The 144,179-nt window shown below is 46.6% G+C and overlaps 1 protein-coding gene across 3 annotated transcripts; it reads right to left on the bottom strand.

The window, feature by feature from the left end:
- Positions 1–47,686: 47,686 nt before the first annotated feature.
- TOB2 (transducer of ERBB2, 2) lies at positions 47,687–105,151 on the bottom strand. 3 transcript variants are annotated; one of them, XM_069231252.1, is made up of 2 exons: positions 105,056–105,151; positions 47,687–53,740 (listed from the first exon to the last, which is right to left on the bottom strand). In XM_069231252.1, exon 2 carries the CDS (start codon positions 53,676–53,678, stop codon positions 52,734–52,736), a length of 945 nt encoding a protein of 314 aa, XP_069087353.1. In that variant the 5' UTR covers positions 53,679–53,740; positions 105,056–105,151; the 3' UTR covers positions 47,687–52,733. The 3 variants fall into 3 exon arrangements, with proteins under 3 accessions (XP_069087353.1, XP_069087351.1, XP_069087352.1); XM_069231250.1 differs by lacking the exon at positions 105,056–105,151 and adding an exon at positions 70,215–70,553; XM_069231251.1 differs by lacking the exon at positions 105,056–105,151 and adding an exon at positions 60,173–60,278.
- Between the last annotated feature and the right edge of the window lie 39,028 nt (positions 105,152–144,179).

The following is a 144,179-nucleotide window of genomic DNA, read 5'->3' as shown; positions in this document are numbered from 1 at the left end:
TCTATGGCACTCCATTCCAATCTACCCTACTCCACCCCAATCTACTTCAGTTCCATCTACCTCAATTCAATCTACCCCTGTCCAATCTACCACTCTATTCTACCCAACTCCCTCACTCCAATCTACCCCAATCTTCACCACCACACCCCACTCCAATCTACCCCAAGTAATCCCAATCCACCCCACCCCAATGTCCCCCACTCTATGCCAATCTACCCCATGTCCACTCCACCCCAATCTACCCCACTCCAATTTACCCCAAACAACTTCACTCTGTGCTTTTAACTTTTAGCCATGCTGAACAGCAGTCACACTGGTGTAGATAATGGCTAAAACAAACTCTTTCAGCCAATAGCTCTCACATAGGCGAGGCCTATTGGCTTTGCTATTGCTTGTTATGAGGGCACTCCAAATAATGAAAACTGGGAATTCCATTTCTGATACCACTGATTTCCTATTGTCTCTGGTGGAACTTTAGCTTACCACCCACCCCTTGCAAACAGTACTTTGAACTGTGTGGGAAGTTCTAAAAAATATCGGCATTTGGTTTCACCTATATTATAAGAATGACATCCAAGCTCCCCAAAATCCACATCCAAGATTACATCTTCCCTGCATTATATAAATGGATGGAAAACAAAGTGTCTTCAAGACCGAATTCCTTCTTGTAAAACCTAAAATTTTACTTTGCAATCAGACCTTTCTGCCTTAAGACCAACATCCATGAGTGAGTGACTAACAACTACAAAATTCTGTTTTTTTAATGAAAACCTAAACTTCATGGGATAGATATCCAAGCTATGACAGTACACAAGATTATATCTTACAATTTTAAAGACATCTTACCCCTCCGGGTAGGAAACTAGTATTTGAGACTGTAGTTATCTTTCGGCTCAAATATGTTTCTTGTGCATTCTGCAGCCTCACAATACACAAACTTGCCTTACTAAGAGCTGTACTTCAAGCTTTTGCCAAGTTTCTTACAAACACTAAAAGAAGAAAACAAAAAAGGGGCTCATTTCACTTCTTTACTCATGCACATCTCAAACTATTCCTCACTGAGGCTCACAGGTCCATGAACACTGCATGCCTTGAATATAAAAATATGAGCCACAAAATCGCAGGAAGGTTTTCCCCCTGCATGACCAAAAGGAGATCCCACCCCACTCCTCTCTAAAAAGAAAACACTTTCAAATGAATTTCCAGCAGTGCCCACAAAATCTTCAACACCCCCACAATCTTCATATCCAGAATGCTACTCTTCAAGTCTTTAAATCATGTAATCCGCTCCTTAGGAAAAATCTGCATATGGAAGCACAAGTTACTTACCTCCGGTGAAGCTCTTTCTGTTACAGACTCTATCTAGCTGCAGATTCCTCACCTTTTAAATATACCCCAGGTGTTAGACTATATCTGGAAACTTTTCAGCAGTACCTCAACACAACATCAAGTGGTGCCATGCGGCTCTACATTGGTGCTATTCTGCTCCAGAAATGATGTGTGTAGGCGATGTAGGCCATCTTGTAAGGTGACATCAGTTGCTTTTATCGTCTGTCTACGGCGCTAGGCACAAAGTACAAGACGAAATTGGTCACGAGCAGTGTGCAGAGACCTACACTTGGGATCTGGTTAGTTTCCAATCACGGAACAGGGAGGATGAGAGGATTGGTGAGGAATCGGTGGCCAAACAAACAGAGTCTCTACCAGAAAGTCTGTTACAGAACGTAAGTAATTGTTCCTTTGGTTGAGACTTCGAGCTCAGATTCCTCACCTTTTAAAAATATACCAAAGTAGTATCTATAGTGAGACCGGTCTGTGAATTAACTCAAACCAGAAAGCCCTACAGGACAAAGTGGCCAAAATGGCCTCTCTGTGAACTTGACTGTCCAAGCAATAGAGATTCATGAACATATGGAAGGACACCCATACAGTTGCCTGGAATATGTCTAGGACAGGGACTTGGTATGCTAATGAAGTAGTGGCAGCTTTGGCCTCAGTAAAGTGAGCACAGATGTTGAAGCGTTTTCAAAAATCACATCACAACTATTGACATAAACAAGGAGTTCTGATCTGCCAACCGTAATAAGGACAAAATGGCCGAATGATAACCTTTAACCAAGCCCAAGGAAATGACTCAGTGAGCAAGAGACAAAACGAAAAAAAGAATGTCAGATAACTTTGACTGGAGGGGGTCAAAACAGTGTGTGTCAACCACCTCCAGAGGAAGGTCAAAGGTGTTCACCTGTCCCACAGGGGCAGCCTGATTGGAGGACATATACCTAAGCCCAGAGTTCTGAATACCACATTCTCCATGCCCAATCCAGAGCCACTAGGATGATTTGGGCCTGTTCAGTCTTGATCTTGAGAACAACACACAGGAGTGGTAAAAAGAAAAAGGAATACAGACGTTCGGAGTACCATTTGAGGCTGAATGTGTATGAGTGAAAGAAGGCTTGGAAATGCTAATGCACATTTGGGTAGGTTCTTCCCCTTCACAGAAGAGACCTCGTGCCATGCCCGGGTTTAACTGCCACTTGTGATCCCCAAAGTGCTGATGTCTGGGCTCATCTGCCCTGGCTTTTAAAGATCCAGCCAGGTGGTTCTCCGCTAGCAAAATTCCTTGGCAGTACAACCATTTTCAGGAGGTACAAGACACCCAGTCACAGAATCCGAGATCCCCACCTCGTTCTGAATGTTGCAGTACCACAATGCAGTGGTGTTGCCGGTGAGCACCTGTACCAGCCTCCTTTTGAAGCACGGAAGGCGTCCATCTCCTAACAGATGACCCTCAGCTCCAGGAGACTGATATGGAGCCAGGACTTCGCTGGAGACAAAAAAAACAGTGAACGCCACATTTCCCAGATGGCCACCCCAACCCAGTAGAGAGAGGGATCTGCAGCTGACCCAGTTGACCCAGTTGTGGTCCAGCAACAACTGAATCCACTGCCAATGAATCAGAAAGGACGTGAAAGTAACATACAAACAAGCATCTGGCGTTAACGGACTGAAGGGCCAGACTGGTGGAAGAAAATACATTTGCCTAATGTTTCCAACCTTTTAGATTCCCTGTCGATGGGAGTGGCAGGAAATGTTTTGGGATTAGATTGGCTCGTGGACGAGTGCACCACTGGGCTTTCGGGTAAGAGGTGCAGTGAGAAAAAAGCAGGCTCGCCTGGATCAGGGTGATGGCGCCTGGTAATTTGTCGATTGACTGGAGGTGGGGCCAAAACAAAGTTTGGTCCAAGCCAAAAAATAAAAAATAAGGTATCCTTCATTGGCTCTGTAAATGGAAGAAGGGACTCAGAAGATATTTGCCCAGGTTGGAGGACTTCTGTCTAGACACTGGTTTCAACGTCCAAGGTGGGGAGCTGGAGGTCAAGCACTTCGGCCGCCCTACGCATTACCATGGGATAGGAAGCAGAGTAGTCTGTGGCTGGTTCAGGGGGTGAGAGAAAACCCATTTTCTAGGAGTTATAGAGATTGAGACCACTAGCCTCCTGTAAGTCTTATTACCAATTATCATCCTGATAGGGTTGAGCAAACTCATCACCTGGGTCACAGTCATTGTCTAAGTCAGTTCCAAAAACAGGAATGTGGAGTGCGTGTTCTTCCTTGTGGAGGTGGTAAATTAAATGGGGGAAGAGGCGCCTCAGATGGAATTGGGTGAGACTTTGGTTGAGGTCATGCTGGCGTTGACTTTGTGTCAGAGAGAATCATATGGAATTCCTCTTCCAGGGTCGATGGCCTCCCCAGTTCAGAGTAGGTCATGGTGCCTGAAGCAGGATCAAAACTGGAGCGGGAAGGAAGATGGCCTAGGAGGTTCCAAATGGTGCAGAAGGCAAAACCACCAGCAGTACTACAGCTTAGAGGCCTCTCTGCTCCTCTGCCCTGAAGGTGCGCCAGAGGAAGTCTGTAAGAATCTGAATAGCCAGAGCATGACTGCGCAGAACTCTTCAATCTGACAAGGTGTGCTGCTGGCCCCAGGAACTTAGATTGTGACAGAATCAGATGCAGAATTGGTTCTAAAGGCAGTTGATTTTTGGAGGGAGATTAAGAGTTGTGGCACGTCCTCCATGCCTACTCAGGTGAATGTGACTGGCGCAAGGGAGTGGAAACCCACTTCAATATCTTGTGTTTCTTTTTCAACTTATTGACAATTGTGATCTAGCAAGACAGGCCTCTAGAAACAGAATCGGGATTGAAATTTGGATGTGGACCTCAACTTGGATTGGTCCTGGATAGGATTTGTTTTATGCTTGACAATGTAAAGCTTTGCATTGCGGTAAGTGATGGCCTTCGGAATCATCAATGTGCAGTCGCTGCAGACCTTTGGGTCGTGGGTAGACCCCAGACACCACATACATACCAGTCATTTTGTTTCCAACAGTTCCTACAGGGCTTAAAACCTGATATTTTGGGCAGTGGCGTTCATTGTACACTGAAGAAAAATGTGAGGTATATGTCTCTGAGAGACACAAAGGAAGCTCTGCATCTGAGTCTTGTGGCACAGCAAGAAAGAAACTCATGTCAGCTCGCCGGGGTGGCATCTATATGGGCTCCATCTATCTTTTCCAGAACGGAACAGTTACAGTGCAGAACCACACAGCACCACCTGACAGCGCACAAAGGTACTGCTGTAAAAATTCCAGCCTGGTGCCTGGGGAACATTTAAAAGGAGAGCAAGTTGCTGCTATAAGCTTCTATAAGAAACAAAACTTATGCATACATTGTTAGCACAGATCCTCGTTTTCCTACTCTTGTATGGACCTTGTCTCGTGATATTCTCTCCTTTCACGTACATCATTATTGAGAACATGAATCCACGTATATGCCTTAAGAAATAGCAATACAATGCAAATCAAAATCCATGTCTTAAGAAATGCTAATGTATTGTTTATAAATCAATTGCAATTTCGTTTTGATGCCGGGTTGAAACTCAGTAAAGCCTTAGTGTTTGTGACACTTACACAATTTTGAATGACTTCCATTTGTTATCCTGAGTTGTACGCTGCACATTTTCTCCTAGTAAGTGTAGACTCATTTTGAAGTTGGCACAATGAAGCGAGGATTGCATAAAGTAGTGGAGTTAGTATTTTACTCAAGATCAAACAGCCTTACAAGGTCTTCTAGCATTCTTCCAACAAGAAAGGCGCAGCACCTGCTGACTAGCACTTATATGTAGATTTCTGTCTGTCATGTATTCTTGTTCCGTTTATCTGCTTTGAGAATAAGTGTATAAGTGTAGTACCAAAATGTATGGATTTTAGTTTAAAATAATTCCTCTTTACTGTATGGTCACCCCCAAGTTTTGGGACTGATGCTACTGGTTTTTCAATTGCACTCACTGCTAACTAGACCTCAGTGCCAGTGCCCTGACCCTAAAAACGTAAGTTGAATTACTTAATACCCAAATGGCATAAACTAATCTTACCTATAAGTTCCTAGTACATGAAGAGGGCATGTACGTTAGAGCGTCACTCCTGGGATTACCGTGCTGGTTGTGCCTCCTGGGTTTAACACAGGTACAACCAACTTCCCATGTCCGCCATAACAAAGCGGAAGAGCAGTTTTAAAATTACTAGCCCTATTTTGCCATTTAAAGCTATAGCGAGGCCAGATTTCCACCTGGCTTTTGTGTAAGCCACCCCTACGGCAGCTCTACCAAGCCCTAAGGCAGAGGCAGAACATGTATTTTACATGGTCAGACAGTAAACACGTGAAACTGTAATTTTTATATGGAAAGACTTAGTTGCCCCATTGGTGAGTAGCGAGTTACACATTGAACCCCTCAGCTTTGCTAACTCAAGGAACTATGAGACCAAAGTTGATGCTCCAAGGTATCAAGCAACTTGTTCAAGTCGAAATTAATGTAACTTGTTACAGTGTGCAACTTTTGTTAAGTTACTACTTTGTTGCCTTTACTCTCCTGTGCCCTTAACAGTTGCACGTGGGGGCTTGTCTCTGAGACACCTTTCTGCCTTCCTGGGGAGACGTTCCAACAACTACCATGAAATGTTACAATAGAAGCCTGCACAGGAGAGAGGTGCCACTTCCCTCTTGCAGTAAGCCACATGGGTGTGTTTGAAAGGCAAATGGAAAACATTTGAAAGAGGAACTGCTCTATTGTTTAGGCAGACAGGCTGACACTAGGGACAGGGAAGGGCAAGCCAGTTAAACTGGTTTTCGAGGGGTATGTAGACATCTTGGTAGCCATACCTCAGGTTTGGGCTAGGGATCTCTGGACCCCGAAAGAGGGGTTCTGAACTGTTTAGAGTGAGCAGAATAGTGGATCATGGCATAGCCACATGCCATACTTCCCAGGAAATGGTCAACAGGAGGAGTGAATGCTAATAGCCTATTAGCTACTGCCCATGTCTGCCATAAGGGCACATTCTTAGCATGAAAAAGGCACCCAGAGCATAGATCTTGACTGGACTGGAAGAAGGACCAAAGAAGGACTGCCCTGCTGCACCAAAGACATGTCAGAGAGACTGCACTGGTGTGGACTGCACCTGCTGAACCTAGTAGCCAGCAAAGGAGAAGGGACTGTGCCTGCTATGTTCTGCTCATGAGCTCATGAAGTCATCTCTGAAGCCCAGCCAAAGCAAGACACTCCAAGGGTCAACTGGCTGACCTCCTGTCTGCAAAACAAGGCCACAACAGATGAAGAAGCCTGCTGGGGCAAGTTGATAACTCATAATCTTCAAACTGCCTCCAACCGCCACAATACAGCACCAAAGATCAGGATCCAACTCTCTAAGGTGCACCCAGGTCAGCTAGATCCGGGAGAGCCATTGAAGTGCAGCTTGGTCGCCCTGAAGATGAACTGTCACGCAGGGAATGATTTTGCTGTGACCACAATAACTAGCAACTGGACGTCTACCAGGACTGAAAGGACCTTGGCGGGACATCAAACCCATAGCCAGGACTGCCTCATTCCCATCATGGACTGAGGAGTAGCTGCAAGATGACACAAATCAACGGAATCATATCCACAGCATCCTTGAGCTTCTTTAGCATCCTGTTTCTCTTGCATCAGGACTACTTCCATAGATATCTACAACAAAGGATAAAAGGGCTTGGAACTGACTGAAGACTGCTTCCCCTGAAAAGGGTAACTATTTGAGGGCCCTATTGGTCCCCCTGACTGGCCGGTGTTTCATTTGGTGACCTAAGGTAACTCTAACCAACTGTAACAGAACTGGCCACATTTTTTGCTCAAAAATATTCTGTGTCAAATTTGTTGAATTTGCCAGTGCATATTTGTGGTTGAGCAAAAAGTGCATATTTACTGTACCTTGTAAAATCTGTATCTCTGGAACCCTCCAGTGGACCTTTTCTGTTCTCATGTTCAGAAATGTATAAAAATATGTTATATTTTTATAAGTTAGTGTTGGATTTTTTTGGTGCTGGTTAAATGCTTTACACTTGTTGTTTTGTGTAAGCCTTGCTGCTCAGAGTCACAGCAACCCAGGGTTCAGCTAGAGGGCTTAACAAACGAAACCTACTAGTTCTAAAGGGGTTACTAAGTGTATTAGTAAGGGTATTACAAGATGAGGTCGCACAACCATACCATATAATACACCTCATTTTTTCACATTTAACAGTACATGCTCCAACTGAATAGGGGCCGAAATGCTGGTCCGCTGATTTGGTGTTTCTGTCTTTGCTTATTTTATGAATACATGCTATTTTGCATTAAGCATGTGTTAGACTTCAATGCACTACCCCAAGTGTGTCTTTTCTTTGACAGGACCTGTTGATTGTGTGCCATGAAACGTTTCCACTGGGTGAGCAGGACAGGTGCAGGACCGGACTCTATATGACATCCCCAGACGGCAGAGCTAAGGGGGAGATTTCTCCACAGGAACTTGGGTGCAGCACAGCCAAGAACTGGACCTGAAGTTTTGTCTTCACAGTATTAAACATGCTTAACTAAATTTCGGTGAAGTAACCGTTTTTACCTATTGTGCTTGCTTGCTTCTCATGCCTCGTTTCATATGGTTTGTTGAAATGCACTGAAGTTGTCGTCTGGGTAGGAGACAGCTCGAAGTTCAATCAATCAATGGGTGCTTGTAGAGTGCAGCTTATCACCCGAGAAGGTATCCAGGATCTTGCTGCTAAATGTTTAGTTGAAGTGCCCGGTCTTGAGCCCTTTCCTGAAGTGGGTCTGCGATGGTGCAGTGCGAAGAGGGGGAAGGTGGAGGTGTAGTAAAGTAACATCTCTCTAGCATAGTTACCCCAATTTTTTGCCTGATGTCAGTATGTTCAGATTGTAGTTCACTGGGATCCTGCTAACCAGGACCCCAGTGGCTGTGCTCTCACCTCTAAATTTGATTGCTTGGTAACTTTCTCACCCCACAATTGGCATACTGGTACATCCATGTAAGTCTCTAGTTAATGGTACTTAGGTACCCAGGGCATTGGTACACCAGGGGTCTCCAATGGGCTGTAGCATATATTTTGCCCCCCTTGGGAGCCCATGCAAACTGTGTCGGCAGGCCTGCCATTGCAGCCTGTGTGAAATGTTGCATGCACTCTGTCACCACCAATATAAGGCTTACCTTATATCCTGGTCATTGCACTTAGACACTGAGTCACCCCTCTATTAAGTCCTTCAGCCCAAGGGAAGGGTGCATATCTGTAAGTGTGAGGGTACCCTTGCATGAGTAGGGTACCCCTTCAAACCTCAGATGCCATTTCCTGGGCTTTGTAAGTATGGGGAAGCCACCTTAAGGTATGTAGTGGACACTGGTCAACACAAGTGGTCCAACTACATAATGGCTTCTCAGAACATAGGCATGTTTAGTATCAAACATGTGGGAGTCATGCTACTACACCGATTCCAGTGCAAGTTGCATGATCCCCTGTCCTATGGGGGTTCCTTAAAGGATCCCCCAGTTCTGCCTGTGCAGCCTTATGGAGTCTGGCTGCCAGCCCATGGTGCTGCTGACCTCAGACACTGTTCTGCCCTCCTGCTGGTGAGCCAGGGTCAAGTAGAGGAAGGCAGAACAAAGGATTTTCTGCAAGGGAGCTGTGTGACCACCTCCCCCTGTGTATTCGATGTCTAAGTGCTGGGGTGGGTTGGCCTCCGAGCGTCACCAGACTGCTTAGAAGGGCACATTTGGTGCCCTCCTTGTATAATCTGGTTTGCACCAGTTCAGGAACTCCTAGTTCCCACTCTGGCGTGAAACTGCACAAAGGACAGCGGTGTGACCACCCCCCCTGTCCAGCTCCTCCCCTAAGGAGGTGCACAGAGCTCTGCCAGGGGTCCAGTTGATTCTGCCATCTTGGAAACAAGATGGGCAGAGGCTCCTGAGAGCATCTGACTGGTAGAGTAGGTAGATGACGTCCCTGACCCACTCTAATAGGTGAGTCACAACAGGGAGTGACCAACCTCCTTTTAGGGTTACTTAAGCGCTCCCCAGAGGGAGGGTCCTCAGAGTCATCAAGCAAGACTCCACAAGGAGCTCTCAGCAAGACAGCTTCTGCTCCTGGCTTCTTGAACCGCTGCTGGTCTGCTTTGGACCCGAAACAAGTTTGCTTCTGGAGGAAGGGCTCCCATTGCAACATTGTTTCTTCGGACCCTGCAAGAATTCTACAACATCCAAGGCTGTGCATCCCCTAGGGTCACAAGGTCTCTGTTTGCACCTGGAAGCACGAAGGAATCTCCCTTGGAGTGAAGGAGTCACTCACTTGCATCCGCAAGCACCTCAAAACAATGTTGATCAGCTGGTGGAGTATGCTGCCCCATGAACATCGAAAAGCTCTGTAACAAAGGTGATGGTTTTGAGGCCTCCTCCAGGTCCTACTTGTTTTCTGACCAACATGGGAGACGGTGGGCCCCTGCTCCTGCCACTGAACTGAAACTCCTATGCACCGCTACTGTTGCTCTGGCCAAGGCTTGTTGACTCTCTCCTCGGGAGATCTTCAATCACCAAGAAGCCCCAGCCTCCAGCACTCGGCAACTCGAAAATTAGCTCCTGTTTTGCAGCTCCTGCAACATGGTACGTCTGTTTTGTTGTGCTGCTGGGGCCTCCTTGTGACTCCCTGTGTCTATAGCCTGTGGGTCACTCATGGGTGCTCTAAAGACTTGTGCTAGCCTCTCTTTGTGCTGCAGGCCAGCCCTGACTTCCCCTCAAGTGTAGAGTCTCCAGAACCTTGTTGGTCATCACAAAATTGCAAATCCATCTTCAGCTCCTGCTCGCATTTGCCAGTACTTGTTGGTGGCCTCGCAGGTCACTGACCTTCCTGCAATCCAGTGATCGACGTGGGACTGCTCAGAGGCAACTCCTAGGATCTGCTGCAGCTCCTGGACCCCACAGCTGGACTTCTTCTTTCACCAAGCTTCAGGACCTTCACCTCTAGGAAGGGGGCATTGCCATTTGCGCCATCTGGGCACCTCTCAGGGTGCTGGACTCTGTCTCCTTCCTTTTCAGGTCTTCTATGCCTGGAATTCGCCCTTGTGTTCCGCTGGCCTGGTCCATGGGTCGTGACAGCAGCTGGACAACCGAGGCCTCCACTGACTTCAGCGGGGGTTTCTGACGTCTTTCACCCCTTATGTGTCACGCCGCTGCGCGCAGCACGAGCTGAACATTCAGCTCGGGCAGCGGCACGCGGTCTAAAGATGCGCCGCGTCCCCAGCCTGCTCTGCACCTTACCAGGCCCCAAAGTGGGCATGGGGCCTCGTTCTTTTTTAACGCACTGTGCTCTCAGGCAGGTCTGACCTCCCCCACTCACCTGTTCTTCTTTTCTTCTTCTTCTTTTTCTTGTTGTCTTTTTTGTGCCATCCTTTATGTTTTTTCCCTTTCCCATATTACCCCTCTCTTCCCAGCATTCCTTGTTCCCTACTCTCTATGGCTCCTAGTCCATTCTGTTCTATCTGTTTTTCCCTATCTAAGATGGTGTCCTTGTACTTCCTGTTGGTTGCTTCCTGTTTGTTGGTATTTAAAGGCTGTGATTCTTTCTCGCCTTGCGCTGCAACACTTTCTGTTTGGATGGTGTCTTTGCTCCTGCTTCCTTGTATCCTGTACTGGTTCTCGTCTGTTCCAGTGTTTTTTCCTGTATTTTTGCTCCTGTTGTTACCTGTTCATTTTGTTTCTGTTGCAGGAACCTATCTTTTTGGAGGTTTTATCCCCTTTCAGGGTTTTTTTTCTTTTGGCACTACTTCTGAGGGACACGGCCTGCTCTTGGCGTACCCATTGCCTGCAGCACCGTGGCTACCAGAAAGAGTCGCCCCTACCTGGGCCAAGGCCGAACATTCAGGAACAAGATCCTCGCCACTCGTTCTGCGGACTCCAGGTTAAAGCAGCACATAAGTTGTGACATTATGCATCTGGGTCCCCTGGTGTAGGTACCCCTGTCTTTTGGGTATCTTTTGGTGGGGACACTCTCCAACCTTCCTCCTGTCTATGGGTTTCTTCTGGGTTCACTGGGAAAGGTCCTGAAACTCAAATTCCTAACACAACTTCTCTGTGTTAGTCTGTGGGACGACAGGGCAGGTAACCACTTGTCATTGGGGACACTTGCTGTACTTACCTCTGGTGTTTGCATTCTTCCCCAGCCCCTAGCTAACTACCACACTTACCTTGTTTGGGGTCACTATTTTGTATTTCACTTAGTATATGGTTTGGCCCCCCATACCGCCCTGTACATTTTATGCTATGTCTGCTTGTTATGTGGTGTATATAGTGTGTGTAGATATCTCCAAAGGGAGAAATGCCAATACTAGTCTAGTAGTTAGTGCTGTAATAAAGAATCCTTTTTTTAGCAACACTTGTGTGGTTCTTTCTTGTGTGGGAGTTAGTGTCAGACTACTGTGGTATTGCAAGTGCCTTACATTCCTCTTGGATAAGCTTCAGCTGCATGCCTCAGCTACCCATAGAGAGCTTTTGCTATCTGGACACCTAAACACTATCACTAAGGGTTGCGTTATAGTATATGGTGCTACACCATAGGTGTACACCATAAACTGAGCCAGCCTCCTACAGGAGGGAGTTCCAGGCTTTGGCAGCAAAATGGGTAAAAAAGCGTCTTCCAGAGTGGCGTATGCAAGGAATTTGTGGGAGGGCGTGGTATACGGATCGGAGGTTCCTGGGAGGTTGGTGGAAGTGCAGGTGGTGGTTCAGGTATGCTGGTCCTTGGTCGTGGAGGGCTTTGTAGAAGTGGGTCCGGAGTTTGAACTGGCATATCTTCTGGAACAGGAGCCAGTGGAGGTCCTTCAGGTGCTGGGTGATGTGGGTACTCTTGGGCGGGGTGAGGATCAGTCTGGTGGCTGCGTTCTGGATCGTCTGGAGTTTTTGCATGAATTCGGTGGTGAAGCCTATGTAGAGTGCGTTGCCGTAGTCCAGTCGTCTGGTGATGAGGGCGGGCCTGAGTCGATGTTTTCCTGGTGTTGAGGAGAGCCACGTAAAGACCTTGCAGAGTATGTGGAGCATGTGGAAGCACGCTGAGGAGATGGCGCTGATCTGACGTTTTATGGAGAGTTTGCTATCGAGGATGATACTGAGGTTGCGGACATGCTCTTTAGGAATGGGTCTGAGTTCTGCCAGCCACCAGGAGTCGTTCCAGGGGGTCATGTCTGCCGAAGATTAGGACTTCATTTTTTCGAGTGAGCTTCAAGCATTTGTCCCTCATCCAGACAGATACATTCTTCATACAGCTGTGGAAGTTGGTCTTCGTCAGGGTGGGGGTCCGCTGAGAGCGAGAGGACGAGTTGTGTGTTGTCGGCATAGGACATGATGTTGATGTGTATTCTGAAGATGTCTGCGAGTGGGGCTATGTAGACGTTGAAGAGGGTTAGGCTGAGCCTTGGGGGCGCCACAGATCGTGTGCTTGGCTTGCGGGGTGAAAGGGATGGATGATGGACTATCTCAGTGTGTCCTGTGAGAAAGGATGCAATCCACGTGAGTGCATCATCTGTAATTCCAATCTGGCATAGTCTGTTGATGAGTGTGTGGTGGGAGACTGTGTCGAAAGCACCAGGAAGTCGAACAGGATCAGGGCAGCTAATTCTCATCTGACTAGTATGGTGCGGATGCCATCTGTTGCTGCGATTAAAGCTGTCTCTGTGCTCTGGTTGGTTCCGAAGCGTTATTGGGAAGGGTCCAGTAGTTCTCTCGAGGTGTTCGGTGAGTTGGAGGTTGATGGCCTTCCCCAGGACTTTGGCGGTGAATGGCAGCTTGGAGATTGGGCAGCAGTCTGGAACTCGCTGGGGTCTGCTGAGGGTTTCTTGAGTAGGGGTCTGACCTGCATGTGTTTCCAGGTTTCAGGAAAGGTGGCTGTGGTGAGTGAGGTGTTGACGATGGTGATGAGCCGGCAGCTGATCTGGTCTCTTCCGAGGTTGAAGAGTCAGCAGGGAAGGGTTCAGTGGGTGCTTCTGAGTGGATGGAGTTCATTAAGGTGGCTATGTTGAGTTGTTCCCATGCGGTGAGCTGGTGGGTGGTGTTGGTGGGTGAAGGGATGTTGTTGAGATCTAAAAGTTGGGGGTCAAATTTTCTATAGATGGTTTCTATCTTCTTCTGGAAGTGGTTGACTAGGGCATCATAGACTTCCTGTGAAGAAGGGATAGAGTTTCAGTGGTTGTCGCGTGTGTGAACTCTGATGATGTTGAAGAGTTCCTTGGCCTGGCCTGGCCTGGCCTGGCCTGGCCTGGCCTGGTTGGTGCTGTTTTCTGTACGGTGGGTCAGGGCCTCCTTTTTTGCAGCTTTGATCTGGTGGTGGTAGTTGTTGAGGGATGATTTGAATGTGGCTTGCTCGGTGTGGCCTGATCCAGGTTGGTAGTGACGTTGGGTTGTGGTGTTGAGGGCATCATTCCATTGCTGCGGAGTGACCTTGGATCAGCTGCGGGGGTGGGAGGGAGTGCAGTGGCAGTTGGGGGCAGTGTTGGAAAGTCTGTCAATGGTGTCGTGTATGATGGAGTGGTCCAACCAGGTGAGTTCTGAGGTGTGGATATAACTGATTATATTGCTGGGTGTGAAGATTGCCTTACAAGGTATTTTTGCTTTTATTCCTTAAGAGCCCAGCACCTGCTCTTTAGTGCCCATCTGTAGGTTTCTCTCACAAGTTCCTGCTTCTATTTACTTGCATTGAGAAACGGTGTATATATGTAGCACCATAATGCATGGATTTTAGCAATACATGCTCCAACCAACCAGGGGGCGAAGCCCTCGTCCATTGGTTTGGCATTTCTCTTTGCTTATTTTACGCTTCTTGACTATTATGCATTTAGCCTGTGTACTCCTTCTTTACTCATATAACTGCGAAGACTCTGCTCATTTCCTTTTCTCCAAGTTGCTCTTTCATTATAATGCTAATGGCACCTTATGTCTTATTGTCTAGTGCCTTTTTTGGCTGACTGATTAATCATTAACTGCTAGGTTGATGGCAAATATTTTCAAAACCTACCAGGACAGTTTAGTGCCTTGTAACCCTGCCACACGCCGGGCTGTATGCAAATGTGATTTTATTTTGCAGTCGTCGGAAACCATGCTTTTTGTTTGAGTTATTATTGTGTAATAGAAATCCTGCTATTGAACCAATTATATCTTGCAAGCTGTCTAGCCCTTTATGCTGCAAGAGAGCTATTCTTCTGTTCGCTGCTACAAAAGTGCATTCTCATTGTGACTGTAAACCTCTGCCATGACTACACAACCCTCAGAAACGTCTTTTGGGGGTAAGGGGGCTTAGCTCAATCTACAAGTTTAGATATATTCATACCTCATCCCATTCAGATTCTTGGTGTAAACCAGAGGTTCCCAACCTGTGGTACGGGGACCTCTGGAGTTCTGCGACAGCTTAGACAGTTAAATAATATTAACAGATTAGGTCCACAGCTTTCAGTAATGATTCACTGGGGGTCCCCAGATTCCAATATTGATTCAATGGGGGTCCCCAGAAGTCATAAGTTGGGAACCACTGGTGTAAACAGTTAAATTGTGGGTCTAAATGGGTTTTCCAGCAGACCTAGGTGAAAATGCCTCACAAGCCGAGTTTGATAGCTCCAAGTCCCAGGATGCTCATTTGGTTGATTCTTGAAAATAGCCACCAGCTCTTCATGGATCCGTTTTTCTTATGTGCCCAAGGGGCACATCAGTCACCACCTCTCTTTTAGACAGATGGGCTTGGGAAAAAGGAAAAATATTGCTGGGAAGGTATGTTGCAGAAGATCATTATTCTACCCACAGAGTGCCTGCAACCTTCCATTAACATAAAGATTGAATCTGTGTCCAGTAACACTCATAAAAGACTGGTGGAGGAATCAACATTAACTTTTCAACTCAAAGGAAAAAAAGTTGTGAAGATCTTTAGTTATTTGCAGCAACTTGGGTAAACACTATTTTGAAGGAGTTTTCAATTGTCTAGATAGAGGCAGATCTGGTAGAATTAATGGCAATGTTTTGGTGAACAGAACTGTCACGCTTTGTTAGGTCGCAGCAAAGTTTAATCCCTGTCCAATACTGTTAATTGGAGATGAGAGAAGTGCACCAAAAAAGATATTCCTGTGACAGCAGCACACTGGCTAAGTAAAAATCTTGGAAGGCTAAAATGACTATGCAGTCACTTTTTTGATGAAGGAGGAATTGTCAGCAAGACCACACTGAACGTTTCCTTTACATGCCATTCAATGGACAGTCATCATACTGGGACTGGTCTCATTTTGCGTGTCTCTTTTCTAACAGGAAATGTATGACGCACAACCTTGCCTCAGATACTTTATGGAAACCTTATCAATTGCACCCTTCTATCATAGACTTTGTATTTCTACTTGTAACATCAGAAGCTGATGAACGGAGACGAACAAGAGAGCAGACAGGCCAACTAAGGGGAAATAAGAGGAACTTTGAAGCTATATCCAGTTTCTAACACATTAATTATTGGTTATTTCCTCCATGTGGAAAAAAAGATTGCAAGCTACCTCACACATGGGCCTGCAACAAGGAATCAGCCTGGTGTATTAAGCTTTGATAGTAGAAGATACTGTGACAGCTGTACCACTTCCTCTCCTTACTACGGATTAAAATGTGGCTGTATCTTCATTTTAGCTATGTCAAGTTCTCCTTGCACACGCCCATAAAAATCTTGGAAGCCAAAGGCAGTCTCTGTTGTAGCTCTATCACATGGTCTATACACATGCTCTCACATGCTTTAGCATTCAAAATGTGATTAGAGTCGCAATCCTGAAGATATTTATTTCAGAATACAGATTTGGGCCTACAACTAGAACCACAAAAGCTTTGCTAAAGAACCCAAAAATAAAACCACATAAAAAATAAGGTAATTTACTCAGTGACTGACCATGGCATCAACAGCTGCCGTAATAAGATTGTTTGCTATTTTCTGACCCTAAAAGCACAGAACTTCTACTACAAGCCTCTTTTCACAGGAATTCAAGAAATAACTGCATCCTAACCCACTAGCTGCAATCAAGCTTGCTCAGAATAACCATGGCACTGTCTGCTCTTCAGCCAAGAGGCTACTTTAAGGCATTGCCCCCAAAATGCTGAGAACTTTTTATTTGTTTTCTCCCAGCTGCCACCAAAGAACCTGTAGTAAAACAACTCAAGTGCACAGGTTTAGTCAACCCAATTCCAAGATAAAACTTACATGGTCTAACGAACACTCAAAGACAGAGAACTCAGTGCCTTTGGTAGCACCTGTGCTGCGAAAATGTACCATTATTGCTCAGATGAGACCTTCGTTGCATAAAGCCATTAGAAGGCCACTTATTGTGGAGAGGAAACGTACCTTCTTGAAAGGTTCCTTTCTCAGTCACCAGCAGGGTCTTCTTGAGGGTCCACTGGATAGGAATGCAGTGAGAAAGAACCCATGAGGTAAGGCAATGAATATCTGCATCAAGATGGTCTCTCAGCTCTACGTGCATCTCCCTTGGGGGAAGCTGCATACGAGTCTTAAGGAGAATGGTTCTGTACTCGGAGAATATGCCAACATTTAAACTTTTCACTGGGTCCCAAGAGGTCAGTCATCTTCCAAGCATCTAGCTATGCAAAACATGTTTAGTGTTTAACAGACCCTCAGAGCAAATATGGCAAAATGTCATGGTGAGATAGCAAATGGCCAATATCAAAGCCAGGCTTTGCCTGGAGTTTTCCAATCACAATGTAAGCAGTAAGAGTCACTTTCTTACTAAAATGGGGCAAAGAAAGGCATCAAGAAATGCGAAAGGTCTTATCATGTACACAACTTCCGCTGAAAGAAAATAAAGAAACTGGCTACAGGTTTCAATTTCCGTGACCTTAAGTAAGCCCACTCACCTTGAAAGAAAAAAAAAAAATCGTAAAGACGATCACTCCTTTATCCTGCAGAGCTCAGACTCTCTTTCCTCTCCAAATGTCAAAATAAAACAAGTGTTAAAAAACATAAGTGCAGCTGCTTCGGAGAATGAGCCTGGCACTGGATTTAATGGAAACGCTTACGAATCCAAAAAGAATCCTTTCCTGGAAAGTGTTGTGATGAATTGATTGGGTCACCATGTGGGATTAAAGGGCCACTTCACTGGGGCCGCAACATACCTAGGTCAGTTAACAGGCAAAAGAAAAAATGCAACTATCACAAGCTATGGTAGAAAGAATCGTTAAATTGCTCAATCTGAGAGACTATACCACAGGTCCAAACGATACTAGATATAGTGGTCTATAACAGATTTATGGTTAGTCTAGTTTGAGCACAGACAGGTTACACAATCTCAGCAAGGACAGTAAGTGTGAGGGCCGTAATTGGTGTCCATCACTGTGGCAGGCTGTATCAACTGAAATCGAAAGCAATGTTTTGCTTTCTTCTGTGTAGACCAGACACCTGGGCACTACTACTCTGTGAAAACCAATGCCTCTTTGTAAGGACATCTTGCCTTTGCCGATACTTAATGTTAGCGCTATATAGCAACTAGTGGCGGGGGAAGCACATAGACACACTCATCATAACGTGGCAAAAGTTTTTTTTGCAACCTCGCTACAGACAGTTCCAGCTGTCTGTTGGGAGAGCGCACTATAATGTATGAATGGGTGGTTTTCGTGTCTTTCAGTTGCCTTTTTGTTCCTATTAGTTGCTTTCTTCCCTTTCTGTATTTGACCTGCCCACAGGAACTTTTTGGTTTCATAGTCAGAAAACTTGTCCTTCTTCCCGCCCCGCAAACAGAGCCACGTTTAAGCACCAGTTTGTGGCTTTCATTGACACAGTGGCCACTAGAAAAACTAGCAGAAATGTGGAAGATGCAACATGTATCTAGACAGACTACTAACAACAAGCTTCAGCAATACCAATCAGTCTCACTTGTATAAAAAAGCTAAGCAAAACTGCCTGGCATTGCTAAAGCTCATTTTTAAATGTATTGTTTTAGATGGCAGATGCCAACAGGAGCAGTAAATTATGAAAATAAATATCTGTTTGTAGCATGCAGTGCTGTAGGTACACATGCTCTGTATACTCCTGCCTTCAAGTATTAGGCTCATAGGTTCACAAGTTGTTCATCTTCAAAGTATTTCGAGTTACAAGGTATAGGGACTCCTCCTTTGGCTGGTAACGCACATGGGCACTGGCTCCACTGTTAGATTGTTCTCTGCAAAGCGGGTGAAAGTAAGATAGAAAAGTATAGTGACCATGCAAAAGGTAATAAAGAAGTGAGAACAGAGTTCACCTTCAACAATTAAAGGCTTCCAAGGAGGTGGATGGGCACATGTAAACCTTCAGCACATGCTGCCAGATGCTTACAAGGTAACATGTTCCGTTCGTAGCATGTGTTGCTGTGAATACACATACTCTGCATGAACTGTAGAGCAGTTCTCCTGGAAACAGTGGTTAGCCAGAGGATGTTGCAGAAGATTGGGAGAGAAATATAATCTTTAAGACAGCTCGGCTAACTTGTATTTGTATTTGTAAAGCGTGTTCCGGCCGTAGTATTGAAGCGCTAAGCTGAAAGAAGTACAAGTGTGAGCAAAAGAAGCTGAGGGTGGAGCAGCAATTTTCATGGACAAAAGGTTATACTTTGAGGGGAAAAAAAGACATGTTTTTAGCCGTTTCCAAAAAGGCATAAACATTCCCTCTTTCCTGATAGGGAGTGGGAGAGAGTCCCAAAGCTTAGCTGCCGCCTCAGAGAAAGCTCTGTCACCCCACTGAGATTTCTGGCTGCAGGGGACTGAGGCCAGATAGAGACGGGTGGACCTAAGGTGGAGACTAGGCACATAGTTGCGCAAAGATATTTAGACCCTTCGGAATTGAGAGCTTTGTATGAGAGGCAAAGAGCTTTGAAGAAAATACGCTTCTCCACAGGTAGCCAATGAAGCTGCCTCAGGCTTCTGCTGGCGGATGCCGATCTCGGAAGATCCAACACCAGGCATGATGCAGTATTCTGTATAAGTTGCAGCTTGTGCAGAGAGCCTTTGTTAATATTCAGCATCAAAGCATTGCAGTAGTCCAATTTAGATATGACTAAAGTAAGAATCACAGATATTCCAAGATCCTTTTGTAAGATAAGTAGCAGGACATAGCATTGTCAAATAGATCTCTAAATGTCTTGCCACCAGTACAGGCGCAGGAAGGTCTCTGCAGCATTGCAGCCACCAACGAGAGCTCCATAACAAGCTGTAAGTGCTGAAGAACAGGATTTCATTTTTTTCTCCATTCATTTCTAGCCAGTTTTGGCTAATGCACTTATTGACCTCATTCATGCAGTTGTGAAACCTGACAGCTACTTCCTCCCAGTTCCTATTGACCGGGATAATATGCTGGGTATCATCAGCATATGAGGAAACCAAAAAGCCAAATGAACATACCAACTTCACCAGCAGTGCCACATAGACTGAACAGGGTAGGGCTAAGAGAAAAGCCCTGGGGGACCCCAAAAGGAAGTTGGAATGGGCAGCTCTGAAATCACCACAGCTTACAATGGTTGAGCTTTCATGCAGAAAAGACTCCAGGATATCCAGGGCATGGTCTCTTACCCCAGCTTGATAATGACGCTGCACCGTCAGCTGCGGAGAGACGGTGTCAAATGCAGCAGAGAGATCTAATAATACCAGAATGGCACCCTCCCCTTGATCCGCCATCCGGCGGATCGAGTCAGAAGTGGCAATAAGAGTGGATTCTGTACTGTGCGCTTTCTGAAACCTGTGCTGGGACGGGTCTAAACAGCCACTTTCCTGGAGGAAACGGGGTAATCCGATATTGAGATGCTTTACCAGAACTTTTGCTGCGGTGGATAATGAAGAGATGGGACAAAAATTCTTAAGATCATTCGGGGCGCCTCCTGGTTTATTTTTAAGTGGAATTACAATTGCCTCTTTCCAGGGGAGGGGGAAGTCCCCAGTGTCCAATACCTCCTGGTAAGCCAATTCTAATGCTTCGGACAAAAGGTCAGGAACGAGCCTCAATATATTAGGGGGGCAAGGATAGTTAGGGGACCTTGACCTAACCCCAGTCAACAGTGCTTTAATCCTGTCTGCTGACAGTGGGTGGAAATTGGCAAGTAGGGGACTGTTGTGAGTCACCATATCCACCCTAGAGACTGCATGGTCGAGATCCACAGGGTGCTGGGCACAATTTGCATGGATCTTCTTTGTTTTTGAAGAAGTCTGCTACCTCATTGCAAAAGGCTTGAGAATTCTCTAGTTCCAGGGAGGTGGCCGGGGAAGTGAGGGAGCGGACCACTCTGAAGAGTTCCTTAGGTGCATTATCATTTGCTTCCTTCATTTTAAGAGTAAAATAGTCCGATTTGGCTTTTTTAATTGCCAGTTTATAGTCCCCTAAGCAGAGTCCTAAGCTTGTCTCTCTCCACTGTGTTTTGATACAGTTTCCATCTGCACTCCTGATGCCTATATTGGCGTTGCAGATCCTTGAGTACCTTGGTGTACCAAGGGGAATATTTTTTTTTTTTACTGGACAAGGGCCTAATCTTCCTTAAGGGGGGGCAGCAAGTCAATTGCTGCCCTTATCCCATTCATACCTTTCCACTGAGGAGCTAAACAGCCCCCTATCCTTCTCCCAGCCATCCTTCAGGGCCTGTGCAAACGTCTGCGCCCCAATGTCTGACCAACTTAGTGGTCAGAGGGGTGTAAGTGGACATTCCCCTTCCAGCCACACAAAAAGTTAGCAGATGATGATCAGACCAGTCAAGGGCCACATTATCCATAAAAGAGCAACTGTCATGGCCTGCAAAGATGCCATCCAGGATGTGTCCCGTCTGGTGGGTAGCTGACATAAGTTTAAGGTCCCAATCAAAATTAGACATCAGGTCAAGGAAAGCACAAGTCACACAGTCCTGTTTATCCTTGAGGTGAAAGTTAAAGTCTCCCAACACGATACACTTAGAGGTCACAATAAGTGGTTGAATAAGGGCCGGCCAGTTAAGTACAACAGAGTTCTTAGGACCAGGGCGGACGATAGATCAGAAAACCTTTGGAGGACACCATATTCCTAAGTGAACATTAAAGAAGGCGCCATTGCAAATTTCTGGGCTGATGTTGATAGGGTAGTCTATTCCTAAATATCACTGCAAGCTCACCTCCCCTCTTTCAAGTTCTATTGAGTCTAGAAGACTCGTAGCCTGTAGGTGAGACTATCTTAAAATCAGGGCTGGAGTCTTCCCCGGCCTGTAGTTCCTTAACTTGTGTTTGTTGGTGTGCTAAGATATCTACACAGAAGTGTTGAGTGAATGTGTGTGGAGTTGACCAGATAGATGCTTTGCAGACTTCACCTATGGGTATGTTACCTAAGAATGCCATAGATTCCTTTCTTGCAAGTGGAACAAGGCTTACAGTCAGATTTCCCAATATAGCAAGCCAATCTGTCCTTGACAAGCTACTGATCTATGCCCACATTCATAGGAGCAGAACTTTTGTGTGGTTTGGCAAAAGTGACAAATAACTCCTGAGTTTTGCAAAAAGGTCTTTGTTCTGTCAATGTAGTACAGAAAGGCACACTTAACATCCAGTGTGTGACGGGCTCTTTCTGCTAGAATCTGTTTGTGGGAAGACCATTGGAAGATCAATGGTTTGACAGAAATAAAAAGGAGATAACACTTTTAGAACGAATATGGGATTTGTTCTAAGGACAATATTGTCCTTGTGAACTTAAAGAACAAGTTACTTACCTTCGGTAACGCTTTTTCTGGTGGATACACTAGCTACCTGTGGATTCTTCACCTTATGAATTCGTCCTTGCGTCAGCATCCGACGGAAAGTCTTCTTCCTAGCTGTCCACGTCGACGAGGACGTCATAATGGCACGGCTCCACGTGACTCCATCTGACGTCAACGTGCCAATAAGAGGTCCTCGTCGGCGTACTGACGTCAGTTTCACCTCATTTTTTACGTGCCTTTGAGGCGAACAGGTGAGAACCGACCCATCAAAAACCGTAAAGAAAGATATATATACACACACAATAACATTGTCCTTTGAACCCATATATTTACAGATACCTTAAAATACATATATATACATATATACAAATAAACATATTTCCAACCACTGCAAGATAACTGTGAAATCAGGCAGGCAACGGGGAGGCGGGAGGGACCGTGAGGAATCCACAGGTAGCTAGTGTATCCACCAGAAAAAGCGTTACCGAAAGTAAGTAACTTGTTCTTCTGATGGATACAACTACCTGTGGATTCCTCACCTTATGAATAGAGTCCCAAAGCAGTACCGCACTCGGTGGTGGGTGCCCGCCTGATTACACCAAGAAATCTTGCAATACCGAACTAGCAAAATGACCGTCCCTCCTCACTTCAGAGTCCAAACAATAATGTTTTACGAAGGTATGGAGGGACGCCCAAGTTGCCGCTTTGCATAGATCTACTAATGGAACTCCTCTCGCTAGCGCAGAGGAAGCAGACTTAGCCCTAGTAGAATGGGCCCTGATACCTTCCGGAGGGACTTTCTTCGCCAGAGAGTAACAAATCTTAATACACAAGATGACCCACCTGGAGAGTGTTCGTTTCTGGACCGCTCTGCCCTTTCACTGTCCAACATACCCTACGAACAGCTGATCATCCAGACGAAAGTCCTTAGTCCTCTCCAGGTAGAAACTCAGCGCCCTCTTAGGGTCTAACCTATGGAGCCGCTCTTCATCTTTAGAAGGGTGGGGAGGAGGGTAGAACGAGGGTAGGGTAATAGACTGCCCTATATGAAAAGGAGTGACAACTTTTGGCAGAAAAGCCGCCCTGGTTTTCAGCACCACTTTATCCGGGAAAAACATGGTAAAAGGAGGTTTAACAGAAAGGGCTTGAAGCTCCCCAACCCTCCTAGCAGATGTGATCGAAATTAAGAAAACAGTCTTTAAGACCAAATATCTCAACGGACATGAATGCATGGGCTCGAAAGGCGAACCCATCAAGAACGTTAATACCAGATTCAAGTCCCACTGAGGCATGTGAAAGGGCGTGGGAGGAAACTTATTCACTAAACCTTTAATAAACCTATTTACAATTGGAGATTCAAACAAAGAGGGCTGGTCCGGAAGGCAAAGAAAAGCCGACAGAGCCGCCAAATAACCTTTAACCGTAGCTACCGTACAGCCTTTCCTTGCTAAACTAAGAGCAAACAAAAGAATATCAGAAAGGTGGGCCTTCAAGGGATCTTTTTGATTCTCCCCACACCAAACCACAAATTTTGCCCACCTGCCGGCATAAATGGATTTAGTGGAGTGTCGCCTGGACAATAGAATAACATCCACTACATCTGGTGGGAGAGAAAACAAACTCAGGTTGCCCCGTTCAATATCCAGGCATGAAGGTGCAGGCTCTGGAGGTGGGGGGTGTAGAACCTGCCACCGCGACTGAGAGAAGATCTACCCTGAGCGGGAGACGGAGCGGAGGGCACTGAGAGAGTTGAAGCAGGTCTGTATACCATACCCTTCTCGGCCAGTCCGGTGCCACCAAGATGACTTGGGCCCGGTCTTGATGAACCTTCCTCAGAACCCGAGGAATCAAGGGTATAGGGGGGGGAACGCGTAAAGCAACTGGCCGCTCCAGGACATCTGAAACGCATCCCCCAATGCCCCTTGCAACGGATACTGAAGGCTGCAGAACAATGGGCAATGCGCGTTCTCTCGAGTGGTGAATAAATCCACCTGAGGAGTACCCCACGTCTCGAAGATGTGGAGGACCAGGTCTGGATGGAGACGCCACTCGTGATCTATCGAGAAGTGACGACTGAGACCGTCCGCACGTACATTCAGAACTCCGGCCAAATGATTCACTATTAAGCAAATCTGATGGTCCTGAGCCCAGGACCAGAGCTGCAGAGAAGGTACGACCCTACTCCTCCCTGCTTGTTTATATACCACATCGCGGTAGTGTTGTCTGTTAAGATCTGAACTGACTGACCGCGAAGGGAAGGGAGGAAGGCCTTGAGCGCCAAACGTTCAACAGATTGATATGCAACATCTGTTCTGCTGAAGACCAATGACCCTTGATCTCCAGGTCCCCCAGATGAGCTCCCCACCCTAGAGTGGAAGCATCCGATATCACTGTGGCCACCGGAGGTGGCAGCGAAAACGGTTTTCCTTGGGAAAGGTTGCCGTCCTCTGTCCACTAATGAAGATCCACTACAGCGTCCTTGGAGATCTTTATTGAATCCCTGAGATCTTGTTTGTGCTGGAACCACTGACTGCGGAGGCACCACTGAAGAGCCCTCGTATGCCAGCGAGCGTGAGTGACCAACAGAATGCAAGAAGCAAACAGACCTAGCAGGCGTAAGACCTTGAGGCTTGGAACAGCTGCTCCAACTTGAAACAACGGAATCAGCGCCTGAATGTCCCGAACCCGCAGGGGGTAGGCCCGAAACATTGTTGTGTCCAGTACTGCCCCTATGAACAGGAGGCGTTGAAAAGGCTCCAGGTGAGATTTGGGCACATTTACAGAAAAACCCAGATCGAACAACAGTTGGGTTGTCATTCGCAGATGAGACAACACAAGCTCTGGAGACTTGGCTTTGATCAACCAATCGTCCAGGTAGGGAAAAACCGCTAATTCCCTCCTTCTGAGATGTGCTGCAACAACTGCCATCACCTTCGTGAAAACCCGAGGTGCTGAAGTAAGTCCAAACGGAAGGACCGCAAACTGGTAGTGTTGCGTTCCGACCACAAACCAGAGATATTTCCTGTGCGACTTGATTATCGGAACATTAAAGTACGCATCCTGCAAGTCGACAGACACCATCCAGTCTCCTTCGTTCAACGCCAATAGTACCTGCGCTAGGGTCAGCATTTTGAATTTTTCCTGCTTGAGGAACAAATTAAAAATCCTCAAGTCTAGGATCGGCCGTAAACGACCGTCCACTTTGGGAATCAGGAAATATCTTGAATAACACCCCTGACCCCTTTCCTGCAACGGCACCAACTCTATAGCACCCTTTGCCAACATGGTGACAACCTCCTGTTGCAACAATAGAAGATGGTCTTCTGAACAAAAGGAGGGACGGGGGAAAGGGAGGAGGGAACTCCTGAAAGGGGAGAGCATAGCCCTTTCCCACAATTCTTAGCACCCACGAGTCTGTTGTAATTGACTTCCATTTCTGCAGAAAAAGACTCAATCTTCCCCCTACAGGAGAAGTATGGATGATAAAGTGGGGAAAACTAGGGCTGCTTCTGCTGTTGTCCACCAGAGGAGGATGACGAAGATAACAGCTGCTGGGCTGGCTCTCTAGCTCTACCCCTACCCCACCCTCTAAAGGCACGATAGGGCGGATTGGCAGGTTGCTGGGCGAAGGACTGCGACCTCCGAAAGGCAGAGCCTCGAGTGAACCCCTGAAACCTGTGAAAAGGTCTATAAGGTGTTGTAGCAGAGGTCTGTAAGCCCAAGGACTTAGCTGTCGCCCGACAGTCCTTAAACCGTTCAAGGGCAGAGTCCGCCTTGTCCCCAAACAACTTTTCCCCATCAAATGGTAGATCCATTAAGGTGGATTGAACATCCAACGAAAAACCAGAGGACCTTAACCAGGCATGCCTCCTAGTAGCCACAGATGTTCCCATGGCCCTGGCTATGGAATCCGAAGTATCCAGGCCAGATTGTATAATATGTTGAGCAGCAGCCTGTGCATCCATAAAAAGGGATCCAAACTATTTCTGCATCTCGTGTGGCAGTTCCTTTGCCATTTCTTTAACAGAGTCCATAAGGGCGTGGACGTATCTGCCCAGCATGCAGGTAGAATTAGTAGCCCTAAGCGCCATACTACCTGATGAAAAGATCTTCTTTGAAGACTGCTTCATCCTCTTGGACTCCCTATCAGTTGGAACTCCAGGGAATGTCCCAGGAGCAGACTTCGCAGAACATGGACTACTAAGCTTTCCGGAGTTGGAAGTCATGATAGAAAAACCGGATCTCCTGGTGCGCCCCTATGCCTCCTCGCCACTGCCCTGTTCACTGCAGGAGTTGTTACTGGTTTCTTCCATAAGTCCAATATAGGCTCAGTTAAAGCCTCATTGAAAGGCAGCAAAGGGTCAGCACTGGAAGAAGAGGGATGTAGTACCTCTGTGAGCAAGTTAGTTTTCACCTCCGCCACAGACAAAGGCAAGTCCAGGTACTCTGCTGCCTTCCTTACCACTGTATGGAAGGAAGCGGCCTCTTCCGTAAACTCCCCCGGAGACGCAATGTCCCACTCCGGGGAAAAATCCAGACCACTTGCTGTGGCAAGACCCTGGAACTCATCTGAAGGCTCAATCTCTCCTTCCTCCAGCTGTCTATATTCCTCCTTCTCCAAAAGTCGTAATGCCTTCCTATGAGATCGAAGATGTGTCTCTAGGGCAGGCGTCGATAAAGAGTCCATCGACGACTTCAAATCTCGAAAGGGCCCAGGAAGAGATGGATGACTCCTAGACTCACCCGACGCCGGTGCCGACACAGAGTCGAACGATGACCTTCTTGGAGTCAGTTGGCAGGAAGGCAATGGAGCCGGTCTGGATGGGGACATCAGCGACGTCGGATGGCGCGGTGATGGAGTCAGTTGACGTGAAGGAGGATCCACCGTCACAAGTGGAGGACTTCTGCCAGGGGATACCCTCGGCGCCGAACCGCCAGTCTCCAAAGGGCATGAATGGAGCCGCCTTGTACAGCGCCGGAGAGCCCAAATTAAACGCCAATGGCCCAGTGGGACCCGCCGGTGCACCAGCAGGGGCCATGGATTGGAACACAGCATACATAGCATTCAAAAATGCAGCCGGATCCGTCCCAGGAGCCGGGAAAGTCTGGTATTGTTGAGCAGAGGTCTGCTGTACATCAGGCTCCCTCGACGCCGGCAAAAACTGAGGGCTACGATGAACGACCTCAAATACAGATGGTGCCGGTGACAACTCCGGACTCTCGGGCTGAGGCGTGACAGTAGGGCTCATCTCCCATGTCTTCTGGCGTCGAGAAGGCAGAGACCTCGACATCGATCGGCTCCGCACGGCGCCAAGAGTCATGACGGCACCAAGAGTCATGATGACGCCGCTTCTTATGCTTTTTGGGTGACGCATGGGAGGAATCCTTTTTATGGCCCTTCTTCTTCGCTTTTGCCAAGAAAAGCTTCGCCTCACGCTCTTTCAGAGCTTTTGGATTCATGCTCTGGCATGAAGAACATCCTTCCACATCATGCTCCGAACTAAGGCACCAAATACAATCCGAATGGGGGTCGGTCACTGACATCCGACCCCCGCATTCTCTACACCGCTTGAAACCGGACTTTTTTGGAGGCGACATTGCAACCACCAAAAAGCACTACAGTTATCAACGAGCCAGGAAGAAAAACCATTGGCGTCGAAGCCACAGAAAAAAGGAAAAAACTGACGTCAGTACGCCGACGAGGACCTCTTATTGGCACGTTGACGTCAGACGGAGTCACGTGGAGCCGTGCCATTATGACGTCCTTGTCGACGTGGACAGCTAGGAAGAAGACTTTCCATCGGATGCTGACGCAAGGACGAATTCATAAGGTGAGGAATCCACAGGTAGTTGTATCCATCAGAAATAAAAAATAAAAGGCTCCACAAGAGTGTGGGCCTACAACGCAAAAACCACAAACTTTTTGTAAATATGTGTTAGTGACAAGGAATGGCACCTTCCAAGAGAGGAACAGTAAGGGGCTTGAACATAAAGGTTCAAAAGGAATCTAGTAAGTAAGACATTGCAGTTCCAAAGTGGGGAGGAACCTACTCTGGGAGTTATAATACATTTTAAACCTTCCACTAAGGCATTGACTACAGTGATTCTTAATAAGGAAGTGTGTTCCCCATTTTCAATGTAGTCCGCTATAGCAGCTATGTAGGCGAGGCCTGAATGTCACAAGTTAAGAGGGTAACCAATGACTTTCCGGACTGGAGGTATAAGCTGGTCTGTGCTTACAAATACAGTAGTGGTCAAATCTTTTCCACTTGGTAACATAGCAGACCCGCCTAGCAGGGTTTTGCGCTTTTTTCAGGATGGACATGCCCTATTGAGGGAGGTTGAGGTAGGAAAATTCAAGGACATCAGGAGCCATATTGATAGATTGAGCTGCCTGGGAATGTGGTGCCAGATATTGTCGTGGTTCTATGTGAGAAGGTCCAATCTGATTAAGACCTTCTCGTGGGGGAACCACTGATATTTCTATCAGGGTGGTGAACCACGACTGCCTGGCCAAAGTGGAAGCCAACAGGATGAGAGTGAGGGATATCTTCTGGACCGCATGCAGATGAAGGGGGAGAGTAAGAAAGAAGAGTGTAGGCAAATATCCCTGACCAGTTTGTCCCGTAGCACATTGCCATTAGGCGGTGAGGGTGGGAACCTGGAGGCAAAGCCTTGGCATTTTGGGCAGTAGCAAACAGTCTGATCTCTGGTACTCTCGCTTCAGCAGACATACAGGAGTAGGACTTACATGTAAACCTACTAGCGGACTTATTGCCGCAACTTGTTAAGCAGGCACAATCACTGCCCACTCCCGGAAGATACCCTGACAGGTGTATCCAATGGTAAGCAGCCCAATGATTTGTGCTAGCGTCAATGGTTGTGCTGAGTGCCGCATTGTTTGTGGAGGCTATACATGGTAGTCTTCTCTATTTTTGAGGACTACTTTGTGCTGAATTTGCAGAAGGAATGCCTTAAGCACTAGTCAGATGGATACTACTTCGAAGTAATTTATGCAGACATCACTTTTTCAGTGACCACATGCACTGTCAGGCACTGAAGATCCACTCCCGACTCAGTGCTGATAGTCACCTGCAGAATAGAGTACATGAAACACCAGCCCTGCAACAGGCTGTCACTGTTCCACAAATGCAGTGATTGGTGTTAGCCTGTATCAACACTAAATCCTCCCAGTGACCCTCCACTTGTGACCACTGCACTGAGGGGCAGTGCTGGAGGAGAGACATGTGCAGGCTGGTGTGGAGAACTATATGTATGCAAGAGCTTCTAGGAGGCCTGCACTCATGCTTGACTAGAGAAGCCTTGCCAGTGACTATTTAGTACAGCTCCTACAAAATTCTGAGTCTGCAGAGGCTGCAGGTGGGGCTTGACAGTATTTATTGGGAATCCTAGATTGTGATGGACAAGAAATCATCATCTGGGTGTGTGCAAGGCAGTGCCGCTTCATTGCACTTTTGATGAGCCAATTGTCTAAGTATTGGAATGAAAGAATGCCACCCCATCTGAGGTGGGCAGCCACAAGAGAGCATTTTGCCACTTTGAATTGCTAATGCTGACCACTTACCACAAATCATAGGCGGTGAAAGGTGCTGGTGTTCTACAGAGGCTGTGTGGACAGAATATTTAGCGGGGTTGCAGGGTTTTTGTAGGCAGTAACCATATTAGACGATGGAAAGTACCCACTTGTCAGGGGTGATCTTTGCCTTCCCCCGACAAGTGCAGTGTGACCGGGATGAGGGTAGGGGAAGGGGTAGTCAGTCAATGCTTGGTGTAGGCAGTTCCACTAGCCGCATCGCTATTGGTTCTGCTTTTGCTTTTTGCACCTTCAACCATACGTCGAGTTGACTGTATATGGTATTGTGGTCAGGTTTCGTACAAAGCAGGAAGTTTGGGGGTGTGGTTTTACTATCATCCTGAAAGGGCCCCCTTGCCTATGCTGCATCTGTGTCCTTTTTTTGGTTCCTCGTGCACCTGATCCATCCATCCATCCATCCATCCATCCATCCAACACACACCTGCAATCCGAACTGATGTTCACTGTCTAATGGCAGGTTTAACCAATGAGACTTGAAGCTAGAGACACAAAGCCATACATAATGCCAGACCACAAAGGCTGGTTTCCTTACTTCTGGCCACAGTATTGGATGCTCCAAGAGAGCAGAGGATTGAGGTATTGGAGATAGTTTTGCCTCTGGCAACACCCTCCTGTCCACCCTGTTTGTATTGCTCTGAGGTGGTGTTGGAGGAATTCTTTAATTTCTTCCCACTGTGCCCCGACCTGTCTGGTGAACTGTGTGTGCACCGAGACTTTTTTGCCCAGTGAGATGACCTTTTTACTCTCCTTATCTAGAGTTGAGAGACACCCATGTACTTTGGGCATTTGCACGCCATGTGAACCACTAGGGAGTCAGGTGGAATGTACCTGCAGAAGTAAAGCATGTTACTACACAAGAGTTCTTACTTTGTCAATGCTTCATGTGATCACCTGTGCCCTGAACGGCTCCTGGAATGTGTCAGGAGCTATTTTCAGCATTCCTTTTAGCATGGGGAAAAACGGGATGGCATACTGTATTTTTTTGGAGCGTTTCATCCAGGAATCCTTATCTTCTTGGATGACATGGATGTCTACTTTGTGACAAGTACCCGATATGTGGTTGACCTCATCGTCAAAGGTAGTATTATGAGGCGAGGAGGATTTCACTGGCTAGAGGCAGGTCTCCGTAACACCAAGGTAATCACCATCAGTCATCTCTCAGTTCCAAGTTATAGGGTGAATCATAAGGCTCACCACAGTGCAATGGCCTTTGTTCCAAATCCCCATCTGAAGAGTGCTGCGACCTAAGTGGTGAAGATAGGGGAGGTGGTGCTTATGATGGTGTTAGCGAGGGTGATAAGGAGGCCAAGGAGGGGATGGGGCTAGTGCCCCTAGCTTTGCATCTTCTAGGCCTTAAAGGGGTGTGCATTCCAGAGCAATCTGCTCCTCAAAGGACTTCTTCAGCAATGTCCTGAGGCTTTGGCGGGGTTTCTTTCCTGCAGGTGCATAAAAATCATCTTTTGCTGGGTGCTGAACTCTTCCTGTATGCTGGAGAGTGGGTTGGTCAGTCTTTGGAGCTTGCTGCCGATGGCACTTTCAGCGTTGAGTGGGTGTTAGTTTCATATGTGACTTCATTGTCAACAGTTTAGGTGCCTGCTTCAGTGCACCTTTCAACATTGACGGGTTTTGGGGAAATCCAGTGTTTTATTCCTGGTCGCTGGTGGGTACTGCATTACTTACCTGTGTGGTTTCCTGGAACACCCAGCTCCCCTCTACCCAATTTACTTACCAAAGTGGGGTGGGGGCCCTGTGTTCACATTAAACTTTCTTAGTGTATGGTTTGGGCTTCCCTCAAGGCCTACTATTGCTTATTGCTATTTCACAGTTTTCCAACCTTTTTAGGCCTCTTACTGTTCATTAGTGTATGTGTGTGTGTATATATATATATATATATATATATATATAATATAATTTATATATATATATAAAATATATAAAGATAAGTTACTTACCTGTAACTGTGGTTCTGTAAAAGTGGAAGTCCCATGGTACATAGAAAGCAGTAGAATTTTTTTTGTCATTGTAGTCAATGGTAAAAAAACACATTCACTTTCATAGCTTACTAGCTTCCTTAGAAAAGATCCAAAGTCCAGCCAATCAGGCGAGACCACCCCTTTAGAACCCTCAGCACAGAGGCTCAAACTCTCAGATTTTCTAGCACTAGTGATATATCAAGAGAGAGACGAAAGAGGTGAGCTTCCATGGGGAGGAGGGTGGGTCGCATATGAATCTATGAAAGATACCAATACTGGAGAAGCACAGTTACAGGTAAGTAACTTATTTTCTTCTCCAGTAGTGGGGTATCTTTCATAGATTCACATGCTTTAATCAGAATAATAAGCAGTACAAGAAGATGTTAACATCCATATCCATCAAGAAACATCATTATTTACATTTGTGTATATATATATATATGCATACATAATAAAATACAGGTATATTTAGATATATTTATCCATATCTTATAGATATGCTTTATGTATATACAAGAGAAATATCAATCTGGAAATATTAGCATTCGAGGATGGTGGGTAAAGAAGATTGGCTCACCTTATGCAAATAAATTATGCAAAACCGCTTGTCCTATCGCTGAGTCCATCCTGTCAGCAGCATCCAGGCAGTAGAGATGAGTAAAGGTGCGGCTGCAGGCCACGTAGCCGCTCTGCAAATCTGGTTTAGAGGCACTCAAGCGAAAAGAGCTGCTGAAGTAGATACCGCTGTAGTGGAGTGCGCCTTGACGTTGGTTGTTAGCAAACTTTCCGCTAGCTGGTGACACAATTGTATGGCGGCGGAGATCCACCGGGCTATGGTTTGCTTGGTAACAGCATTCCCTTTAGTGAGTTGACCATAGCTAATGAACAATTGATCAGCTTTTCGAAAGCTGCTAGTCCTCTGGATGTAGACTTTTAGACACCTCTTGAGATCTAGGGAATGTAGTGCTCGCTCTGCTGGAGTTCGAGGGTTTGGGAAGAAAGTCTTTAAAACCACTGGCTCTTTCAAATGAAAAGTTTGAGGGAACTTTAGGAATGAATTTTGGATTAGTCCTCAGAATGACCATTTCTGATTTAAATTGTAGAAGAGGTGGTGAGACTGTGAATGCTTGAATGTCACTAACCCTCTTCGCGGAAGTAAGTGCCAGAAGGAGTGCTGTCTTCCAAGAAATATATTTCAGGTCAGCTTTGTGAATAGGCTCAAAGGGATGACTCATCAATTGGGACAGCACAATATTCAGATGCCAGGTAGGAGGAGGAGGAGGATGCTGAATCGGAGGAAACATCCGGAACAAGCCTTTTAGGAACTGCTTTATTATCTTGGATGACCACAAGGATGGTAAAACTGCTGTACGGCGGAAACAAGAGATGGCTGCTAGATGAACTTTGATAGACGAATGGGAGAGACCTGATTTTGCTAATTGCAAAAGATACGGAAGAATCTGCTCTGGAGAAGACTTTAGAGGATGAACACTGAAGGTTTTGCACCATAGGAGGAATCTCTTCCACTCGAGTCTGTACGTCTTATTCGTAGACTGGGCTCTGACACAGCCGAGCACCTCTCGACAGTCTGAAGGAATATCTAAACCGCCAAACTCATAGAATTCAGGAGCCAGGCCGATAATCGAAGAGAATTCGGGTTGGGATGACAGACCTGTCCCTGATTCATCATTAGCAAGTCTGGTGTTGGTCTCAATCGAGTGTGAGGTTGCTCTGAGAGAAGTAGCAGCTCCGTGAACCAAAACTAGCGCGGCCACCTTGGAGCGATCAATAGAAGTCAGCAAGGTTCTCTCCATCTTTTGAATAAGTCTCAGGATGAGTGGGAGCAGGGGGAGAAGCGTAGGCATAGATCCCTAACCATTTGATCAAAAACATATTCCCCTTTGACCCTTTCTGTGGTTGCCAGCCTGCAAAGCATTTGCATTTTTTGTTCTCCCTTGTCGCAAACAGATCTATACTGGGTTTGCCCCAACGTACAAAAAGGCGGTTGAGAGTTGCCATTCGTGACAGGTCGTTTGAGTTCTGCTTAGCGCATCTGCCAAAGTGTTGGAAACTCCTGGGAGGTGTTCCGCTCTGATTGTTATATGATGGTGTAGAACCCAATGCCACAGTTCCTGTGCCTGAAGAGACAGTGCCTGCGATCTTGTACTCCCCCCCCCCCCCCCTGCTTGTTGAGGTAATGCATGACTCTGGTGTTGTCAGTTCTTATCAACACCAAGGAACCTCTGATCTTGGCAAGGTAGGACTTGAGCGCAAGGAAAACTGACTTTAATTCCAATATGTTGATGTGGAGTGCTGATTCCTGTATGGACCATCCCTCTCACTGATAGGTCCTGTAAGTGTGCGCCTCAACCCTCTAGAGACGCATTCGTTGTCAGAATGTGCACTGGTTTGTCCTTCAGAAAGGAGAGACCTTCCGAGATGAGAGGGGTGTTTTTCCACCCTTTCAAGGCTTGTCTCGCTGGTAGGCTTATTTGGACAATATCGTTGAAAAGATCAGTTTATTTGTTTCCACTAAACGTCCAATTTTTGTTGAAGTGTTCTCATGTGAAGGCGAGTTTGCTATCAATGGAATGCACAAAGAGAGCATCCCCAGAAAAGATTTGTAAGTCCGGACAGAGGTGGACCTTCTTCTGCTGAGACGGCTCGCTAGGTTTTGAAGTTTTTTCCGTCTGTCCTGAGAAGCAAAAGCTCTTGCTCGCTCTGTGTCCAAAACAGCCCCTAGAAAGGTGATGTTGTTCGACGGATCGAGGTGAGACTTCGGGTAGTTGACGGTTAGTCCCAACGCCTTGAAGAGGGATAAGTATCTTTCTTTGTCTCTGGCCGCCATGGATGCCGTTCGTGCCTTTATCACCCTGTCGTCCAAATATGGGAACACCTGGATTCCCGACTGCCTGAGGTAGGCTGCAACTGGTGCCAGAAACTTGGTGAAAACTCGTGGGGCCAATCTGAGGCCAAAAAGTAACACTCTGAACTGGTAACGGGTGCCTGCAACCTTGAACCATAAGAATTTCCCGTGACTGGGATGAATAGGGATGTGGAAGTATGCGTCCTGGAGATCCAGGGATGCATGAAATCTCCTTGGTTGAGTAATTGTAGTACATTGTGAAGGGTGACCATATGAAACAGTTTTCTTTTCATGAATTTGTTCAGAGAGCAAAGGTCTAAAATAGGTCACCAGTCTTCTGCCTTTTTCCGTATGAGGAAGAAGCGAAAGTAGAAGCCTGCTCCCCTCTGATCCTTCGGTATGATCTCTATTGCTCCTTTGTCTATCAAGATGGCAATCTGTAGTAGGAGTTCTTTTAGATGGGCCGGTGGGGGTCCTCCTGGTGGCACTTGCGAAGGCGATTGATAAAACTCTAGTGTGTGTCCCTTGCTGACAATATCGAGGACCCATCTGTCTGATGAGATCTGGGACCATTGGTGGAAGAAGTTGGAAATTCTGCCCCCTATCAGAGTGCTCCAGCAGCATAGGGCTTGGGTGCAGGCAACTGATGAAGGTCAGTGCTTTCTCACCACATCCTTGCCCTTATAAGAGGATTTTCCCCTTGTGGTTTGCCAGAAGCGTGCAGCTGCTGTTGGCCAATGGCGGTGCGAAATGGACTTTGGTAGGGCCGATACTGCTGATACTGATGTGATCCGACCCAGTAAGAGTAAAGACTTCTTCCTCTTGCTCCTCGAAAGAGCTGCCTTTTAAATTGTAGCGTACCCAAGGATCTAGCTGTTTCAGTGTCTGCCTTTATCGATTGCAGGGCATCATCGACGTGCTTGCTAAAGAATAGTTTTCCGTCATAAGGCATATCTAGGATCCTCAGTAGCACTTCTGGGTGAAAAGATTTAGCTTTCAGCCACCCCTGACGTCTCAGTACAGCAGCCCCCGGCTAACTGGTGACACCTGTAGATGAGACATAGATAGCATAATCTATAATCTCTGCAGAGATCTTCTCACCTTCCTGTAATATTTTACGCACTTCCGCTCTATTATCCCCAGGCAGGAGGTCGATGAACTGGGATATGTCCGACCACATCTGACGCTCGGATCTTCCAAAGATTGCTAGGGAGTTCGCTGCTCTGACCGTGGTGGCCACCATAGTTGAAAACTTCTTTCAAATGGAATCTAACCGCCGCCCGTCTCTATCCAGGGGTGCTGCAAGTAGGAAAGACTGATTCCTGGACTTACGCTGGGATGCTTGAGATATCACTGAGCCCTGTTTAGGGTGACCAACTAAGCAGGCTGGTGAGTTGTCTGGTGCTTTGTATTTCTGATCTAGCCTTGGCAGCACACCTGGGACTGAAGAAGGGGTCTGCATGACCTTAAGGCCCTCCTCCCAAATAAAGTCAACAATCGGTATTGCTCGAACCGATTTCCTAGTGTCCTTCTTAAAATCATAGAGGAAACAATCCGACTGCTTAGACGTTGTGGGTAGTTGGAATCTCTTTGCTGCTCTCTCCATCACACTGTGTAAGCCACCAATGTCTTGTGGCGGGGAATCAACCGGTGGTGGCGTAGAAGGGAATGGCGTCTGAGTTTGATACTCGTGCCATTCTTGGAGAAGCGATTCCGTGTCCTGTATCTCGCCCTCTTCTTGTTCGTCATCCAACAAGGGCAGATCATTATCCTGATGTCAAAGGTGTGTGTGTCGATGATAGAGATCTTACTTTTTTCTCTGTCAATGGTCTCCTTGAAATCTTTATAGCTGAAGGACCGTACATCAGACTCACAGACGTTATAGTTGTTGAAGACAACGGTGATGAAGTTATGATCCTGGCCGACAATGGAGCTGTAAATGTCGCCGATGAAGCGAAACCTGCCATTGTAGACGGTGCTGTCAGCGATGTCGAGATCTTAGATGCCAACAGTGGCAGGGAGCTTGATGATTTCTTAATCTTCTTGGAGTTGGTAGCTGGAGTGGAAGGCTCAGAGCAACCTTACCACCATGTTCCCTTGAAGTTGAGGGATATTCATCAGCTCTTTCCTTGAAAGAATGAAGTCTCTTGGCTGACTTACTGGTTTTGGGAGAAAAGCTCTCCACAGATCTCTTCCTCTTCTTTGAGGCCACTGAGGTATCACTTTCTTCCTCATCAGAGAGAGACTCTCTGGACTTACGTTTCTGGAGCCAAAGGAGGAGTCTGGCTTCTCTATCTCTGAGAGTCTTGCTGGGAAATGTTCCACAGATCTTGCAGTCTTTCACCTTATGCTCTGGGTGAAGACAGTACATGCAGTCCTTGTGAGGATCCTCACAATGCAGCCTTAGCTTACCACAGGTGCTGCAAGGTCTAAATAAACCTTTCTTAGTTGTAGACATGATGAAAAAGTACAGCTGATGAGTTAGAAATGGAATATCTGGAAAATATCTCCTGAAGAGAAGGTAAACTGAGCAGAGCTCAGGGAGACTCCCTTACACACGACGTGCAGTAGAAAATCTGAGAGATTGAGCCTCTGTGCGGAGGGTTCTAAAGGGGTGGTCTTGCCTGATTGGCAGGACTTTGGGTCTTTTCTAATGAAGCTAATAAGCTATGAAAGTGAATGTGTTTTTTTTTTATGAAAGAAAAGAAAAGAAAAGAAATTCTACTGCTTTCTATGTACAGTGGGACTCCCACTTCGACAATGGGGAAAGATTCAAGCATGTGAATCTATGAAAGATACCCCAATACTGAAGAAGTTATATATGGAAAATGTCACTTACCCAGTGTACATCTGTGCGTGGCATGTTTTGCTGCAGATTCACATGCTATGCATACGTCTGCCATCTAGTGTTAGGCTCGGGGTGCTACAAGTTGTTTTTCTTCAAAGAAGTGTTTTCGAGTCACGGGAATCGAGTGACGACCCCTCTACGGCTCCATCCATTACGCATGGGCATTGACTCCATGTTAGATTGTTTTCCCGCAGAGGGTAAGGTAGGAGTGATAGAGTATAAAGAAAAGAGATGTCCATGCAAATGGAATATATATATATATATATATATATATATATATATGGAAAATATCACTTACCCAGTGTACATCTGTTCGTGGCATGTTGCGCTGCAGATTCACATGCTGTGCACTGTTCCTGCCATCTAGTGTTGGGCTCAGAGTGTTACAAGTTGTTTTTCTTCGAAGAAGTCTTTTCGAGTCACGGGACCGAGTGACTTCTCCCTTTCGGCTCCACTGCGCATGGGCGTCGACTCCATCTTAGATTGTTTTCCCCGCAAAGGGTGAGGTAGGAGTAGGTAAAGTAAGGATACTAGAGGTGCCCATGCAATGGAGTCGGTATGTATGTACATAGTGTGTAGTAAAGGAATATTTATTTACATATTTACAATTTACATTCAACTAAAACGGCTACAGGCTCCCGGGGAGGTGGGAGGGCGCATGTGAATCTGCAGCACAACATGCCACGAACAGATGTACACTGGTAAGTGACATTTTCCATTCTATGGCATGTGTAACTGCAGATACACATGCTGTGCATAGACTAAAAGCAGTAATCCTCCCAAAAGCGGTGGTCAGCCTGGAGGAGTTGAAGTTGTTTGAAATAATGTTCTTAATACAGCCTGTCCTACTGTGGCTTGTTGTGTTGCTAACACATCTACAATGCTTAGTAAATATATGGGGCGTAGACCAGGTGGCTGCTTTACAAATCTGTCATTGGTATATTACCAAGAAAAGCCATTGTGGCACCTTTCTTTCTAGTGGAGTGTGCCCTTGGTGTAATGGGTAATTCTCTTTTAGCTTTAAGTTAACAGGTCTGAATGCATTTGACTATCCATCTGGCAATGCTCTGTTTGGATATAGGGTTACCTGCATGAGGTTTTTTGGAAAGCTACGAACAATTGTTTTGTTTTACAAAATTGTTTTGTTCTGTCAATGTAATACATTAGCGCTCTTTTTATGTCTAATGTGTGCAATCCCTTTCTGCTACTGAGTCTGGTTGTGGAAAGAAGACGGAGTTCAACAGTTTGGTTTAAATGAAACAGTGATATGACTTTTGGTAAAAATTGTGGATTTGTATGGAGAACCACTTTATGTTTATGTATTGTTCTTGAATAGTAAACGCCTTTATTTCGCTAACTCTTCGAAGTGAAGTGATGGCTATTAGAAAGGCTACTTTCCAAGTCAAAAATTGGATTTGACAAGAATGCATGGGTTCAAATGGTGGACCCATGAGTCGTGTTAGTACAATATTTAAGATTCCACAAAGGTACTGGTGGTGCCCTTGGGGGTATGATTCTTTTTAGTCCTTCCATAAAGGCTTTAATAACTGGATTCTAAAAAAGCGATTTAGTATGTTTAATCTGCAGATAAGCAATTACTGCAGCGAGATGGATTTTAATGGAAGAAAAAGCTAGATTTGATTTTTGTAAGTGTAGTAAATAATTTGCAATGTTTTGTGTGGAGGCGAGTAACATGATTTGATTAGCCTGGCAGTAGCAAACAAACCTTTTCCATCTATTAGCTTAACAATGTCTTGTTGTGGGTTTTCTTGCTTGTTTAAGGACCTCCAAAAACTCTTTTGAAAGGTTTAGATAACTGAATTCTAAGACTTCAGGAGCCAGATTGCTAGGTTGAGCAATGCTGGATTCGGGTGTCTGATCTGTTGTTTGTGTTGTGTTAATAGATCTGGTCTGTTTGGTAGTTTGATGTGTGGTACTACCGATAAGTCCAACAGTGTGGTGTCCCACGGTTGGCGAGCCTACGTTGGTGCTATGAGTATTAGTTTGAGATTGTTTTGACTCAGTTTGTTGACCAGAAAAGGAATGAGCGGGAGAGGGGGAAAAGCGTAAGCAAATATCCCTGACCAGCTGATCCATAGAGCATTGCCCTTGAACTGAGGGTGTGGGTATCTGGTCCGAAGTTTTGGCATTTTGAGTTTTCTTTTGTTGTAAACAGATCTATGTTTGGTGTCCCCCAGCGGTAGAAGTGATCTTGTAGAATCTGGGGATGTATTTCCCACTCATGAGTTTGCTGGTGATCTCAACAGATTGTCGGCTAACTGATTTTGAATGCCTGGTATATATTGTGCTATCAGGTGAATGTTGTTGTGAATTGCCCAATGCCACATTTTTTGTGCTAAGAGACACAGCTGTGACGAATGTGCCCCCGGTTTGTTTAGATAATACATTGTTGTCATATCGTCTCTTTTGACAAGAATGTGTTTGTGGGCAAGAAGGGGTTGAAAGGCTTTTACTGCTAGAAAGACTGCTAGCAGTTCTCAGTGATTTATGTGAAGTTGTTTTTGTTGACTGTCCCATTGACCTTGTATGCTGTGATTGTTGAGGTGTGCTCCCCACCCAATCATGGAGGCGTCTGTTGTGATAATGGCATGAGGCACTGGGTCTTGAAAAGGCCGCCCTTCGTTTAAATTTACAGGGTTCCACCTTTGAAGCGAAGCGTGTTTGGCGGTCTATCAACACTAGATCTTGAAGCTGACCCTGTGCCTGCGTCCATTGTCTTGCTAGGCACTGTTGTAAGGGCCGCATGTTTAACCTTGCGTTTGGGACAATAGCTATGCATGGGGACATCATGCCTATTAGTTTCATCACAAACCTAACCGTGTATTGTTGATTTGGCTGCATGGTTGAGCTTATATTTTGAAACAATAGAACTCTTTGTGGACTTGGAGTGGCAATTGCTCTTTGTGTGTCGAGTGTTCCTCCCAAGTATTATTGTATTTGGGATGGTTGCAAATGTGATTTTTGGTAATTTATAGAAAACCCTAGTTTGTGTAGAGTATCTATTACATATTGCGTGTGAACGTGACATTGTCGTTGAGTGTTGGCTTTTATTAGCCAAACGTCTAGATACCGGAATACGTGCATGTGATGTCTCCATATATGAGCTGCTACTACAGCTAGGCATTTTGTAAAATACCCTGGGGGCCGTTGTTATTCCGAATGGCAACACTTTGAATTGGTAATGTTTGCCTTTTATTACAAACCTGAGGCCATTCCTGTGTGATGGATGGATGGGTGGGTGGGTATGTGAAAATACGCATCTTTCAGATCCAGTGTTGTCATGTATTCCCCTTGTTTCATTAAGGGGACTATGTACTGTAGTGGTACCATGTGGAAATGATCTGATTTGATGAAGAGATTTAGTGTTCTCAGATCTAAAATAGGCCTTAACGTTTTGTCTTTCTTTGGGATAAAGAAATACAGGGAGTAAACCCCTGTTCCTTTCTGGTGATAAGTTACTCGTTCTATGGCTTCTTTTGCTAGTAGTGCTTGGACCTCTATTTGTAATAGGTCAAAGTGTTGTATTGACATTTTGTGCGTTCTTGGGGGAACATCTGGAGGGAATCTTGTGAACTCTATGCAGTAACCATGTTGGATAATTGATAGAACCCACGTGTCCGTGGTAATGTGTGTCCAATTGTGGTTGTATTTTGTTAATCTTCCCCCCACCGGTGATACGTGTTGGGGAAGTGTGACATTGAATTCACTGCTTGCTACTAGGGGTTTGCTTGGCAGGTTGGAATTTCCCTCTTCCTCTTGGGAACTGTCCTCTGTAGGAACCACGAAACCCCCCTCTCTGGTACTGAGACTGCTAAGTGGGTTTTGTCTGGGAGGTGGATGGTTCGGAGGGTTGCTGTCTAAACCCTCCCCTAAACTGTGGTTTCCTAAATGTTCCCGTTTTGAGAGGAGTAGAGCGCGCCCATGGCTTTGGCCGTTTCAGTGTCCTTTTTCATTTTTTCTATTGTGGTATCCACTTTCGGCCCAAATAGCGGATGTTGATTAAACTGCATATTCAATACCGCTTGCTGTATGTATCTGATTTAAACCCAGAACTTTGCAGCCATGCATGCCTTCTAATTGTCACTGCTGTATTCACAGTCTGCGCTGCTGTATCAGCAGAGTCTAGTGCAGAGCAGATCTGGTTGTTTGAAATGGCTTGTCCTTCTTCAACCACTTGTTGGGCACGTTTTTGATGCTCTTTGGGTAGGTGCTGGATGATGTCTTGCATCTCATCCCAATGTGCTCTGTCGTAGCGGGCAAGTAGGGCTTGTGAGTTGGCAATTCGCCACTGATTGGCTGCTTGTGATGCCACTCTTTTCCCCGCCGCATCAAATTTACGACTTTCCTTGTCAGGGGGTGGCGCATCCCCTGATGACAGCAAATTTGCCCGTTTTCTTGCAGTCCCCACAACCACTGAGTCCGGAGGGAGCTGTTGTGTAATAAACACAGGGTCTGACGGGGGCGGTTTATATTTCTTCTCGACCCCTGGTGTGATGGCTCTCCCTTTTACTGGTTCTTGAAAAACCTGTTGTGCATGTTTAAGCATGCCCAGTAACATTGGCAGGCTTTGGTACGATGCATGCGTGGATGCCAGCGTGTTAAATAGGAAGTCATCTTCCACTGGTTCTGAGTGCATTGTTTCATTGTGAAATGTTGCTGCTCTGGCCAGTACCTGCGTGTAGGACGTAGTGTCCTCTGGCGGTGAAGGTTTTGTTGGATAACACTCTGGACTGTTGTCCGAAACTGGTGGGTCGTATAGATCCCAGGGGTCCGCATCGTCTTGAGTCATCCCAGTATGTGTGGGTGACTGTGCCATTGGTGTACCCACCGGTGACAACTGTGGTGATTGAAGTGTGGACGCTTGTGAGAACTGTGGGGGTGGTGACTTTTCTCCAACCACCTTGGCTTTTGGTTGCATCTCAGTCTCATGAAAAGCCAGTTTTCTTTTGAATTTGAGCGGAGGGATGGTTTGTATTTTCCCTGTGTCTTTCTGGATTTGTAGCCTTTGCCGAGTTTGGTCATGCTGTTCCAAATCCAGTTCCTGCTCGAATCTGTACCTTTCTTTGAGCTGTGGAGAGAGCCCTTGCTCTTCCGTGTAGGAAGTCTTTTTCGGCTCCGAAGCCGATTTTCAGTACCAAAATCCCAATGGAAATTGTCTTTTTCGGTTCCGATAGGCTCTTTCGATGTGTGCTCAACTCGATGCCGACTCTTTTCGGTGCTGGTTTCTCGACCAGTCAGAAGTCTTCGGCAATGTTTTGGCCTTTTTCGGTGACGATGTTACTTGGTCACATTCTTTTCTGTGGGTCAAGCCATGGCCTTCCGGCAGTGGCGTCCCCAAGTCCTTTTGTTTTTTGATCTGACCTTGGGTGTGGGGCGGGGAAGGTGTACTCACTTTTTGCGCCGCAGTCGATGGTCGATCCCCAACAGATTCATCAGAGTCCGAACCCTGAATGGATATCCGCATCTCTTCTTCTTCGACGTCGAGATGTTGTGTCGGCTTCGACGCCATCTGTAATCGTCTTGCGCATCGATCCCTTAAGGCATGGGTACTCGCAAACATTTTCCTAGGGGCCAAAAAGTTTGGTCTGTGACGTGCCTGGGGGCCGCACTGATGCCAGGGCGGTGGCGGTCGGGTGGGGTGACTAGGGGGATTGGTGGCAAGGTAGGTGTAGGAGAAGCAAAGGATATACATCTAGTAGGTGAAATAAACAATGGGAAACCTGGAAATAATCCCGGCTTACCCACTTTTCCAAATTTTGTGATCCTAGGCAATTGTTTATTGTCACTTTCCTTCCTTTTTCTGCATTATCACATTTAAGATGACCTCGAAATACATGATTCGTGGGTGTGTGCTGCACAAAACCTGCTTCTATGTTTGATTTAATAAACTATAATGTTGTTTATGTATGATAGGAACCCAGGCTACCCATAAAGTGCACATACCAAGTGACTTGCCTCTTTAATTTACTATTGGTGGTGTTCTCAGGGTAAGGAAAATAATGAATGTTTCCAAATTTATGTTTGAAAACTATCACTTTAAAATGAATACATCTCAATGCACTGATAAAATAAATTGCTCTAAGGCGAAAAGGTTCTGCATGTTAACTAAATACACTTAATTAAATTTGAAGAGACTGTCTTAGTTTTACACTTATGCTGCAAGATGTCTTTAAAAATTAAGGCGTTTCTAAAGTTAAGTGCAGGAGTCCCTAGTTACTTCGTTTCTTTAACACCAATTAAGTTTGAAATAAATTATTGTGATTGTGTGTGTATTTCATATTTTTGTCGAGTCGAGCAAAAAGCTGCCCAGTGCTCCTGTTGCCCCAGGGGCCGCATGAGGCCCGCGGGCCGTACTTGGAGTAACCCTGCCTTAAGGTCTTCTTGGATCTAAACGCTTGGCAGGCCTCACAAGTATCCTCTCAGTGTTTGGGCGATAAACACAGGTTACAGACCCGATGCTGGTCTGTGTAAGAATACTTGGCGTGACATTTCGGACAGAAACGGAAGGGGGTCCTGTCCATTAGTCTTCGACGACGGGTGTGGTTGGGCTGACCAGGCCTTGGTGAAGAGCGGAAGCCCCGAAGGGCGGTCGAAGCGGTCTTGTTGTCGGTGCTGATGTGATGATACTAAATCTGCCCCGAACATAATACTGACGAATTTCGATAATTGCCTAAGTTTCCCGATTCGAATTACGGAGCAAAGAGGAACATGTCCGAACCCAATGGCGAAAAGAAAACAATCTAAGATGGAGTCGACGCCCATGCGCAATGGAGCCGAAAGGGAGGAGTCACTCGGTCCCGTGACTCGAAAAGACTTCTTCAAACACAAACAACTTGTAACACTCCAAGCCCAACACTAGATGGCAGGAACGGTGCACAGCATGTGTATCTGCAGCTACACATGCCATTGAACTATATATATATATCGCCCACAGCTACCTCTAGACAGCCTGGCTTCTAGACACTGCCTACACTTCACTGAGAGGGGATAACTGGACCTGGTATAAGGTGCAAGTACCATAGGTACCCACCACACACCAGGCCAGCTTCCGACAAGGGAGCACTGTCGTCTCAGAGCTACAGCTCAGAGGGCTTCTATCTGTGCCAACCATGGTCTGAAGGCAGTGATAGACTAACAGGGCTGCTCAGTCTCTGAGCCCTATGCCTGACCCCGGGCCAAACGATGCTCTTCTGGAGCATGCGATGTTTGTGCGGCCACTGGCTGCTAATAGGTAGCCACACTCCTAGAGTCTTTGGGTCTGGATTTTCCTCACCGTCTGATTCAGCCAGTCATGTGGTCTCCGAATTGGGTTGAAGTAGTTGGGCCCAAGTGGTGCCTGCTTCCTCCTGTTCTTCAACACAGTGCTATCTGAATTTATTAAGGGTGTCCTCTTCACATCGTCTGCATCCTCGGAAGGTTTTTCTTTCACCGGAAGGTGAGGCAGGCCTGGCACATAGCCGTGTTGCACTCGGCAGAGATTACAGACCTGATGGTGGTCAGTCCAAGAGAACTTGAAATGACACGGGGGCAGTAATGGAAGGCAACTAGGAGTTTGCAGTGATATGGGGCAAATGCCAGAGCGCAATCCTACATGATAGGAGTATGCAGAACATGTGCATCTACTACCACACATGCTACAAACAAATAAGTTACAGTTGTGTGAAAGGGCTTTTTGAAAAACGAGCAGCCTGGCATCCTCTCTGGAGATGGGACAGGTGCACACAGCACAGGAGAGTGATTGGGAGAGCAACAAGAAGCTTGGTGTAGCAGAAACCTGGAGGAAAAAAAACAAGGAGTATTACGAGGGAAGCAATAGAAGAACTGCCGAGAAGGGAACAATGTGGAAGGTGTGGTAGTTTAGGTTCTGAGGTGGGGAACGGCACACAGGAGCAAGAAAACCCATGCCCTCGTATGGAGGGCTAAATTGTAAAGACAAAAATAGTTTATGCAATGTAAGCAGTGAAGATACATGCCACCCATGAAAAATGATGGTAAAGAAACGGTACTCTAGCAGCAAGAGGAGGAAAGAAAGCTATCAAATAAACAAGCAAGCAAGCAAATGAAAAAAAAAGCCAAACAATGGTAAACAAAGAGATGGATCAAAGCCTACTAAAATTGAAAATCTGTAGAAAAAAAGTGACAATTTAGCAGTGGTGGGTAGTGTTAAGCAATAACCTGGGCTCTTTAAAACTACTGCACGTTAAACCATTCTTTATAGCAGTAACTCAGGACCATTATTGTAGTTTGCAGCGACCATTCAAACTAACAGTAAACTTCAAGTCAGGAATGTCCTCCAAGACTAGCAATAGTGTAACATTTAAGACTAGAGGCTATGAGAAATGTGCCAGTCTCTTCCAACTGCAGATGGCAAGCAAATTCTACAGTTCGCTTTTGCAAACGGACTGAGCTATGCTTCATCATGTGCAAATGTTGGTTAGAAAGTTTTGTTGAAATCTGCACATTATGTAGGCCTGCGGATTCTGCAGCAGGTGTGACAAATCCTCATTAATACACACGACAGAAATTGTATTATTATTGTGACAGTGCCTGTAGGTTAATCATTATTGTTGGCTAGAAGTGATTATCACAAAAGGGGTTGCAGAACAATAGAAAATTCCAGGCAGTAGTGAATACTTGCAACTTTGTTGTCTTCCCTGCTACAGAACGTCTCAAATGTGCACAGTCCCCATGCTTAAAACCCACATTAACATATACATCACCACAATCTAAGAAATAGGGTAAAAAGACAAAGTAATAAAACAGTTACTGGAAGAGAGCAACAACCCAGATTAAAAATACTAACAATGCCTCAAAATGAGGTGGCACCAATTAAGGACAACCACTGCTAAGACAACAGATCTGGCTTGAATATTGAAGTCTGACTAAGATTTTTTTGTTTGTATTTTTTAAAGCCTACCGCAGTGAAAAAAACACAATTGCTTTCTTGTAAGATACATCTAGGACTGTATTTCCCGAACTGTGGGTCGGGAGACAATTTCTGGTGGGTTGTGAAAGTTCAAGCAATAAATAAAGATCCTTTTAAATTCTGTATTTATCTTGTCACATTTAGCGTGCGTCAAAGACCAAGATGAAATATCAGTCTATGTCTTCTGACAAATTGCTGATTATATTTTTAACACTGCAATTGGTGTTCGCAAATGTCACTCACTTTGAAGTCAGGGAAAGAAAAGTAAATTATGTGACAATCTTGCTGAGGTAAAGTAAGTGTGAAAGGAAAGGCTGTTGGATGTCATTTTTTTTTATAACAAAATGTAAATACCTGTAAATAGATTGTACTAATTCAGTAGTTAGGAAAGCACGTTTGTAGAGAATTTTATAATTTTTGAAGTGTGATGGAAGCAAAGATATTAGTAGACTCAGAATAGCTCAAGACACTTTACTTGATGATGCGCAAATGATAAAATACTCATTAGGGGCCTGATTCACAAAGGTAAAAACTTACACTTGAGTATGTTTACATGCTTTTTTTTTTAATTCATAAACTACACGTTAACAGTAAGTATACAACTGTGGAGATTCTGTAGTTCTGGTGGAGAACTTGCAAAAGATAGGCCAGTCTCCACAGTTGTAAAATGTTAACTCGCAGTGAATTTTAAAAAATAGTAAACTCACACAAAAGGCATAAGTTTACCTTTGTGAATCAGGCTCAACTAACCGATTTCTACACATTGTCATTTGTGTGCAATATAGTTTTACAAGTATAAGCACATCTATATGTCTCTGCAAATTCAGTGGCCAGTTCCATGGAAAATCTCCTGTAACTGATTGCGCTGCCACACTATGCTTTAGTTACTTTCAAAAAATAATAATAATAAATACCAACCGTATGCCCTTTTAAGCTATGTGGGACCCAAAAGGATGTCATTCTAAAAAGTGGGTTGTAGGTCTAAATATTTTGGGAAGCCCTTACCTATACACATAGAGGAATGTATAATAAACCCCCTACACAGATGCGTTATCAAGACAAACCTAAAAAAAGGCCAAGACTAAAACCAACCGCATGGCAGATGGCAATCAACTTGAAGGTAGAATTCAGTTTCGCCTTCCCAGCCCGAGGGAGAAATCTGAAATATTTTGTTTGAGCTTAGAGAGCTCCTGCGAGTACTTCAATAGAAGCCACTGTATTGGGCCGATAAACTATTTGAAACTCAAAGAAGGCAGGGATTCAACAAAAAGACAAATGAGATAGCAGCGAAAGTTTTAGAAAGCTGACAAATTGCAAATAAAATATAAATAAGGACAAAGGCACAGCTTACATCATGCTTTTTTAATACAAACTTAAAAAATCTGCGACAATAGAAACTGTACAACTTGAATCAATCTTTAAACTTAACCAAAACACTCCCATTCCCCCATCAAAATATTGCACAATGTTTCAAATAAAAATAAAAATAAAACCTAAACTAGCGTCGTTTTCATTTCCTTTTCATCTCTGGTAAAGAAACCAATTTCCTTTCCCAACATTGCCCGACCATCTCAAAAGACAGAAAAAAAAACTAGGATGCCCTCTTAGGAAAAACATTCATAATTCCAATGTTTTAACTGTCAATTCAAATCTTTTCATATCCTTAGCTGTACAAGATTATACGTTTTACTGATTGAACTGAGAGACCAGAAGGAGGTGGGGATAGGAAATAGGGAACAGGGCATAACGGGGAATTGTCTTACTCTGCTTAAACTAATTTTTTTCAAGCTTATTTTATTGAAAAAATATTTTTTGGCTTTTCACTTTTTTCCTTATGAAAACTCTGGAAAGAAATTACAATGTACGTTAGAAATATATATACATAATATATACCTCTTACATTTTACCAATGTATCAAATAATTCATACAAACTGAAAGGAAGGAAAGAACAAGGAGAGGGCAGGGTGGGCTGAGGAAACAGGATGTACTTGAGAGGGCGATGGGGAAGCAAAATAAAAACTTAAGAACAAGGCAGTAGTTAGTGCCGATTTGTTTTTGTTTAAAAAAAAAAAAAAAAGTAAAAATCAAGCAGGTGTCGTTATAGCTACTTGAAGAATCTCACTTCAATATATATATTACTTTTAACACCCTTGTGAAGTGCATTCTTGTATTTTCATATAAAAAATGACTTTTTCTATTTTTTGGTGGCTATGTTGTTTTTCTTTCCAACATGCTGGATCACCTACACTGCCAGTTCACTTCAGTACTGTTTTCTTCAATTCCCCCACACTTTTTGTGGCAGGTCGTCACAATGCTGAATATTAACCAGAAAGAAAACCTTTGCTTTTCCTGGAGATCTGAAAAGTTTAAAGGGTGGGAGGAGTCTTGAGTTCCATCTCCGTGAACATTAAAATAACTCAATTCATTGCTCTGAACACTTTGATAGAACTTGCTTGATTGGGGTATTATAAATGCGTATCAGTACAGGTTGGCCAGAAAGAAGGTTGGGCCGCAGGGCGCATGAGCACAGAACATTTATTTAGAATATATTTAAAAATGTCAAATACTGAAGCTCTGGTTACTCAAAGATCAGGCCAACTGCTACAAAAAGTGGCATGGATATATTCGTTACTTCTATGCCACAAGTCAAAAGTTGCAGAATTGGTCAAGGGAGGCAGTAAACACAATCATGTAATAAGAAATTCTTCACAGCTGTCTGAGTCACCTTCCCCAGTCTCCTTTCAATTGGACTTACAATTACAGAATAAATGCCAGGCAGTGCCATAACGCAGTAAACACTTGGGACTACATACAGTTAACTGTTTTTGGTTTCACTTCAGCCGAGAACCATAGGTACAATTATGACAAAATTATCCAAAACACGTTTTCAAGATGGCTGGAGGAATGGAGACTCAGAGGCATGCACACACAAGCAGGCCTCCCTTGACGCATGTATCTGTTTTGCGTATTCTGGTTGCATTTCTCTACTGCCAGATGGCATACGCTCTTTCTGTACGTGGATTACCAATTAGTTAAAATTCTTTTTTTTTATCTGCAACAGGGACGACTTATTAACGGGTAATTGTTTGAAAGAAGGTCGGCACAAACCAACCAGGTCATTGATCATAAAGATTTTTTTTTATCCTGTGACAATAAAAGCTGCGCCCCCTTTTAAGCCTTAACAGTTTTGAGAAAGAGCATGGCCAGCTACATCGTGGATGTTGCTAGGTTTTGCTAGAATGAGCTAAAGACAGGCATTCTGTGGATAAAATTCCCCACTGTGGAATTTAATGGACCCCCACCACGAGTGCTCATAACTATATCCAGCTACTAATTGTGGCCCAGACAATAGGGAGGAGTGCGCAGCAGTATCATTTCAGCAAACACCGTATTTGGAACGTATGCAGGGCTTTACGGCTGGCAGAGTTGCGAGAAGCAATCCGGGTACATTCCTCCCATTCTGGTGTTACATTAGCACCAATTACGCTAGTTCATAGCTGGCAGAGTATATGGATGTCATAGCTCTAGTCTGAGGCAGCAGAGCAATTGCTCAAGGTATGCAAGTCATCCAGGCTCTCAATGGACCGAAATGTCAGTGTTAAAGAGATTCCAAATGCTCTGCTACGTAACAGAGCCATTAGAATAATATAGGTTTCCACTTCACACAACAGCCTCAGCATTCCTGATATTTTCAAGCCTCGGGTAGCACAAGCTAACAATCAAAATGCACCAGTCCAGACAGGAGTTACCTGTAAGTGTACAATTTAAGCAACATTTCAAATGACTGCAGAGCCACTGAAAGTGACAGAAGCGAGCACCCCTTAAGAAAACCAGCATTTGTTTGTACATCTTTTTATTCCTTCTACCTGGCCTACAATTCTCCACCCTGCCTTTCATCAGTGTGCAGTGCAATGCGACATTTCGCCTCACATAAATTAAAGTCACAGCCATGAGTTTCAAAGATGCGTAGGCAACTGCAGCCAAAACAAAGTGCCAGATACTAAAGCACTCTACAATATGGCTGAAGCATTGTCATGTAGTGGCCTTCAATTACTTTTTTTGTACAGTTTAAGCAACATTGATCGGAATCTCCCGCACGGTTGCACGCCTTCAGGGAGAGCTTAAGGCATGACTCAAGGCAGCCCAAGTGAGCAAGCCCAACAAAGTTGAGATCGCCGGCAAGGGAAACTTCGCCAACAAAGGCAGCCAGGATACAAACCTCAAAACGTTTGTGTACCTATCTTACTGAAAGCCAGTGCTGAGGAGAAAGATGGATACTTAAGAGGGGGAGGGTGGTGAGGAAGGGTGCAGGTAATAATGGATCCATGGCTCTTTTGGGGCCCTTTTCACAACCAAGTCAAGTAAACAAAAGTGCTTTTGTGGCAGGAATGAACATCGGCTGGCTTTAGGGACCTCGTATGTGGCACAGGTGTTTTAGGAAGAGGTGAGTGGGCAGAAAAATACTGTCATTTGGAAGGTGCCACATTCCATTAACTTCTCAGCCCTGCCAACACGCCACCCACTCTCTTCTTCATGGGAGAGCCCCACAGATAATAGTACCATGGACCCTAGCCCCAGGCACCTAATGAGATTCAAAGTGCTGCATCACCCCCACATCTGCCCCCACCCCGTCCCTTCCCCCAACAGTTAAGACACAGATGAGAAGTCACACACCGAGTACCTGGGGATTAAGGGGAGAAGGGCAGAGTTTACAATACTGGGAGAAAGAATACAAATACCTAACCACGACTTCATTTTCACGCTATTCCACCAGGCTCTCACAAATGTTAACATTCTGAAACCATCCCAAACCTTCCCGGCCCTTTCAACACAGGGCATTTACCGGGCCTGGAACGGGAGATAGAGTAGAATGGAGAAGAGAGACCAAATAAGGCACCTGCGCAGTCCCAGTGTACCCAAGGCACCTAACTCCCTGGGCTCAATGTGCTTGCCAGAACTCTGTTCATTAAAGCGTTCAAGGATAAACTCATTATTTTGCCTTAAATGTCATTTTGGCTTTCACCACCATCAATAAGCAGCTTGGCTTTTCTTCACGAAGACCTATATGAATCAGCTCAAAGCACACTAGTGAGCACATCTTCAGAGAGGTGACAAAACATGTATTCAGGTAAAGACTACATTGGCAATGCCATCTTCAGGTTCGCCCCACACCAATAGTTCACGCTTATATACTGAACCATAGGACAATAGGTTGAACGTGAATTTCCTCATTTTGGAAATTGGACGGCCAAAGGAGTCCTCACTACTACCCCCAAAAAATAAATAAGGGACTATATCAAGCTGTTGAGAACCATAAACTACAGGGTGGCTATGTCCAATAACTATTTTGCTACCCACAGAAAGCAGGAGGACTGAGGTTGGGTGGAGCTCTACGCGAGAACTGATCCCAGAGATAATTAAATGACTCAAAGAAAATCAATTGTGGTGTGGAAAACGACATTCAAGACCACTATGAGGAACCTTCGGTGGCAAAATGATTTTAGTATGTCAATGAGAGCAGCCATCAGAAAATCATCTTGGTGCAGCATCAATGAAATAAATGGTGAATTTTAGGAGCATGGTGGTGGCGAACCCTGGATATTTAAATAGAATAAAGTATACAAGAATTCTGTACTTTGTGCGCTTTAGGGTGCAACTATCAGAAGTAAGCCACCTGTGCAAAAACATGAAAATACCAAGACCTTTCCAAGCAGCTCGAATGGAGACAAAACCAATGACCTGTATTGTTTACCCAAACTAGTACCAACAGGTAAAGAGTTGGGGTGGGGGTGGACACAAGATGCAGCTCAGATAGGGAAATGGTGATGTATGTTCCAGGCCTTCCCCATGTACACCAATACAGTTGTCCCAAACGCTTACATTTCTCAACTCCCATTTTCCATCTTGTCCAACAGAAACCTCTTTGCATGCCTGCTGGGTCCAGTGGAGGGGAGGGTAGATGGAACAAGGCAGTCAACAATGTCCAGACGGGCACACTGGGCTTTCAGATTCCAGAAGCAGTTAATTCTGGTTCACCGCCAAGACGCACGGCCAACCCAAGTCATAACAATGGGCTATGCGCCCCAGAGGTACAAAAAAAATATATATTTGTGTGTATAAAGGCAACACTAGTTTCAGTCTTCCCATGAGGATCGCCGGGGAAGTGGCAGGGAAAAAAAAACACTAACACTCGCCACCTGTTTTTTTTTTTTTACTTTGCTCCGTTTAAATATTCTACTTAAAGATTCGCTTCACAGGTGATCTACAGCAAAGTAGAGTAAAAAAAATAATCTGGTTTGTAATAATTTTATCTTCCAGTAGCTATATTTATAGATTTGTTTTCCTCTTCTTTTAATGTATCTTCACAAAAAAGGTATAAAAAGGATTGGTTTTTTAGTTAGCCAAGACCACAGGCTGGAAGGGCTGACCAGGATACTGCATGGAGTTTAGGTTGAAATTAAGCCCTTCGACAAACTGGGACTTTTCCATGAATAGGGCGCCGCCAGTACCACCAGCGTTTCCTCCTGCTAGGACCTGCGCCATGTCGAAAGTGCTGCCAAAGGAGGCTGTGCCCTGCCCCGCCTCACTCCCCTCGTAGAATAGGCCACCTGCCCCATTGTAGACAAACTCCTTGGCGTTGGGCGACAGCTGGGACTGTGATGGCGTGTTGGGGCTGCCAACGAAGTTCAGAGAGTGCATGGACAGAGAAAGGCCCTTGTGCTTGGGCAGGCTGCCGGTGGGTGAGCGGGCCACCCGCTGCCCACCCTTCTTCATCTTGGTGGAGCCAAACTTGGTGGCGGCAAAAGTGGCAGTGGTAAAAGTGATTGGCTGGGCTGAGCGAGGGATGAAAGTGGGGCTAGGTGACTGGCCAAAGGAGGGAGATGGTGAGTTGGACAGCGAGTTGTCCTGGCTGGTGATAGGGATGAAGGCCTGCGCCTCTGGGTTGAAGCTGCTTTTGATCTCCTTGTCTAGCTCCAGGCTGTTATCAAGCTCGTCCAGGTACAGTACCTTGACGGCCCCTTTCTCACCAATCTGGTAGGACACTTCGAAGGGGTCGATCCACACGCTTAGCTCTTCTGGCACATTAGCTCGCACGTCGTCAATGTCCAATCCGCTTCGGCGTGCCGCCTGCTCCACTACCGGGTCGACGGTCTCCCCAATGTGCACGCAGCGATAGCCAGAGCCTTTCATGGGCTTCTCAGGGTACCAGTGGCCGTCGTACTTTGTCTTCAGCAACCTTTCCAACTCTTCGCCAAACAGGTCAGCGCGTCGGCGCGGCAGCTTGTTGTACAGGTACGAAATTATGAAGTTTAGAGCAACTTTTATCTCCAGATGCATACTCTCCTCCACAGCAACGAATCAGGGCAGTGTATAAAAATATTTGGTTCCAAATAATCCTGCTGTAAGAGAAAAAAAACAGAAGCAGTTGAGTGTTAACGTCTCAAGCTTTCAAACTCAAGCACCCCCACAACCTCAGTGCACTATTTCACAGCCTTGCTCTGTAAAACAAAAAAGCTATACTTAATGATAACTTCATATTTTACCCATAAATGAGCCCGCACAGAGCAGCCATTGCCATTAAAGCATCAGATAATATAGATGAGGTTTCGTCCGGTACATTATGGTCTAACATAACCGGGAGGCCGCAACCTATATGTAATACAGATCTTATAACAAGTTAAGATATCACAAAGCACAATAGGTTCCCCCGGAACCATCAGATCCAAGCCCTTTCTCCCGCCAGCCAGCTTTTAATGCCTTAACGGTCTTCCTAGGGGGTCTGAATACAGTGTAGATAATGCCTGGGTCTGCGCGTTTCACCTCTTGCAATCTCCAACCCAGCAACCTGCTGATTGAGAATACAGAGTAAGTGTTCATGAGACTTTCATTTACCACCCTGCTTTAGTACAGTTATCTATATCGTTGACTTCTCCTGGGCACCACATAACAGAGGACTATGGTGGCAACAACTGGACTCTTTAAACACCAGTGCACAGCCTACGTATTACCCCTTGCCTCGCTATTTATAAACGCCTTGTTCATCTGTCTAAATATATCACTCCCAGCTCCCCCACCATCTCGGGTTCCATTACAGTTCAGGTTGCCGTCAGTCGTCCCGTCTTTTTCTTTATCAGTGTGTATGGCCTTGATGCTTGGGGACACCTACCCATGCACCAGCCTAGAGCCCGTAATGGGGGCCAGTTTCAGCAGTCCACACCCCTCTCCATCGAGCTATGAGACTGAAAAGATTTACAATTGGTCGCCGGTGTTATCACCACTGCAGCTTGGTAGCAATGTAAAAACAGGTGCCCAAAAACTCAAAAAACGACCTCTGTGATTAAATACTGCTACACGGCCTGCAAAGTGTCCCTGTGCTGCTCAAGTGCACCATAATAATGTTCACTTTATGTCCTTGGTCAGCCAGACAATCTAAAAATACTAAAGCCGAGTTGCTCGCAGAAAGGTGGGGTTTGGCGGGAGCACTGGCAAACCCAGTAAGTACGCCATAGATAAAGTGAGGAAACATGCCTCCGTATAAAATGTTTGTTTGCAATGAAAGGAAGCAATTATTTTCCATTACAAGTATAGGCATTTAAAAAAAGAAAAGCGACGGCGCTTTCCGGTAGTCAAATGTACATGAAAAAGGGATATAACCCCCTTTTTAGTTTCAATGTACATCAAATGAAAATGTTATTAGCACAACGAAAAGGTTTCATTTGAGTTACTGTCAACTAAAGATAGTTTAAACACACAGGACTAAAAAAAGAACAAACACAGCGTAGAAAAAAAAAAAAAAGCATCGGCAAAGAAAAAGGTTAGCCCACCAGCCCTGGAACTCGGGAGTGCTGATTTTAATGTGGATGTGTGTGTGTGTGTTCTATGACTGCCAAAAGCAAAACATGAATGAAAGCCGAACAGACCAATAGCTGAAGAAGGCTGACCCCCATACCTATGTATTTTCACGTGTGTTATTTATTGTATTACAAAAGGGTGGCAAACAGGTAAAAGTGTCCATAAGCAAAACCGGATGACGACGCTTTTAAAATGCCTTGTGTGGGCCTTCAGGAGACAGAGGTAGTAATGAACAATTCTGTGTTTCTCCCAAAGCATGGACAGACATTTAACAAATGCCTAACGAGCATGCTGGACTGTGAGGCCTGCAGTCGGAACAGCTCCTTCATGCTTAGGCCGTTTAACACATCTTCCCAGAGTGCTCAATGTAGCCCAAAGTCTTCCTTCAGAATCTGGAGCCTATTACTCACGTGTCCTCCACCCGCCTTAACTTGAAATACTGCAATCTGTGTCCCATGAACTTTGTGGTGACAGTAGTGCAGTCAACAGGTCTGTTGAAGACTTAGCCGTGTGCTGTTGACATTTCAGACAAATGTGTGAAATGGATCACGCGAACTCATGATCACACACACACACAACCGCTAGCCTATATCCATCCGGCCACCTGCCAAGACTGTCCAGAATTAACAATGTACTCCAGGTAAGTACGACGTGCCACGAAGGGTGCAAGAAGAGAGTTTTCCAGCCCGACACACTAATTGGCAGTGGAGGTCTGCAATGGCCTCACAAGTCACCAACAGCTATCCGTTTTGCAGATTGTTGGGCACCAGATGTGGTGGTCTGGTCTATTTTGCTGCATTTTGGCCATTCCTGGTCCTCAAGTGGCACCGAGTCAATGACATTAAGTTGTGCACGTCTGAGGTGGTGACACATTCAAAAGATTCAATACACTGGGGATCGTTCTACCCAACTGCCAACAATGGTTTCTCAATGGAGATAGAGCATGACTTTGGGGAGACAAACACTGTTCCAGTGGAGTGGTGTGTAAGGTGTCATAATGGAAACGTTCCGAAATCGCGTCCGAATAGTCCAATTGGCAAAATAAAAAAAATAAAGACGACCTGAAATGTTAAGATAGCTGACGTTAAAAGAACTACAGATTACGTTCATATTTGTAGGTCCGCCGCAAAAATTACCCAAGTTATCGATTGATAAAATTTACCGAAAGCACAGCTTGTATTCACAAATTACCTAAACGTTGATTCTTGTGTCAAAACTCATCCCTGAAATTACACTTTGTGGCACAATCTCTGTAATTTCAAAAGTGTCTTTACGTGAAATTGCCAAAAGTATGCCAGTAACGCCGGGGTAATTAATACTTCGCCCAGACCTGGTTCACGTTCGTCTGACGGTCACTAGTCATTTCAAATTACCCTCCTGGTCGGGGAGGTCGGGTCTCAAGCTCCATCAACCATGATGTTAAATCATCTCAAATCTAAATACATGGTAGTTGGCTCCCAGATCATATCTGCACAGGACAGTCGAAATCTTGAATCTGGCATTAAATAAGTGGCAGGCAGTGGAGGTCATTGTAGGTCTCTTTTGAAAAAAAATATTTAAAGCACCTTAGCTACCGGACTGTTGAAGGGGATACTAGCTCTACAAGGCACTGTACCGAATTTGGTAAAAGCTACCACATAACAGCAACGTGTTTTGGTAGCAAGGCCACAAGAGATCACTGCACAGTCAAGTATTTGAACTTGCAACTTCATCTCCAAGTTCAACTGCGGGGGGGGGGGGGGGGGGGGGGGGGGGGGGGGGGGGAATGTTCAATCCTATGAAAAAGGAAAACCAGCCCGCTTTACAGAAATTTTACTGCAGTTTGGATTATATGCCTCAAGTAAAGCGCTCAACATTGAGGGAAAAGACTCGGCTGCAAAGGCCCTCATGCCACAGCCCAACGATCCTCAAAGCAGTTTTAACTGGCAGAACGTAAACCGCTTTGAGGGGCTTCTGTGCAGAAATAGCACCCTGCACAAAAGCAGATGTGAGAGAGATGGACGACTACCGCCGCAGACCGGAGAGGTTAACTTGAGGCACAGAGCAGGTGTCTGACCAAAGGCCTCGTAATCACGTTCAACTAACTACACGCCAACTGTATCCTTTCAGTCGATGGTTACTAGAAAACCAGTCAAGTTTGAATACATACGCGTCTTGCCATTTACACATTTAGTTTCCTCTCTTAGATGACTCGCACACCAACATGGGTTGACAGGAGTCGTTTGCGGTAAAATCGAACAAGCATGGCCGGAGCCAGCCCTGGTAAAGCACAGGACGCAGGAAGCATGCTGAGAGACAGCTGCTGGGCGGTTCAGGTCCAAACTTTCAAACAAGCATGTCCACCCTCTAGCAAATTAAAAAAGTGAATTGGAACCTTCGGTGGAGCTAAGTAATAAGACCTCAATGGATTTTTACAGCGAACCGTCGTGTACACAGACACCTTTCCCGGATAATATAACGGAAACGCCCCGCCCCCGCCCCCCCCCCCCCAAAAAAGGGAGAATGCTGCTTAAAGTAGACAGAGGGGAAACGAACAAAATGTCGCCATCTAAATGATGGTGTGTACTTAAATGTGCTTCTCTGGATGGAAGGCAAGCCCTCTGTGCCCTGCAGACCCGTGTCTAATCAGCGTTACAGGCAGATTGCAAAGGGCACAGCCCCTAGTGGTTTAGGGGGCCGTCTGTAGAAACAACTGGCCCAATTGTAATCCTGGGGTACCACCTTGTGCAGAAGGATGTTTGAATCACTGACATCCATGTGCCTTAATTACTCAGGCAGAAAGATGCAGTTTTGAAACTGGCAAATTGTCAGTAGGAAGCACTACAGACACCAGCTTCCAACGGTGCTACTTCTCCGGCTTTAAGCTAGATCGGACACATTCTGCTGTGCTTCCAACTCGGGCGAAGAGAAATCATGCTGATGCTTGCAGGGTCGTAGAAACCGGGGGAGGTGTTTGTATCCTTATAGCCTTTTTCACGAGACGATTGTTCAACGTTTCAATCAAATTACACAGTGTATCAATCAAAAAATGGAGACGAGGCAGACTACCACAAATATGGCCAGTTACTCATGCAGATAGGTTTTCGTGCCTCCTTCACCCCCACTCCCCCAACACGCACGAATACACTGTACAAGTAACGGATTTCCTTTTTTGAACCCCAGGGTCCTTGTATGAAAAGGACACTTAGGGGATATTTGGGAGTCTGGTACAAAATTCGATTATGTTAAACTGACATGAAATTTCATTGTGTAGCATATATTACAGTGTACCTAGATACGTTACGGTGGGTTGTACCTCGCTACCCAGTGCTTGGCTAAATTAAGGATTTATATGTTTAGCTGGGCAGGCACTGAATATAACCAGGGGAGGGACAATCACAATTGGTCAATGGCTACACATGGGCAAATAATCTAATGTTTAAGGGATATGCACCCCTTAATTCGCAAACTTCTGGAAGAGGAAGGGAAAAAATGAAGCCGCAGCAGATCTCCCCAAAGGCCTTATATCCTCTGGGACTGGCTCCCTACCTACACAGACAATGTTTTATGAAGCCAATGCAAGGAGGTTCCGGGGCCGTACCGCACTCGAGGCTCTTATCCCTCTATGGAGGAAGGTTCAGCGAAGTGCAAAGGTTCTTCTAGAGTACTTGCTGTGCATAAAAATAGACAAATCCATCTGCTAGAGGGAGGAGACCACATCGGCCAATAAGCATGGGGGGAGGTTGCCAGGTGACCGACATTTTTTGCTCTCGGCGAGTCAAGGTGATTTTACCCAGGATCCCAGTCCTTTGGGCACCGAGGAGGTGGTGGTAGAGCGGTAGGGACAGACATACTAATCAGAAATTCCTTAAAGGGCAGCGTCACGAAGCGGAAGTGTCACTGGGGATTGTGAAACATCGCCACCCATCATTTTACGAAGGGCACTTCACTCCTACTGCCAACATAATTGACAAGTAAATATCCTTAGTTTTGATACAAAAACTGGCAGCGATTTCTAAACTCTTGCAAAAAGGAACTGGAGGTGCAATCGCACAAGAGCAAACAACGTAGAGAAGACGAGGAGATTAGAAAATAGATGAGATAACCAGCGGTCAGAGCTCTGCACAGACTCACTCGGTGAAGAGTATTACGGCTTGACTGGCTGCACCGATGATGTGACAGACGTTTTAAACCCTACTCTGATAAAGGCTTAAACTGCAAACTTGACGGGACCGCCACTATCTGTGCAAGGCTTGACAAACCAGAATGCAGTGGTCGCCATTAGCATTTTCGCCCCTAGCCAGGTCAGAAATGTACAATTTAACATATCCTCTTTCTGGACCGCATTCCACCTCTGTAAAGAAATAAAGATAAGGCCAATGATGTAACACCCACCACCCCCAATAACTTCTTCCCGCATGGGGAGCCAACAAGTCAAAAGAAAAACAACCTGGAATGTCAAATATGAAATCTAACACAGCCCTCTGACACGTCGATGAAATTACCCAGGTGTCCAAACACAATTATGAAACTTTGGCTCCCACATCCTCCATTCCCCATCACTACCCACAATCTGTGCGAGACCTTGCTTTGTACGTCATGGTGTGTTTACCATGTCACCAAGGGTCTCCTAGGAAAATAATTTGAGATCTACTATACAAGACACATCTTTGCCACACAAAGCCACCCTCTGAAAATACATTTCGTGTGTTTAACGTTTTGAAACGGTGAATGTATCACTTAATGCCAGCTAGAGACCATTTAAGATTAAAACAGAACTCTGGACTGCACAAGATTTCGTCCTCCTTTTTTTGCTGTGGCGAAAGCTAGGTTAACTCAATTCGTTTCAGAGTAGTCTAATAAAATGCTGTTTTCTTAGAGACACCCATTATGCCGACAGGGAGTGACCATCCCTTGCCTACTTTGACGGCGAGCGACGGATCGCACCATTACCTTTATAAACTTCATTTCAAAACGAGTATAAAAATACCATGTATTACCGAGGGTGACGTTCACGAAGCCGCTCCGGCTGTACACATAATGGCTCCTCCGCAAATTCGGCTCAGGGATTATCGCCCGCCCTCCTGAAGCCGCCTCTGCGAGTCGAGAGCATGCAGGGAAATGTAGTTCTGGAAGCCCCCAAGGCCCGCCCTCCAGCTGACCCACTTTCCCTAGGACTTCTTCCACCGGCATGCTTTGGAAGGAGAGGAGGTAAATTTCCAGTGAACGCTGCACACGTCACATCCCCACCCTCATCCTCCAGGGCTATTGCTCAACCCGAAAAGGGGCGTCAGAGTTAAGCCATCTCATCCCTCGGTCACAAAACCCTAGATCGGATTTCATCCCGTCTGTACCCGGAGGCAATCCCCAAAACCCTTTTTTTGTGCAGTACTCGGGGTACTTGCAGCCATTTACAAGCTCCGTACTGTAATCGTATAAACCTCTATCCCATGATAAGAAAATGCACAGCACGCCACCCCCTGGTTCCGAGCAGATCTCTAACTGATGAAGAGGCGGCGCATTCTTCCCCCGCCCCCTCTGGGGTGCGTTCCGGAATATGGGTCGTTCACAAGGTGACAGCTGGCTCCCTAAGGGCATCTTCCAACTCCTGTAGAGGTCCTATAACCTGTAATGTAAACTTAGGGCGTCGCCCGCACACCTTTCCAGTCAGTACAGATTCAACTCCTCCGGCCAGACAGCACAAACCACCGACCACTGTAGCTCCGGTGTGCTACTAATCTCCCCGACAAACGAGGCTCGAAACAGACACAAAGGCACACCCAGAGCTCCGGCACAGAGGGAACGCGTGGAAAACCCTGCTGGAGCCCGACAACCTAGTACACCTTTCTGCGACCTTCACGGTCCGTGGCCTGGTCCTTCAAACCAAAAAAACGAGCCACTTACGCAAGCCCTGAACCCATACAAGAGCAGCGTGAAGCAGATAAGGCGGTGCAGTGGCGTCCATTTGCCAAAAATCCTTACAAAACCACCCCCACTTAACCCGAGCCAACCAAGCCTATCCCTTCTAAAGAACCAACTTGAACCATCCCCCAACTAAACTCTGCCAACTCCTCCTACTTCACAAAACCAACTTCGCACCCGCCCACATCTGCCTCGAAACAAATAACTGATGACCCCTCCCGACAAAATTAACCATCGCCTTAACCCCCACGACAGAACCAAACCAGTCCAACCACCTACCCTCTACTCCATCAAAAAACAATCCTCACACACTGACAAAACCAAAGTATGCCGACCCCCCTTCGCTCCGACTAAACCGACCAATGCGAAGTCCCACTCGCTCTAATAAACCAGCCACCTCCCTTCAACACACGAGGCAATCTTGGCCAAACCCCTTCTAAACAAATATCAGTCAACTCACCCCTCCCTAGACAAAAAAACATAGGCCTCCACCTCCCAAAATGCAAACCTAACCCCATAACAAGGTTCTAATAAAATCAATTTAGGCCAACGCCCCCTTGCCCCATCTCACAAATAACCTCGAAGACCACCCTTCCGCCACGCGAATCTCATTGAAACTTCCTCTCAACCCTACCACCTTTAATCTTAACTGTTCTCGACAGAGCAACATCTGCCAACCCCACTTTGTTATTAAATCACCCATCTTCCACATGGTGAACTCACACACCTTACTCCCCAATACAGCAAATCAAAGTCAACTAACCTCTTTGAAAGACCAAGCTCAACCGCCCCTCTCAGACAACCCCTTTCCCAACAGACTAAAAACCCAGACTGAACCAGCTCCCTTTCCAAAACACTAAATCGAGCGAGGAGGAGAAAAACACTCCCAATCTCTAGACTTTCCACGCAGCTGTGGGTAATGGTTCAACCCTGAGCTGGTGCATTACACCATTTTCCCTTGCCGGTGGAGGGACGCCAAGTCCACTGCTCAAGGACAACACGGGGTCCAAAGGCTTGGAGGCGTTTGCTTGGCAGTATATTTAACAATGGCCTAACAAGCACTTGCACCAGAGGGTACACTTGGGTCACGAGAGAGGGAGGGTCAGCGGTTTATTGCCCACCGGGGTGTGAGGGGGGAGACAAGGACTTTATCCATCTCCGTGGACAGCGGAGCGATGGACCGCGAACAAAAATATTAATACATTTAAACCAGTGACTAAATAAGTAATCCGGAACTTGAGCCTCAACACCAAAAACCTTACTGGCACCAACCGAAATTGTGCTGAGAAGTAACGTCCGTCCTCGCTACACGGGAGCCCCAGCATACGGTATAGAGAAGCAAACCACTAAAGACTATATATAAAATAAACTGGCAGTTTAGCACAGGCATCTGAAAAAATAAAAATAAAAAAAAACAGCACCTTCTATTCAGCGGAAAAAAAGATTGAAACCAACGAGCCGTAACAGAAACATTAAAAGACTAAATGCACTAAAGTCGGTTGCAGCCAAAAACAACATTGTAAAGGGCCAGCAAGCAACGCTGCACAAACTACCCCTGGGGTATAGCACAAACCTGAGCAGGCAACCAAACTGCATAAGGAAACACCAACATATGGTACAGGACTCGGCCAGTTACCAACTAAAATACAAAACGAACCATTGCACACCGTCTGCTACCCAAAATTATTAATTCCACCTTTGAGACAGAACCACAAGATTACATTATCGACCCCTACAGCAACCAAAACTGTTAACAAATCAAAGCATATGGTATGGGACTAGGCCAGCACCCACGACTAAACTAAAAATACAGGAAACCATTCTAAAATAAATAAACAAGACAGATGGCAGAGTTAGTGTCCAAAACTAGCATGCGATAAAGGGGCCAGTCAGCAACATTGCAGAACCGCCCCAGACATTTAGTACCGAACTGAACCAGTTACCAACCAAAGATGTTTAGCCAACCCCTGGACAAGACTGGATCTCAAAGATGCAACACGATACAGGGTCGGCACTAGAATACTACAAACCAGTCCATCATATATTCGACTAGCAAATACCCTAAAATACAGACCCCTTATAATTTACTCCAACCTGTTATGGAACTGACCCCAGATTACTGGTACTGGGCGAGGTTAACAAGTACAAAATCAAGCCCGGCATATGTTACGAGGATAGTGCTAGCACATACAAGTAAACATATGGTATATGATTGCTCCGACACAAAGATATACGTTAAAACAAAACATACAACAGCCGAGAGCACCTCCGAACATATCCATATCAGTTTGGCAGTGGGTAAACGTGTGTAAAAGAAAATCAATCAGTAAAGCAGTGCACAAGAATACAAAATCAACACTACAACACAAGATGTTGTACAAGCCCACACCTCGAACACAAGCGTCACGGAACGGATGGGAAACCTAAAGCTAAACACACAAAGAAAAGGGCAAAAAGTCAAACCAACCCATAGTTGACCATACGAGTGGGTAACAAGACCACTTTTATGTAAATGGTACAGCAAGATGAAGGAAAATCTGTATCAACTTGGGTTGCGTTTCATCTGCACATTAGTTATTATATATATACACACACACACACACACGTCATTTACAGGGAAGAAAACATTGCAGGTTATTGGAACCGCGCCACTACCCATTTGTTTATCTTCAACGGGGCCAGGAACTGTGAAATGACCCCCAGCCTTTCAAAGCAATAGCTATTTCAACACTTTTTCCGCTTAAGTCAGGTGTCGCTCGCTTATCCGAAGAAAGAAAAATACATTGTAGCGTATTTAAGCGAATACCCACCCATCACAGTGCTGTATTTGTCAATTTGCTAGCTGTGGTCTTTTTTTTTTTTTTTAAATACAAAAAAAGTTACCAGACGTTTGCCCAAAGGCCGTCTATATAGCCATGTCAAGCTGCGCATAATTTTATTGATACTCCAATTTAGGTATCTGGACCTAAGGCGGATAGCTTAATGCTAAGACACTTCCTAATACCATTAGTGTGCCCTACAAATGAATCTGCATATCACATGTAGTTATTTGTGCAAAGCTGGGGATGAGGAAGAACAACCGAATGCTGCATAAACCTGGTGAGCCAAAATGAAGCTGGGCACTTGAACACAGGAGCAAGGGCGAGCCGGGGCTATTTACCAAGAGGGAAAACAAAAAGCTACAGATGGGCGCGACTCTTAGTAACTTATTTCAAAGCTGGGTACGGTGTGAGGCCTAGACCACAGGTGAGCAAAAGTACAGAGCGTGAATTCAGCTAGGGACTAAAGAAAAACAACGGAGTCCATACTTGTGGGAAACAGAAGGGAGACCTACTTGGTAATAATAACGTGAAGAAATGTTAAGGCCAGAGCTGTGGGACTCGAGAAAGCTGCTAGTCAAAAGTAAAGGTACTGCTAGGAGCAGGGTGCAATAAAAGAAAGCTGTACAACCAGAGCAGTAAATGAGGAGGCATCAATTAGATAGAGTACGTGTAAACCCGGAGTCCAGTAAGGACAGTAGATTGACTTGACGGCGGGCCTGACTGCCAACTGATATATTCCCCCCCCCCCCCCCCCCCCAAATGTCAGACACGCTCGGCCAATCAAACATTATTATTTTTAACCAAGTGCGCTCAGAACTCTGCTAAATCTGACATTAAGATGTAGCTGCTCTGGTACCAGTGACCACTTATAAGTGGCACAATTGTAAATGGGATAATTATCTCCAATACTGGCAAGGAGAGACGTTGCTATAAGGAGGGGCTGGAATGTCAAACTCAAAAAGCCCTACAGTGGTTGCAATGAAGACATATCGGTTCCGATTCTTGCCACTAGACGTATTTCCTAAAGCAGGAAGTAGAAAGGGAATTACAGGTAAAATACGGATAGGAAGAGATATCCGAAATACCGGGGAACACATCTGCTCCCACAACAAAAAGGTTAGGGTTGGGGTAGACAGGACCAGGTAATTACCTCAAAAAAAAAATGAAGACTATATTTTTTTTAATTCCCTGGCCCCTATCTAGGTCTAAGACTCACTGGAACATCAAGGACACCATCACCACCTCTATCGGCTATCACAACCAATAAAAGGGTCCCATCAGTTCAAGCAGCCATATACGAGGGAATGGTCTACCAGGTCCAGCAGCCCCGAGAAGGTCTATAGACTCAGACAACGGCAGCCGGGAGACGACAGCTACAAAATATGCACTTATATAGGAGCAGCAGTGGGGTACTGGAGTCTATTGGCTTATATACCAGTGGGTGAGTAGAATGGCTCAAGCAGCTGGGGGTCTAAGTCTTATGAATGAGCTTATTCAGTCTACTGATACACGGGTACGTCTCATGGTCTATCAGGTCCAACAGCACAGAAGCGGTCCTTGGCTCTGGCAGCTAAGGGTTCTATCAGCTCCAACAACCAGCGATACTATGGTGTCTCCTTAAATACTGTACTTTGGATCACTTATCGACTGGGATAAGACAGAAGGATGTTGCCTTAAAACAAACTATTAGGGCTTCCTAAAAGTACAACGAACCAAGCTCTAAGGGTGAAAACCCACCTAAAATCATGGAATTCCGTAACAAAAATGATAAGCACTTGCTCTTGGCACACATTTATATCACAATTTTAGATGTTTTATGTTACTGTGTAAATTAAATTATGATAAGTGAACTAAAGTGGACATGGGCGATAAGGGGTCGTCTAGGTCCGATCTCAAATTATGTTAAACTGGAGAACTAGGAGACTGAGAATTTATCACTGCTATTAAGGAAGGAACTACATGTTAGAGGCTGTGCAGAATAAAGGTCAAAGACGTAGCTTATTTGTGCCTGAAAATACCTACGGATCTGAGAGATTCAAGTGAAAATGTAACCTCTTTCACGTATGTGATGTTACCAAACTGGCAATGCAGATTGTTCTATTGAAATGACAATTCAGGTTGAGCTCACTATATATTTTTGGGCTGTGGGTGAACAAGTTCCTGATTAAGGATGGAACATGTAGCTGCAGCATTTGAGTGCGTTGTTTGTTCACATTTTGTATGATTGTTTATACTTTTTGGTCCCACGACATAACTCATTAAAACCTGTTGTAATGAAATATGTGATTAAAAGTATGATTGTTTATACTTTTTGGTCCTACGGCGCCAGTTATTAAAATCTGCTGTAATGGGATTAATGTGTAAATCTGAGAAGCTACATAAGATTTTTCTTTGATATACATTTTTTTAAGTAATGTTACCTCACGGAAAGTGTTAATTGATTTTACCCGATCATGTTTTATATTTATCCTTGGAAATCATTTCAATACAGTTTTATGTGGTATAATATTTAAAAGACCATGGTCAAAATAAACTATTTTTATCTCACCAATAACCAGCACGTCCAAACGGTTATCAGAGCAGGGAGGGATCTGTTTGCTCTGGCAGTCTGGAGAGGGAGGGGGATGAATAAGGACTAGGTCGGCTCTAGCAGTCAGAAAGCAGGCCTTTTAGCTGCAGCAAGCAATACAAGCATATGCAGTACAAGCATTTGCAATACAATGGGTCTCGACGTTTGCTCGAATTAGAGCTACTAGCATTGTAAATTCCACAATGGAGTTTCCTTACCACAAATTGAAAATGAAAAGTAAAACAGTTGACATAAGTAAGCTGATTCAAAGCGCCTTAGACGCCATGAGCATGAACACGAAGGAGTCTCACAAAAGGAAAAAGAGGCTCGCTCGCAGAAAACATGTCAGCAAACGTGGAATTATCCATCAGAGGGTCAATGGCAAGGAGGTAATAAAAGTGTCCCAAGGAGTGACAAACAAAGCATTTACCAATGATAAAGGATTTTTCAAAGGCAAATCCGTGAACCAGTGACAGGCGTGCAGTGGGCGTGGTTAAAACCCGCAGATTTAGATTACAAAACATCAGCGCGCTCAACCTAAAAAGGATTCTGCCCGCATGAGAAGCAAATTAAGGAAGCCTACCAGATGCGGTGGAGGCTCTATTGGCTACACTAGCTAGGTTGTGTCAACCTATGAGCACCGGAACCAATAGCAGATGGGCAAAGTCTTTTGGCATTATACATTGGCTGCCAATTTGGGGGGGGGGTGCGTGTGTCAGGGGGGGTTTAAAAAGTGTCTATCGACTTTGGTGGATCTTTCCACTCTGGCATTTAGAGACATCAGCTGTGGCAGCCCTGGAGAAGGGCGTTAGTCCACCAATGCAGTAGGTTCCAGCAGCCATGAATGGGGTGTATCAGCTCTGACACCAACAGAACAGCCAGGGGAATCATCAACTGCCTGAGGAAAGAAGTCTATCAGCTCCAGAAACCAGGGAGAGGGGTTCAACAGCAGCCGCCATGGGCGACTTTTATCACCTTATATACCGGCAACCGGTGATGTAGGGAGACTATCTGCCTATATACTGAATCCAGGCGGGAGGGAAGCCTATTGGCTTATAAAGGGGGGTTGATTGGATGGTGTGGAACAGGAGGTTGAAGTGTGTGTATTGGATCGAGCAGCCAGGTGGTCTTTCTAGCCTATCAGGTGCAGCAGAACTAGGCTATGGGACTGGGCCCAACGAGTGGTCATTGTCTATTGAGAAACAGAGTGGTACGGCGCAGTGTGTCAGAGGAAGGTCTATCAGGACTGGCACTGGTTGATATTAAAGTGGGTGGGGTTTATCAGCTACAGAAGCATACGCAATCTGGTGGGGGTGGAAGGTGGTGCCTACTGGCTCCAACATCTGCAGCCAGAGGCGCCTGTTGGCTCCAACACTGGGGGCGCCTGTCGGCTCAGACACCAGCAGCTAGGGTTGCCGGCTCAGATCCAACAGCTGGGGAGCGGGGTGTAGGCTCTGAGGCCACCAGCTGGGGAAAGGTGGGGGATGACTGATTGTTAGTAGTGGAAGAGGAGGTAGAAGAGTGTATTGGATCAAGCAGCCAGGCGGTCTTTCTCCTCCACTCCACTTATCAAACAAAGAACTAGGATATGGGATTGAGTCAAATGAGTGGTCAGAGTCTATTGAGAACAGAGTGGTATAGCACACAATGTGTCATAAAGGAATGTCTATCCGCACTGACATTGGTCGCTATGAAAGTGGGTGGGGTCTATCAGCTACAGCAGCATAGGCAATCTGGTGGGGGAGTTCTATCGGCTCCAGCAGCCGAGGAGGTGTGGCTACTATTGGCTCAAGCAGTGGGGTGGGGTGGGGGAATACCTTTTACAACACCTTTAGTTTAGAGGCACGAGGAAGATATATCAGCTCATACCAGCAGCCAGAGAAAGGTGGTTCCTACTGGCTCCAACATCTACAGCCAGAGGCGCCCGTCAGCTGTGAAAATGGTGGGTTCCACCAGCTCAGATGCCAGCAGCGCCTGTCGGCTCGGATGCCCCTGAGGTTGTGCCAGTTCAGACGCCACTGGTCCAGGGGTGGGGAGGTGTTCGATTGGAGTTTGTGGAAGAGGAGGTTGTTTGTGTATAAGATCCAGCATCCAGGTGGTCCTTCTACTCCGTTAGAGCTTATCTGAAGCAGCAGAACTGGGATATGGGATTGAGCCCAATGAGTGGTCAGAGTCTATTGAGAACAGTGGTACGGCATACAGTGCGCCATTAAGGAAGGTCTATCAGCAGTGACACTGGTCGTTGTATCTTTTCCAACACCTGAAGTTTGGAGATGCAAGGAAGATCGATCAGTTCTCATACCAGCAGCCAGAGGAAGGTGGCAACTACCAGCTCCAACATCTGCAGCAGGAAGTGCCATACCCAACATCTGGGGGGGGGGGGGGGGGGAGTGAAGGTGTCTTGTCGGCTCCAACGCCACCAGCCAGAGGGATTGGTTTCATTGAAGTTTGTAGAAGAGAAGGTTGAAGAGGGTGTACCGGATCCAGCAGCCACGTGGTCTTTCTACTCTGGTAGAACCTATCAGATGCAACATAACTAAGATATGGGATTGAGCCCATATTGGGTGTTTAGAGTTTACTGAGAACAGTGAGTCACAGAGGAAGGTCTATCAGCACTGACATTGGTCGCTATGAAAGTGGGCGGGGTCTATCAGCTACAGCAGCACAGGCAATCTGGTGGGAGTGTCCTACCAGTTGCCACTAGGCAAGGAGAATGGAAGATACTAGCCTAGTTACTGGTCAGGGTCTCCTATGTTAGCAGCTTAAGGGCCGAGACCCACGACGGCCAAAATGCACTGTGCTGGCAGTTTTTGAAGGGGTGATATAATCAGTCAACAGCCTATCCAGCCAACTGTGTTTTGGGGCCATAGGGAAGTGTTGATGCCTGGAGGAAAGGAGCATCGTAGGTGTACTATCTGGACATGGCTTGTCAATAGTGGGCTATATGACCTATTCAAGTTTTTTGGTATGTGGATGGGCCAAATCATCCAGACGGCGCAGGGATTCGTTTAGAAACGGGGGTACACTGGACCGTAATAAAGTTTCACAGAAGGGTGAGCAGAACATTACTTTAACAGCTGTTTTCGGAGGCACACTTTATGATTTGGGGGGGGGTCATTAAATGCACCTGTTTTTAGGACCAGGCCCAAGAGGTAAACCAGCAGTCTCTTTACGTAACGTGCACAAATCCAACGTAAATGGTTACTGGATGGAAGACGAAACAGGTCTTCTTTACTCGGAGACCTAAAAATGCATTATTAATAATGCGTTTTTTCTTAGACAGGGCCATGTCTCCCCACCACAGAAAGGCAATAAACTCCCACTGGTACTGCCCGTTCACTTTTTGTGGTCGCAGGTGGCAGGGAAAAGCGTCGGGGTTATGTTAAGTCCCCCTCCCACATTTTCGGAAGAAAAGACTTACATTTCCCCCACCGTTTTGGGTTTCCATTTATTAATAGTAAAAACAATCAGAGTCGCCCACTGAGGTATTAAAAAAAAAAAAAAAAAAACACACGCCACACATATTCTAGTGTTCATACGAACACCGTTTAGAGGACGACGTGGTGTATACGTCACGGTGCCCTCCACCATCGACGACATGTTCAATCCGGCCGACTGACCGACGGCAACCCCGCCCCCTCCCCGTCCCCCATCGACAAGGAAAAAAGCTACCCGAACAAAACAAAACAAAAAAACACCCCACCCCCACATCCCCGAAAGAAGACTTACTCGGTGGGTTCCGGGAGAAGATCTTGTTGCAGGGTGTTGTTTGTTTTTTTTTTTTTTTGCTGCGGCGGGCGGAGGAGTTCCCTTGTTTTCTGTTGCTTTGTTTTTGTCGTCTGTTTCTTTTTTTTTTAAGGAAGCTTTTATTTTTTCAGCCGCTCGCCGCCTCAAACCTCCGCTGGGAAGCCAGAGCCTGCCTCTCCCTGGCCCAAAGTGAGCAAAGTCAATGAAAAAGTTTCACCCCGTAGCAACCTTCCCCTCCCCCGGCGGAAGGACACGGCACTCCACCCTCTATCGTCAGCAACTAGAGGCGCCTCGCTATCTTTGACGCCATCACAAGGACAGCGATTGGGCGGGGCTACGACCGGGACTACTTTTTTCCCCGGGCAGCGACGCTTCAGTGGCTTGGGTGAACCCGTATAAAATGACGAAAATGGTGGCCCTGATGGATTGGGCACTGCCTTGCTTAGGTGTTACTTCTGGAAGGAGATAAACGTAGTGGCCATTTTACTTTATTTTTTTCATACAAGTTTGTGGTAGTTGGCGTAAGCGGACTGCTTTTCCTGTCACTTGAAATCGTCAAGAGATGAGACAAAGAGCCCACAAAATGTCCAAATCGCCTTTTTATTATTGGTGTTAATTTACACTACCTTATTTTCAGTAAAACAAGCGTATACTTATAATCAGTGAACCCTAACTACTCAAATTTAAATAAAGGGATACCTTATAAGAAAATTTAGACATATTTATGAAAGTTTGGAACAAAAAATGTGTTACTTTCCAGACGCTCCTGCTAACGAAGGCTGTATCTTTTCTGAAACGGCAGCACAGTTGACGACGAAGGCATCAAACGTTCTAGTCAGCTGTTGATACTCAATGGCTTGAATATCGCAGCCATCTTGGGGCTGTCACCGCAAACGATACCGAATTTACAGTAGACATTATCTTTAACACACATGAAGCAACCGTGTTTTATTGTTTTTTTTCCCCGTGCCTAGGTTTTGAAGTGCATTAAATATCTGAACATAGTTCACAGGCTGGTTAGCAGTAAAGTGTGTTCCAGATTATTGGACATTCGTGTTTTTCAACACAATTTTCCCATAAAATTTTCTCTGTTGCTACAAAGGCCTTTCATTACAAACCGACTTCTTCCTTGATGTCAGACTAGAATGGATTACTTCTCTTCGAAGATGAACTCTGCCTCGAGGACCACCTATCTGCACTCAGGCAACCCTGCACTTTGAAGCTTCATATTCGTTATGGAGGTAAGATTGACAGGCACCAACATGACCAAAATACCTTACTTACTTGGCAAAGTAGCAACGAGTTAAATAGTTTATGGTTTCCAACAATCCCTGTTAGGGATGAGTAACAACTTCCACACCAATCAGTAGTCTCAGAGTGGGTGGTAAGTTAGGCATGTCAAGCTGAAGACATTCTGGTAGTACTGCAATCCTGAATACTACTACTTAGATCTGATGGAAGGTAAAGCCTGGTCACAACTGTAAAGAAAGCAAACTAAACACTGCTTAAGACACATTATGATACCATACCCAAAAGCAATTTACATTTGCCCCCAGAGTAACTGCACAAGCAAGCTTCAAAAAATATTCTCCAACCTCTATTCAAAGACCCATTGACACTTGTATAATTTCTAAAGAACCTCATTTATGGTGGCCACCTCATTCCCGGTCATCAAGAACACCACATCCTGGACTTTTATGTGGCAATCAAAGGCATTGCAGGTTTGGCGTTAGTTTGCTTCTGTTGAGTTAAGTAGACTAATACACATGATACTAATGATTTGTGAGTTTAAAGTCCAGGATACCTAATAAACGACCTGGGACTGGGCATTCTGAGATTATCTATGGTACAATCATGTGCTCAAAATGTTAACTCAGACAGGATGACTACACCAGGCACCTTAACTAAGACATATGTATTGGACATATTGCCCTATCTGCTATCCCAATCTAAACCATAACAGCTGTAACTCCTGACACTGTTAATGGCATAGACCATAAAGTAGAACGGCACACAGATGACTCCTCCAAAAAAAGGACAAGCTACCTAAACTCACACCCTAATTGAAAGATCCTAATTTGCCCAACTGACACATAATCACCAGCCCCACCTCACTTTTTCACTGCCCACATCTTCCATGGTGCCTACAAATACTCTAATCAGCTTTGACATAGCAACCTACCATTCACACCACTGGCCTATTTGTCACCACTCCTTTAATTCTTCTCTCAAGGCACTGTTTGTTTTTGCCCTGCTTGCTCCTAACACAGTCTTACAACATGCCAAGGTTTGAAAAAAAAATCTGAAATAATGAGTTAGCTGGTGAGTGGTTAGTAGATTGGCAGAAAAAGTTCCCAGCACCCCTTGGGCAGTTGAGCCATGATGATGTGGTGGTACAGACTATGCAACCATCATAAACTTAAGTTAGCTAAACAATCTGATTTTCAATATCTTGTTTTATGTCACTCCAATGATCATTGCCCTTTTCAGGTCAAGCACTTTGACCCTTTGTAAGTATTGTGGGCTTTAAACCACACCCACCTTACACCCATCACTTTCACTCGTTCGTGGGCTTGCCTTTCAAAAACCCTTTATTATCCTTAGTAAATGCTTTATATTTGTTCCTCCTTCAGGAGGTTTTGTTACTGCCTTGCAGACTGACCCTTTTACAGGACAATTGCACAATTACCTATATGTTTCACTGTGAGCGAACTTCTTTTTCCTTTTGTGTCTCCCTTTCACGCTCATGGTGCTTTAAATCAGCTCGCTTATGTCAACTAATGCTTTACTTTTCATTTTCAATTTACATGGCAAGAAAAGTCCAGTTAGGAACTTACAAAACCAATAGCTCCAACTGGAGCAAATCTGAGACCCATTGCATTGCAAATGCTTGTTTCTCTTTATACTGGCTACCCTCTTCTGCGTTATTTCTTGAAGGTTAAATAAAAAAATATTTACCCACCTAAAGCAGTACAAATATGCAATAATAATTATTAAAAGTGACATATAGAATTAAGTGAATATAATTTAATTGTATATAATACATTGCATTGTTACATTACATTTTTAGTGAATAAAGTTATTATTTTATGAGCAAAGTAAAAATAAGTTTTTTCTCTCTCTCTCTCTCTATATACATACATATATATATATATATATATATATTCTTAACAAATTGTATTGATTTCCCTGTTTAATTATTTAATTTTTATTTGACATTATTTCCTATGAAGTTTTATTTTACGTTCCTAACTAGTTTGATTTCTTCAGGAGTGTGTTGCAGTACCAATAATTGGCCATCTGTGGTGCTGGACTTACTCCAGCTCTAAGCTGCAGTACTACCGTTTTGGTTCCCTTTGAGTGTAATAACTTTCGAAGTGAAGGTGTAAACGGTAATGGTTTTCCTGTTTGTGGGCCCCTCCCAAGCACCTCCTTGCCCCCCACTTAACGTCTCTCTACTCTTTCCTAATCCCCTCCCCTTTAGTAGTAAGTATTCACCATTTTTCAGTCACTCCCCTTTGATCCTCTCACATTTACTACTAAACCTATACTTGCAAGTGTGGAGAATCCACACTTGGGGGTTGGGGGGTGATCTGATGTCTTCAACAAAAACAGAGAGGCGGGCTGTAGGCGTAAACTCCACACTTAGGTTTGTGAATTGCATTTTGTAGTAAGGTTTGTGGTATTACAAAACACAGTGCGAAATGCATTTTGTGTATAGGCCCCTTAGTGTTTTCCCACCGTCCAGAAAAGCCTAGTTTTGCTAGTGAACAAATGCAATACACATCAAGAACCTCCAGTGAGCTTGCTGCTATAGAGGCCCTTTTGTTGAAAATCACATTGTTCACAACATGGTCAAATAAAGCTGTCCACTTACAGCGAGGACTGTACTTCATTTAAATAATTAAGCCTACTTACTAAAACATAAAATGTATCAATTAACAGGAAACACATTTAAAAACTCTTCCAAATACCAACAACAACAGGATCAAGGATTAGATTTGCTGCAGTTGGAAAGAGTAAAGCTTAGATTGTTTTTGCTATCTGTGCCACCAGGTCAGGAAATAAATTAGATATGAAGTTGGAAAACAGTGTTACAGTATAAGGTTTTACAACCTCTAGGTGACACCCCGAAGACCATGCCTTACTTTAAAGCTATCACAGTGACATTTATAGTTATTTATTTTGCAGCTGTAATATATTGTTATCCAACTGAAGTTGTATAGCGCTTCTTACCTCTAACAAGGCATTTTAGCTCAAGGACAGTATGCTGCCCCCAACGATGTGCATGGTTGGACGACTGTAGTGTGGCCTAGGGAGAAAGTGTTTTGGTGTTGTGCGATGACTTGGGTGTTGCTCTTATACTGTTATCAGAGACTATGCTTAAAGCATGCAGAGGAGCAAAGAAGAGGGAGAATGGTAGAATGCTTAAGATTTTTTTTGTGTTGCATTTGGGTGCAAGGGTGTGTGTGGCCTGTGTGAAAAGTGTTTTGGTGGCGTGCATGATGAGTAGAAGATTGCACTTTTTTGTTGTTGTGTAGCTGTCCTTATGCTTGGGAGTAGAACGAGAGGCAGTTGTGCATATGGTTGTGCCATCCACCCCTTTAGGTTCCAGTTCTTAGGTTGATGCTGTGCTGAATCATATGTCCATACTTTTATTGTGTGGGTGATTGCACCTGTTTATCGGTCAGTGTGATTCTGCATCCTTTGTTTGAAAAGGCCAAAAGGGTAGGCACGCTGTTTGGGGCGAACATTCTTATACTGCTGAAGAATATTACGGCTGATCTTGCAAGATGGCATCAATTGTACATGTCTTGGTGGAGACGGATCTCTAAGAAAAGGATACCAGTCATACAACATTTGTTGTGTATTTTCCATGCTCTTACCATTTAAGCATAAGGTAAGCTGCTGAGAGATTTTCAAAGGGGCCTGCTACATTTTGTGTAGCAGGGCAGCCCACCGAGGTAAAAATGGTTACATTTTTATAGTGCATAGTTGAACATAAATATAAATGATTGAATTGTTAGATATAATATAATTAGAGCTGACACTTTTATAGTATACTTATGAAAAAATATGTTTGTCTTTCTGTCAGAGGTTGGGGGGGTAAAGATTTTTTATTTCCATGAAGGGCATGGCATTAAAAAGCTTGAAGATCACTGCTTTAAGGTGACGTGGGGAAGGTGTCTGACACAGAATAGATTAAAGGCAATGTTACCCAAAACCTTAGGGAAATGCTGAATACACTAGAGAATAATGCAGAGTGGTACACCTCTTGTGGTACGGACAACGAAGCAGACATTGTGTAAAGAGGTCCCAGCGGCGTAAGGCTTCACCACCTTTTGTGTGGTATTGTCACACTTTCATAATCTGGGTGTCACTCATGATTCTAAGATACTTGTTCAATGGAGTCCAGGTGGTCTGGTGACACTGTATTTGGTTGTGTTGTGTACGGTTTATGGATGTGTCATAATGGGTAGTGGCCAGCAGAGTTAGTGTAGAGTAGTGAATTGCTTAGTGATAGGGGCCAGCTAGCTTCTCTGGATCTGTGTGGGGCATTGTGTATTTATGGGCGGCAGAACAAAGCTGTTTGGTTCTGGAGGGGTGCAAGGTTGCCCATATTGATCGGCTGAAGGCAGCCATTATGTGGCTTTTATGTAGCACTAACGTTCACATGGAAGTTTAAGTTAGCTTCTTTAGGATGATTGATATTTAAATGAATGAGGTGGTACAAAGGAGTTACTGAGGTGGAAATTCAATCTTCTTGGTTCGTTTAATGTAAGTATGCCGAAAAGGGGGCATTACAAGACAGTAATCAATTCATGTAAGAGGGTATGCATAAGAAATATAGGTGTATCTACAATGCCGAAGAGCACGACAGTCTCATTTCAAGATAATTTTTTTAGTTTTGGAGGTCATGGTGCTGTTACTCTGTTCAGTTCTACAGGTAACATACCGAGCATTAACTCAAGATATAGAAACCACTTCTTGTGTCTTGTGCTTAGTAAGGCAATCCACGTTTCTGAGTAGTCTGTTAATTTCTGAAGGCAACATTTCTAGAGGGTCTGCTAAAGTTTTTTGCTCTTTTGAACTTTGTAAAACACACTGCGCAGATGTAAGTTCTATACCTATGCAATTTCAAGTGATTCTTTTTTTAATTGTATAAGGACGAGGTAATATCTTTACTCTCACACCCGAGCTGTATTACTGACATGGCTCAAAGACAAACATGCTACCAAGTTAGTGCAAAAATGTGGGCAAGATTTTCTGATAGCTCTTCAAAATCAGGCTGGTACCTCATTTACTGAGTGGAGAAGTGGTTTAAAAACATTGCTCCACCTTGAGTCCAGCATTGTCCTTAGTGGATACGAATTTGCACCTGAACAGGGGACACTGGATAGTTTTTATAATGAGGCCACAGTCTGTGCGGGAGTGCTCAATGATGATGCACCCTGGCGCATACCTGGACAGCACGCTCATTAATATAATATGGCGCTAGATGTATTAAACAGGCTGACGTATGTCCTGAGTCTGCAGTTGTAACAAAACAAAGTTACACGTGATGCACGGATGATCGTTTGTACTGGAGACTTGTGTGCATTCTTAAACCAAATAGCTGTAGTAAAACAGTCTTCATTTGCAACTGGAGTGTACCAATACTAAAGGTGAATTAAGGTATGTGAATTAAGAGAAACGTTTTTTTCTTGTAAAGAACAAGAAATGCAGAGCATAGACCTCTGTAGAAATACTAGAGATAAGCAGAATGAATAATTACAATAAGCCCTGCACCTTGTGAGATATACAATGAAGTTTGTAATTATAAAGCTAAGGCCACGGTAAATCCGAGTCCTTGGAATTAAAAGTACGGGTCACACAGCTCTTGATCACTAGGCACAGGATCTAATTCTGGACTTAGTGTGTTTGTGTGTGGGGTGGGGCACAAATCTCTTAGTTACTAGAATGGTCCAGTACAAAATCTCCAGATCACGAAGACTGCCCTGCTATTAAAGGTAGGGGGAAGAGAGAACCGAGTAACTCTAGTCAGGAAGGCCCAGTTCTAGTATAAAAAGATAACCATTAGGCCAGGCTGTATAGGGAGAGGGAACCCAGAGCTCGATGTCCCCAGGACAGACTGATCGAGTCCTGGTATAACCAGCAGAGGTATGACAGAGCTCCAGGTCACACTAAGGATAGGCTGGTCCAGTGCTGGTATTGAAAGAAAGCACAATGCCCCAGGTCCCATGGATAAACTAGCCAAGTTCTGGTATTTACGGTAGGGGTACAGAGCTCTATGTTACTAGAGCGGGCTGGTCCAGTCCTGGTTTTAAAAGTTATGGAAGCACACAGCTCTGCGCGATTAGTGACATGCATGTCTATTCCTTGCATTAAAAAAAGAGAAGCACAGAGCTCCAGGTCACTCGGACGGGATGATCCTGTCGTGTGTATTAAAGTTAGAAGTGGACAGGGCTCCAGGTCATCAGGGACAGGGGGAGGGGGAGGGGGAGTGGCAGGGAGCCCAGAGCTGTGCCAGCACATTCTGGCCCTTTCTCACTGCTGCTGAATGCTGTCATGCAGATACCAGTGCTCAGAGCATGAGAGGAGGGAAGCACTGAAAATAACCCAGGGCTGAATGCCTCAGAGAGCCTACTCATCGCTCAGGTATCCCTGGTGTGTCCCATTCGCCCAATGGCAAACAGTGAGCAGCGCCACCCGTCACTAACACCTGACATCGCCAGCAGTCTCTCCAGAACCGCCCTAGCCTGTCAGGTTATTTTATCTAACAGATATTTAAATTGCATCCAAACAGGACTGCACGTGTCACCATTGCACAAGTCTGTGCTGGCTAACCAATACCCAAACCTTACTGAAAGGAATATAGTGTTAGTTGACGCTGGTGGGGTATGTAGCCACATATGTCATGTTACACAGAACAAGCAAGCTCAGATGGCACAGCTGTGTCTTAGCTTTCAGAAATATCACGGAACTGGCTGGGCAAGTTACATAAATCGTATAGTTTTGGTAGCAGAGCTATGTGTACAGATACAGAGATCTTTACAGGCATAGCCTCCAACAGGAAATCTCTCCCTCAGGTTGGACATATCTTACAGGCACAATGTTACAAAGTTCGAAAGCAAAGCAATCTATTATGGTGCACACAACATGGAACCCCCAGGCTGCAGATCCATCTCCCAAGGTACATGATCTTAAAGGTCTAGCTTTATACAGTAGAGGAACACTTTGGTTTTAGCTCTTACAGCCTACAGGCAGCAGAGCTAAATCTATAACCTCTTTTCCATTACAGACAGCCTCTCTGTGATACTCGATATGAGGAACAGATGCGAGCTGTAGTGTGTGTCACAAAATGTCATGTTGTCCACCCCACCTTAGTCGGCATTCGTGCGCAGTCTTTCCCAACATATCCAGCTTTTAGGACGGCGTAATCACCTGCAATATTGGCCAGTTCTATTTATAGAACAGAACTGAGACAGCAATGTAATCCCTCAATTCACTTAGATCTCACAAGACAGACAGCCGATCTGTCTCTTATGGTACCAGGATTTGTCATGACAAGAAATCAGTCAGCAAATCTGTAGTGGAAGTTACATAAATATTACAGTGTTGTCCCAGAGCTGTTCCCGAGAGAGTACACAGCTCTTACAGGGCCATGCCTCAGGTTTTCGACAGCTCTAGACTCCTGAACAAAGCATTACTTGAACATATGCAGAAGTTAAAGGCTTAGGTCCCAAATAGTAACAATATATTTATATTTGGCACAAACCTCTCAGAAAGTTTTCTTTTTCGATGTGGCTTACCCTATGGCAAATTTACCAATTTTGTATGTATTTTTTGTTTTTTTTTAAACATTCTACATTTGCATTCATATTCATCAGAGGCAGAGGTGACGGCTGTCTGTTTACGGGGGATGTTGGTTAGCTCCACAGTGCAGATCCACCCTTGCTCAATATTTATTTTTGAAGCGCTACGATTTCTTGTTTAAAGTACAAATCTGACACAGTAGCAATTATATCTCTCCTAGCTGGTTTTGGGCCTACACCAAATGTTTCTTGCCACTTACCATTTAAAGGTATGCCGTCATTTGCTTTCATTACAGGCCAGACTTCATGTACCTGATGACGCATTTCATCGTGTGAGTGACATACGCAAGGTACTCAAAATAAATAATGCAATTTTTAGTGAATTCCTGGATATTAAGGCCCATAACGCACAAATATTCTCTACAGTGGCTAATTTTGAAACCTCTGGTAAAATAAAACTCTCTCTCTTCTCTCGTGTCGGTTACACTCAAATGTCAGTTAAAACATATTGTTTTAAACAAACAAAACCACTGAAATTCACCAGAGATATCTCAAATAACTACAACCAGTGGTCTAAAGTAAATATAACTCACACCCCACCATGCATATATGTTAGAGATTATTTTATTTTCAGTTATTGTAGAGATGTTATCAATAATATAATAGAACATGTCATGAGTGATTTAGTATGGGAGGTACTTAGTGCATAGCAAATGTGTGAATTATAGTTACTTTTGCCCAGCCCCCAGCTGCCACCTTGGACTTAAAAGTACTAATTGTGTCATTTTATGTAAGGTAGACCTACTGGCTTTGTCAAAGGCTCAAAATATAAAAGTGGCTGGGCCTATTGGTTTTTATCAAGGGGTCAACACAACATATGTAAAGCAGAATAGTTCACTTTATCAAAAAAGTCACCAATAAAAACAGTCAAATGTATATTTAATAATTTTACTCACTGCAATATTTAATAATTGTGAATGTCTTACACCAGTGGTTCCCAACCTTTTCATTCTGTGGAACCCCACTTTAACATTAATGGAACCCAGGGACCCCTACTGAATCATCATTGGAATCCGGGGACCCCTGCCTGAGCCATTAGTGGAAGCTGGGGACCTAATTTGTCAATATTTGTTAATATTTTTGAACTTTCTAAGCTCTTGCGGATCCCCTGAGAAGACTTTGCGGACCCCCAGGGGTCCCCGGACCACAGGTTGGGAACCACTGTCTTAAACTATTTGTAATGACACATTAAAAAAACGTAAACAAATCTTTGAGTCTTTTTTAAAGGATTTTTAGCCATAAAGTGGAGCCATAGAACCAGCTACAAGCGATCCCTGCACTCCAGATAAAGAGTGTAAAGCTCCAGCTCGGAGTGCTCTAAAAATATGGTAAACTATGCTGGGATTATGGCCAATGACCCAGGAGACTTACTGTGTACTTTTATTTTTTTATGTTGGTGGGGGACTGCTGCACTCCCTGCAGCCCTCCACAGCAAGAAGAAAAGTGGTTAGTGGTGCCCCTGCCCCTTCCAGGGGCACCACCAGTAAAACAAAATATATATATATATAATAAAAAAAAAGCCTTGCATGGCATTATGAGATGCTTCTTGCAGGAGACATGTATAATAAATGGCATCCACACTTTTATTTATTCTGAGGCCACGGGGAGCATGAAGACTCCCCCTCCCCTCCACCCAGAGCCTGTGGCAACTCCCCAGCCAGCAGCCGTAGTGTGTGCTGTTGGGAGCTGGCTATTTTTTGACAGTAGGTGTACATCTGGGCCCCAAGACAGCCTAAATAATTAGGGGGCAAGGCAGGAGCTTTAATGTCCCTGCAGTGCGAGTCAGCTTCCCAGACAACACCCACAGTGGGTGCCAGCAAGACCCAGCTATTTTTTAAAAACTGGGTGCCCCTTCCCCACCCAGAGCACCCACAACAGCCCAAGTCAATCAGGCGGTAGTGAGAGCCTCAAAGCCCCCCTTGGTCCCAGCCACGAGTCCCAAGCTGGGTGACTGTGGAAGCCAGCTCTGTTCCTTTGCTCCTGCTGGGCAAGAGCAGCTTTTTTCTCTGCTCCCAACTGGGAGGAGCAAAGTTGTGTTCCCTTACTGGAAGTGAAGGCAGGGAATAAAGTTTATATTCCCAGCCCACACTCTCCAGGGCAGGGAAAACCAATTTCCCATTGGATTGTGTCTTTGGGACACTGCACCTGTCATCAGGTGAAGGGGGATGGGGTTCCTGGGGCTGATGTTCAACTCGGGGAGGGGGCCAAATGTCCCTCTCTCCAGAATTGAAATCCAACCCGCAAAACTGGGAGCCTAGGCCACCATGAGGCAGGGGCCTGCATGCACCTTCCCACTTTTATGAAAATTAGTCCCAGAGATGGGGTCCCTGGGGCCTTAAAAGGGCTTGAGAAGGCGGAACGCACATACCCCTGGTCTTCCCTGGGAGGCTCATATTTACAAAGCGAGGGAGCCCACTTTTTTTTCCCATCACCGCGGATATGCGGATCCTCTGTAGATCTGAGTTAATTACAAATAAATCACATTTTTGGCAGCAATTGGGACCCTCAGGAACCTCCCCTCCCACCCAGCCTAGGGGGTCAGGGTATCTCTACCCTGACTCGTATATGTTTTTTAAAGCCTTTTTGTAGGACAGGGGCCTGAGTCTCAGAGTGAATTCAGATTATATCTTTTGAGCTGTTAGATGCAGCCTTTCAGATGATATCTTTTGATCTGTTAGATGCACGGATCCTCAGCAGCGTGAAATATACAAATATTTGTAACTTTTTTTTCTCAAAAAATACTGAACAGGTTAACCAAATCACAAAAGCGTACTTTTAGAGCCAAGATCTAGATTTCATTTTAATTTGCTGTAATTCCATTGTGTCTAATTTTCCTATGAAAAACTGTATGGGAAAAAAATGTTTTTGCCCACCCACCTCCCTTTTTCATTGCTCCCACTTGACAAAACTTTTCAGGAAGGAGCTAAGGTGGACAAAACTTTCTTTTGGAAAGTTTTGTGAAGGTCGGCAAACGGCAACAAAGTTATTAGCAAACCAAAAAATCTATTTCCTATGGAAATGTGGTTGTAACTATAACTACCCTGCTGTTCTGAAAAATGTTTTAAAAAAATAAGGGGGCAGGGTAGGGATATACTGTGTGGCCAAAAACAAATGCTTTGTTAATTCGCACCTGGGGCTGTTAAAAAAGTGGGCTCCCACCCCTACTAAATATGAATCCTCCCTCCTCCAGGGTGGGCCAGCGGTTTGGTGTAAATACATTTAGGGGAGGGGCATGTGGCCCCTCTCTCTAAGTCTTTATTTGGAGGGTAGATATACCCTGCACCTGTAAACTGAGGAGAAGTCTCAGAGCCCCCTTAGAAGAAAAATGTATTTTTTCCTTAATTTATTGCAAACTTGCAGTGAATCCACACTTTAAAAAAAAGCCAGGGTAGGCCTGGCCTCAGGGGAACAGAAAAAGTATTTGATGGAGAGGGGGTATGCACCTCTCCTCCCGAGCCTTCAAAAGACACCAGGAATCCCATTCACTGGGATTGATAGGATAACTGATGGGGAGCGGGGCAAGTGGCTGCTCCCTGAGCTGTCTTCAGGCTCCAGGGACCCTACCCCCCAGGGCCGATTTAGCACCTGAGCCATGTACTGCTTATATAACCTCACATATTACATCACTGATGACGTGTACAATGATAACATTGATAACACCACTGATGACATCTGAAATTATATTATGTCAACACTGTGTATGGTGAGGGAGTGAGTTATAGTTAACTGAAGTAACTGTAACTCAAGCCCTGAAGTAACAACAGCAATTGAATTTCAGTGTTTTTTTTTAAGTTTAAAAGTTTATGTTGAACTGGCATTGTCACTTAACTATAAAGCCACTTTAACCTTTGGTTTTTTACACTGTATATATATATATATATATAGACACATACACATGATATAATATGTTGATAAAACTATATATATATATCTCTATTTGCCAGTAGGTAGTTATAATTAGGACCTACTTTCCATTGAAAAATATTTTTGACTTGGTTATATCTTTGGCGTCGTTTCACAAATCTTCATGAAATGTTCCAAAAAAGTGTGCCCAAGAGCCTTGTTGTGCATGGAAAGTTTTGGGGTGATCCATTAAGCAGGGGCAGAGAAAAAAAGAGGGGGGGGGAGGGAGTGTGTATCCCATTTTAATTTCTGTAGGGGTTCTGAACACAACTACAGCCCCAACTGCTGGATGGAATTACACCAAATTTGGTAGAAAGGTAGCTTTTGGTTCGCAGATCACACTTTTTCTTATATGGCGTAAATCCCTTCAATAGTTTTTGAGATATCAAAGGAAAAACCAATTTGTATAACTGGGCAGAGCCTAAGCACAGATCTCATGGTGAGATCTGATCGGATGTCAGCACCTCAAGCAGAAAGTGCTGGCAGCCACCTTGGGACCAATATACATGATAGCACCCGACTGAAATGCATTGAAGTGAAGTGAATGGCAGGTTTTGAGGACCACAAAAAAGATAATGTATAAAGTGTGAGAACAAATATTATGCCTTCTGATCTTGCTTTAACTTTAGCAGCAGCAATCAAGATAACACGGTGAACCACAAATCCCAAGAGGCTATACAAAAGGTAGCCAATTGGAAGAAAAAACATAGCAGTAGTATTGACAAATAGCATGATAAACATATGTATAATACTTAACTTGACTGTGAACAGTCCTCCTTCTTGCTGCTCGCAGTCAAGATAAGAATTGTACTTCGTCATTATGCCTCATCTTTAATATTATTTACTAGTTTAATGTTTTTTTACATTGTTTTTCACATTCCGCATGTGTTGTTTAAATTAGCTTCACATTACATGCTTCCAGCCCGCATAATACCACACTGAGCTTGAACGCTGGATCCCAAGCCGTCTACGCGAATCAGACCGCATTCTCCATTTCGTGACGTAGTCCGTATGCCACTTTAGTCAGGGAAGCCTTGCCCCATTCACTTTTGGTGCCTTTTTCCTTACCGTGACATTCTTGTGGACAGTCTGGTGAGTTATCTTAGTCACGCTGCTGAGGCTCTTCGTCTGCCGACCGCCTCTGGTTGTTTCTGCGCCCATAGGCGGAGCTTTCCTTTGGTTGGCCTTTTGTTTGACTCCACACTTCCCTTTTACCTCTCGGGGGTGTTTCTTTTACCCTATTCATGCCCTCTGGATACACCCTCTTGGTTTCCTTCCCTTTTAACCCTTTTTTAGCTGGTTTTACAGCAAAACTCAGTTTGGTCATGGAATTGAACAGTTCTCCTCTCATGCATCATGAGGATTAAGTACAATAAATCATAAATGGCAATTTAAATGATTTTATAGAGCCTTCGGTGGCACAGACTGTTGCAGCCTCTATAGACAAAATGGCCAAAAATATTGAAAGCTCGGTCATTAACCTTGTGTCTAAGTCTATTCTAGCCCATTCTGTGGGAGAATGCAGAAAGCGCAAAGCAATTGGTTATCCAATGCCATCCTTCTCCAAACCCATGCCAAAAGCCAATACTGTGCAGGTGGACAGTGAGGTTCCCTCAACACTCTAGAGAGGTCGCGGTTCCTCACAAGCCTCCTTCTAAGGAGGGGAATAATTCTATAGTTAAAACGAATGGTAACAAGTTTGTTTTGACTGCAGCAAAATGTAAAACCAAAACTAAACACACTAAGGTGATGTCTCCCATTTTGATTTCCCATATTGCAGACACAGACAACGACATGTAAGACATTTTAGTCTGACAAGAATGATAGCGGGGAAGTTGATTACCTTGTAGACTCTCCGCCCACAAAAGCTAAACTTTTCTCTGTTTCGAAAGACCCTTTCGCAGCTGTCACAACCCTAGACGTGGAGGGCTCTCCAATGTTTGACCCATCGTTAATTTACCACCCTCACTTCTCCGAATAGCTTCCATCACCTCAAGCCTCTATTTACCTTTGAACAAACCAACCAGGCCAAACTTAAATCCCAATGCTCTCGTCCCTCCTTACCTTCCAAAATTTCCCTTACCCCTACCATAGACCCTTCTATGCTCACTTTTTTCTCAAAATTCACGAAGGATCCACGTAAGGGAGTGGACAAAGCATGGTCCACATGTTAGGACAAATCAAATTTTTGATCTAGCAAGAGGCTGCCACACTAGACGTTTCTTCCATTGATCTGGAAGCACGGTCTCTTTGGGTACAAAGAGCCTTTTGCTTACGGGGCAATGCCAATTCTGATATCACCCATGAGCGTATAAAAGGTCTGTTGCTGAAATTAGAACCTTAACTTGTAAACCTGGTGACCATGGACCCAAGAATCAAAGCCAAACTTTGGTGATTCCTTCCTTAAGGAACAAAGTAACTACGTCGCTACGTTTGCTTCCTTGGACAAGGCACAAGAGTCCCTCAAGAAAGTTTTTAAACAATGTGTTTTTGCCGGGGCCGGTAGAGGCAGGAGCCACATTACTGGCCGCAATTTGAAACATCAAGGATTCAGAGGCTCCTATTACACTTCCTCTGAGGAATACAAACCACAATTTTATCCACAACGTAGCTGAGGCTTCCATGGTCTGGGACAGTGGAGTTCCAGATACCATCCACAAACAAGTAAGCCCTACTTTTGGCCCTCCTTCCGTAGGAGACCATCTTTGTTTATTTCTTTCAAAATGGCAGACCAGAATGTTAGACACTTGGGTACTAAGTACAGTTCAAGGTTATACCATTAAACTTTACTCAACTCCTCTTCAGAGTTTCCTTTCCACCAAAATCTGCCACAAAAATGTCTAACCTTATTTCTTTAGAAATAGTATCTCTCTTAATCAAACAATCAATTCAAATTACTTCTTCCAACCCATCAGGCTGTTTCAGCTCCCTCTTTTTAGTTTGGAAAAAAATAAAAAATTAGACCAGTGATAAATCTCAGACATTTCAATCATATTGTAGTTTACCATCACTTCAAAATGGAAACTATTCTCCATCTCAGGGACAAACACGATTGGATGATTTGTGTGGACCTCCAAGACACTTATCTATCCGTTCCCATTTACCCAGAACAGGAGAAATGTCTACAGTTCCAGTGGCACAACCAGACATATCATTTTTCTTCCCTCCCTTTCGGTATTTCATCAGCCTCTTGGTGTGTGCCTTTCTCAGATCCTAAGGCATCAGATTAATAATATATCTAGACGTCATTCTCTTAACGCTGCCAGGCCTTTTCCCCCCTCAGGTGCCAGGCTTTTTTTGGCTATTTGGGGCAGTTCTCGCTTAGGCCCTTATAACTTTGTGTCCATATAAGCTACCCATGCCAAATTTGCACCCTTTTTTCCCAACATCCTAGGGGTTCTAGAGGTACCCAGAGCTTGTGGGTTCTCCTGGAGGAGACCAAGAAATTAGCCAAAATACAGCAAAATCTTCATTTAAAAAAAAAATATATATATATATGGGACAAAAGGGCTGCAGAAGAAGGCTTGTGGTGTTTTCTCTGAAAATGGCATCAACAAAGGGTTTGCAGTGCTAAAATCACCATCTTCCCAGCCTTCAGGAACAGTCCGATCTGAATCAGAAAACCACATTTTTCAACACAATTTTGGCATTTTACTGGGACATACCCTACTTTTACTATTGTTTGTGCTTTAAGCCTCCTTCCAGTTAGTGACAGAAATGGGGTGAAACCAATAGTGGACCCTGGAAAGCTAAACATTTCTGAAAAGTGCACAAAATCCTGAATTCAGCAAAGGGTCATTTATGTAGACCCTACAAGGTTTTCCTTCATAAAATAACAGCTGAAATAAAAAAATATTGAAATTGAGGTGAAAAAAACCAGCCATTTTTCTCCACGTTTTACTCTAACTTTTTCCTGCGATGTCAGATTTTTTAAAGCAATATACAGTTACGTCTGCTGGACTCTTCTGGTTGCAGGGATATATGGAGCTTGTAGGTTTATCAAGAACCCTAGATACCCATAGCCAATAAATGAGCTGCACCTTGCAATGGGTTTTCATTCTATACCGGGTATACAGCAATTCATTTGCTGAAATATAAAGAGTGAAAAATAGGTATCAAGAAAACCTTTGTATTTTCAAAATGGGCACAAGATAAGGTGTTACGAAGCAGTGGTTATTTGCACATCTCTGAATTCCGGGGTCCCCATTCTAGCATGTGAATTACAGTGCATTTCTCAAATAGACGTCTTTTTTTACACACCGTCTTACATTTGGAAGGCAAACATTAGAGAAAGAAAAGGGGCAATAACTCTTGTTCTTGTATTCGGTGTTCCCCCAAGTCTCCCGATAAAAATGGTACCTCACTTGTGTAGGTAGCAAAAACAACAATGGACGGAATGCTGAACATTGTCAAACACTCACCCCCAGTCACAGATCTGGGTTTAATCCATCGTTCTTTTGCTCACCATGCCACCCCAGTTTGGACCCAGCCATATGCAAATCAGTCTTGACCCTGTTCCTCATGGGAACAGTCCAGCCCGAACTGCCAAGCCAGGTCCTCACTGGACCGGAAACAAGCATCCTGGGACCGGTTTCGGGGTTTCACCCCTCATCAGCCAGGCTAGCTTGAATCCAGTGGCATGGGAAGCACGGGACCCACGTCTGGGCATACCCTTCCCACTTAGGGCAACAAAGCAAAAACAACAAGTGATGGACGGAATGCTGAACACTGTCAAACACTCACCCCCAGTCACAGATCTGGGTTTAATCCATCGTTCTTTTGCTCACCATGCCACCCCAGTTTGGACCCAGCCATATGCAAATCAGTCTTGACCCTGTTCCTCATGGGAACAGTCCAGCCCGAACTGCCAAGCCAGGTCCTCACTGGACCGGAAACAAGCATCCTGGGACCGGTTTCGGGGTTTCACCCCTCATCAGCCAGGCTAGCTTGAATCCAGTGGCATGGGAAGCACGGGACCCACGTCTGGGCATACCCTTCCCACTTAGGGCAACAAAGCAAAAACAACAAGTGATGGACGGAATGGTGAACACTGTCAAACACTCACCCCCAGTCACAGATCTGGGTTTAATCCATCGTTCTTTTGCTCACCATGCCACCCCAGTTTGGACCCAGCCATATGCAAATCAGTCTTGACCCTGTTCCTCATGGGAACAGTCCAGCCCGAACTGCCAAGCCAGGTCCTCACTGGACCGGAAACAAGCATCCTGGGACCGGTTTTGGGGTTTCACCCCTCATCAGCCAGGCTAGCTTGAATCCAGTGGCATGGGAAGCACGGGACCCACGTCTGGGCATACCCTTCCCACTTAGGGCGACAAAGCAAAAACAACAAGTGATGGACGGAATGCTGAACATTGTCAAACACTCACCCCCAGTCACAGATCTGGGTTTAATCCATCGTTCTTTTGCTCACCATGCCACCCCAGTTTGGACCCAGCCATATGCAAATCAGTCTTGACCCTGTTCCTCATGGGAACAGTCCAGCCCGAACTGCCAAGCCAGGTCCTCACTGGACCGGAAACAAGCATCCTGGGACCGGTTTTGGGGTTTCACCCCTCATCAGCCAGGCTAGCTTGAATCCAGTGGCATGGGAAGCACGGGACCCACGTCTGGGCATACCCTTCCCACTTAGGGTGACAGGAAACGCAACATGGACACATCACATTTTTCCATTGAAGTCTGACGTGTTTTTTGCAAAGTGCCTAGAGGTGGATTTTGGCCTCTAGCTCAGCCGGCACCTAGGGAAACCTACCAAACCTGTACATTTTTTTAAACCAGACACCTAGGGGAATCCAGGATGTGGTGATTGGTGGGGCTCTCACCAGTTTCTGTTACCCAGAACCCTTTGCAAACCTCACAATTTGGCCCGAATCTTTTTTTTGCCTCACATTTCGGTGACAGAAAGTTCTGGAATCTGAGAGGAGCCACAAATTTCATTCCATCCAGCGTTCCCCCAAGTCTCCTGATAAAAATGGTACCTCACTTGTGTGACTAGGCCTAGTGACCACAACAGGAAATGCCCCAAAACACAAAGAGGACACATCACACTTTCCCAAAGAAAACAGACCTGTTTTTTGCAAAGTGTCTAGCTGTGGATTTTGGCCTTTTTCCTCACATTTCGGTGACAGAAAGTTCTGGAATCTGAGAGGAGCTACAAATTTCCTTCCACCCAGCATTCCCCCAAGTCTCCCGATAAATTGGGCACCTCATTTGTGTGGGTAGGCCTAGTGCCTGCGACAGGAAACGCAACATGGACACATCACATTTTTACATTGAAATCTACATTTTTTGCAAAGTGGCTAGCTGTGGATTTTTGTCTCTAGCTCAGCCGGCACCTAGGGAAACCTACCAAACCTGTGCATTTTTTTAAAAACTAGACACCTAGGGGAATCCAGGATGGGGTGACTTGTGGGGTTTACCAGATTCTGTTACCCAGAATCCTTTGCAAACCTCAAAAATTGGCCAAAAAACACTTTTTCCTCACATTTCAGTGACAGAAAGTTCTGGAATCTGAGAGGAGCCACAAATGTCCTTCCATCCAGAGTTCCCACAAGTCTACCGATAAAAATGGTACCTCACTTGTGTGGGTAGGCCTAGTGCCCGCAAAAAGAAATGCCCCAAAACACAATGTGTACACATCAACATTATCAAATACAAATTTACCTGTTTTTGCTAATAAAAATAGGCAGATCTGCCCACAAGGGAAGCAGAAAAGGCCTAGAATAAATTTGAACCCCACCCCCCAGGGGAGCGAACCTTGCCTAAGGGGCGGTTCCCCTCACGTGAAACTGACCTAAAAAAATCCCTCGTGTCTAGTGGTTTCTGCCCCAACAATTTGCCCCCAGGGGGAGCGACCCTTGCCTAAGGGGTCACTCCCCACACATAAAAAATAAAAATAAATAAAAAATCCCTAGTGTTCAGAGGTTTCTGTCCCCCCGGGGGCAAATCGGCCTAATTATAATAGGCAGATCTGCTCCCAGGAGGGGCAGAAATGTCCTTAAATGAATTTGCCCCCCTGTGGAGTGGCCCTTGCCCAAGGGGCCGCTCCGCTTATACAATAAACCAAAAAAAAAAGTCCCTAGTGTCTAGTGGGCATTTCAGCTGCAGCTGCCCGATGGCATCGCGATCGGGCAGCAGAAATGCAGAGAGAGACATAAAAAGAAAGGAAAGGCATTTCCTTTCATGCTTTTCTCGTCCCCTCCACATGATCGGAGGAGAAATGCTTTTGCATTTCTCTTCCGATGCGAGGGGGCAGGCTCTGATGAGGTCAGCGCGCGATTGCGTGCTGACATCATCAAACGCCACGTTGTGGAGAGACTATTCAGATGCCTTAAATGGCAGGACTATCTTTGCATTGGCCCCAGATCTTGTATAAAAATCAGATGCAAGCCTGACGGGTTGGGATGCCCGTTGTGGACTAATCTTGACTGGAGGTACATGGTCTTCCGAGGAGTCCCAATTGCACTTCACCTGTTTAGAGATGCTTGCAGGCTCCTTTGCAATCAAAAGCCTTGCAAAAAAACAAGATTTCTTGTTCCATTCCTCTTCGCATGGACAACGTCCCATCTGACAAATACATCAATCATTTAGGGGGCACAAAATCTAAACCTTTGGCAGAACTTGCAAAAAGTCTCTGGGAGTTCTGTCTTATCAACAGAATGTCCTTGAAAGAAGAATACCTTCCAGGATCACAAAATTCTGCAGCAGATTGAATCTATAAGGTAACGAGAGTGTCAATCGACTGGAAACTTCATCCCTCTCTGTTCAAATCTCTTCTTCACAAGTGGGGTCTGTTCCCTATAGACCGTTTTGCTTCCAGACTCAATAATCAATTGCCTCTGTTTTTCAGTTGGCACCCAGATCCATTAGCTTTGGCCTCAGATGTTTTTTCCCAGGACTGGTCCCAGATGTTGAACTACACATTTCCACCTTTCATCATGATAGCTCAAATAAGACGTCAAATAGCAACCCTTGCCCTAGTAGTTCACTTTTGGCATGCTCAAGTCTGGTAACCATCTCTTCTTGAACGGACTATGGATTTTCCCATTCTTCTCCCTTCTTTTCCCTCTATTCTTCTAGACCCTTCAGGTAATCCACATCTAGTACTGGACAATTCCCTTGTTTTATTAGCATGGAAGGTGACAGGTCTTCCGAACCTTCTCCTTTAATTTCACCAGAAGCTTCAAACTATATTGACAAATCCTGGGCCCCCTTGAACAACCAAAGCCTTCAAGTCAGCCTGGGATTTATGGTCAAGCTGGTGTATGGAAAAACACATAAATCCCTTTTCAGCAGATATAGTATACATTAATAATTTTCTTGCGGCAGAAGCCAGTAAAGGAAAAATATATTGTACCATAAATCTCTACAGATCCGCTATTTCTATCAACCATCCTTATGTCAATGGAAAACCATCTGCTTGTCTGTCATCTGTTGAAGCGAGTAAGATTTTCGAATACTCCTATTCCAAAATACAGTTCATTATGGGGTGTAAACGTTGCTTTGAATTTATTACTGTGATGGACAATCAATGATGCATTATCTCTTAAACTTTTATCAGCCAAACTTACTAATTTGTTGTGTCTTATTTCTATTAAACGTCTTTCAGATGTTAGAGCATTAGAAATTAACTCTAGACAAGTTACCCCCTACAGGTGTACTCTTTTCTATCCATAAACAGACAAAAACAAATTTAACCTCTGTATTTTATCTATATTTCCCCAACTTTGTGTGGCACAATGTCTCAAAGTATATGAACATCTTACAGTTAATCTCAGAACCTCCTCCGACAACCAACTTCTCATTTCTTTCAGGAAACCTCATAAACCTGTTTCTTCTCCTACCCTTGCTCGATGGGTTAAATGGGTTATGTCCCTGGCAGGTATTGATACTTCCTGTTTTGGTGCACACTCAGCCAGAGGACCTATGGCTTCCAAAGCTTTTTGGGCTGGCTCCCATCTGGAGGATATTCTGAGATCAGCTGATTGGTCTAATGACTCTTTTTCAAACTTTTTACTGTAAACCAGTGTTTACTGCTTCTTCTGTTGTAGTTAGTATGCTTTAAAATAGGCCTAATATGAGCCTCCGGTCTTGCCATAAAATTTAGATTTTCCTAGTGTATCATGAAGGAAAGTCTTACTTTTATTAAAGACACAGAGGTATTATCCCCCCTCAACCTGCTTCCTAATTTTCATTGCTGTTTCCCACCATGACAGAGACTCCAGCACAATCAACTTCTTCTTAATGTTCCAGCTTCCTCTCTTGGACCGACAAGTTGTTCTTTTCCACTGCACTCCTCGTTTGATCCTCGACATTTTCCTTCTCTGTTTATGCTACTAGGATTGACGTTTATAGACTTTTGTCAAGATTTGTTTGCATTGGCCATTTATATTGTTTTAGCTATTTTTCCTCTGTTTAATGTTTGTGGCACCTGGCCCTTTTTGCAGGGTCATCCCCAGTCTTTTTGCCTCCTTCCTTCTACTTTTAATGACCAGTTTCTGTTGGCTTTAGGACTCTGGGCACTTTACCACTGCTAAAACAGTGCTAAAGTGCATATGCTCTTTGCGTAAATTGTACTGTTGATTGATTTATCCAATTAATGGCATATTTGATGTACTGGTAACTCCCTAGTAAAGTGCACTAGAAGTGCCCAGGGCCTGTAAATCAAATGCTACTAGTGGGCCTGCAGCACTGGTTGTGCCACCCACATTAGTAGCCCTGTAAACATGGCTCAGACCTGCCACTGCAGTGTCTGTGTGCTCTGTTTTAAACTGCCAATTCAACTTGGCAAGTGTACCCACTTGCCAGGCCTAAACCTTCCCTTTTACTACATGTTAGGCGCCCTTAAGGTAGGCCCTAGGTAGCCCCAAGTCAGGGTGCGGTGTATGTTTAAGGTGGGACATATTCTAGTGTGTTTTATATGTCCTAAGAGTGAAATACTGCCAAATTCAATTTTCATTGTGCAAGGCCTAGCTTTCTCATAGGGTAACACGGGCCTGCCTTCAAATATCCTTAAAGCGCAGATTCCCCATGAGAGCAGATACAAATGTGTAGTTTAGGATCTCTGAACTCCCAATTTAAAAATACATCTTTTAGTGAAGTTGGTTTTTAAATCGTCTGTTTCTAAAAGTGGCATTTTCAAAGTAGGCATTTTCTTGCTTAAATTATTCTGTGACTCAGCCTGTTTTTGGATTGTCTGTCTGGGTCAGTTTGACAGTTGGGCAGTTTTGCACCTCTCTAGACACTGACACAAAGGGGGCGGGGGTGTAGCCTGCATATCCTGATGAATCACCTGAGCTAGAGGGGAGGGAGTAGTGGTTGTTCATACCTGAAAGGACTTTGCCTGCCCTCATACAATGCAGTCTCCAACCCCCTGGTGTGTGTCTGGGGCTGGGCCTGCCCTGGACAAGGAAGGATCTCACAAAGACTTTACTGTGAAGTTTGCCAACTTCAAAGGCAGAAAGTGGTATAAGAAGAAGACCCAAAACCCCAGACTTTTAGAATCTTTCTGGAATCAAGAGGAGCCTCTGCCAAGGAGAAGAGCTGGAGGAGGAATACTGTCCCTTTGCCGTGCTACTTTGCTGGACTGGCCTGCAGTTGCTGCTTCTGCCTGAAAAGAGTGCAAAGGGTAACTTTGCTGGGTGTCCTGCTTGAGAAGGTTCTCCAAGGGCTTGCAGTAGAGCTTGCCTCCTGTTGGAAGTCTCAGGGACACCAAAGACTTCAGTTTCCTCGACCTGCAGCACTGGGAACTGCGTGTTTTGTGCTGTTCAAGAGAAGAAACCACTGCGACTCCGCCAACGATGCCGCTGGCCTCGACAGTGACCTGCCGACGCCCGATGGAGTCGCATTGCCCCGCTTCGCACCTTGACCCTGGTCTCACCAACGCTGTCTTCAGATGACTTCAGTGAGCCACTGCTCGCACCGCGACCTGTGGGCCCCGCACTCCGGCATCACCTGCTCACTCCGCAGCTTGGGCCTCCCAGATGATGACGCTCCTGCTGACACTGGTGCCGGTGCCTGCACCATGGCCTGTGGACACTGCTCGTGAGGAGCACGAAGCACTGCCCCGTCCCGCACCGCAGCCCCGGTCCACAGTCGCCAGCACCATCAACACCACTGTCATCACCAGGCATCCCTGCCTGCACTGTGGCCTGTGGACATTGCCCGAGAGGGTCACAACGACAGAGAGAGGGGTTCCCCCAGGTAGAGGTCCTGGTTGTGGAGTGTGGAGACATCCCAGAAGAGTGTGGGTTGAGTGTCAGGGACAGTAAGGTACTGTCTCACCAGTCTCAGGAGGGTGATGTGGGGTACTTTTTCAAGGCTGAGTAACTGGATGTTTGAGTGAAGGGTAGTTTGGTTAATTCATGTGAAGGGCTGTGTGATGTAATTGCTGGACAGCATATGTCCAGTCCTTGTTTTCCAGAGTTACGCCAACACCCGGTGAAGTGCGAGTTCTCTGACCCCAGGGAGCTTACACTGGAGGCAGACCTCTGGGTGAATACCAGAGAGTCTAAAGAGGCATTTGGGGGTGCTCCTGAAGGGAAGGGACTAGGTGTTTCCCAACAAGGTGAGGTGAGAAAGGATTGTAGTGTCCCAGGTAGGTCCCAGTGTAGTGGGATGGGTGAGGGATCCCATGTCGTGTCTCAGAGGAGAGGGAATGGGGTGGGCTGAGGTCCAGGGTGCCCGAGATCCAGTCCCAGGTCCTGGATGGTCCCATGAGAAAACGCCAGGAGGGAAGCCTAGCCTGCACTGTAGGGCCATCTGCTGAGGGAGACCCATAGTGTCAGGAGAACTTGGAGGAGGTGCTGTAGCCAGCGTCCCACCAGTTCTGGTGTCTGGCAGTACCACTCTTGGGGGGGTGCAGAAGTCCAGACAGAGGGTTGAGTGGGGGTTGCGGCCCCAGTGGAGAACCTGGAGGGTCAGGGGTGAGCTCTGAGGTCAGAGCTCCCGAGGAATGACCTTGGTGATACCATTTCTTGGCTGGGAGGGAAAACAGGCTCTGCCAGATGGGCACAGGTCAGGGGACCAGCACCAGCCAGACTCTTATTCAATCAATCAATCAATCAATCAGTGAATTTTTAGAGCGCACTACCACCTGTGAGAGTCTCAAGGCGCTGAGGGGGGGTGCTGCTACTGCTCAAATAGCTAGGTTTTGAGCCACTTCCTATAAGTCATCAGGTCTTCGGTCTGTCGTAGGGGCAAGGGAATCAAATCAAATCAAATCATTAACATTTATAAAGCGCGCTACTCACCCGTGCGGGTCTCAAGGCGCTAGGGGGGAAAGGGGGGGTTATCGCTGCTCGAACAGCCAAGTCTTTAGGAGTCTCCGGAAAGCGGAGTGGTCCTGGGTGGTCCTGAGGCTGGTGGGGAGGGAGTTCCAGGTCTTGGCCGCCAGGAAGGAGAAAGATCTCCCACCCGCCGTGGAGCGGCGGGTGCGAGGGACGGCAGCAAGTGCGAGGCCAGCGGAGCGGAGGGGGCGGGTGGGGACGTAGAAGCTGAGGCGTCTGTTGAGGTATTCCGGTCCCTTGTTGTGGAGGGCTTTGTGTGCGTGGGTGAGAAGACGGAAGGTGATCCTTTTGCTGACTGGGAGCCAATGCAGGTGTCTCAGGTGTGCGGAGATGTGGCTGTTGCGGGGTACGTCGAGGATGAGGCGGGCCGAGGCGTTTTGGATGCGTTGCAGGCGGTTTTGGAGTTTGGCGGTGGTCCCGGCGTAGAGGGTGTTGCCGTAGTCCAGGCGACTCGTGACAAGGGCGTGGGTCACGGTTTTTCTGGTGTCGGCGGGGATCCAGCGGAAGATCTTGCGGAGCATGCGGAGAGTGAGGAAGCAGGCGGAGGACACGGCGTTGACTTGCTTGGTCATGGTGAGAAGAGGGTCCAAGATGAAGCCGAGGTTGCGGGCGTGGTCTGCGGGGGTCGGTGCGGTGCCGAGGGCCGTGGAAGGGTGTTCCAGGTCTTGGCGGCGAGGTGGGAGAAGGATCTGCCTCCGGTAGTCGCTCTTCGGATGCAGGGGACGGTGGCGAGGGCGAGGTCGGCTGAGCAGAGTTGGCAGGACGGGGTGTAGAAGGTGAGTCGTCTGTTGAGGTAGGCTGGACTGGTGTTGTGGAGCGCTTTGTGTGTGTGGGTGAGGAACTTGAAGGTTATCCTTTTGTTGCCGGGGAGCCAGTGTAGGTCTCTCAGAAGGGGAGTGATGTGGCTGTGAGCATCGAGGATCAGGCGTGCGAAGGCGTTTTGTATGCGTTGCAGTTGTTTGAGGAGTTTGGCCGGGGCTCCTGCGTAGAGGGTGTTTCCGTAGTCAAGTTTGCTGCTGACGAGGGCTTGGGTGACTGTTCTTCTCGTATCTGTGGGGATCCATCTGTAGATCTTGCGGAGCGTGCAGAGGGTGTTGAAGCAGGATGAGGAGACGGCGCTGACTTGCTTGGTCATGGAGAATGTTGAGTCGAGGATGATGCCCAGGTTGCGTGCGTGGTTGGTGGGTGTTGGGGCTGCTCCCAGAGCGGTCGGCCACCAGGAGTCGTCCCAGTCTGAGGGGTTGGCGCCAAGGATGAGGACCTCTGTCGTATCTGAGTTCAACTTCAATTTGCTGTTCCTCATCCATTCGGCGACGGCCTTCATTTCTTCGTGGAGGATGGATTTGGCGGCGAGGGGGTCCTTGGTGAGGGATAGGATCTGTTGGGTGTCGTCGGCATAGGAGATGATGTTGAGGTAGTGCAGCCGGGCGACGCGAGCGAGCGGGGCCATGTAGACGTTGAAAAGTGTAGGGCTGAGGAACGAACCTTGGTGAACGCCGCAGATGATCTTGGAGGCTTCGGAGCAGAAAGGGGGGAGGCGGATGCTCTGGGTTCTGCCAGAGAGGAAGGATGTGGTCCACTCCAGAGCTTCGTCCCGGATCCCTGCACTGTGGAGGCGTGTGCGTAGGATTCGGTGGCAGACAGTGTCAAAGGTGGCCGAGAGGTCCAGGAGGATGAGGGCCGCGGTTTCGCCGTTGTCAAGCAGGGCCCTGATGTCGTCGGTGGCGGCGATGTGGGCGGTTTCAGTAGTGTGGTTGCTGCGGAACCCTGGCTGGGATGGGTCCAGGATGTTGTTTTCTTCGAGGTAGTGGGTCAGTTGTCTGTTGACGATCTTCTCTATGACCTTGGCCGGGAATGGGAGCAAGGACGGAAGTTTTTGAGGTCTCTCTGGTCCGCCATGGGTTTCTTGAGTAGGGGTTTGATCTAAGCATGCTTCCAGCTCTCGGGGTAGGTCGCGGTCTCGAAGGAGATGTTGATGACTTTGCAGAGGTGGGGTGCGATGGTAGCGCTTGCTTTGTTAAAGATGTGGTGCAGGCATGGGTCTGACGGAGATCCAGAGTGGATGGTGCCCATGGTTTTGATTGTGTCATCTTCGTTCACAGACGAGCAGGGGGTCGTAGTTGAAAGTGGGTGGAGAGTCTGAGGAGTCGGTGATTGGCGGGTGGTCTGGCTGTTGAAGCTGTCATGGATGTCTGATCTTGTGGTGGAAGAAGGTGGCGAGGGAGTTGCACAGGTCTTGTGAAAGTGGGATGTCGTTTGTGCTGGAGCTGGGGTTGGAGAGTTCATTCACGATGTTGAAGAGCTCCTTGCTGTTGTGTGCAGAGTTGTCCGGGCGGTCTTTGAAGGAGGTTTTCTTGGTAGATCTGATGAGGGGATGGGGATTGCAGATGGCGTTCTTGAAGACGGCATGGTTGTCTGGTGTCTGTTCGAGGAGCCACTTTCTCTCCAGTTTCCGGCAGGTTTGCTTGGATGCTCGAAGGTCCGAGGTGAACCAGCTGGCTCTCTTGTTGGCACTTCTGTTGGAAGGTTTATTGAGCGGGCGAGAGTGTTGGCGCAGTCATCGATCCAGCGCCTGAGGTTGCAGGCTGCGAGGTCAGGTTTGGTGGGATCGGTGGGTTGTTTTCGGGTGAGGCTGGTGTTCAGCTGGTCTTGGCTGATTTTGCTCCAGTTGCGGCGGGGGATCTGTTGGGAGCGGTGGTGCGTGGTGGGTTTCTGGAAAGTGACGTGGATGCAGCAGTGGTCGGTCCATGGGAGTTCGGTGGTGTCGCTGAAGGTGACGTGGGGGCTAGCGGAGAAGACGGGGTCCAGCGTGTGGCCAGTAGAGTGTGTTGGAGTAGTCACGAGTTGTCTGAGTCCGAGGGTGGCGATTTTGTCAATTAGGGTGGTGGAGTTGGGGTCGTTGTTATTCTCCAGGTGAAAGTTCAGGTCGTCGAGGAGGACGTAGTCGGTGGAGGCTAGGGCGTGCCTGCTGACAAGTTCGGCGATGGAGTCGCAGAACTGAGGCTGTGGTCCGGGGGGTCTGTAGATGAGGGTTCCTCTGAGGGTGGTGTTGGGGTTGGTGTGGATCTGGAAGTGCAGGTGTTCGGCGGTGCTGAGGTCGTGACCATGATGGTGTTCTTGTGAACAATGGCAATTCCGCCTCCGACTCCGTTGGTGCGATCCCGGCGGGTGATCTTGTAGCCATCCGGAATGGCTATGGCGATGTCTGGGGCCGAGGAGGCGTTCATCCAGGTCTCCGTCAGGAAGGCGACGTCCGGGGTGGAGGTGTTGAGCAGGTCCCACAGTTCGACGGCGTGTTTGTGTGCAGAGCGGGTGTTAAGTAGGATGCATTGGAGGTAGTTGCAGTCAGGCTCAGCAGGTTTGGCGATTTGGAGGCTGGTGAGGCTGCAGTTCAGGCAGGTGAAGGGTCCCTGGGTGTGCTTAGGGGAGGCCAGGAAGCAGGCGTGTGCTCGGCCGTGTTGAGTGCACGTAGGGTGCTGGCGGTGTAATGGCGTTGCTGGCCGTGGTGGTCTTGGAGACCAGGGGTCCTGGCGCTGGGCGTGGTATAGACACGGACGGGTGCAGACGGGCTTGCCTTAAGCGCCTTTGGCGCGGCTGCCATATAAGGGGAGGTGGGAGGGAGGGTCAGCAGGGAGGAGGAAGGGGGCAGCGAATGGGCGAGCGGGGCTCAAGGGACGCAGCGGCGGGGCAGAGAAAACAAAAGGGAACCTTGGAGCAGCGGCAACACCGGCACACAGTGCAGGGGAGCGACCAGCCTGAAGCAGGGTCAAAGGTCGCTCCCTTCACTGCGCAGCGCTGCCATATAAGGGGAGGTAGGAGGGAGGGGCAGCAGGGCGGAGGGAGGGGGCAGCAAATGGGCGAGCAGGCCGCAGGGACGCAGCGGCGGGAAAAAGGGAAATTGAAGTGGAGGGAGGGGGACGAGGCCGCAGGGACGCAGCCGCGGGCAGAGAAAACAAAAGGGAGGGGGAGGGAGTGGCAGCTGGGAGGGGGGAGGGGGCAGGGAATGGGCAAGCAGGGGGGCGGGGCCGCAGGGATGCAGCGGCGGGAAAAAGAAAGGGAAATTGAAGTGGAGGGATCGGGCAGGGCCACTGGGACACAGCGGCGGGAAAAATTTAAATTGAAGTGGGAGGGGGCGGGGATGCAGCGGCAGGGCAGAGAAAACAAAAGGGAACCTGTAGCAGCGGCAACACCGGCATGCAGTGCAGGGGAGCGACCTGCCTGAAGCATTTGGCCCTTAGGGAAGGTGGTTTCCTTGTGGGAGAGGTAGATGTGCTCCCCATGAAGTCCTGGCTTGCCAGGCAGTGGTCCAGCCTGGGGGTGGTGACTCTGGGTTGGATGGTCAGAATCAGGGGGTAAGCTCTGACCAGATGTGGGGTAGGTGTGCTCCCCAGGAAGTCCTGGATCGCCAGGCAACGGTTCAGTCTGAGGGTACAGACCCTAGAGTGGAAGATCAGGTGCAGAGGGTAAACTCTGGCCTGATGGGGGCGGGCAGTTGGCCCAGCCACCCCTCCCGGTGTGACTTCTAGAGATACCCTCCAGAGTGGGGGTGTGCAGGACCCTGGAATTGGGGCAGGGAGAGACTCACCCCTGACCCAAATTCAATCTAAGTGTACACACCCTGGATTTAACGGCCAGGTTCGGGGTGCCCCTCCTGACCTGGAGGAAGGGGCTACCACTAACACTGTGTTTGATTCTGAGGAGGCCACTCCTAGTGGGGGGGTGCAGAACCCCAGAAGGAAGTGCAGGGGGAGGAAGCCTCACCCTAGGCCGTAGTCCAACCTGGTGGGAAGACCAGTTGCAGGTTAACATACCTGCACTGGTGGGAGGATTGTGCAGGACTGCTTCCACAAGCAGTCTGACAATTTTAGACTCTGGGAGTGCCGCTCCTAAAGGGAGGGTACAGAGCCCCAGAGGAGAGAACCAGTGCCAGGCTGTCATCCCTGACCTGGTGGAAGGGGGAGTGGTCAAAGGGTGCCAGCCACCTTGGGCTACTGCCCCCCACTCTCTACAGTCATAGTGGTGGGAGAGCCCTGAAAGGCCTGGGGCCTGGCTTTCATCCCTGACAGCTGTCAGTGGCCACTGTGGCTTGCTGTCCTGGTGGACAGAGTTGCCCCGGGGGAGGGGAGGGTGGACAGGAGTCACACCCCAGGGGTAGAGTGAGCCACACCACTGTGTTGCCCATGGTGATACTATCTGCTCCCTGGGATACCTCTGTGTTGGGAAATGCCTCCTTGGCATGGTTACCCCCTGACTTTTTGCCTTTGCTGATGCCAAGTTATGATTTGAAAGTGTGCGGAGGCCTGCTAACCAGGCCCCAGCACCAGTTTTCTTTCCCTAACCTGTACTTTTGTTTCCACAATTGGCACACCCTGGCATCCCGGTAAGACCCTTGTAACTGGTACCCCTGGTACCAAGAGCCCTGATGCCAGGGAAGGTCTCTAAGGGCTGCAGCATATCTTATGCCACCCTGGGGACCCCTCACTCAGCACAGACACACTGCTTGCCAGTTTGTGTGTGCTGGTGGGGATAAAATGACTAAGTCGACATGGCACTCCCCTCAGGGTGCCATGCCAACCTCACACTGCCTATGGCATAGATAAGTCACCCCTCTAGTAGGCCTTACAGCCCTAAGGCAGGGTGCACTTTACCATAGGTGAGGGCATAAGTGCATGAGCACTATGCCCCTACAGTGTCTAAGCCAAACCTTAGACATTGTAAGTGCAGGGTAGCCAGGAGAATATATGGTCTGGGAGTCTGCCATGCACGAACTCCACAGCACCATAATGGCTACACTGAAAACTGGGAAGTTTGGTATCAAACTTCTCAGCACAATAAATGCACACTGATGCCAGTGTACATTTTATTGTAAAATACACCCCAGAGGGCATCTTAGAGATGCCCCCTGAAACCATACTCGACTTCCAGTGTGGGCGGACTAGGTTTAGCAGCCTGCCACACACCAGACATGTTCCTGGCCACATGGGGAGAGTGCCTTTGTCACTCTGTGGCTAGTAACAAAGCCTGTACTGGGTGGAGGTGCTTCTCACCTCCCCTGCAGGCACTGTAACACCTGGCAGTGAGCCTCAAAGGCTCACCCCCTTTGTTACAGAACCCTAGGGCACTCCAGCTAGTGGAGTTGCCAGCCCCCTCTGGCCACGGCCCCACTTTTGGTGGCAAGGCCGGAGGAGATAATGAGAAAAACAAGAAGGAGTCACTGGCCAGTCAGGACAGCTCCTAAGGCGTCCTGAGCTGAGGTGACTGACTTTTAGAAATCCTCCATCTTGCAGATGGAGGATTCCCCCAATAGGATTAGGGATGTGCCCCCCTCCCCTCAGGGAGGAGGCACAAAGTGGGTGTAGCCACCCTCAGGGCTAATAGCCATTGGCTACTAACCCCCAGACCTAAACACACCCCTAAATCGAGTATTTAGGGGCTCCCAGAACCTAGGTAACTAGATTCCTGCAACCTAAGACGAAGAAGGACTGCTGACCTGAAAGCCCTGCAGAGAAGACGGAGACACCAACTGCTTTGGCCCCAGCCCTACCGGCCTGTCTCCCCACTTCAAAAAAAACTGCAACAGCGACGCGTTCCCCAGGGTCCAGCGACCTCTGAAGCCTCAGAGGACTACCCTGCATCTAAAATGATCAAGAACTCCCGAGGACAACGGCTCTGCTCCAAAGAAGAAACAACTTTGCAACAAAGAAACAAACTTTAAAGGACTGCCCGTTTCCCGCCGGAAGCGTGAGACTTTCCACTCTGCACCCAACGCCCCCGGCTCGACCTGCAGAGAACCAACACTACAGGAAGGACTCTCCAGCGACTGCGACCCTTTGAGTAGCCAGAGTTGACCCCCCAGAGCCCCCACAGCGACGCCTGCAGAGGGAATCCAGTGGCTCCCCCTGACCGCGACTGCCTGCTTCTAAGAACCAGACGCCTGGTAAGGACACTGCATCCGCAGCCCCAAGGACCTGAAGGATCCGACCTCCAGTGCTGAAGCGACCCCCAGGTGGCCCTCTCCCTTGCCCAGGTGGTGGCTACCCCGAGGAGCCCCCCCCACTTGCCTGCCTGCTTCGCTGAAGAGTGAAGAGACCTCTGGGTCTCCCATTGAAACCTATTGCAAACCGGACGCCTGTTTGCACTCTGCACCCGGCTGCCCCCGTGCCGCTGAGGGTGTACTTTTTGTGCTGACTTGTGTACCTCCCCCGCTGCTCTACAAAACCCCCCTGGTCTGCCCTCCGAAGACGCAGGTACTTACCTGCTGGCAGACTGGAACCGGGGCACCCCCTTCTCCATTGAAGCCTATGTGTTTTGGGCACCACTTTGACCTCTGCACCTGACCGGCCCCGAGCTGCTGGTGTGGTAACTTTGGGGTTGCCCTGAACCCCCAACGGTGGGATACCTTGGACCCAACTTTGAACCCTGTAGGTGGTTTACTTACCTGCAAAACTAACAAACACTTACCTCCCCCAGGAACTGTTGAAAATTGCACTGTGTCCAGTTTTAAAATACCTTATTTCCATTTCTGTAAAAACTGTATATGCTATTTTGCTAATTCAAAGTTCCTAAAGTTCCTAAGTGAAATACCTTTCATTTAAAGTATTGTTTGTAAATCCTGAACCTGTAGATCTTAAAATAAACTAAGAAAATATATTTTTCTATATAAAAACCTATTGGCCTGGAATTGTCTTTGAGTATGTGTTTCTCATTTATTGCCTGTGTGTGTACAACAAATGCTTAACACTACCCTCTGATAAGCCTACTGCTCGACCACACTACCACAAAATAGAGCATTAGAATTATCTCTTTTTGCCACTATCTTAGCTCTAAGGGGAACCCTTGGACTCTGTGCATGCTATTTCTTACTTTTAAATAGTACATACAGAGCCAACTTCCTACACTCTGTGAGCAAAGTAAGGTTAGGTGCTGCACAGATGGTATCTGCAGGAGAGAAGAAGGGTTCCCAATGGGTTAGCTTAGTGGGCACTGAGAGCATAGACATAGGGATCCAACTGGAGTCGGGAAGGCGCATTACTGGAACTTGCCCCTGCTGTTGTGGGCCAGGGTCCCTGTTCTGTCGCCCCAATCAGGGAAGTCCATCAAGGTACTGACTGGTCTCCCCTGGTTTTAGGCTGGCACGGGGTTGTGTTGCACCTGGCCCTTTTTGCAGGGTCATCCCCAGTCTTTTTGCCTCCTTCCTCCTAATTTTTCTGACCAGTTTCTGTTGGCTTTAGGACTCTGGGCACTTTACCACTGGTAAAACAGTGCTAAAGAGCATATGCTCTCTGTGTAAATTGTACTGTTGATTGGTTTATCCATGATTGGCATGTCTATATAACGGTAAGTCCCTAGTAAAGTGCACTAGAGATGCCCAAGGCCTGTAAGTCAAATGCTACTAGTGGGTCAGTTTGACAGTTGAGCTGTTTTGCACCTCGCTAGACAGTGACACAAAGGAAGCAGAGGGTAGCCTGCATATCATATGCATATGCTTACAGTGTTCCAATGAGCAACTAGAGTTCTAACATGCTGAATTCATGCCAAAAGTGTAACACATCTGAATGCCATTTTAAGGGAATTGAAATGGAAAACAAAGCATTTTCTACTGAGGATACTGCAGTAGAAAAGGAAATTAGGGAGCTAGGCCCTGCATCCAACCACCCCCATGCATTGCAATGGGCATCTTAACGTAAAAAATGCCAGAAATTCACTGAGAAAAACATAGGTTACAGGGATGTAATAGTTATGAAACAGAATTTTAAAAAAATCTTAGAAAATCACTAAAAACCAAAGGTTGCAGGATGGTTATAGGTATGTTAAGATATTACACACAAAAATAGAAATGTAGCTGTTAAAGTTAGAGCCATTTCAAGTAACTGTGACTTGTGCACTAAGGTAATTATAATTTTCGCCCTCTCCATGCACTGCTAATTACCCGAGATACATCACTCATGACATACTCTTTGACATTATTGATAATATCACTGTAACATTTGCAATATAATTATTGATGAGAAAACTGTGTACGGCAAGGGCACAAGTTATAGTTACCTTAGGGCACAAGTTATAGTCACTTGAAATAACTCTTAACAGTTGAAATTCTATAGTTTTGTGAATGTAAAATCTAAACCTAGCTATAACCTTCCTGTAACCTTTGATATTTTTAGTGAATATATATATGTTCACACACACATAAACAAATATATAGTTTATATATGAATATCCAAGGTTATATGTGAATAGGGGTGTTAGATTTGCTACCAGGCCAATATTTCATCAGCATGACTGATATTTTTATGCCACTACCGGTTTAAACAAATGGGAAGCCCAGCACAAACTGGGGACATATTTTTCTCTTTAGAATCTTAAATCAAAACAGCAAATGTATGAATAAATCATTAAAAAAATAGTTCAAAACTGCCCAACATAACCCTGGACGTTTAATAGAGCGAATAAAAATAAAAGTTACGTGGTAAAAGAATTTGTACAAAATCACATATTTCAGTATTAGCTTTCTGTACTTTCCATAAGCTCAAAATGTGAATGATCAGAAATCTTCTACGGCAAAGTTGGCCAAACTCAACTATGTGGGTAAACAAAACTTCATTGATGCAGTGGCAAATCATGCATGCCACGACACAAATTATTTAAGGGTCCGAACGATATTATTTAATTACATCTCCGCACGGGGTTTAACTTCCAACTGGTTTGCTGATTCTCGGGATTAAACTGACAAGATTCATACTTGCAGCGGCTAGGCTTGGTTGGAGACGACTTCGTTCCGACACAACAGCTGCCAAACTGCCATGAAAAACGCGAAGTGTTCATGATTTTGTTCAGGCTTGACATTACATAAGAACTACTTTCAGCTCAAATTGAGCCCGCGGAAGGATACAGTGTGGACTATATCAACGCGTTCCACCCTTTGGCTCCTCCCCTAATCCGGGTAAGAGAATACGAGGGAGAGGAGGGGAGAGAGAGGGTTGTTTTTTTCACCTCTGCTAAAAATACTGTTCGCGTGCTAGCAACAGGCTCAGCATTGGCTACGAACGAGGCGGCGGTGGCGTTCTATTGGTTTACTACCATAACCAATACCTGGCTAGTGAAGTGCCTGCGTTAGCGTGACGTTGATAGTGGAGGCGGGGCGGAGAGGATTCTTTGGGAATTGTAGTACAGTGACGTTTACGAGTTCTTTAGTACAGCGGCAGCGCTAAACAGGCGCTTTAGGAAGGTTGTTTTTGTTACTCGTATACCGTTACACTGCGTCAGTTTAAAAATGAAGTGTGTCCCAATCAACCTTTCGCACTTTGGAAGATACCCAGTAAACCATCCCCCTTCCCACCGGGGATGTACCCCACCCTGGCAGAAATCCCTTAGGCAGTGCACTCTCAGTGTGAGTAATCCAGGGCCACCCTACCGATAAAGTGCTCACGCCTTCTCTGAAGTGAGTTATTCCCTTTCTCAACCGCCCTACCTTTCCCCCGTGAACTTTAGTGACTCCCTGGGTCTCAGCATGTCCCTACATGTTCCAGGAGGTTTACGTCCGTACCCTAGGGGAGGAGGCACGAGCCCCGTCTGAGTGAGAAACGGGGTGGATTTTGTGATCCACAGGCTAGGTTAAGCCCTGGGTTTGTACCTCGTCTCTTCTTGCCCGGTTTATAACTATTTTTTCGACCTTTCTTCCTTCCTACGCACCTTCTCACTTTAGTTTATTTCTCTAGCCCCTGTGGTAGTGGATGTAAATGTAATATTGAGAAGCAGCAGTCCACTGGTCGGAATAACAGGTTTATTCAGTACAGCAGGACAAAAACCTTAACCACCGGCACACTCAACTGACGCCTCTCACTCCTTCACGATCGATCTCCCCGCACGCACAAACATTCCTTTATGGACAGATTCCATAACAAGCATGGGTAGGACACCACAGCCCCTTCCTTTTGTCATGCTGTTTTCTTTATCTTTCCTACTATACATTTTCTCTGTTCCTTTCCTTAACTTCTGCAATTTTTGTTTTCCATTTTAATAATCTTTTTTGATCTTTCTTTAAAGTTTATGTCTCCTTAAATATTTTCACATTGTCTCGTTCTTGCCAACTTTCTTCCTCTTTTGGTTCCCATTTTTGATTTTATTACAAGAACGGAGGCTCCTCTTATGTTTCTTTTTCTTGCTTTATTCTTAATAGCAGCCAAGATAACATACACAACAAGAACTACATATCCCATGAATCAAGAAAAAATAGATGTCATACATGAAGTCATAACCAATAACCAATAGAAAGCACCCAACCCCAATAATTATCTTAACTGCGAACAACAAGCCCTCTTTTCTTGCTGCTCGCAGTCAAGATAAGTTCTATTTCCCTCATTACATAATATTTGTGTCGTTTTTGTATTTTAAGTATACTATATGTATTTTAGGTGTTTTATTATATATTCTTTTATGTTTTAAATTGTCTTACTGTGTTTGCCGGTTTCAAAAGCGAGCACTTTGTTCGCGCTTCGCTTGGTGAACCGAACGCTCTTCAGAACGTTCGGCTCTCCCCCCTCGCTCTTCTGAGGTACATGTGTCATTCAAGCGCTTACCTCAGGAGAGCTCGGTTCGCGGTGGCGACGCGTCCCCACAGGAGTTTCCCCTTTGAAGGTTTTCCTTTGTTGGCTCCACGGCTGATCGCACCGCGCGTATGGAGCATCTGTCAGCAATCAGTTCCTGCTTCGGGGAAGACGAGGAGCGAGCCACGCCTCCTCAAACCTTTTTTGGTTGTTGGGGAAGTGTCATCCATTTCTTTTACACTCCTTTTCCACACGCCCACAGCCCACAATATTTTTAACCCCTTTTTTACTGGTTTATTCTTAGTCCTCTGACTACCCTTTCAATTTGTGAGCTTTTCTGCCTGGTGTTTTCTTAATATTTTCAGACAATGTCTAAAAAAGTTTCTGAAGGCTCTAGTGAGGTTGCCATTGAACATTTTCATGCTGATTTGAATTCTTTCATTCAAGATACTGTTCAGCAGGCTGTGTCAACATCTATGTTGCATATGTCTAAAAAACAGGAATTATCTTTTAAAAAGTTGACTTCCCAGAACACCAATGTTTCTGAACCAATCAAAAGGAAGAAGTCCCCAAGTTGCTGGTCCTTCCCCCCGTAAGGAGTTTAATACGGTGGAAAAGGGTCCCTCTCCTCTTAATATCACACAGTTGATGGACACTGATGGTATGGAATATAATGATGGGGAAAATGACGATACTCAGGGTCTTGATGATCCCTGGCAAGGGCCTCTAGAGAAAAGGCAAAAAAATTCTCTTTCTGATTCAGACCCATCTTCATTTATTAATAATTTTACTGTTCTTGATGCTCTGGGGGAACCAATGTTTGATCCCACTTTGAAACACCATCTAAACTCCACTGAATGGTTCCCGTCTGACCATGTGGCGGATTATGTTTCGCTTCATTTAACACACTCTTTGGACAAATCCACGAGAAATAAATTGCGCTCTGAATGTCCCCGTCCCTCCCTTCCTCACAGCATCACTTCCACGCCCGTTATTGATTCCTAACATGGTTTTATTTTTCTCCAAGTATGGTAAGGATCCTAAGAAAGGGGTCGACAGAGCATGGTCCGTTTGCCAAGACAGACTTTTAGACTTGGTTGGTCCTCTGACCAGAATTCTTGATTTGGCTGAAGAGGCCAGGTTGGAAGGCTCACAAACTGATCCTGATATCCTTTCTAACTGGACCCACTGGGCAATTTGCATTTTGGGCAATGGGAACACAGCTATTTCCCAGGAGAGACGAAAGAGTCTTTTGCTCAAAATGGATCCTAAATTGGGCAGCCTGGCCGCCAGGGAAGAAGGACAGCAAGCTAACGGTCTTCTTTTTGGGGACTCGTTTATTAAGGAACTCAGTAGATAAGTTTCTACCTTTGCAACCCTGGATAAGGCTCAGGTCTCAATGAAGAAGATTTTCATCTCCAGGGTTTTTGGCAGGGCCTGTAAAGGAGGAGCCGCTTTACTGGCCGCTTCACCTCCCGTGGTGGCAGTTCCTTCCGAGGCTCCTCCTTCTACTCCCCTGAATTCAGACCTCAATTCTATCCTCAAAGAGGTAGAGGGTTCAGGAGCAGAGGTTACCGCCAGAGAGGAGGACAAGTTTCAGGCAAGAGATTTAAATTTTGGCCTTCTTCCTGTGGGAGGTCGATTAGCTCATTTTCTTTCAAATTGGTATCAAATTACCGCAGACCCTTGGGTTCTTCAGACCATTCAGGGGTACTGCATAGATCTGTATCAGGTTCCCAGCCAATCTTGTCCGCCTCCCCCTCTAAGGTTTTCCCAGGAACAATCTTGTTCGATAAAATTAGAGATTTTATCTTTGATTTAAAAAAATGTAATGGAAGAAACATGCTTTGACCCCTCGGGTTTTCTCAGTACCATTTTTCTGGTCCAAAAGAAAAACAAAAAGTTTTGGCCAGTGATAAATCTAAAATTGTTCAACAACTATGTTGTTTACAACCATTTAAAAATGGAGACGATTCTCCATCTCAGGGACATCTTGATGGAAGGCGCTTGGTTCGTTCGGCTGGATCTCCAGGATGCTTATTTTGCGATTCCTGTCCATCCTTTTTACAGGAAATTCCTACAGTTTCATTCGGAAGGTTCGATTTTCCAGTTCAAGGCTCTCCCTTTCAGCCTTGCTTCCGCTCCATGGTGTTTCACAAAGGTGATGAAGCCAGTGGTAGCTTATTTAAGAGCTCAGGGAATAAGATTGATCATCTATCTAGACGATTTTCTCATTATGGCTCAGAACAAGGACACCCTGTTAGAGCATTTACACATTTCCCTTAATCTTTTGCAGTCCCTAGGTTTTCTGGTAAACATGGAAAAGTCTTCTCTGGTTCCCTCGACTCAGGTGGAATTTCTGGGGTTCCTTATAGATTCCAAAACTACATCTCTGTCTCTACCCCAACAGAAGGTGAGTCAGATAAAACACGAGCTTCGGCAAGTCCTCATTCTCTCCCATCTTTCTCTTCGATCTCTGGCAAGAATTGTAGGCCTCTTGACCTCATCCATTCAGGCCATATTTCCAGGTCCGTTACATTACAGAGCTCTTCAGAGGCTAAAGATTCGTCATCTCCGCAGAGTTCTTCGGTACTCGGATGTCATTCAGTTGGATCAGGACTCTCGTGCAGAGATACAGTGGTGGCTCGATCATTTGGAAGCTTGGAACGGAAGAACAATTTTATCTTCGGCCCCAGATCTAGTATTAGAATCCGATGCAAGTCGGACAGGTTGGGGCGCAAGATGTGGCAACATCTCGACTGGGGGCGAATGGTCAGAGAGAGAGTCTGCTCTGCACATCAATTGTTTAGAGATGCTTGCAGGCTCCTTTGCACGAAAGACTTTCGCAAAGGACAAGGTAAGTTGTTCTATTCTTTTAAAGATGGACAATATTTCCGCAGTAAAGTATGTCAATCATCTTGGGGGAACAAAATCCAAGCCTCTTGCGGATCTAGCCAAAAGCTTTTGGGAGTTTTGTCTTCCTTGAAAATTGTCGGACACGGCACAATATCTACTGGGCAAAATGAACACAATAGCGGATTGGTGTTCACGCCACCTAAAAGATTCCAGCGCTTGGCGGCTTCATCCTTTAGTGTTCAACAAACTTTCTTCGAAATTCGGTGCCATGTCGATAGATCTGTTCGCTTCTCGATTTAATTCTCACCTCCCAAAGTTTTACAGCTGGAGACTGGATCCTCAGGCTCTTGCTACAGACGCTTTTCTCCAGGACTAGTCTTTCCATCGCAATTATGCCTTTCCTCCTTTCATGATGAAAGCCAGAGTCCTGGCCCAGGTTCGTCGTCAACGAGCCTCCCTGGTATTAGTGACTTCCTTTTGGCAAACCCAGCCTTGGTTTCCTTCGGTTCTGGAACTGTCAATCAATTTTCCGGCCCTGATTCCTCTTTTTCCAGAGCTCCTTCTCGATCCAGAGGGTCGTCCTCACGATATGGTTCTCGACCACTCCTTAACTCTGGTAGCATGGAAGATTTCGGGTCAGCCTGGAGAACCCCCGGAATTTCAGAGCAAGCTGCCCAGTACATCAGCCACTCTTGGGCTCCAGGAAAGACTAAGGCTTACAAGTCTGCCTGGTTGGTCTGGTGTGGCTGGTGCTTGGACAGGAATTCAGATCCCTTTTCAGCCGATGTGACTTTAGTCATTAATTTTTTAGCGTCTCTAGCCTCCCAGGGGAAAGCATACAGAACAGTGAATACTTATAGATCTGCTATTTCTGCAGAACATATTCAGATTGATGGGAAACCTGTTGGGGAACATCCTTTGGTGTGCCGTCTTTTGAAGGGAGTAAGATTTTCCAATCCCCCTGCATCTAGATATTCTCATTTATGGGAAGTGAATTTGGTTTTGAATTTATTCAACTCTTGGCTCGATTATGAATTGCTCTCTCTGAAATGTCTTTCAGCAAAGTTAACTATGTTGTTATGCTTAGTTTCTTTGATACATGTTTCTGATGTTAGAGCTTTAGATGTATCCTCCGTCCAGTTTTCTCCTTCTAATGTGTCTTTCAGAGTTCATAGAAGAACTAAGACTAACACTTCTGTGATTCATTACCCGTATTTTCCTTTGCATCCTAAACTCTGTGTTGGTAACTGTTTAAAAGTCTACATTGCTAAAACCGCAGATTTAAGAACGTCCTCCTCTCCCCAGTTACTTATTTCTTTCTCTAAACCTCATAAACCTGTCTCTTCCCCTACCCTTGCTAGATGGGTTAAATGGGTTATGACCCTTGCAGGTATTAACACCAGTTCCTTTGGAGCACATTCCGCCAGAGGTGCTATGGCTTCTAAGGCCCTTTGGGCTGGAGCTCGCTTGGAGGAAATTCTTAGATCAGCAGATTGGTTTAATGTTTCCACTTTTAGGACTTTTTATTGCAAACCAAATTCTTCTGTGGCTGATTCTGTTATTAACATGCTTTAAACAAGCATAATAGGAGCCTCCGTTCTTGTAATAAAATTCAGATTTTCCTAGCCTTAGTAAAGGAAAGTCTAGATTTTATTAAAGACACAGAGGCGAGTATTATCCCACCGCTTTTTATTAACCCACCCATTTCTATTTCAGTGCCGGCTCCCCCTGCACCACTCGCTTCATCTTGAAGATACTTGTTCGTGTCTAAGACCCTTCCTCAGGAAGCCTTTCCTTCTGGCACTTTCCACGATCATCGGTTAATGCTTTCCGGATGTTATGAAGACCACCTGAGGCCGATTCCTCTGTCAACCCAGGACTTTGCAAAATACTTCTTTACGTTATTGATGGCTTTTTCCATTATTTTGGTTATTATTCCTTTGTTTCGTCCATCTTGATCTGCTCTTGCAATAAAAAGAGGGCTTGTTGTTCGGAGTTAAGATAATTATTGGGGTTGGGTGCTTTCTATTGGTTATGACTTCATGTATGACATCTATGTTTTCTTGATTCATGGGATATGTAGTTCTTGTTGTGTATGTTATATTGGCTGCTATTCAGAATAAAGCAAGAAAAGGAAGCATAATACTCGCTTCCGTGTCTTTAATAAAATCTAGACATTCCTTTACTAAAGCTAGGAAAATCTGAATTTTTAATTACATTCATGCTTCCTTTTCGTTTCACTTTATCTGCCCATTTTCTTTCCTTTTTTATCACTAATGTATTTATTAGCTCTTCAACTATTAAACATTCTGTAAACAGATAACACAGACCAAATTCAAGACCTGTCTGCCGTTCCATCTAGCCTACCATTATTTGCCTCCAACTGATATCCGCCCCAATAACCTTGTTGCAATGTCCATTGCCATCTTGGACCTGTTATTTCATCAAAGTCCCAGCGATCACACATGGGTGCCGATAGCAAGAAAGTCCTAAGTGGACCCAAATAGCAGTTCAGCATAGATGTCGACTTGTTGAGTACAATATGTTAGAGCATCCAGCCAATCTCTGTATTTGGGGGGATCTCCATCTGCAGCACACTATCAACATCTTTGCGTATAGCAATGCCAACTCCATGATTTCCCATACCAGCATAGTTACCATCGGGACCCACAGAAGCTCATGATCAATCATCACAGCGCAGTGAGGACTTCCAATGGGAGTGTATACTGGGGCAGGACCATGCAAGGTGGAAGAAGTTCACCCTTTGCTGCCTACATTAAGCACATCAGGTATCTTCACGCAAACCAAGCTTATAAAGTGTTAGCAGTATTTAATAAGCTTGCTACATCATTTTATAATGTGTGATGCATCATCTACTGCTCAGTGATATTGAGCCTATTTGTGTTCTGCAAAATTTCCACATTGCGTCTGTGATTGTGAGCTATTTGGGGTGGGGAGATATCTGCCTCAACCCGTCGAGCCACAGGCCAACCAGGAGCAGCTTTGTTAGTGAGAGTCTTTTGGCCGCATCTGACATGCCAGTGTGGCCCATTATTTGGAATATTTGTCCATCATCCATTCGCACAGGAAGAGACATTATTGGATTTCACATCATTCATCTGCACAGGCAGTCACATCACTGGATTTCCCATCATTCATCTGCACAGGAAGTGACCACTGGATTTCCAACCACTCATCTGCAGAGAAAGTGACATCATGCCTCTCCCCTCCAAGGACCTACATAATAGCTACCAAAGCATGGACCATCAGCAAAGGTACATCGCTGGCGTGCAAAAGGATAGCCTGCCTCAGCCCATCCTAGCCCAGTGTCGAGTTTATATGCACTTATCCACACCCAACACTCACTGCACCAAAAGCAACCAACACCCTACTCTCTTACACTCACACAGTCCTGCAACCACCCACACAACACTCCACACTGCCATGCATGCCCTTTAACACCCATCCACTCACCAAACACATCACAGAGATCTGGGACCTGCTGCACAACAATGCTCTTGACCTACTTTTTTGCATGGAAACCTTACTGAACTCTGCATTGGCACTTGACTGCCATAGCCAACCCTCAGCTACAAGATTGCCAGGCAAGACAGACTACACAGGACCGGTGGTAGAATCACCATCACCCAGAAAAACACCATGAGATGCACCACATTCACAAACACGTCATCCTCCAACATGGAACATCTGTTGTTCAAGCTCCACGTCACAGCCAACTTCACCCTAAGCAAACTCTCATTTATAGACCACTGGGACCGAATACCGACTTCACAGACACCATTACGTACATTGTTGCACATCTCACTTGATGCTAGCAGCTATGTCCAACTCAGAGACATGAACTTCCACCTGGAAGACCATGCCGACCGCAAATCAAGAGCACTTATGGAAGACTTTGGAAGCATGGGCCTCATCCAATGAATAAAGGGGTCTACCCATGTTGCTGGACACCTCCTGGACCATATTTACACTAACTTTGCCAACATCTGAGTTGATGAGGCTACACCAGTTTCCTGGACAGACCACACCCTCATCAAGTTTAGCATCCCCTGTACCGCACAACGCACACACACCACCACCAGAGGAACTCAGACTGATGAATGCCACTGCAAACAACAAATTCACCATAAGACGCTTCCATGAAATGATCTGGACCCCCAAACGTGCTGCATCAATGCCAACAGAAGTAAAGGAATCTTCAACATTGTGAAAGATTTCACCTCACCATCAGCCACCCCGAAAGCAATCATCCCCCCGCAAGACCTCTGCAACAGTCTCTCTCGGTTCTACTGCAACAAAATCAGCACAACATACAGCAACTTCAGCCCGCAAACCAAACCCGAGACACTTCACCAAACACCTCCTGATCTTGTCCATAGAACCAATGCTAACCACATGACCCCAGCCTAGAAGAAACCACCACCACCATGAAGTCCATCCACTCAGGGGTCCCATGGATCCCGGCTCCCAGCACGCCTATGTCAGAGGACTGCAAACCATCAGTGTAATTTTCACACCCGTTCAGAATGTCTCCACCTCTTCCGCAACCTTCCCAGATGCTTGGAAACATACAGCTGTCTTCCTGTTAGAAACTGGGTTTCTGATTGGCAGAGGTATACACCCTCATTTTTAGACCACTGGGACCGAATACCAACTTCACAGACTCCATTACATACATCTTTGCACAACTCTGACTTGATGCTAGCACCTATGTCCTACTCGGAGACTTGAACTTCCACCTGGAAGACCACGCCGACCCCAAATCAAGACCACATATGGAAGACCCTGGAAGCATGGGCCTCATCGAATGAATAAAGGGGTCTACCCATGTCGCTGGACACCTCCTGGACCATATTTACACTAACTTTGACAACATCTGAGTTGATGAGGCTACACCAGTTTCCTGGACAGACCACACCCTCATCAAGTTTAGCATCCCCTGTACCGGTCCAGCACGCACACACACCACCACCAGACCATCCCAGAGAAACTGGAAGAGCGCCACTTACATAGATTGGAACACCGCTGTCAACACTCACCAACCCAAACACAGCAACAGTCACACTAAAGCTATCAAGAATTCCGACAATTTTATCACCTCCTGCACAACTTCCTGGCTCCCATCAAACATAGCAATACAACAAGATCCAGACGCAAGGCCATGTGGTAAAAGAAGAATTCAGACTGATGAAATGCCACTGCAAACAACAAATCCACCGTTAGACGCTACCACCAAATGATTGGGACCCCCAAACGTGCTGCATCAATGCCAGCAGAAGTAAAGGAATCTTCACCATTGTGAAAGGTTTCACCTCACCATCAGCCACCCCCAAAGCAATCACCCTCTCACAGGACCTCTACAACAGTCTCTCTCAGTTATACTGCAACAAAATCAGCACATCATACAGCAACTTCAGCCCGCAAACCAAACCCGACACACTTCACCAAACACCTCCTGATCTTATCCAAAGAACCAGTGCTAACCACATGACCCCAGCCTAGAAGAAACCACCACCACCACCATGAAGTCCATCCACTCAGGGGTCCCATTGGACCTCTGCCCCACCACGCCTTTGTGAGAGGACTGCAACCCATCAGTGCAATTTTCACACCTGTTCTGAATACCTCCACCTGTTCCGCAACCTTCCCAGTACCCACATTAAGTTCAGTGCCTGCATGCCTGAAATTGCCCACTGCATAAAGACCAACAGTCTAAAGCTGAACACCGAGAAGACCAAAATCATGATCTTTGGGAAGATCACTTGTAGGAAAGTACCATCTTGCCTGGCATGTTACCCCCATTTTTCACTGTATATATGTTGTTTTAGTTGTATGTGTCACTGGGACCCTGGCAGCCAGGGCCCCAGTGCTCATAAGTGTGCCTGAATGTGTTACCTGTGTAGTGACTAACTGTCTCAATGAGGCTCTGCTAATCAGAACCTCAGTGGTTATGCTCTCTCATTTCTTTCAAATTGTCACTAACAGGCTAGTGACCAATTTTACCAATTTACATTGGCTTACTGGAACACCCTTATAATTCCCTAGTATATGGTACTGAGGTACCCAGGGTATTGGGGTTCCAGGAGATCCCTATGGGCTGCAGCATTTCTTTTGCCACCCATAAGGAGCTCTGACAATTCCTACACAGGTCTGCCACTGCAGCCTGAGTGAAATAACGTCCACGTTATTTCACAGCCATTTTACACTGCACTTAAGTAACTTATAAGTCACCTATATGTCTAACCTTTACCTGGTAAAGGTTAGGTGCAAAGTTACTTAGTGTGAGGGCACCCTGGCACTAGCCAAGGTGCCCCCACATTGTTCAGGGCCAATTCCCCGGACTTTGTGAGTGCGGGGACACCATTACACGCGTGCACTACATATAGGTCACTACCTATATGTAGCTTCACAATGGTAACTCCGAATATGGCCATGTAACATGTCTATGATCATGGAATTGCCCCCTCTATGCCATCCTGGCATAGTTGGCACAATCCCATGATCCCAGTGGTCTGTAGCACAGACCCTGGTACTGCCAAACTGCCTTTTCAGGGGTTTCACTGCAGCTGCTGCTGCTGCCAACCCCTCAGACAGGCTTCTGCCCTCCTGGGGTCCAGCCAGGCCTGGCCCAGGATGGCAGAACAAAGGACTTCCTCTGAGAGTGGGTGTTACACCCTCTCCCTTTGGAAAATGGTGTGAAGGCAGGGGAGGAGTAGCCTCCCCCAGACTCTGGAAATGCTTTCATGGGCACATTTGGTGCCCATTTCTGCATAAGCCAGTCTACACCGGTTCAGGGACCCCTTAGCCCGGCTCTGGCGCGAAACTGGACAAAGGAAAGGGGAGTGACCACTCCCCTGACCTGCACCTCCCCTGGGAGGTGTCCAGAGCTCCTCCAGTGTGCTCCAGACCTCTGCCATCTTGGAAACAGAGGTGCTGCTGGCACACTGGACTGCTCTGAGTGGCCAGTGCCACCAGGTGACGTCAGAGACTCCTTCTGATAGGCTCCTTCAGGTGTTGCTAGCCTATCCTCTCTCCTAGGTAGCCAAACCCTCTTTTCTGGCTATTTAGGATCTCTGTCTCTGGGGAAACTTTAGATAACGAATGCAAGAGCTCATCCGAGTTCCTCTGCATCTCTCTCTTCACCTTCTGCCAAGGAATCGACTGCTGACCGCGCTGGAAGCCTGCAAAACTGCAACAAAGTAGCAAAGACGACTACTGCAACTCTGTAACGCTGATCCTGCCCCCTTCTCGACTGTTTTCCTGGTGGTGCATGCTGTGGGGGTAGTCTGCCTCCTCTCTGCACTAGAAGCTCCGAAGAAATCTCCCGTGGGTCAACGGAATCGTCCCCCTGCAACTGCAGGCACCAAAGAACTGCATCACTGGTACCCTGGGTCTCCTCTCAGCGCGACGAGCGAGGTCCCTTGAATCCAGCAACTCTGTCCAAGTGACTCCCACAGTCCAGTGACTCTTCAGTCCAAGTTTGGTGGAGGTAAGTCCTTGCCTCCCCACGCCAGACTGCATTGCTGGGAACTGCGACTTTTGCAGCTACCCCGGCCTCCGTGCACTTCCGGCAGAAATCCTTTGTGCACAGTCCAGCCTGGGTCCACAGCACTCTAACCTGCATTGCACGACCTCCTAAGTTGTTCTCCGGCGAAGTGGGACTCCTTTGTGCGACTTCGGGTGAGCACCGTTTCACGCATCCTCGTAGTGCCTGTTTCTGGCACTTCTCCGGGTGCTACCTGCTGCTGAGAGGGCTCCTTGTCTTGCTCGACGTCCCCTCTGTCTCCTGACGCAATTTGCGACATCCTGGTCCCTCCTGGGCCACAGCAGCGTCCAAAAACCCTTACCGCACGATTTGCAGCTAGCAAGGCTTGTTGGCGGTCTTTCGGCGGGAAAACACTTCTGCACGACTCTCCACGGCATGAGGGATCCGTCCTCCAAAGGGGAAGTTCCTAGCCCTTGTCGTCCCTGCAGAATCTTCAGCTTCTACTGTCCAGTAGCAGCTTCTTTGCACCCACAGCTGGCATTTCCTGGGCATCTGCCCATCTCCGACTTGCTTGTGACTTTTGGACTTGGTCCCCTTGTTCCACAGGTACCCTCGATTGGAAATCCATCGTTGTTGCATTGTTGGTTTGTGTCTTTCCTGCAGAATTCCCCTATCACGACTTCTATGTCCTTTGGGGAACTTTAGTGCTCTTTGCACTCACTTTTCAGGGTCTTGGGGTGAGCTATTTTTCTAACCCTTACTATTTTCTAATAGTCCCAGCGACCCTCTACAAGGTCACATAGGTTTGGCGTCCATTCGTGATTCGCATTCCACTTTTGGAGTATATGGTTTGTGTTGCCCCTATCCCTATGTGTCTCCATTGCATCCTATTGTAACTATACATTGTTTGCACTGTTTTCTAATACTATTACTGCATATTTTGGTATTGTGTACATATATCTTGTGTATATTTGCTATCCTCATACTGAGGGTACACTCTGAGATACTTTGGCATATTGTCATAAAAATAAAGTACCTTTATTTTTAGTATACCTGTGTATTGTGTTTTCTTATGATATTGTGCATATGACACTAAGTGGTACTGTAGGAGCTTCACTCGTCTCCTAGTTCAGCCTAAGCTGCTCTGCTAAGCTACCATTATCTATCAGCCTATGCTGCTAGACACCCTATACACTAATAAGGGATAACTGGGTCTGGTGCAAGGTGTAAGTACCCCTTGGTACTCACTACAAGCCAGTCCAGCCTCCTACATCACTGCACCATGGGATTCCACCTGGTGGCCAAAAGAGCTGGGACCGACAAACGCCAAGAACCTCAGGACCATCATCAACAGTAAATTTGAAATGACCGCTCAAGTCAATGCTGTCCTCACCACATGCTTCCATACTATGAAGATGCTGAGATAGATTTTCAAATGGGTCTCAATCAGCACCGGGAAAACAGGTACACACACCCTGGTCACAGGCAATGTGGACTACAGAAACACCTATCCGAAATCAACAAAAAACTCACTATAATGCTGCAGACCATTCAGAACTCAGTGGCCAGAATCTCTCTCAACCTCCCATGCTGCACCCACATCACACAACACCTGAAGGAGCTCTGCTGGCTCCTCCTTCTCAAACAAGCACAATTCAAACTTCCCACCTACACTTTCAAGGCACCACATAACTGTGGCCTAGCATACCTCAACAATAGCATCTGTTTTCACAAACCTTCTAAACACCTCACTCCTACTTGCGCAAATCCCATGCATTCAGAAAACCAAATCCAGCAGTCGAGCCTTCTCCTACATTGCTCCTAAAGCGTGGAATGACCTGCTGCTACACGTAAGAGCCCCTCACTTCTTGAATTCGGCAAAAACCTGGAGGCCTGTCTTTTTGAGTAACCCCAATAGGCCCGAGGTGTGGCTAGACTCCCACCAGCTCATAATCAGGATATCCTTCCAGGTGATAGTGCGCAACACAAATCTGTATAACAATGTATTTCCCACAGAGGTGATTCATCTCGTGGTGGGCTGTTTTTTTCTCACCAAGACTGCTGGGAGCACTTTTTCAATAATTTTGCAGTCTGTTGAGGGGCTTGGAAGAAATGGGGTTTGCTGTCGCATGCGATCCTTCATCATGCAGGGTATAACACAGTACATTAAATATTGGCTTTGAGAGTTGCTGCTTGTTGGGGTTCAATTTTCATCTGGCTTCTTGGACTGCAGTCCTAAAGTTCAGATATAGCTAGATATTGTATCATTCCAAATTGAGAATTTGCCTTTCCTGGCTAGGTGTAATGCTATGTTACGGTCATGGAAATTCAACAATTGTGCTATTATATGATGGGCAGGAGAACCTGGGGTAGCCTGGGCCCCAATGACTGGTGCACTCACTCCACCACTGGGATCTGAGAAAAGGCCTCAGCCTCAAAAACTCCAAGGAGAATTTGTTCCACACAGTCTTCAGTGCTGCTGGTGTTTGCGGACTCAGGGATGCCAATTACATGTGGATGTTGTTATCCTGAGACCTAGCCTCCTGGTCCTTGTTCTTGACCACTGTGCCCCGCATGGCCTTCTCCATGTGAAGTAAAGATTCTCCCTTTATTGCAGGGTCATTTTCTGCTGAGGATATCTGTTTCTCCCTTTGCGCAAGCCTGTCATTATGTTTATCTAATTTTTGTGTGATGGTGTCCATGCAAGAGGTGCATGTATCCATTTTATAGTCTATGGAGGACAAGCTGCATGCAGTAGCACCTTCATATCCACATCCCTAGAATCAGGGGTTGTCTATTGCCCCTGACAACACCGGTACCTGGGAGGACATCCCAGTGCCCTGTCGGGACAGAAAGGGGAGTTGGGACTCTCTGTTGTCCACTTTTCCCATGCTTTTCCAGCACAGCTGTGGAGCCCAGTGATATTTCCCAGTTGGTAGGGGCACCTGGCGATCTTCAGCTTTTGCCCTCTTTCCTGGCACTCTCTCTTATGATAGTTCCACTCTAGGTCTCACTCCAGGGCCTGTCTATATGTCCATGTAGTATAGCCTGTCCAGTGCCACAAAGCTTCTACTAGTTGGGAAGGTGGGGTTGTGGTTTGGGCCTGTGTTCTGCCACCTTCACCTATTGCTGCGATGGTGCAGCGGGCCTTCTGGGTCAATACTTGGATACTCCAGATGGCTCACAGGAGCCATCGGGGCTGCAGGTTCTGCTTTCATCTCAATGGGCCCAATAGCCAGCCCAGAGGGGGCCAGGAGCAGATCTGGTATACTTCAGCACCCGGGGAGGGAGGGGAGGAGGAGGGAATCCATAATAATCCCAGCAACAGGGGTCCAGCCAAAAGTAGCACAGAGGAGGATATTCACCTGCAGAACAGCCTAATGGCTTTCTCCCTGTCAGAATCACTGAGGCTCCACTCATTCCCACAGCGACCCGCTCTAAGGTAGTTGTACTGCGGTGCACAGCCGCCGTCGCATATTGGGTAATCTGTAGGTGGAGAGATCTCCATTGGGGTCAGGCTGCTGAGGCCATCCTCTCTAGACCCCATGAGCACCTACACAGGGCAGATGTCAGTGGCCCAGATGGCTATTGGTTGGTCAGTGTTAGGAATGGGGTTTCTGGTTGGCTAAGATATGCACCTAAGACAGGCAGAACCTGCCACTGTAGTCTGGGCAAGTAAGTTATACACCAAAGATAATGTGTGCTCACTCCCTTGGTAGCTTGGCAGACAGCAATCAGGCTTATCCCCAGACGCAATGTGTAAAGCGTTTGCACAGCACACTCCCACCAGTGACACAACACATACACAACAAAAGGGACTCTATGCGTAATTATATATAAAAATATACTTCTTATATTGTAAATATATATCTTGGACCAGAAACATTGAAATCAGTAATTACTTGGGCAACTAGGCTATTGTCAGGCATCGCAGTGCATACAGTAAGAAGTGGATTCATAGGTTGCAAACATCAATAACGTGCATACTATGTGGCCATATGAATAGTACCTGTTGTCCTGAACAAAATAAGGTATAAAAACAACATATCTAGGGCTGGTCATGCCACAGGTAATGGACAGATCACATCATGTGTATAAATCACTTTAAAACATATATCTCAGTGCACCTGTGCTCCTATAAGATGTAATACGGTAATCAGGCACACTGTAGGCCACAGGAGCACCTACGTACCTGTTAAAGGTGATACAGTAATTTTGGCAGAAATTGTAGGCTGCAGGAGCATCTTTGTGCCTTCTATATCGCTTACTGTACTACCTTAGGAGAAACCCCTGTTTGGCTTCACTAATGACTGAGCTGAAACACTCATGCACTGACAAAAGTTTCTGGAATGTGCTTCTTAGTTCAAAGAAGACATTTATTATTTCACTTTGCAAGGTTCCTAAAAGGAGATTAGCATGCTGAAAGCACATGTTTAAAAATTGTCACAGCAATTAAATGAAAACATGTACAAATGATTCTCCACTGCAATATACACTGCAAATATATGTATCTATATTATAATGCAGAGAAAATAATGAATACAAAAATATGCATCACCATATGGCAAGGGCATCACTGCTTCATCTCCCTCTTATTCAGCATCAGATCGCCAGATCCCAGAATCCATCAAGGAGAGAGAGATCAATTATCCTAACGGGAAGTATGACACAGTCCAGTGTCCTGGATATGCCTGAGATCTGCAAACACTCTCTGTCCCTGCTGGTCCATCTGGTCTCGGCCTCTCATACTTTGAACAAACAAGAGAGGAAAAGTTTAGAACCTCCCTCTCACTGCAGAAGTTTATTTATTCAAAAAATGCTGATTGTTTTAGGCCAGCTTTGAAAATAACACATCAGGACTTGGCCACAATCCCAGGGTGCCAATTCAAAACAAGACCGTTCCCTGCTGTCTGAGTACATTCTTATCAGCCTAAGCCCTTGGTGGGAAAGAACACAAAAAATAAGCACACATGCATATTGAACAATGTGGAAAACTACTTGCAGCTTTTAACGTGGCAGTGGCTAATGCTAAAGTAAAGTCAATAGGCAAAATGAAGCCATCACTAATGTGACTGTGTGCTGCTAGGCTAAGCGCAACATGGAGTCAGTGGTCAAAACTCACATATCATTACAAACCCCCCACCATTCCTTCCTGAATGCCACAAGGCCTGGGAAGGTGGTCAGGACCTTCATCAAGGTTTCCCCAAACAAAAAGGCTATCCCTGAAGGCCGTTACACACTACTCCTAGGGTCTTCACCTGAGGTTTTCCCCTTGCTGAGTTGAACAGAGCTCATTCCTCATGGTAGGTCGGGGGGAGGTGGGGATGGATCCGAACTGCAGCCAGACGAGAACCCTCTCTCCCTTCTCCAACCTTCAGCTGCCCATAACCGCGCAAGGCTGCTGTAGGAGCTCTGTACATTTGCTGGGTTAGTTTACCATGGTGGTTCCGCAGCCCTTGGGAGGAGCCCACCAACTCTCTTGGCCCTCCAAATGCAGCCGGCTGCTCACTCAGGCCACGCGGCTTTCCACCATCTCCGCCCAATCCTGGTAGAATTATGCTGACATTGACCCACGGTTCAGGTTCCCAGGGAAGCTTCACTCCATCACAGGGGAAAGCCCAGGATCTCCTAGGCAATCCTGGTGAGTCGGCTTCTCTCGGTGCTGCAGCGCTGCTGGGCACGTCAGGTGGATGATTCCAAGTGGCAACGAGTGAGGCTGATATAAGATGCCACCAGGGACTCCCAGGGGAGAATTTAACATGCTCTGAAATGCAGGAGAGAGTGCAGTGCTCAACAGGCACTGAGAGATAATAGAAGTACTTGACACGCTATTTTAGAAAGGTCAGATCTGTCAGCCTCAGAACTGCACCAGCACTGGGACTTCGAGGGAGCTGGGGTCCTCCAGCCAGCCCCTGGAGAACACTAGGTACTGGCATAGAGGGGACTAGCAAGTAGCAGGCCGGCACATAGGGCAGGTAGTCCTGATGAATGTTCCTCCTAGTTGTCAGGAGTCCTCTGGCAAACCAGAATCAGGGAACAGCTGGCAGCAAGGAAACAAACAGAAAAGCAATCCAGTGAGTCACTTAGGCTACCCAGCAGATATCAGGCAGCAGGGCAACAGCAGAAGAACAGACCAGATGAGTCCTTTGTGCAGCACAGCAGTCCTTCTGACAGAGATTTAGGCCTTCATTACAACCTTGGCAGTTCATGTTAATGTGGCGGTAATACCGCCAATAGGTTGGCGGAAATTACCACCAAATTATTACCATGGCAGATAGATCTCAGATAGACAGCCACTTTACCACACCGACCACCATGGGGAAAACAACAGCCACCACAGCGATAGCTGCCTACAGCCAGACGGAAGTCAATGTTCCTCCCACCATATTAAGACGCTGCAAATCGCCACCTTTTCCAGGGTGGTACCAACGACATCAAAAGCCTGGCGGAAACACATAACAGAAGGGAAAGGACTCACCATTGGACACACAGGGAACAACCATGCTGCCATGGAGCCCGAGCTGCATGTCTTCCCCATGATTTTCTACGTGCTGCTCCACCACGAACATCAACGTCGGCGAAGACGACGAAGGTGAGTACAGCTGCCTTGCACACAAGGGAGGGGGGGAGGAAAAAGAGAGTGACACACACACGCACAACACCCCCCCCCAACATCATACACACAACCAGATGCACAAGAAAACAAGTTAACCCCTCTAAATCGGCTGAATAATACTAGGACAAAATGAATTTACTAAAGTGAGTGTAATGAGACCAACACAGTATACAAATAACTTAGCCAATTTTACAGATATTTACAAAGGTACAGTTCAAGGGACACTGCCCAGACCTCAGTTTGCGTGGCCCACATGGCAAAGTCCAAGGCCCCACTGGTCACCTGCATGAACACGGAGAGAACACTGCAGGGGCATCAGCTGGTAAATAGGCAGGCACCTCAGGGGAGCGGGGGATGGGGGGGTGCCTCAGCCTGGAGATGGAACAACACCACTGGTTCTGGAGGGGGCAACATGCCCAGTGCTTGATCCTGGGGGCTGCAAGGCCACAGTCTCTCAAGTGGGTGATTTGCCCACATGCTCTGGAGGGGGCATCATGCCCTGTGCTTGATCATGGGGAGTGCAAGGCCACAGTCTCTCCAGTGGGTGACTTGCCAACATGCTCTGAAGGGGGAAACATGCCCTTGCTTGGTCCAGGCGAGTGCAAGGCCACAGTATCTCGAGTGGGTGACTTGCCCACTGGTTCTGGAGGGGGCAACATGCCCTGTGCTTGGTCCTGGGGAGTGCAAGGCCATAGTCTCTCGAGTGAGTGAATACCCCACTGGTTCTGGAGGGGGCATTGTGCCCTGTGCTCTCTTCATCCTGGGGGGAGTGCAAGGTCATAGTCTCTCAGGTGAGTCTCATACCCACAGGATTTGCAGAGGGCAGGTCGCCCAGCAGCCCATGGAGGCAGGACTACATACCGTCTGCATGGGGTGATGGCTGCTCAGTGGTGGAAGTGGTACTGCTGCAACCACTGGTGGGGGGAAGCTCCAGCCCATCCCCTGCGGCCTCGGATGGCTGCCCACTGGTGGTGGTGGTGGTGCTGCTGCTGCTGGTGGTGGGGGGAAGCTCCAGCCCATCCCCTGCAGCCTCGAATGGCTGCCGACTGGTGGTGATGGTGCTGCTGCTGGTGGGGGAGGGAGCTCCAGCCCATCCCCTGTAGGCTCGGATGGCTACACAACCATGGTTGGTGGTGGGGGCTCCAATAGAGTTTCTGCCCCAGGTCCCTTGCCCTTCTTGCCTGCTGGTGCTGGTTCCTTGGTCTTCCTGGCAGCAGCTGGGGCAGGCTCCTTACCCTTAAGGCTGCCTGGTGCAGACTCCTTCACCCTCAGGACATGTGCCCTGGATCCTTTCTCACCATGAGTGGGTGTGGTGACTACTGGGCCCGTGGACGGGGGGCTGAAGTGCTTGGCTGGGTTCATGATAGCCTGGCCAGATGAGCCGGAAGGGGGGGGGGGGGGTAGGGAAGAGGTCAATGGTGGATAGGAAAAGCTTTTTAGTGACATTGGGGCGGGAAGAGGGAGAAGGAATAGAAGTGGAGGATGAGGGAGTGGTTGTAGGAGGTTTCTGTCTGCTGATTTTGGGTGCAGGTGCATGGGCTGGATGCTGTTGTGAGGTGGATGGCTGTTCAGTGCTTGCTTTTGTGTACTTAGGGGGGGCACAGACACAGTGGGAGAGGACACAGGGGACGTGTGCATGGCTGTTGTGGATGTGTCTGCCAGTGAGGTGTGTGTTCTGCTAGGTGTGGTGGTGATGCTGGTAGTGGATGAGGAGGTAGTGCATGCGGGTGTGAGTGTAGACGGAATTGGGAGGGAGGTGGAGGAGGAGGGGGAGACAGTGGAAATTGTGGATGTTGGTATGTCTGGATATGGATGGTGTTTATGTGAGTGCCTGTGGGATGATGTGTGGTGCTTGTGTTTGCCTGTGCCACTCTTGTGCATTGTTTTGTGTGCATGCTCGCCTGCCTCTGTGCTTGGGATAGGTTGGGGTTGAGGGGAATGGGATTGGGAAGAGGAAGTTGGAGGGGGGAGGGCGGAAACAGGGACAATGGCTGCCATCAGAGAGGAGGCCAGAGCCTGGATTGATCTCTGTTGGGCCACCAAGCCAGTGTGAATGCCTTCCAGGAATGCATTAGTCTGTTGCATCTGGGCTGCCAGCCCCTGGATGGCATTCACAATGGTTGACTGCCCTACAGAGATGGATCTCAGGAGGTCAATAGCCTCCTCACTCGGGGCAGCAGGGCTCATTGGGGCAGGGCCTGAGGTGCCTGGGGCGAAGGAGATGCCCACCCTCCTTGGTGAGCCGGCACAGGTAACTCAATGAGGGGCTGCTGGGAGGGCAGTGCTGGTACGGGGTGGCGGCTGTACCTGTGTCTGGGGTGGTCACAGTGGTGTCCGCTACCACCAGGGAGCTTCCATTGGAGGAGGTATCTGTGTCTGAACTGGCTCCTCCAGTCTCCACCGTGGTGCTCCCCTCGCCCTCCATCCCACTGGGGCCCTCACCATCGGTGGACTGTGCCTCCTGGGTCCTGTGGGATGCAGCTCCCTCCGTCTCCGGTGCCTCTGCTCCTCCGCCAGATGATGCTAATGCACATAAGGACAGGGTGACAAAACAAAAAGGGGGGGAGAGACAAAGGATACACTTGGTCAATGGCTGCACCAACACCACCATACACAGCACACTCACACACAGGGTATAGGCCTACGCACTATGCATTGCACTAGAAGTGATATTACTAGCCAACAAGGCATGGGGAGGGGCACACACTGCAAAATCCAGCACACCTGGGACCCACGCAGCCTTGACCAGTAGTGGATGCCAATGAGCTAGGTAGCTGGATTATCCCTTCTGGACCCTTGCTACCAGGGGACCTATGCTGCAATGTCAGGCCTGGCCTAGGGGCACCCACTAACACACATCTCCCACCTGGATACCACCCTACCATGCGTAAGTTATAATGATGGGCACTATACTCACCGCCTTGTGGCAGCTGTGATGCCCTCAAGCGCCCATCCAGCTCAGGATAGGCCACCGCCAGTATGTAGGCCATTAGGAGGGTCAGGGTTTCGACAGGCACCCCTTCCTCGTTGGGAGGCCATCCCCAGCTGGGCCTCTGCCATCTTCCGTACCCAGCGTCTCAGGTCCTCCCACCGTTTCCGACTGTGGGTGCTCCGCCTGCCATAGACCCTCAGTGTCCGCTCTTCCTTGGCGATGGCATGCCATATACCCTTATTTTGATGGGTGCTGACCTGCAGAGGGAATTCACATAGGAAAATAGTATTAGTCAGACAGTCCTGCCTGTTATACTTATGGCCCACCATACCCCTTCACATCACCACTTACTCACGCATGGCCCAGCACACAACCTGTACGCCACCCAGGGGACATCCACCCACCGCCCTTGCATGATGCCTTCACACCCCACTCCGTGCATTTATGCCACATGCATCGTGCACCCAGTGTACTCACCTGTTGGTCTGGAGGCCCATACAGCAGTCCGTACTGGGGTAGGACCCCATCCACCAGTCTCTCCAACTCTGCCGAAGTGAAGGCAGGGGCCCTTTCCCCAATCACACAGGCCATGGTAGGTTCCAGACACAGGTCACAGCAGCACATGCAGTGTAGGTCCTCTCCTCTTGTAGGTCAGGTAGCAAGAGAGGAATCAGATAGAAAATGGCGGTCACATCTGCGGCTGTGCATACCGTCACCACAGGCGTACATCACCAGTGGCCACTGTAACCCATAGGACCCCATTATAAACAATGAGGAGTTGCACGGCTGTTCCCGACAGCCTCCCGCAATGGCGCACAACGTCAGCGGAATTACCTCACTTCCACCTGTCCCTCCACACAGGACAGGCGGACACCATTTCAGGGGGAGACGGGGCAGGCCCTGGATAATTACTGCATCACTGATACATTTTTGACATACAGGACACTTCACACTGACCCATTACAATTTGACAACATGCATCGCACTGTTGTAGCCCCATTGTTCAGTTTGTGACCGGCTCCTCACTCTTTTGCCCCTTAGATTGCTACCGCCGCGGATGAATAGGAGATGGAACATACCCCGTGTACAGACCCCTGGTGGACTTGGCAACAATGGAGGACAGGCACATCATCCTCACCTATAGACTTGACAGGGCCACAATCACAGAGCTGTGTGCCCAATTGGAGCCTGACCTGATATCTGCTATCCGTCACCCCACTGGGATCCCCCCTCTTGTCCAAATTCTATCAGTTCTCCATTTCCTGGCAACTGGTTCTTTCCAAGTGACAGTGGGCTTGGCAGCAGGAATGTCACAGCCAATGTTTTCAATTGTGCTGACCAGAGTGTTGTCTGCCCTGATAAAAAACACATGTGCAGCTACATTGTATTTCCCCAGGTGGAAGATTTGGCCACAGTGAAGGCTGACTTCTATGCAATGGGACATATCCCCAACATAATTGGTGCGACTGATGGAACACAGATTGCATTTGTCCCCCCTGTCAAAATGAACAGATGTACAGAAATCGCAAGAGTTTCCACTCAATGAATGTACAGATGGTGTGCTTGGTGGACCAGTACATCTCCCATGTCAATGCTAAGTATCCAGGGTCTGTGCATGACACCTTTGTCCTGAGGAATAGCAGCATCCCAAATGCGATGTGCCAACTACAGAGGCACAGGGTGTGGCTAATAGGTGGGCCCTGGTTCCCACCCAGGAGATGTTGGGGTATGGTGTGGGCCGTATGGGATAGTGTGTGGCTGAATGTTGTCCCTCAATATTTGCAGGTGACTCTGTTTAACCCAACCTATCATGGCTACTGACCCCTGTGAGGAATGCCAGGTCAAGGGCAGAAGAACATTATCATGAGGCACATGGGTGAACCAAAAGGATCATAGAAAGAACTTTTGGTCTCCTAAAGGCCAGGTTTCGGTGTCTCCATATGACAGATGGATCCCTGTGCTACTCACCCAAGAAGGTCTGCCAGATAATAGTGGCATGCTCCATGTTGCACAACCTTGCCCTGAGACGAGGAGGCTGGAGATGCCCTGTGGCAGCAGTGGACCCTGTGGACAATGAGGATGAGAAGGCAGAGCAGGAGGATAAGGACAACAGAAAAGCAGTGATCAGACAATATTTCCAATGACACACAGGTAAGACAGTGTTACTTCACATTTCATTGTCATTATTTGGCACTGGCATGCTATTATTTCCCACTTCTATGCCCATTTACTGTACCCTTTGGCAATTAATTTTACAGATGTTGTTGCCTCACAATAGCTCCTGGTGTGATCACTGCAGCCAACTATAGGTCTTTCATATGTGCTCATTTACTGTACAGTGGAATTGCAATGTTTGTACATGGTTAAATGTATACATACTTAAAGATGGTGACATACTCCATACTTCTATTTATTTCAAGGGTGTTTATTTAAGTGCTAAGTTATTGAGGGGCAAGTGCAATGGGATAGGGTGATGATGGAGGAAATTCCAGGGTATAGTTCCAGTCTGTAGCACATGTGCATTGTCCTTGGGGACATAGGAAGGGGAGCAATGGCAATTCAAGGTGGATAGGGTGACAGAGTGGGACACCAGAGTGACAATCAGGAGAGTCTCATTTCCTGGTGGGGGTCTTGGCAAAAGTCACTTGCTTCTTCCTGGATCACAGGGAACATTTGTGGGGTGGTTCTCCTTCTGCAGGGGGAGGGGTGCTGGTGGCCTTTGAGTCCTGTGGTGAGGCCTCCTGTCCACTAGCGGCAGCGGCGGTGGAAGGCATTTCAGATGTCTGGTTAGTGGCAGGGGCCAGCTGGTGTGAGACTGCCTCCCTCATAATATTGGCCATGTCTGCCAGCACCCCTGCTATGGAAACCAGGGTGGTGTTGATGGCCTGCAAGTCCTCCCCGATCCCCTGGTACTGTTCCTCCTGCAGCTGCCTGTTTTCCTGCACATTGTCCAGGACTTGGCCCATTGTGTCCTGGGAATGTTGGTATACTGCCAGGATCTTTGCAAGTGCCTCCTGGAGAGTCGGTTCCCTGGGCCTGTCCTCCCCCTGGTGCTCAGCACTCCTCCCAGTTTCAGTGTTGTCCTGTGCCCCTGTCCCATGAACTGTGTGCCCACTGCCACTGACCCCAGGTCCCTCATTGTCATGGGTTTGAGGTGTGCCCTGGGGTCCCTGTAGCGATGGACACACTGCTGATTGACATGTCCTGGGGACAGAGGTGTGAGTACGCTGGGTGGGTGCTGTGGTGGTATTTCCAGATGGGGGAGGCTGTGTGGTTGTCTGTGACTGGGGTTTGGGTAACCGACTGTCCAGAGGTCCCTGATGGGCCAGGTTGGTCTGCCAAATCCAGGCGACCGGAGTTGCTGTCATCACTGTGGGCCTTTTCAGTTGGGGGACTGGATAGTGCTGGTACCTCCTCTCTGGTGACATTGACTGGGGTACCTATGGGGATGTAAATGCTGTGTTATTCTTTGTGTCTGATATATTGTGCATCAGTGGCTTGCCCTCTTTGGTTGTATTTGCCCTGGCAGCTTTCACTTGTGTAAGTTGGTATGTGGTGGTCTAGCGTATTCTCTCTAGTGTGTATGCTTTAGTGATAGGTGTCCATGCATTGGTATGGCATGCAGGACTTAGCAATGGGATGAGTGAGATGTGATGGTGGGGTGTGTGGGAAGTGGTGGAGTGATGGGAGTGAGGGTGGGGGTATATGATGGCATGCAGGTGGGGGGTAGTAGTAGTATAGAGTTGACTTACCAGAGCCCAGTTCTCCTCCTAATCTGGCCAGGCCCTCAGGATGCATGCTTGCCAAGATTTGCTCCTCCCATGTTGTTAGTTTTGGGGGAGGAGGTGGGGGTCCACCCCCAGTCCTCTGTACAGCGAGCTGGTGTCTTGCTGCAATGGAATGTACCTTCCCCCGTAGGTCGTTCCACCTCTTCCTGATGTCATCCCTGGTTCTTGGGTGCTGTCCCATGGCGTTGATCCTGTCCATGATTCTCCGCCATAGCTCCAACTTCCTAACTATAGATGTCTTCTGCACCTGTGCTCCAAATAGCTGTGGATCTACCCTGGTGATTTCCTCCACCATGACCCTTAGCTCCTCCTCTCAGAATCTGGGGTGTTTTTGTGGTGCCATGGGTATTGTGTGAGTTGTGTAGGTGACGGTGTGTAAGGTGATGTGTTGGGGTGTGTGATGTGGGGTGCTTGGGTGGTGTATAGGTGTAGGTAGTATGTGGCTCTGGTTTTATCTGTGGTCGTGGTGTCTGTCTCGTGCTAATGGTTTCTAGTTGTAAAGGGTTGTGGGTAATGTGGGTGTGTGTTTTATAGTGGTGTGGGTGTGGTGTGTGTATGGATGTCAGGTATGTGTTGTTTGAATTGTCCAATTTAGTGTTGTTTTGTTTGAGTGTGTGTATGTACCGCCAATGGTTTACCGCCATTGAATGTCCGCCATGGTGATTCATGGGTCATAATGTGGTGGGTGTTGCTCTGTTGGCTTAACGGTGTGGGTTTTGATGCCGCTAGTTTATCACTGACCTTTGGTGTGGCGGATTTGTGTCTGTGGCTGAATAGTGACGGATTGGTGTGTTTATGTGTCATAATATGGTGAACGGATATCCGCCGCCGCCGCGGTATGTTGGCAGCAGTCAGCGTGGTGGTAAGTGGGATTTACCCCCAATGTCATAATGAGGGCCTTAGTTCCAGTTCCAAAAGTGCTCTCCAAGTATGGGGTCAGAGTGATACTTAAAAATGTCTTTGATGTAAGGGGTGACTTCTAAGGAACCCCTTCAATGTAACACAACCCCTTTCAACCTAGCCCTTGCTCCAGACATCAGTAGGGGGCAAATCAGCTGTTTGTGTGAGGGCAGAGATACAACCTATCAACATGTAAAGTAACAACCTCTCCCTCTCCCAGTCCATGATGACTCTCAGTATGCAGATGTCTCTCCTGTCACACCCAGCCCTTCCTGTGTTGTGGCTGTCTGGAGAGTATGCACAAAGTGTAGCTGTCACTCAGCCCTAGATGTGGATTGGAGTTGGGCTGCAAAACAATAGAGTTATTGGAAATTCCCAAGTTCTAAAAGTGGCATTTCTAAAATCGAAACGCAAAATCCAGCTACACCAGTAAGCAGGATTTTTCACTACTATTGCAAACATACCAAACGTGGCCATGCTACTCCTCTCAGATCAGAAATTACCACTTACAAGTATATAAGGGAATTCCTAATGCTAACATATGAGAGGAGCAGCCCTCACAGTAGTGAAAAAGAAAACAGGCTGTTTGTCATTACTAGGACATGTAAAACATATAAGTACATTTACTACCTTGTACATTCACAGCACCCTGCTCATAGGGCTCCCTAGGGCCCACCTTAGGGGTGACTGTGGTGTAGTAAAAGAGGAGTTTAGTAAATAGTTTGAAATTCCATGTCAAAAAAACCTTTATTCGCTGCACAACTGCTGCATAAAAGTACATAAAATACAAATCCATAACAAATATAAAACATTCCATAAACGTTTAGAAATGTCATAGTTCATAGAAATCCTTAAAACATAATATAGAACAGCCTCTCGTGCCCCAGTTATTTCAAATAAGTGAACAAAATTCATACATATAACATCATATAAAACAGGATGCCTTCCTAATTTTTAAAATCTGACATAAAAATACTGCCACAAAAAACATGTCATTCTGGATTGTAACTGTTGCAAAAACAGCAGTTTCGGCTTACACTGTCAAAAGTTAAACTGTTTATGGAATGGAAGAAGCAACAAATACCTAGAGCTAACATAAAATGAGCAAAAAAACATAATATGCATTAGTGATTGTGTTGATTTCCAATCAGCCTGCAGGAAATCCCACCATCAACGGAATATAATTCAAGCGAAATCTAGCCAGTAAAAAACGGTGCTGCCGGTTCCAAACAATAGCCAAGTATGACTGTAAGTAAACCGGCGAAGATAGCTGCTTATATAAAAGGATTGTAGATTTATTACTATTAGTAGCTTCCCTCCTGGCCGTTCTGATCCCAAAGAATTTCTGCTTCAAAGAGATTTTTGAAAGACTGCTAAGCTTACGTGGGGAAACAAACAGCTCAGCCAGCCCAAATAACTTCTAGAGTTTGTTTAGTATATGGCAACCACGGAATATCACACGCCCTGGAAAGATTTTGTCAATTGTTTATAATCATAGGATTTAAAGGAGCCAGTTCCCTTGACCATATTGCCCTTCATATCAGAAGGGGTGCCACTTTGATCCTGCCTTCAATCTATGGCATCCCAAGTTCATTATGGCACATTACAGTGGAACAGCCCTGGGGAACAGCAAGGAGATTTCAAAAAACAAAAAAAAGAAAAAAGCATTTTCCACCTGCTGAATCCTGCTTCATCTACCATACCCCACCCTCCAGCCCCATAGGCAGCAATTGACACTGGTTTTGCTACATACACAATCAGAGTTTCTTTCATAAGTTTGGCCCCTAGCTTGTTACAAAATTTCTACATGCCTATAACAGACTGTTCCATAAGTGTCGCCCTATTAGTTACCATATGCTTCCATGAAAGATTCTGATCAAAATGAACACCAAGGTAGAAAAATACTTCAGTCTCTTCACCTTTGGCATTATCAGTATGGAAGGTGGGAATTCTCTTATGGTGCTTCCTGCATCTCATAACAAAGGTTTTCCTTGGATTAGCCTTAAGATCGAGCTGCTTCATAAATGCAATATATTCCCCTATGAGCGTTTGTAAGGCTTGCCCAATCCTTGCTAGAAGTATTGCATCATCCATGTATAATAGAAAAGGAATTGGTATAGAACCCACATAAGGGGTATCTCTACTAGTAAGCATCAAAGCTGCCTGAATTTTGTTAAAATACAGAGAAAAGAGAAATGGGGCAAGGACGTTGCTTTGCCTCACCCCTCGCTTAATATCAAAAGGGTCAGTACACTCCTCCTCTTTGCCATAAGGAACTGACGCTTGAGCCCCAGAGTAAAGCTGTCTGATGCAAGAGGCAATATCCTGTTCAATCCCCATCTCCAACACAATGGCCCATAATTTGGAATGCGTTACACAATTAAAAACGGCAGACAGGTCCATGAAAGACAAGTACATGGTCCCTTTTTAGCCAAGGTGTATTTGGAAATCAGCAAATTCAAATTCAGGGCCTGATCTATTATACCCATACCCCCTAAAACCCACATTGGGTGTCTATCATTATCATAATGCTGAATCACCCACGGTTGCAGCCGCAGGAGCAATAACCGACCAATGATTTTCGCAGTGGAATCGAGAAGGGATATTGGTCTATAATTCAGGGGCTGAGATCTCCAAGAAGGTGGGATCCAACTTGGCAACTGATTTAAATAAGATAGTCAATATGGGGGACCAAAGGACCTGACATTCCAGAAATACATCTGCAGGGACCCTATCCGGACCAAGGGCTTTGTCACCCGCACAACACACAGTGCCTCCTCCACCTCAGTTAGCTCAAATTTTGAGTCCACAGGAGGGTCTAAATTGGGCATCAGTTCCTGAAACTCCTACTGATTATTCACATGAGAAAATATCAGGATATCAGAAAAAAGTCTTACCCACTACCTCTCTTGGACATACACTTCCGTCAACAGGTCCATGGGCTCTTTCTAATATGAGGAATTAATTACCCCCCAAAAAGCCACACAATGTTTCAAATCAGATGCTGCACTTAGGTCCTCCCATGCCTTATCACTTATTTCTCTTCACCTTGTTTACCTTGCTGTCCGGTACTCTGCCCTTGCTGATTGAACCAAAACTTTGTCCCTGGGGACCCCTCTCAAAGCAGCACAAAGGTTGGACAATGGCTTATAGCATGTCTTAGCAAATCATCCAATGGACTTGAAGGGCTTCCTGGCCTGTGCACTCGTAAGTGCGGTCCTAATCGAATTAATAATATTACCAAAAGGCTTTTATTTATATAGGATCAGCATCTGGATCAAGGCAAAGTGATGCACTTTGCTGGTTATTCTGAATCAGTGAAGGGAGAAAATTAACCTTGTCTGCCTTAGCCCATTTTATCACATAACCATTTTTCCTACCCAAAATTGGTCGAAACTCTACCTTAGCCCGAGGCCTCTTCACCCCTCACCCTCACCCCACTCAAAGAACTAGACAAATATGACTGATCACTATAAGCAGATGGTATGACCTGCAGGTCCCTAACCGCTCCGATTTGAGAATGTAATTGATTGTAGATACCACTGTCTGGCTCCAAAATGTTAGCACCAGAGATCTAGCTTCCCCTTTATCGTTTAGCATTTTCAACTTATATTTTACTAACAGGTAGTTCAGGGCAGTCCCATATCTGTCATGCTTAAAGTGCCCGGATCTGTCATGGGGGTGGGAAGGTAGTGGGTGCTCTAGCAGGCCACATCTTGAATTGCGTAGATAACGGACAATGATGGGTAATACGTATAATCTCCTCCCCTAATATGTCTATCACAGTTGAGGCCCGCACGTCAAAGATATTATTATAAAAATTAATCAGGAGGATATCCCAGTCATGATCCAAGACCAGAGAAATAGATTGAAACATGGGGACACTACAGAATGTGTTGTCATCTTTCCCAAAACAGCGTTGGAAATCAGTGTTATAAACCTACCCTTGGCTCTACCAGCCCTTCAGGATTTAGCTGGAACCGCAAACACTTGATACCCACCTAATCCCCAATCATCAACTTCCCAGGTTTCTTGAACACAAATAATTTGACGCTTCCCTAAAAGATCCAGCCACTCAGGGATAGTCACCTTATTGCTTAGGCCAGCTATATTGCTTGACAAAAAGATCACCCTGTTCGGAGGGATGTGCTCCACTCCCCTATTCCCTACCACTAACCTGGGGAGTCAATCACAACTCTCTAAACTCCTAAGAGGGACAAAACCTGTTAGTAAGAGGTGGTCCTACTATGGGTCATGCATGTGACTTTCACTAGGCATGTTAAACACTTACCTGTGGGGATTTGTGGGAGACTGCAAGGAGGGGGGCGGTTTATAAAAACACAAAACAAAGGGTAAACCTTTATAGGTGTGACCCAGTACAAATAGTCAGGTGGGCGATATAAAACCGATCCCACTCTCCATGGGGACCTGAAATTTACCACAACACAATCCCCTGAGCCAATCTTAGGAGACAAGTCCACCCAATTCACCCTTCTTGCCATTAAAATCTGATCTAATCCCCACATACCCCTTACCATATATGGAGTCCAACCAGTGGTTCACTTTTGTAATTATCTGATCAGTTGTTTCAAATTGGTCATAACCTAGACAAGGGACGTTAGTAAGAATTAGGACATAATGGCAGGCTGCAAGGGGAAGATGTAACCTCATACCAGCTACCTTACTCCTTACAGATGCATCTATGTTAGAAGCCTTCTTTTTAGGACTATTGTGAGTGTATAACACACTTGGGTCCTTGTTAGCTGAAACAGAACCCATATCTGTATCACAGGCTTGACCAGTAAGAAGAGATACAGATTCACTAGAATTGTCTGGCGTAACTTTTCCCAGTATTGGGGAGCTGTCTTGTGGGGAAGGACCAGAGTCTAGCTTCTTGGTCACTAGTAGCTGCACACCGATTTACTACAGTGCTACCTCCCCCTACTACATCCGCTTCCCCCTCCAATGCCGCTGTATTAATAGGTTGAAAAACACGTACATTAACAAAAGCTAGAGAAGCGTGCCGGTCAAACAGAATCAACAACTTAGATTCAATACTTTCCTAATCGGTCCTCTGGCGGTTTTTTGAAAACACTTTAATTTGGACGCCACCCTCTCACACAATTTGTCGATGTATTGGGAATCAACAGGGGCCAGCTGCAGTGACCTATTAGCTGGCGCTGAGGGTCTAGTTTACCCCGTGCCTCCCTTCTTTTTTTTGACAGGTGACTCATTGGTAGCTAATAAATCGGGATATGATAATCTTTGGCCCAACAAGGGTAATCCCCAATCAAAATTGAGCTCTTGATTATTACCTTTCGCAATGTGATCACCTGACACCCTGTCATCGATAGCACTAAGCAGTAAGTCATCAATGCCCCATTCCCGGGACAGGAGGCATTCTGTCAGCTCAAGCTCCTTAGACAGAATGTCCCACCACTCGATTAAGGAAGGAGTCCAATGTTGTTAGGATGTCCCCCACATGAAAATCTTGTGTTAATTTCCTTTTACCCATAGTTTGAACCTTAAAAAGCAGCTCATTCTGACCTACAGGGCTAACAAGATCTCCTGTAATAAAGGAGAACCAAGCCAAAAAAGGGGTGGCCCAGCCCAGCCTCACTCGGCCACGTATGGGCACAGACGGGCCCGGCCTTGGCCTGGGGAGGTGCACGGGCATGCCCGGGTGTACCCTGCGCACGTCTCTGTCACGGTTTCGGGCGGGTCTGATCAGGAGTCTGATTGGGACACCCCTTGAGGTCACTGAATATCCTAAAGAGGTAGTATACTGGGGAAGAAGAGCTTCTAAAGGCATACACGGAAAGGACAGCTATGAACAGGCACAGGAAAGTAAAAGCAGAGCAACCCTTGTGTGAACAATCAGGAAACAGATTACTAATGGACAAACACGCTGGGGTTGTACACAGAGTAAGGCGCAGACCGTCCCACAGTGACAGGGAATATCAATGCCTCTGTGCAGTTTGCTCTTACAGATAGTCACCCTGCCAGCCCCATAGAAAGGAGGCAGCAGAAGTGATTCTGTCTCTGGACCCTAGAGCACAGACAAGGAAAGTACTTACATACACAAGACACTCTCTTGTGGGTCCAGCTGGAAACACAGTGGAGATTCCTGAGAAAACAGCAATAGCACACGGTCACTGTTAGGCACGAAAGACAACGTATAACACTGGACAAGGATGGGGGCTGGAATTGCCTCCTGGAACCAGGAGCCAACCCCAGAACAAAGGAGGACACTTATACACTGGTGAAGACTGATAGAACACTTACCAGACACAAATAACCAAGAAGAAACAGAAACAGAAGGGAACAAACTAAGAGGCAGAGGCAAGAACTAGGAACAGACTCAGGCTGAAGCAAAGGCGGGACTAGGACTTGAAAACAGAGCGCAGACTTCTGGCTGGGACAAACAGAGACAGGACTGGGAAACTGAGAGCAGGCTCTGGCTGGAACAGGCAAGGACAGGGCTGGAATACAGGGAGTAGGAAATGAGCAGTAAACAGGACTGGGAAACAGAGAGAAGGTTCAGACTGAAACAAGGCAGGAGCAGGGCAGAGAAACAGGGAGCAGGCTCTGGAAGAAACAAACAGGTACAAGGCTGAGAGATAGGGAGCAGACTCTGGCTGGAACAATCAGGAGCAGGGCAGAGAAACAGTAAACAGGATCAAGCTGGAACAGAACAGGAACAAAACTGGACCACCATCCGACAAAGGGTCTGTAACACAAAGGAATCGAACTCCAATGCACGATGGGGATCTTGAGGAAATGGCTGCTTATAAGCAGTTCCAAGCTGGGCTGCACAGGCGAGGTCTCAGGTGTGTGTAGTTTCAGACACTTGCAAGTCCCGGAGGAGAGGATCCAGTGAAAAGGAGCAACTAGATTTCTCCCATAGAAAACAATGGGAAACAGAATCCGGGATTTCCTGACTACCAGGCTGTGCATTATGGGATTTGCAGTCCCTGGAAGCAAATTTAGTACCACACAAGTGTATCATGGCGAAAAGAGAAACAAACAGGAGTCAGCAAGGGACTCTAGATAAGCGTTTAAGGTGATTCTCGGGCTTCCGACAGTCCCCTTACAGCGCCCCCTAGAAATGGGACGACAGAGTCGTAACAGTCTCATGCTGTGGGGCAAATGTATTTCTTTAATACCACCTCAGAGACTCCATCTTCTCATGTCACCAACACACAGCGCAAGCCATGCTGGGAGATGAAATTCCACCCCGGCAGGGTCGTGAACAAAAGTCCCAACAGAGTCCAGCGCTTCCTGCACTGCGGGGCAGATGTAGCACTTTAATAGTGCCTCAGAGACTTCACCTTCTCATGTCACCAACATGCAGCAAGACCTGCTGGGTGATGAAGTCCGACCCCGGCGTGGACATGAACAAGAGTCCCAACAGCGTACAGCGGGTCCCGCAGTGTGGGGCAGATATAGGGGGTCATTCAGACCCCGGCGGGCGGCGGGAGCCGCCCGCCTGGAGGGAACCGCCATATGGCCGCTCCGCGGTTGAAACACCGCGGAGGCCATTCTGGCTTTCCCGCTAGGCTGGTGGGCGACCGCCAGAAGGCCGCCCGCCAGCCCAGCGTGAAAACCCCTTCCCACGAGGAAGCCGGCTCCGAATGGAGCCGGCGGAGTGGGAAGGTGCGACGGGTGCAGTTGCACCCGTCGCGAATTCCAGTGTCTGCTGAGCAGACACTGGAATTCAAAGTGGGGCTCTCTTACGGGGGCCCCACGACACCCCTCACCGCCATCCTGTTCCTGGCGGTCGGAACCGCCAGGAACAGGATGGCGGTGAGGGGGTCGGAATCCCCCATGGCGGCGCAGCAAGCTGCGCCGCCATGGGGGATTCCCAGGGCAGCGGAAAACCGGCGGGAGACCGCCGGTTTTCCTGGTCTGACCGCGGCCAAACCGCCGCGGTCAGAATGCCCTGCGGGGCACCGCCAGCCTGTTGGCGGTGCTCCCGCATCCCCGGCCCCGGCGGTCCATGACCGCCGGGGTCGGAATGCCCCCCATAGTGCTTTAACAACGTCTTAGAGACTCTACCTTTTCACATCACCAATGCGCATCAAGCCCCACTGGGGGATGAAGTCCCACCCTGGTAGGGGTGAACAATACCAAGTCAGTGTGGCAGTAAACTGTGCATGCAGGCAGTGCAGTGGCAGGCCTGAGACAGGTTTGAAGGGCTACTTGGGTGGGTGGCGCAATCAGTGTGGCAGGCCCAATAGTAGAATTTAATTTACAGGGCCTGGGTATATGGTACACCACTTTACAAGGGATTTACATGTAAAGGAGTGGTAACGTGCCCAAAGTCCTAAAGCCAAGGAAAAGAAGGTCAGAAAAATAGGAGGAGGAAGGCAAAAAGTTTGAGAATAACCCTGCGGAAAGGGCAATTTCAAACAGTCAGAGTATAATTAACTTGCACCTCGGGTGCTGCTGCACTGACCTGCCTTGTGTCCACCTTGCTCCGGATCCTCCGCTCATGAAGCCAGGCACCAGGTTCACCCCATCTGCGCCGCATTACTCCATCCGCCATCTTTGGCCCGGGCCTGTTCTCCAGTGGTGGCCCCACATCCACTGCTGTGGGTCCTGTTTCTTCAAATTATGAGCCCAGTATTATGCTTAGAGCAGTAGCGGTATTGTGCAGGTCATTTACGATCGCCCTCACTGTGCAGTTGTAAGGATTGTGTCGGATGCTGTCAGTTGACTGTGGGAGCTTCTCGCAAGGGCGACCATCTCACCCCCTGTTCATTTTCTTTTTGATAACTTATTTTCTTTTTGTGTTTGTAATTTATGCTTTCTGCTCTCTCAAATTTTTTTATCCTTCAGAGGCATGTAGCAGTTGCTGTCTCCTCTGCTCGGTGCCATCCTGCAGGTGGACACTAGGTTTCCTGGTTCTGTCTACTTCTGAGACATGCTTGACAAATCGTTTTGTCAGTGCAGTACTTGCCCCTTGAGTAACAATATTTTGAATTATGTGCTTTGTACAATATTTGTATGTGATATACGAAACCAATACTATAAACCAATTTAAAGACACTTAAGTCACCTATCTTGGAAGGCAGCGTTTGCCTTGCCAGGTTTCAAATTCATGATTTTCAAGCCACTGTAGCTATTAATGTTCACTATTAACTCACTAAGGGCCATATTTATACTTTTCGACGCACAACTGCGCCAACGCAGTTGTGTGTCAAAAAATCTAACGCCATTCTGAAGCGCCATGCGGGCGCCGTATTTATTCAATGACGTTAGCCGGCGTTAGCCGGCGGAGCTGCCTGGTGTGCGTAAAAAAAAATGACTTACACCAGGCAGCGCCGGTGTAGGGGAATATGGAGCTTGGGCGTCAAAAAATGGGGCAAGTCAGGCTGAGGCAAAATTTTCGCCTCAACCCGATTTGCGCCATTTTTTTTTACTACCAACCCCCATTGAAATGACTCCTGTCTTAGCAAAGACAGGAGTCATGCCCCCTTGCCCAATGGCCATACCCAGGGGACTTATGTCCCCTGGGCATGGTCAGTGGGCATAGTGGCATGTAGGGGGGCACAAATCAGGCCCCCCTATGCCACAAAAAAAATATATATATATACTTACCTGAACTTACCTTAAGTTCCCTGGGATGGGTCCCTCCATCCTTGGGCGTCCTCCTGGGGTGGGCAAGGGTGGCAGGGGGTGTCCCTGGGGGCATGGTAGGGCACCTCTGGGCTCCTTCCGAGCCCACAGGTCCCTTAACGCCTGCCCTGACCAGGCATTAAAAAATGACGCAAATGCGGCTGGATGTCATTTTTTTTTACCCGCCCACTCCCGGGCGTCATTTTTGCCCGGGAGTGTAAATACGACCCACATGCCTCGGAGTCATTTTTTAGAAGGAAACGCCTACCTTGCATATCATTAACGCAAAGTAGGTGTCCACGCTAAAAAATTACGCAAACTCCATGAACTTTGGCGCTAGACGCGTCTAACGCCAGAGTATAAATATGGAGTTCATTTTGCGTCGAATTTGCGTAAAAAAACGACGCAAATCTGGCGCAAACAGAATATAAATATGGCCCTAAGCCTTTTTGCTGGCAATCAACGCCCCACTCAAAATTTAAAGAAACATTCTATAAACAGCAAAGGAACCAACATTTCACAGTATCTGAAAAATACTGGAGTTTAGAGCAGCTAAAGTACACAGAATCTGATGGAAGGCATGCAAATTAGACTTATCCTGCTTTTAAATGTGAGGTTTAGCCCAAAATCCAGCTCAGGTTCCCTCTCAACCTGAACATATACACCTCAAACATCTTTCAGCCTTGTTGAACCTTGTCAGTGAACTGCAATTTGGGTCAGATGACATAGCGAGCTGGGACTCACATCTGGACAACCCACTCGTACATTAAAAGTCTCAGCCCTAAAAGTTATGGGTGTAATGCCTGGATTAGTCTCAACCATTGTAATCACTCTGGGCTGTATCCCTGTCCATTTTTATTTATAAATCGTATTTTAATTGATTTAATGAAACATCACATTGTACTCCACATGAAACAATGTAGGACGAACTCTGAAGAGATAAAGCATTAACCATTAGGAATGCCATGCTATCCCTCCCAATATCTTTCTGTAATTGTGAGGGCAGCCCATGGCCTTGTATATTGGTTCCTCCATTTTCGTGCATTTGTCCATGGCCTTCCTTCAAATCCAGATTGGGGTGCAAAGGTGACTTCTAATACCTGGCGATGTCCCTTTTGGCTATCACAGAACCAATACCCACCAGGACACACTCACCTTGGCTGCCACCAAGGTTCTCCAAGATCCTCAAAAGGATGATGCAGGGCAAGCAGGCCTATGTCTACTAATTATTTTCGAAAGAGTAATGAATTGGGAGTCCAGTATGTGACAATCACAGGGCAGTCCTACACTACAGGAAAAGGTTGCCACCAGTAGAACCACAGCAAAAGCATAGAGGTAAGGGACTTCTGCCCGCTTGCCACAATTTTAAGGAAATAAAATACTATTGTTGCCAGATTTGTATTTGGTGGGAATGTACCCTTCTGAACTGCTTCTTGGTCCATGTTCAATAGGAGGTGGACAGGAGCGATGTACATTTAGTATAGTGCTCCATTGGGGACCAATTAGGCCCAGGAATCCTGCCTGGGCACATCACCTATTGCAACTGAACTTCCTTCTCCGTGATAGTAATGTAAGCCACGCAAGCAAGGCCTGAACCCCATTTGCATTAGCAACCTAAAGAGAAAAGTCCAGGTGGTTCCAACATATTATCTCTGACCTATTCGGCGTCATGAGGGGTGGTCCTCAATGAGCAGCACCAACAGTTTCTGGTCAGAGAGCTCCAGATTAGTAAATAACAGTTGGTAATAGGAGACAAAGATGGATGCAACCCAGAAGACTTTGCTGACCTCATCTCTTCCTGGGCAAATAATCAGCGAGACCCCTTTAAAGACAATGGCCCTCATTCTGACCCTGGCGGTTCTCTACCGCCAGGGCCAACGGGGGCGGGAGCACCGCCGACAGGCCGGCGGTGCTCCCTTGGTCATTCTGACCGCGGCGCTTTGGCCGCGGTCAGAACGGGAAAACCGGCGGTCTCCCGCCGGTTTTCCACTGCCCCTTAGAATCCTCCAAGGCGGCGCAGCTCGCTGCGCCGCCGAGGGGATTCTGACCCCCCCTACCGCCATCCTGTTCATGGCGGGAAAGCCGCCATGAACAGGATGGCGGTAGGGGGGGTCGCGGGGCCCCTGGGGGCCCCTGCCGTGCCCATGCCCATGGCATGGGCACGGCAGGGGCACCCTAACAGGGCCCAACTAGGCTTTTCAGTGTCTGCGATGCAGACACTGAAAAGCGCGACGGGTGCTCCTGCACCCGTCGCACGCCTTCCACTCCGCCGGCTCGATTCCGAGCCGGCTTCCTTGTGGAAGGCGCTTTCCCGCTGGGCCGGCGGGCGATCTGAATCAGATCGCCCGCCGGCCCAGCGGGAAAGTCAGAATACCCCTCGCGGTCTATTGACCGCGGGGCGGTATTCAGGCGGCTTCCGACGGGCGGGCGGCAACCGCCGCCCGCCTAGGTCGGAATGACCACCAATGTCCCTGGCGGTAAACCAGCAGAGAAGATCTACAACTCATTTCCCATTTCATAAACATGTGTGGTGGAGGAGTTCCAGATCTGCTTGGATTCCTCTAGATAGAATTGCTGCAGTGAGGCTCTATCAGTGTCGAGTTGGCGTTGAAACTCATCTATGTGCACAGTGAGGTACTGACACTCCATTCTGAGCACTCATTCTTCCAGGTCAGAAATAGCCAGATTTTTTCCTTTTCCTTCCCTTCAGAAATGTTTTCACCCTACCACGGAGGGTGGCTTTCTTCGCCACTCCTAATGTGCCTGGTGGGTTCACAGAACCTTTGTTAATTTCAGACGAAAATTTCAAGTTCTCCAATATAAAATGAATACAGACCCAAAAAGCACCAGGACTTCCCCCACCCCATGAGGGAGTGATCTTGGAAAAACAGGTACTGGGCTTCTGTTGTCTGCTGGACATCTGTGACTGGCAAGAAGAAATAGCCAATTGTGGACACAGTTTTGTGAGTGGTCAAGACATGGGTTATTCTTTAGTGTGGGTGCTTCCTACTCACTAAACATCACACAGTCCTAAAGAAGAGGTCCAGTCTGCAAAAGCAGAGGCTCCTCTGGGTACCTGTTGCTCTAACTATGGTGGAAT

The sequence above is a fragment of the Pleurodeles waltl genome, chromosome 4_2 (assembly GCF_031143425.1).
Source record: "Pleurodeles waltl isolate 20211129_DDA chromosome 4_2, aPleWal1.hap1.20221129, whole genome shotgun sequence".
Taxonomy (NCBI): Eukaryota; Metazoa; Chordata; class Amphibia; order Caudata; family Salamandridae; genus Pleurodeles; species Pleurodeles waltl.
The sequence above is the reverse complement of the archived record's forward strand: the minus strand, read 5'-3'. Positions and strand labels throughout refer to the sequence as shown.

What these genes read in the sequence shown, in the direction of transcription:
- TOB2 (XM_069231252.1), bottom strand. Translation starts at nt 53,678, where the DNA reads ATGCATCTGGAGATAAAAGTTGCTCTAAACTTCATAATTTCGTACCTG.